The sequence below is a fragment of the Pelodiscus sinensis genome, chromosome 14 (genome assembly GCF_049634645.1).
Source record: "Pelodiscus sinensis isolate JC-2024 chromosome 14, ASM4963464v1, whole genome shotgun sequence".
NCBI lineage: Eukaryota > Metazoa > Chordata > Testudines > Trionychidae > Pelodiscus > Pelodiscus sinensis.
Window position 1 is genome coordinate 3,671,322 of NC_134724.1, and position 144,179 is coordinate 3,815,500.

The window sequence follows — 144,179 nt, forward strand, 5'->3', positions numbered from 1 at the left end:
CATTTCAAAACTGCTTGATGAGCAAGGACACAGTTTGATGTATTAGGCAAGTTCTGAAGAGTTAGCCCTGTTTGATTTTCCTGAAATTGGCAGCATATCTCTTTATCTTAACACCATGATGCTTCTCTATTTTCCAATCAAGTGGTAAATAAAAAGAAATAAATAAACCTGTTGAGATTTCATATATCATACAGCAAAACTTGCAAAACTTTAAAAGGAAGTCTTTTTTGTGTGCAATCTCATATTTATACACACAATTTAAGGACATTTTTAGTTGCTGAAGATACTGTTGGTTCTGCATTGTGAACTGTGATTTCTAGACTTGCAAATGTATTCCAGCTCAATTCTCATGTCTTTAAGTACAATGACATCTACTTGCTAAAGAGCCTTATTTTTAAAATTAAAGTTTATTAAAATGACAAAAATAGAACAGTTTCACATATGAAATAAGAGGGCATACATGGTACAGGCCTTTAGTAACAGGTGAATAATGCTTAAGCTAAAGCACATAGGCAACTGCACCATTCATTAACGTACAATCTCAAGTTAAGAAAATCTAAGTACTAAGGCAAACATGCTCATAAACAAGAAGGGGAAACAATTCCCTCCAGCAACAAAGAGATGGGCCTCCTCCAGTCTCAAGATGAAAGAGGATGCAATGGTGCAACTTCATCCAGTAGTCCCGTACAGGAGGAAAGATGAACCAAAACATTTACTGAGTACTCATTTATTATTTTTAAAGCCTCATTTTGTTGTAAAATATTTAAATGAGAAGACCTGAAGAGCGCAGTGCAATGGCCAACCTGCGTACAACACTTACTGTTAGAAGACAAAAGAACAGCCATCCAAACAATTGAAGCAAATTGAAGCAAATGGAACAGAAGCCCATATTTTGTTTAATTTGCTGACCAGTTCTAGGACAGATGTCTAGCTGCTCCCATAACAGCATCAGAGAGGAGCACATGAGAAATCTCAGATCTTTCATTTCAACCCTGAAGCGCTCTGTTAAAAATTAAATATTTGATTCATTTGAATTTTCTAAGAAACTCGATAAATATTAAAATGTATAAGAATATACTGAATTTCTTAACCATACAGCTCAGTCAACTACTATATGGTGACTAATAATTTCTCATTCTAGCTTAGACCAGTTTATTTTGATATTCCATTCCTTCTACCTACCCAGGGCCTCAGAGTACCAGGAGAACTCACACTGAGATATTTTCTGTGTTGTTGAAGTCATCCACAGAGCTATGCTCTACCTCCTAGTGCTTCTTCCAAGTTACTAACTGGAATGAGATACGGACGTATACACTAGCTGCTTCAGACTCAACTATGTAAATCTGTTACCCTAGAGAGTGTCTCTGTACAGTTCCAAGTATACTTGACTCTAAGAGGAGAGGAAACTGGCTGAATAGAAATTATTTCTTTAAGGTCACCCATCCATCATCATTCCTTGGATAAATGTTTGTGGCAAGAACCTTGAGGAAAGTTGGATATGCTTCCAATTCCTCCCACACGCCTACGTTGTAGCTGTTGATTAAATCAATGTATACCACTGGATTTTACTCTAAGACAAGCTAAACACAAAATACACACTGCAATTCTGACCAAAATATTAATAAAAAAATTCACCACAGTCATTAAAAATCACAAGGCCATCTGTAACGTCTGCCAGCAGCCGTGCCCTTGTGTATGGCTACACTAATTAAAAAGAGTCAAAGTTCCTGCTACTGACTCTGTGCTTGTAACAAAAATGTATGAAATCCTGGTAATCTAGCCAAGACTACAGATAAATGAGAGGCTATTCCAGTACAGATAAGTAATCTAAGCTAACGCATGATCGACTGCATACATTTGTGCTACATATCAAAGCTACAATAATAAAGTTTTAGAAAATAAGTAATAAAACAAAACAACCCACAGGCACCTCTGGAGCAATGCTGATTACAATAAGCTACGCCCAAGTGCTATCTATTCCCTTTCAGTAGTGTCACCCACAAATGGCATGATTAAGACACACAAAGTACATTTCAAACCTGATGGGGAACAAGCTTTTATGTGAACAATATCCACTTGAAACTCTGCAACACAAAACCTTTGGATTGCAAAGTTTCCCCCCTCTAATTTTGTCAACTGTTTAAAAGGTACATAGTACTTTGTACCTGAACTTAAGGGGACTTTAAAACCATAAAGCTAATAGTGAGAAGGCAAAGAAGGGAAAGGGGAGGAATTTAATATTCAAATTAAGGCAAATTTTCCCCTTATTATTTTATCTAACTGTACTAAAAGGCCTACATTTTACAGGAATGATGATGTTGGTAACCATAGTGTACCACTGTAATCTGAATGCAGCTTTCTGTGCTATATATTCATAAAGGTTAGCAGGTTTTTACCCTCTGCCAAATCAAACAGATACCTGGTTTGCTAAATGAAGTCCACATGCATATCAGACCCTGAAAGGAAGATTCTTTCCATGAACCTGCCCCCTTTCCATAGCTGCTACCCTGCTAATTCAATCTGAAAGTCAAACTGGGATTTTTCTGGTTTACACCATCACTAGTTAAAGATTTGACAATCAGAATTTAGGAGGCCACTTTTGTTACTAAGGCACCAGAGAAAATAGAGTCCAGCATTCTCCGTGATTATGTAAGGAAGTAAAATGGGGTTCATGCAGTGAAATAAGTAAATCTGACTATAGATGGTCATGGAAAAAACCAGGGGCCACTTTTACATAGCATTTTTTCTAACCACAACAGCAATTCAAAACAGCTCTGTATCTTTCCATGCCATTATGTCAAAAGCTCATCTCTAGAGTGAAAGAAGCCAACTTATATCAAATCAATCCAAGTGACAGTCAGACCTCTTTTTAAATGGCTCATGAATGCCATACTACTCAGACCCCCTCGCAGTGCATGAATCACAGGCATTCATAGTTCAACAAATTCAAACGCACTGTAGAAATAGTGAATGACAGAACCCTCCAGTACTCTGACTCAAGCACTGATGCTTCACGAAAACTCCAGTCAAAGTTGGAGGAGAAGAGTCTGGAGTGAGAGCACAAGTCTGCCTGGGAATTCTCAGCCATGAGCATGAATTACACATTAGAGGTTTGATGGACAGTCATTCTCCAAGACATCCCTTTAGTTGCTATGAGAAAACAAAACTGGCAAGGAATCTCCTGAAAGACATTTTGAATGTGAAACTGAAGGCATAGACACTCTCCTGCAGGAAGGGAAAGAAAATTTGTGTAGCAGGGTAAATCTAGGAGAATTTGTTCAGTATGCATACTAAAGAAAGGCTTCCTTGGTGATGCCTCCAAATACAAACATTGAGTTAGTAAACCAATTATTTTGGCCAGTAGAGAAATGGGTACCAGGGTATGTAATAAAAGTCTTAGTACATAGACCAGACACATGCAAACATTTGAAGTGCATCTGCAATGGCATCAAAAACTCACTGCCCAGTTATGAGAGACAGCCCATGATTCTGCAAACGCGCACACAAGTACGCACAAGAGTAGTCACATGGAGTTCAGTGGAACTACTCGCATGTCTAAAAGTTAATCACGTGCATAAGTGCTTGCAGGATTGAGGCCTTATTTATCACAAAGCACTGCCAAGAAAAGTCTATACTGCCCAGAGTCAAACCTAGGTCTATAATAGTCTTTCTATCAGATTTCCTCAGGAAATTCTGAATGTGGTAGGCTTTTTTTCCTGACATTTTGGCACAAACATGTATGATATTTAACAAGAACAAAGAGAAACAGATGATTGTGTGGCAAAGAATAAGTTATGAAAAGTGTATGGCAAATTTTAGCTTGCAGCAAGCAGTGTGGGTTTGTTTTTGTTTTTTCCAGTTATAGAAGTTATTTCTGCTTGCCATGACAGTCACTACTGGGAACAACTACCATTACAACGGTCGAGTGTGGATGGATATTAAAAAAGAGTATTTTACAATACATGTAAAACACACTCTCCTCTTATATTTTTTCCAACAGGCTCCACAATACCTTGACAGTAGTTTTTAACAAAGTATTTCTCTATCTGAGATGTTATGGCTAAACTGTTAGATTGGCACATGACAGCATTGTGTGCTCTAGTGCAGGGTATTCCCATGTGCTCTTTCTGAAAGAGCAAGGACTGGTTAGTTCTTCTCCTAAGCCCCACCACTAAATTCACTAAGCCCATACAATTTAAGAAGGGTAAGATACCATTCAACATTTAGAGACTACAATACAAAAGTTCATGTAATTAATGCAAAGGGTCTACCTCACTAGGTAGGCTTAACTCATCCAGATGCGGCAAGAGCACATTGCAAGGAGTTGCAAACACTCGTCTGAAACTTGCCCTAGTCAATCAATAGCACTGCAGCGACATTAAAACAAATCTTAACATAGGTCTTTTGCTGCCCATACATCCAGTCTCTAACATTACTGTGGTATTAACTGTGTATCTTGCACAGAAAGCCAGGCCTGCCTCACTGCCCACTGTCTGACAAGGGAAACTCCCTCTGGGGGACTCCTCAGCGCTTTGCAGGAGGGCTCTCTCTTGTGAGAGAGTGTGTTGTTTTTATTTAACACCTCTGCCCCACTGTTGCTGTGGGCTGATTTAGAAAGGGCAGACATGGCTGTCAGGCAGTTGGAGAGTAATGCAGAAGTAAGGCTTGGCGGGAATGTTCAATGGTATCTGCTGTACAGAGGTGCTACGGCTGATGTTCTGTAACACACATGGAAAAACCGCCCCTAGCCCAGTGAGCACCTGGTGAAAGCAGCTTTCCCGTACTTGGAGCTGTACATAGCAGAAGCAACATAGGCACAACAAGGATTTAAATGAAGAGTGCTTGCTTCACTCCACTAAAACAGAAGTCCATGTTCTTAGCATAAAAACATCAGCTTCAAATTCTTCCTCCAATGGCCTATACTATGTGTTAACGGTGTTCCAGGGAAGTGGCTTAAAATGGACACTTCATTTAAAAACAACCTCTTGTTTTGGCAATTGATGTTTTTCTGATCATGTAACTACTCTGGGGAATTTATTTATGACGCTTTTTGCCAAGGGTTAACCTGATTCCATATTCCAGAGTCCTTGTTTTCCCCGCAAGGAGACCATTTCCTTAAGATACACTGGAACAACGAATGCTTGGGGAACCCATTTGAGTAAGGACCTTGTCTAGCCATTGCAATGGGCCATTCAGATGCAGTTCAATCCAGCAGGGGGTACTGGTTACAGTCTGCCGCCTAGAAGAACAATAAAAAAACACAACAGAACAGAAATGTAACTTATAAAACTTTACAAATTTGAACATTCTTTCCTGCTTAGATAATAATCCTGCATGTTACTCCAAAGGAATGTCTTTCTTCTCTATAAGATGTTTTGTGCATATGCTGCCAAATTTTTTTTTTTAAATACCCCCTCCCCAGAAAAATCCTTTGCCCCTTTCCATATGCTTTTATGATCATGGCAGGAGACAACTGCAATAGCATCTACTTATGCTTAAAGACTTCTAAAAGAAGGCAACATTTGATCCTCTAGATAAAAAGAAAGGCTACTGTCTAAATGCCTTTCACAGACCTTGCCTCTCATAATTAGACTGAGCTAACACTTCATACGTGTGTAATTTAAAATAAAAATCAGGATACTCACTCAACCAAAGAATTAGGTTTTAGCATCTGGTTAAAGTTCAGATAAGGCAGAATTTTGGAAAGATTTATTGGGATCTCACCCAGTCACCCTCCACTGACATCTACACCCACTCTGCAGAGAATACCTGGCCGTGTGCAGAGGGGGGTTCAGACTTATGCACTGGATCTCTGTATTTCCCACCCTTCCCCTCTCCAAAGGCTTAGAGCCCCTGCAGCTGCCATAATTGGTGTGATTATGCTGTTTCCAGGAACATTGTGGGGAGGAGAAAAGTTGGAATTTGACCAACTTAACAAAAGGAGCAGCTAAGAAGCAGAACTGGCAAGCACTGTAAAAATAAATGTATATTATATATACACACGCATGAGACCAGTAGGTATTTCAGAAACACGTCATTAACTTATAGGATGCCACTGACCTAATCTAAACAATTCAAGAGCTGAGAAGTAGAAGCTGTCGTTGGCAGTGGGGGTGGGGGAAGGGGCGAAGAGAAGGCTTAGCCAGAGCTGCTGCTTAGTGAAACTACTATTTTGTCCTGCCTCGCCTCCCCCCTCCCCCCACACCCCCATCAACCTGCCCTCCTTCTAAACCCTTCCCCTACAGGCCAGGTGCCATTTGGAGTAGGCGATGTGCCTCCAGAAGGCATGAGGTCGTGGACCCGGGAGGGGAAGGCCAAGGGACAGGCTAGGCCATGGACTGAGTGTGCAGAAATCTCTCCTCTTGCCTGAAAGCAGCAAGTTAGCTTTTCATCAAGGAAAAGCTTAGGGGCTTGTTCTGGGGCTAGGAGACTGTTGAAGAAAAGAAGGAAGAAGAGGGAGAGGCTGGAAATAAGCACACTCTATATCTCAGCTTACAGCCCATCTTCAGAGCAATAAGGGTTAATCGTTTCATGTGGGGGAAGCCAAAGCCTCAGTGGTCCTGGGGAAAAGCTGCTGCCAGTATTCAGGGGCTGCTCAATGCATTGTGGAACAACTATTTGAGCTGTAGATTAACCGTGAGAAGACCCCTTCTTAGCTGCCTACTTAAGTGAGAGCTGCAACCTATTCTGTCTATGAATGTACACGCATTACCTTCTGATCTTAAAATGGAGAGACTGTCTGGAAGGCACCACACCCATTCCCAGATCAAGTCTGGCTGACCAAAATTGGTGGCACACTGTGTGTAGCCACAAGAGTGGGTGTATGGGCAGAGTTTACCTTGTAGCATGGCCCAAGGGTGAATCTTTTGTACTAAAGGATGCCTCCTGAGCCACCTGGACAGAAGGACTGCCAGGGAGAATGCAGCACCTCTTGCTCACTCGAACATTACTGTGAAGCATACACCCCCTCTTAGCCAGCATGAAATTAAAACGCACCCACTGAACATGCTCATCTACTTCTCAAACACTGGCTGACAAAGAACGCACCAAAAAAGGCACAGCACCATTACACATAAATCTATTCTTTAGCATTCTGTTTCCTCCTGTCCCCATTCTGTAACATTATGCTTTATTTTGACATTCTATTAAGACAATCAGACTTCTCTGACAGAACATCAGCTTGAAGATGTATTTCAGTACATCATGCCTGGGAAGCCTTCTGTTGCTTTCTGGCTTGCCTGCTTTAGAGAAGAGCCTGTGTATCATGGACTTCTTATGCAACTGCCCCCCTGATTGCTGGAACACAAAAGCACTCAAACATCCTGCCAATAGATTGCTCAACTGCTTAAGCAGCTAAAGCATAAATGACTGAAACAATGCATTGGATGCAGCTTTCAATGAACTTTTCAGATGAATCAGTTCAACAAATAACTGTACTCTGACAAAGACAATTGTATGTAATTTCTCGTGGCACGGAAGCAAAAGTTGGGCTTCATGACAGTAAATGTGAGCACAGAGTTTCACTGACTACAATACTCCAATGAGATAGCTTACTTCCTGTAGTCATGCTCATCTGGATTTCATTAGAGACCATGGCTGGGAGCCACAGCTGAAATGGTCTGGCCTGGGTGCAGAAGATTTCAGAACAAAATGGACTCCAAACATCTGGAGAGATGAAGGATGTGGGAGAGTAACGTGAGAGGTATGGGCTCCAGCTGATACTATAGCATCATCCTCCCCCCCCCCCCAACTCCCTTTGCTGCAGGAGATTGTAAAGACAAACCAGCCAGGCATGTTTGCAAGCATATCCATAGGTGGTACATCTCACCATGGAATCTTTAATTAAGGCTGCAGATTTAAAGGGACACCATCAAATAATTATGTTTAAAAGCAACTCTTGTTTTAATCCTTTATATGTTTTTCTGCCACAAAACGTCCTTTATTTTCTGACCAATTTTGTTTCTCCCATTTGGCATTTAGCAAGTACCACCTTTTCACCATTTATGAGTTGTGTGTAAGCTCTGTTTACTTAATAAAAACAATACTATTCAGGATGGTAGTACAAGCTCTGGCATATTTGTTTATTAACCTGTGCTCTCTGTATGACCCTGTAGTGTTGGGGAACACCACACTGCAAATCCAAACTACAGAGTGGTCATTTTTACTTTATCCCCTTAGTACTCCTATAGTTAGGTAAAGGATGGTAAGCCAGGTCAGTAATTACAAGGCTATTTAAACAACTACAACCATATGGCTGGCACTGCGAATGGAGCAAGAAGAATTAGATTTTACCATAATTTTTTGAACAACCCTAGCCAATATCTAAAATGTAAATTTCCAGACCATCTGCTTTCTATTTAATCCCACAAAGCACCTGATAAAAGAAATGTCAAGGCTAAACCTAATCCAATAATAAATGCTCGCAGTGATTCTCCCCATTAGAATCTCCAGCCATCCAAGGAATAACTTACAATTTTTCTTACGATGTCCATCTGGATTTACCTATAGTTAAGCTCCATTTAAAGATCCTGTACTGTATGATGCTGTAACAAGACACACATCCTACTAGTGAGGAATGGTGCAGCTTATATTGTATAGGATTGATCTGCTTTTTCTGCTCATTTCTCCAGATAAGGAAAAATAATTAAAACAGTTGAAAAACACATCCCTGAAAAATGCATTCTATCTGTTTTAATAAACTACTGGCTGGCTTACTCTCCCACTCTATAAACTGCACAGAAATGCCTTGTTGAGCACTGGACTCCCAGAATCAAGGACTGTAGTATGCATGATTGGTGATAAGCACAAATGTGCAGTCTACTGAAAGTTGAAGACAAAAGATCTGACCTGTATTCAGCTCCCCAGCCCTTGACAAAGCTCATTCGGATTGTACACATTCTGGTCAGCTGATACACAGCCTCGAAACCCTGATTCACAGACTGAGCCAAGAGGGCTGCAAATTCCTGGTTGTTAAAAATCTTCAAGTTACACCCTGTCAGAGAAAGAACATGACAACATGGTATTAGTGTGACTAAATTAAGAAATCCCATTTTTCTGCCTAAGGAAAGAAACCACTTAACTCTACTTTCCCTAGCCCCAAACTATATTACATTACAGACAGTTTGCATAAATAGAGCTTCTAAAAAGAAATTAAGTTAAGTTATAAATGCAACACCCCACTATTCAAACTCTAAAAGGAAATGTCAAGTTATGGGCCACAATGCTGAACTCTAGTGCCCCCTAAGCATGTTTCTGTGGACTGAAATGGACTGTATCACCACACGGCACTTCCTTTTACCTCCAAAGGCTAAAGAAGGTGCACTACAGTCAGCACATTCATCTCTGCAGTATTACAGTGCAAACACTGACTACAATCTTAATCTTAATATCTGCTAATTTTGCTCAAGAGTAATGAAGGAATTAATAGAAACATACAAGCTAAAAACAAAAACAAAAAAATGAAGCTGAATTTAAATAATATCCATTAGCAGAAGTCATCACACCATCCTCTATGTACAGCCAGTTGCAAAAATAGCTCTTGCTGTCAAAAGCCAGATGTCAGGCCTATACTATATAGGTTGGTAATAAGTACTAGAGTTAAGAATGACTAACTGCTTCAGTTATAACCCTCTTTTCACTTCTTCATACCAATCTGAAGATTTTCCCTTTCAAATTGAAATTTTGCATGCTTAGTCCCAGCTGAAACCTAAAGAAGAATCCATTCAGATAATCAAATTTCCCCAGTATACAAATTATTGCCACACTTGTTTTTTTTAACCCAGAAAACTTAAATACCTGAACTTACAAATTTGGCATGTAAGTAGGATTCATTTGAAAAGTAACAGCTTGAATCAAGATGAAGATTAAGTGGTAAAACAAACCAAAACCAAACAAACACATTTGTGCATGCTTTGTGAGCCTGACCATAACTGATACTGTCTTCTGTTTGGGGATCAAACCATTTTTGCTAGGAGCATGTCCACATATAGGGGTCATAGAACCTGGCTACTCATTGGCTGAGTCTAAGTTTTCCATTGAGAAAAATCAAGGAGCAGGTAATGCTAGATCAAATCTTCCTGAGAAGTGTATGGAAGCTTATGTTCGGCTCCCCCCAGCACCATCTCTGTGGTGTCGCATGCCTCCCCCACACTGCCTCTATTAGAGGCAGCAGCATGGGGGGGAAGCAGGGGAGGCTGCCACAAAGCAGACTCTGCCTATGGTAGGCTCAGGCTCGCTGCAGAGGCTGCTCTGCATCCCACAGAGCAATTCCTGCTTGCGGCCAACCCCAGCCTCTGCAGACAAGGGCTGCTGCCGGGGCAGCCTCTGTTCACGGTGGCTGGGGCTGGCCACGAATAGGGGCTGCTTTAGCAGCAGCCTCTGCCAGCAGCCCGCCCAGGCCACCACAGAAAGGGGCTACTGCCAGGGCAGCCTCTGTTTGTGATGGTCAGGACTGGCTGCTGGCAGAGGCTGCTCCAGCAGCAGCCCCTGTCCACGGGGTCCCCAGCTCACCACTAGAACCCCCAGCAGACAGGGGCTGCTGGACTCAGCACGAGCTGGGAATGAGCAAACCCAGCTCAATCCCAGCTCATGGCGGATCTGGGAAGTACCCCCACTATGGCTCTGCAGTTTAAATGCAGTAGGAGCCGGGCTGCCTGCCCGTCTGCCTGCCTCTTACTACTTTAGAGCCGCAGCAGGGAGGTAGCTCCAAGAGGCTTCCTCCCTTACAAACTAATAGTGTAGTCAAAAGAATTTCTATCAACTACATGATTGCCAACATCCCTAGATCAGGAAGGGTACGTCTACACTAGCCCCCTAGATCAATCTAGGGAGGCTATTGAGAGCGACCGGAATTGCAAATCAAGCCTGGGATTTAAATATCCTGCGCTTGATTTGCATGTTTCCGGACAGTCGCCATTTTAGACATTGACTAGCCCTAAGTAACTGTCCGCGTCTACGTGCGGCAGTGAAACGAGATTCCGGAATAAAGCCCCTAAATCGAATTGGGTGGTAAACCTTGTTCCACGTTTATTAGGTGATGAGCATCTAATAAACCATCTTGTTAGTCTTTAAAGTGCTACATAGTCCTGCTTTTTGTTTCAGCTACACCAGACTAACACGGCTACATTTCTATAACTAATCTAAATTAAAAGGATTTTCTTCATACATTCATGTAGCAAAAGGTTTACAAATGAACATTTACCACCATTGTTGTATTACTTATTTGTATAGTACAAATAGTTTACAAAATTCATCCATCGAGCCCTGCGCAGGCACAAATGTTTGCCTGCAGATACACATAGAAATCTGCATCCGCATAACCACAAGGCTCTCCCAGGAACCACAGTGGCAAGAGGAGCAGAATGCGGAGCTGTCACTCTCAGGAGCCAGCATCCCAAGCCGGTAGCTCCTCCGGTGCAGCTGTCCCACCAGCAGCCAGGACACAAGGTTCTTTGGCACACTCCTGGACAGGAGATACATACTGCTGTGTGAAGAGAGGAGGGTAGGACTGGAGGCAGTGCAGCCATGACAGAGGAGATGCTGATATGGGGCGTTGACTCCTGGGAGCAGCAGCTCTATGGTCTGCTTCTTTTGCCATTGCAGTTGCCAGGAGAGCCCTGTAGATACCGATGTATATCCATAGATCTTCCTATCCGTGAGTATACATTAGTATCCATGCAGGGCTCTACACAGACTAGGAGCCAGAATGTGTTCTTGCTTACATGAATCAGAATCTACTGAAAGGTCCCTGAACGTATACCTTTATGAATTGGGACTTTAGTGACGGCTGGCTATCCAGTACAAACACTCATAACAGTAACATTCTCCTTCATGCTACCAAGGAGCACTACTCCTTCACTACTCCATGAAGTGGTAGAGCTGGAATAAAATAGGGTTTAGATGTCTGATTACTGAAAAAACAGCATTAATCAAATCCGGTTCATTAAGAGTGTGTCTACACAGCACACTAAACTTGAAAAAGAGAGATGCAATTGGTGCTACGCAAATTGCATATCTTATTTCAAATCTATTTTGAAATAGCTTATTTAGAAATTTGGTGTGTCTACATAGCACCAAATTTCGAAATAACACGCTATTTCAATCCATTCCTTATCCCTCATGCCACAAGGTTTACCAGAATGGCAAAATAGTGCACCAGTTATTTAAAAAAATATTTTAAAATAACAGGTGGCTTATGTAGAAGCAGAGTAGCTATTTTGGGATACCTCTAGTATCCCGAAATAGCCACGCAGTATAGATGTACCCTTAGTTCAATAGCTCAACTTCTGTATGCAGCCCTCCCATTCTTCACATGTAAATACTATGTAGAGTAATGCATACAGCTGAGTGAATCTGCCCATGATTGGTTACCTGGTGGAATCTTGCAAACAGTTGCAGGGTGCCAGCCATAGCGTTGGTTACAATTAGGAGACTGGACAAAAATGGCACTGTCACTAAGGCACTCAGCAAAAACCTCTCCTCCAATGTAGTACAGCCTTACTCCTCTTCCTAGAAAACACATGGCAGTGTTTCAGTTTAGTCAGTAGTCTGCAATGAAGCATGTAGAAAATATTCATCTTGAAAACCTCAAACTCTTGGAAGAAGAGTTTTTAGAAATCTGGTTTATTCTGAATCAGAAAGAGAGGAATCAAACAAGGTCAGTCATGCTGGAAAATACAAATTGTAATTCTTTTTTCAATGGATGGCGGGAACAAACTTCTTGAGGACTTCAAGCTGAGGGAGATGAGTGAAATGGAAGAGCAATTTATGAACCCAGAAGCCCATTCTCCAGCCACATTACTGTTTGAAACAAGCACTTCACAAATCCGCCACTTTGAGAAGTACTCTCCTTAGCCACTCCGAGAGTCTATAAACTTTCCATCAGTTCAACATATGATTTTCAACCTCCTCCTAAGTCCCCACAGATGTATGGAACCATTTTAAACTGATTTATGTAATGCTTCTCAACTGTTGCATTTAGCCTGAGATCACATTCACTTTCCTTATAGAAAATGCTTAATATATAAATTCCCATGGGAAATACATAAATGAATGTAATAAATACAAATTGGGTTCAAAAGTCCTAAGTTTCATGTATCCCTCTGCTGTGCTCTTACACTGCTAGTGTGAAACTTTGCACCTTGCATTCTGTCTTGCTTTAAGCACATGGAACCTGCTGAATCTAGGGTTAAGTTGAGATTCCTGACATTTCTCACATCAGGAACCATTTCAGTAATGAAAAAATTAAACACTGGCTAAGTGAAGGAGGCACTGGTCTGCCCCAAAGAATGAGACAAAGAAGAACAAATCCGCGGGAAGACGGTTTGGTATTTTGGCAGAAGGCAGGGAAACAAACTTGTACCATTGAGTCACATAAGAATTGCCTAATACTGCCCTCACTTACACCGGTGTAAATCTGGGACAACGCCACTAATTTTTACACTAATTTAAACACAGACAAAATTGGGCCCTAACTTGTTATTTAACATGTCGTTCTGTCAGGACCTGATTCCATGGTGCATATCAGGAATAGCTCCACTGAAAGAAATGGAGTCATACTGGTTTAAAACACATGTAAGTGATGAATGATCTTATACAAATCTAGATACAGCCCACTGAATCAATGAGAGGGGTGGTCTTTCCATTAATTCTATAGGGATTTGGATCAAGCCACTGCTTTCTATTCATGAGAGAAGATGCTAGAAAGAGTACAAACACAAGGACTATTCGTTTTTAAAAAACACAAGAGATAACTCATAAAACTTATAAAAAAAAGTTTCTTACAGAGGGATGCAATTCAAATTGTATTACATATAACTAATCTTATTCTAACTATCTTTTTATTTTACCATTGTAACCTTAGTTTTACTTTTCTATTAGGGAATTTTAATAAGTTAAAATAATGAAGATACTTAACTAAAACTGATCAAGCTACACAGATGGCTGATCTAATCTTTTGCACTCGGTATCCTTCTACACCTTCCACTCCCACTCAACTGATGGCAACAACAACAAAAAAACCCGGGCATTACCAATGTGTCGTCTTGTGAGCTCCACTGCTGCATTTCTGTTCACATTAGACAATAAGCCAAGACAGAAGCGTTCTGAGTTAGAAGGATCAGTGAAGCCATCCACAGTCATAGAAGGCTGTGAAGCATGAAACGTCTCTCCTACTCGCTGGTTGAGTTCATAGTAGGATATAGAGCACCAGAAAGCTGGCTCGCAGTAGGTAACAGGCTGCAGATCTGCACAAAATAAAATGGGAAAGAAATCAGAGACCCCTTTGAAGAAAATGAAACATTTAAGAATGTTATTCAGCTAAATACTGCCTGTGTTTATTTAACAAACCAAGCTTTGATTACTTGATAGATTTTAATGGGTTGCAACAGGAAAGCTACATCAACACCAAAGTGCCATTACCACTTACCTGCCTTCATCTTTACGGCTTATGAAACTGGATTCACATAAACTATGAACCACACCATTAATTTCAGATAACTGTGCTATTTAAAAATAAATAAATAAATAAATAAACGTACCTAAAATCAATGGGCTAAATTCTGCTCTCAGTAACATGGATGTAACTCTGAGTTGGGACAACTATCGACTTTCTTGGAGTTACACCAATGGTCCAACTGTTTAGCTCACTGGCCCTAGTTTTAAACATGGCTAGCTCCATTACCTTCAGTGGCCTTCAGTGGAGACACTTCTAATTTACACCAAATGTATGTAAGATTCATGACAAGGTCATTAGGAATACTTATTTCTCGTCATTCTTTTATCTGTAAAGTTGTAAAAGAGAAATCTACTTTCCTTAAATGAACAACAAGGCTTCGGTTTAAGTTTTGTGGATTCAGTCTGTGGTCCCTCCCAAATGAAATTTGTTGCCCCCCCACCCCTTGCTGCACTGAGTCATTCCGAAGAAGACAGTACTAGAGCGGTATGATTGTAAAAGTAAAGAAATTGAAATTTTCTACTCCTGCTCAAGTCAATTTCAGTATAGTAACTGAATCTCCTCATCCCCACTGTAAACAAGTGAGAATATCTTCAAAATACATGAATGCTGCTGCTTGGTTGGGGAGAAGATTTAACAGAGAGCAACAGAAAGTACTATTCCCCCCTCCCACTGCCAGGTTCCTCCCTATGGTCTTTCTTCAGTAATCCAGCACATTTAGGGTACGTCTACACAGCAGGGCTAAAGTCGAATTAAGCTACGCAACTTCAGCTACGTCAATTGCGTATCTTAAGGTGAAATGGTGTAATTTGGCTTTTTGGTGCTGTCAACATAGTAGGAAGTCAAAGGAAGAACACTCTTCCTTTGACTTCCATTACTTATTGTGAAAGGAGAGTTACCATGAGTCAGAGTAAAAAAATCCTCCAACTCAGCATTATTTCGAATTAAAGGCCTGTAGTGTAGACGTGCTCTTCGCTATTTTGAAATAACGTCAGTTATTCTGAAATAACGCTGCTGTGGAGAAATACCCTTAGAGACCAGATCTGACAATAAAAGGCAGGCCCAACTTATCTCCTTGCAAAGAGCACCCCAAGAAAATAGGTTCAGTCTCACGTTACATAAACTTCTGTTGCCAGCATCTCAGCTTTCAAGAATACACATTAGCGCTGGAAAGTTTAGCCAATTAGAGAAAATGAAGCTGCTTTCCAGCTATGCCCTGTGTTCAAGTCCCCACTCAACTAGACCCCAAAATGCAGCCTTCACACTAGTGCAGCCCAAACGATCTTTGCATTTATCTGAAGCAGAAAGGCAGTTATGTTAACAAGTGTGAGTACCCTGGGCACAGAGGTGAGTATAGCTGGCCATGTACCTCACAAACCGAACGAACGAACACGAACACACACACGCGCCACTAGCAGCACCCTGTGGAACTGCTCCTGCCTCCACTGAAGTCAATGGCAAAATTCCTACTGATTACAGTGGAGGCAGGACTGTGCCCTATTTTATACACCTCTAAAAGGGAGTAAGTATCAGTACAGATGCAGCATTCTTTCACTGTTTATTGTGTAAATAGTGCCCTTACCTCCCTGAACATTTTCACGTGTATCCCACCACTCAGTAGTATTTCTCCTGTTAACAGACCAGAGTAACAGACCAGGACTATGGTTTGAGTGTCAGCATTGCCACTGGCCGGCGAGGTGACCTGGGGCAAGTCACCTACCCCACTCTGTGCCTCACTTTCCCCATCTGTAAAATGGGGATGATGCTGACCTCTTTTGCAAAGCACGTTGAGATATCTGGATGAAAAGCACTAGGTAAGAGATAGCTATTATTACTCTACTGACTGTCATTCTCTGTTCCCACATCCACAGAAGCCCCTCCTTGACGATCATTCTTCCTGAAGCCCCAAATAGCTAGCACAAGTTACTGCAGATGGCCTGTAATAAATTATCTCCACAATTTTTGAGGGGAAAGAGTGTTCTCGGGGCACCAATCTGGTTCCTACTGCAGGTTCCTTATGAGACGTGTTGTCCAAGAGCTGCAAAATACCAGGAATCCAAGCAGCAATGTGAAGGCAAAGGATCTCTCTGTAAAAGTCCTTTGTCCCCAGCACATCCCATCAAAATCCAAAAATTTTTGAAGGGTGCAAGCCAATTTTTATCTTCTTCTATTGAGGGGCAAACTCTATTCCTTTCAGATTGAATTAAAACAACCTCTACTCCTTTCAGAATACATTAAAACAAAACTACTTCCCACGTGAAGACTGACACTTCTGCTCTCCTACATGGTCTATCCCTGCCTGCAAAAGAAACCACAGAGTAATGCTCTGAGCATAGATTAACAGAAAGAATTCCATAAATGGAGTATTTATTTATTTATGAAGGTCCTGGCCTCACGTGAGGAGGTAGTTATTCTGTAATATTTTTGTGAGCATAACTTGGGTTTTTTCAAATTTAAAGAGGCACCTTAAATCATTTTTTCAACATTTCCCCTCATACACTGACATGCCATTGTACAAACGCACAAGTCGCCATCAAGTACACTACATGCTGTTCCTTTTCCATCTCTGCCAGTTTTGCTATGTTACACATTTAACTGCCATGCTGAGATTGCCACGTGTCAATCACATTTCTACAACTGTCATTAAGTTTTGGACTGCGGCACCTATCTGTGTGCGTTGCAACCATTATGACAAATGTAGAGCAAAACAGCAATGCTAATTAAGGTAAATTAAATCATGCTCATTTGCTTTAAAAAAAAAATATTCATGCTTGCTTTTACCCAAGAGCAAGTGTTTCTAAGTGAAACTCTATTCAGTTTTATAAAAGGGGAAAAAAAAGAAAAGGTTTTTGCCCTGCAAAGGGTATTTTCAGAGTTGATGCTGTCCTTGGTTTCTATAAGTATCACAACCTGTGGTACTGTATTTAGCAGGGGTGGGGAACCTCAGACCTAGGGGCCAGATTTGGTCCCTAGCTTGCCTGGATCTGGCCCCTGGGGCTCAGAGCTCCTTTCCCCCGCCCGGTACTGGGGAGCCCTCACTGCCACTCCAGCCCCCGCTACCCCCCTCCCACCTGATTGATTTTTCTGTGGGTCAGCTACCCCTGACCTAAAAAAGGTTCCCCACCCTGGTATATAGTTTTGTGGTACTTTCCTTCAGCAACAACCTCCGTCTGATTGTGACTCAAGTAGACTGCGGGTCCCCACTGAAGTACACATGGAAATTTCACTTCCTGCTTAATTTGCAACTTGAGGAAAGACAGAAACCAGCAAGCTCACCACTCATGAATCTTGTTGGACATGCACTAATCTCTAAGAAATGCAGCTGAATATTTAATGATGCTGCCTCCCCTATGATTGTGGTATAAGGCTTATGCTACGTTTTAAGCCACCGTGGAAAGAGTGAAAAGTTGCCTCTTGTGTTGGAAGTGGTCGGAACATATCATTGTGATTTGTACAGATTTAATGCTCATGAAAATAAGGACCTGTAGTATTGCTAGAGCCAGATAATGCCAATAGGGATTATAGTAACAGCTAAAGAAAGAAGTCATAGTAAGCAGGTAAACTCTTTTTCAGTCTTCCACACACAGCACTGCCACTCCCATTTCATCTCTGATACACAAGCTGCTGGCTTTTTCCTGTCCTGAGTCCCTCTCACGAAAAGATCCCTATTATGCCAAATTGTGAGGTCAATAAATTATCCCCTGAGGACTGGGATGAGAGACAAAATCTCCGAGCTAGATTTCTAACAGTATAGTGTTACTGATAGCTCAGCTGCAGATTCTTTACATCAATCTAAGTAAAAATATAAAGCAAACTGATACAACATACCATTTCATGCTATTCCTAGCATTCACACAGTCAGATGAATTCAGTGACCTAGCTCAGATTGTATTCATGAACATGTGGTGAAGTACTTTGTACAGAAAGATAGAATGGGTCTGGGGGCTCCTTTCTGAAAATTCATACATCAAGCAAGAAATAGCAGGTTTACTGTATGATCAGAGCAGCCAGAATTTATGTTTATGATACACAGAGCTTATCATAAATCCAACATTTTTCCCCACTCAAAACTTTGAGAAAAATGGTCACTTGAAACTTTTGGTCCAAAAATTTTACTTTTCCACAGTAAATATTGAAATCACTTGAAACAAAAAAGTTTGTATAATTTCAAAATTACATTTTTATTTAGCTTTTGAAAAACTAAAATTTTCAGAGATTTTTTTTTAAAACTTTCTCAAAGGTATGAAAAGGTTAAAAAAAAAAAACCAACACTTCTCCATTTTTTTCCTTCAATGTTTCACTTGAAAAACAGTTTAAAAAAAAAATCACAATCCACAAATGTTAACTATTCCCAATTTTTCAGGGAAAAATGGGGAGGGGGAGAGAAAAGCCCCTGAAAATCTAGTAACTGAAAATGGAATATTTAGTTGAGACACCATGTTTCTCATTTTTTAATTACTGACTCTATTAATTTAGAAGCTACCTACAGGGAGAACTGTATTGAAATCAACGTTTTTCTGTGATGTTCTAATTAATCTAATGATATAAAGAATTACATTACATCACATTACAAAGATGCTGGCTAGGAAGGTATGCACTGGTCTGGGGTAGGTGAGATATTAAAGGCCTCTTACTTCAAATCCTGGCATTTACATTAATTATTATTCTTCTGCAAGGCAATACCATTACTGGATTCTCAGATGACATGGTATGGGTCAGATGTTCTGAATCTTAATTTATATGTACCAGTTCTGGTTGCCACATCTTGAATTTCATCCTTAAAGCAAGACACAGAAAGCAAGAGTGACCGCCAACACACACTCTTCATTATCACTACATTCTGTAACCACCGTGCTTTCAGAAGGGCTTGGGAATACCCCTCTTCTTTTTCTTGGGTAGCAGCATTTCACCACAGAAACCAGCTGAGGCCTATATTACTAACTGATTTGACCATATGGTATGTGGTTATTTCACTTAGTGTCTGCATAAAGCCTCTTGTAGAGCCAACACTGTGGAAGAGGACATTGGCTTTCCTGTATACCAAACTCCTATCATCATTTACCTCAGTGGTTCTCAATTTCCCCCCCCCACAGACCATTTGATAATTGCTATGGGTCTTGGCGGACCACTTAATGATTTTTTCAAATGTTGTTTGTACCTTAATAATAATTAACACTTTTTTGTACTACAAATCAAAGCACACAATTCATATTTTAAGATCAGTAGGGCTCTCTCCTCTAACACAGCAGCCAGAGCTGAGGATGGGAAGGGGGGCTGCCTCTCCTCACTAGCTGCAGCTCTCGAGCTGGGGAAAGTCTTATCTTTCTCTCACTGCCACAGTCCTTCATAACCCAAATTCCACCTACCCTTCCTTGTACCCCTCTTCTCAGTTTGGAAACCTCTGATCTACCTAATATTACTACCACCACCAGTGTGTAGATGGAATAAATCTTCCATCACTACTGACATAGGACACATTTGATTAACAACATGATGTTCCACTTATTTTAAAATTTCTCACAACTCAACACATCAGCATAAATTCTAAAAAATAATTTTTTGGAAACTTGTACAACCTAAAAACTTGTCAAAGAACAAAGGTTCATGTTGTAAATCCTAGCTATATCCTTTTCATTTGATTTCAAGTTTCTGACTCCAGCTTCAGGGACTACAAACGGATTACTGATGGTTAACATGCTTTGGCTTCCCTTATTTATGCTTTGCCAACAGACACCACATCAGACATCCTACCGACAGACTCTGGACCCGCACATGTTAAAGTAGCAAGTTTTAACAACTATTGCCTTTGTTGGGAAAAAACAGGCACTGAAACCTGATTCCTAGGGATTCCTTACTCATTTAGGTGAGGTGGTTGCTAACTGCAGCAACAAAAAGCAATCCAGACTGGGTTTTTGTCATCATTTTTTAAATATTAATAAGAAATGTTTTAAATTCCAAATAGTCACAAGCAGTATGCCTGAGCATAAAGGACGCAATAAAAAAAACCCCACAACCTTCTGCCAGATGTCTCTCTCTTAGGCACTGACAATTAAGCCAAAAAAAATGTTAGTGCCACAGACACACACACACACACACACACACACACACACACACACACACACACACACACACACACACCCCACCCCCCCCAACCCATTTCTAAAAATTTTGATTAGCCCAAGACATCCAAAAGCCAGCCAATGCTGAAATTCTGGAGTGGTGTCAGGGTATCCTGTGCAAAGACTGTAAACATATAAAAACTTTGTGGTTACGGCATCTTAAAGCATAATCGGAAGCATAATTAGTCTGTATCTAATGTCTTAAGTAACATGAGAATGGATCCTACAGTACAAAGGGTTGCAAAATTTTTTGTGGTTTTCTTAATGAGGGTGACTGATTAGAGTCAAATGGGGTGAGCCCAGCAATACAGTTAGATCTGACTCCTTGGTCAGTCTACATGAAAATAAAGAGCACAATCAGATACACATTGAAGAGATAATGCAAGTTCAGAAATACACTCAGGGCTGGTGACAGACTTTGCTAGGCCCTGGGCAAGGTGGGGGGGAGCACTTGGCTCTGGGCCTCCCTGTAAACTGTCTCTCACCTTGTAGGCGCTTCACCACGATATTCACTTTTTTGCCTACTATTCTTTCCTTCTTTCCACCCTTTGCTCTTGTGCTCTACAAAACTCCATCAGCCAACATGCCATTAACAATCTCATCCCCTACTCAGTTATCCCAATAAACAGATCTTAGAAGGAGGGTGATAGTCTGGGTTCTGGGTTCAGTTCCCTGCTCCACCAGACTTCCTGTGTGAGTCATTTAGCCTCTCCATGCCCCAATTCCCCATCTGTATAACAGTAATAGTCACACTGTACTGCCTAGCAACCGTGTTGCAAATATACACACAAATAAAGATCTTGAGGCACCCTCAGATATACAATAACAGTGGTCAGATAAACACCTTAGATAATAAGCAACTAAAATTATATAGTTGCTTTCTAGAAGATAATTAAATTTAAAAACACATTTATTAACATAAAAGCAGCATAAGATATTCTGGCAAACCTATATGACCACCTCACCACTCTTTGACTTTGTTTTTTTTCACTTTGTTTTTGTTGGGGGGTTTTTTGGAGGGAGGAGAGAGTCTGTCACACTGGCTCTTGTTTTATATCCAACCCTATGTTGTAAGCTCAGTTCTCTATATTAAACTTAGAGCTACCATGAATCACTGTTGCCATAATGAATGGAAATTTGCACAGAGAAGCTTTAAATAATGGCACACCATGCAATAATATCATCATTAAGAGGTCCTCAGTATGCCTATCATTATTAATTACACATAGTTCTGAAGACAACATACTTACCCAGATTATTATGTGCAGGAGACATAGGATTTGGAGATAAATTTGGAGAACCTGAAAATCAAGGTGATAATGATGATGATTAACCTGGATTAACTGCATAGAAAAAAACAGTAATGCAGAAATATCAATGCTGACAGAGGATTTTGGTTCAAAAGATCAAACCAAGGGTACTTTTTGTTTTTTGGCTTGGGAATACTGTGTTAGCTGCTAATGAACATATAAGAAATGGAATCATAAGACTGGAAGGTCCATCTAGTCCAGTCCCCTGCACTCATGGCAGGACTAGGTATTATCTAGACCATCCCTGAAAGGTGTTTGTCCAACCTGCTCTTAAATATCTCCAAAGATGGAGATTCCACAACCTCCCTAGGCAATTTATTCCTTTGCCTAACAAGCTTGACAATTAGCAAGTTTTTCAGAATGTCCAATCTAAAACTCCCTTGATAGAATTTAAGCCCATTGCTTCTTGTCCTAGGCTCAGAGGTTAAGAAGAATATTTTATCTCCCACCTCTTTATAACTTGAAAATTGTTATGTCCCCTCTCAGTCTTCTCTTTTCCAAACTAAACAAACCCATTTTTTTTTCAAATCTTCCCTCATAGGCCATGTTTTCTAGAGATGTAACCACTTTTGTTGCTTTTCTCTGGACTTTCCAATTTGTCCCCCTTTTTCCTGATATTTGATGCCCAAAACAGGACACAATTGAGGTCTATTCAACATGGAAGAATTATTTATTGTGTCTTACTTTTAAACATTCCTGCTAATATAGCTCAGTGAGGTTTGTTCCTTTTTTTTTTTTTTTCTTTTCCCCGGCACGTAACAGTGTTATACTGTTGACGCGTATTTAGCTAGTGGTCCACTATGATCCCCAGATCCCTTTCCACAGTACTCCTTCCTAGGCAGTCATTTCCCATTTTATATGTGTGCACTTAATTGTTCCTTCCTAAGTGGAGTAACTTTGCATTTATCCCTATTGAATTTCATCCTATTTACTTCAGACCATTACTCCAGTTTGTCCAAATCATTTGAATTACAACCCTAACTATCCTCAAAATCACTTTCAATACCTCCCAGCTTCGTATCATCCACAAACTGCATAAACGTCCTCTCTGTGCCATTATCTACATCACTGATGAAGTCATTAAACAGAACCAGATCCGGAACTGATCCCTATGGGACCCCACTCATTGTCCCCACTTCCAGCATAACTATGAACCACTGATAACTACTCTCTTGTAATATGTAACAATCTTGGAATACTTAAAGATCCCGTGCCCCAGTTGAACTTCATTCTGTGATTAGGGAAAGCAAGACTTCTTGTTTCCTAAATAGCCAATTATTTTTATTTATGCAGGCTCATAAATACTATTACTATGACACAAAGTGACATTGCTAAGCATCTTTACACCGTTTCTTGTCTTCATTTACCAAAGATGCAGTTTTTCAAAACTGTGCACGCAGGCATGTGTGCTTTATTTGCATGTGCCATTACTAGGACTATATGTGACAGCAGGGCAGTTACATACAAAGGTAACTACTTTGACAACTTCAGCTTTATGTATTTATTTTAGGGATGTTAAAAAGCATTCAATATGGGACCCGTGTAGCCACTACAAATCTTAGCAGTTACATGCGATGCGGGCTCTGCAGTATACAAAGCTGAGCTTTATACTGCGGAATCTGCAGCAAAGCTTCCTTCTTAGGAGTGGAGCAGGCAGCACCTACCTGTCCAGCTCTCGAGGAAGAGGCTTCGCTGCTCTGCCACAGTGAAGTCACCTTCCTGGGAGCCAGCTGAGTTTAACTGGAACCATTAACAGATAAGCCTCAGCTTATCAGTTAAACAGTTAGTCAGTTAAACTCTAACATCCCTAATTTATTTACACCAGCACAAAATGATTGGAAAGTGAGTAACTCACTATCAGATCAGCCTTGTAACATGTTGTGCTCACTTTGCTCTGATGTCAATTACCATATAAGTAAGGGCCATGGAGAATTAGGTGATTAAAAGTAAATGTGTATGCACAATTTTGTAGGTTTTATCATCCTAATTCTGTATGGGGAAATATGCACATACACGTTGAACATCTAAAACAGAATGTGCTCCAACTACCAAAAAAGAGGCACTACACTGGAGCTCTGCAAGAAAATATGAAGGCTTGGCTGGTATGAGAGCATGTTGCAGAGAGTCCTGCCTTTCAACAAACTCTGTTAGCTTTTTAAAAATCTGTTTTTATAAAAAGAACAAAGTTCACGACATTTCAGGGAGTGGAGGATCCAGAGAGAGACCGGATATAGCATTTGAACACAAAGTAGGGCATTTATGGTATCTTGGTCAACTCTGTTCCAGTATTTTACCCCAAAAGGCCCTATTTACATTCCGGATGTCAACCACAGTACCAATAATTGTATGCACCAAAATGGATTGTGTCAGTAGGCCCACATTTGATATGGACAAACAAACCCACGCTTGCCTTTCTCTATCTGTATCATTGTGGAGGAAGACTGTACATCTGTCATTCCTCTTTTAGAATCCCACATGCGCTCTGAAGTCCAAGAGCCACCCACACACAAAGGGAATGGACTGTGGGCAGTGTTTGCATTAATTAGGTCCTGCATTTCTATCTCTCTTTGAATGCAGCCCATACTTGTGCATTTATCTTGTAAAGCAGTAACCATTTTAGCCAGATGTATCTGCTTTTCCACCACAGCTTTTACAACCTGAGGGATGGATTCAACAACTCTTATTCATAAGGGTAACTCCAACATCATCAGGATGTCTTGGGTAAGAATTGCTTATGTGAGTAAGGGCTGTAGGCCCTCATTTTTAACGATCAAAATTATTCATAGATCTTAGCACTAGTTCTAAGAGCAGATCATTTGAAAAACAGACCATCACTACTTGTTTAAATGCTACACAGAAACCAAGAAAGGGCCTTATCCTTTATTGGGGAACACTTGCTAACCACAAAGAATGCAGTCTCTGAAAGTTTAAATAGTCATGGTCGTATATTCAAACACACTTACTTGGCCATTTGCAAGGGCAAAAACTTTGTCTGGTCACACCATTGCTTTCAGTGAATGTGCTGACTGGGTACACAATTTGGGCATGCGTACTCAGTCCTAATAATAAGGTCCCAGACTAAATGCTGACACTAGAACTCCTGATTGCAAAGGAGGGGAAATAGTAGTCAGTGCTCCACTCTCCGGCTTGATAGTGTCTAGCAGCAGGTATTCTGGAGAACCAGAGTGTATGGTGAACCTTTTCCCATGGGAAAACAATAAGGAGTCCTGTGGTACCCTACAGACTAACAAATGTATTAGGGCATGGTGTCTAAGGCACCACAAGACTTCTTGTTATTGCAGCAGATACATACTAACACAGCTACTCCTCTGAGACCTTTTTCCTGAGTTTAAGACATGCTATACAGTGTAAGCCTCCCTGTGGAATCCATACTGCATCTATTCTGCACTGTCAAAAGCTTCCAACCACCATGTACTCATCAGCACTCCAAAGAGAAGCCTAGATATAAAATGGCCTCCAAACCAAAATTCTTTACAGGTAATAAGGTAACTAATAAACATGCAACATAATGACATATTTTAAAATATAGCATCAGTTGCCAAGGCCCTCCTTACTTGCTGGTAGCCTAACGACTAAGTAAGAGTCTCAGGATTTGACCCCTAAAGCTACAAGAAAAGGCCAAAGATGTCCCACCTGCATCCATGCTGTGGTTCATCTGGTGGTCACTGGTTTCTCCATCCTCACTCAAATAACCTGGAGGAGGTGTCTCTGGAAATCAGGAAGAGATCAAATTGTCATTACAGCTTATTGCAGAGTCCAGATATTTGAGATCAAAGAAGTTCATTTTGATATTCATAGCCGACCAAGAAAATGCCTTAAACGTGGACGGGGCACAACAAGGAGAGTAGACGCCATAGGGGCCCTCTTTATGATGATAAAGCAGAAAGTCAGGATTTGTGTGTCAGATTATAAAATTTTATAATGATTTTTGAAGGTTTTCCTTCTTCCTGTTTTTCTCTTCTCTAAACAGCACCATCCTGGACTGCCAGTATAGCTGACCTGTAGGGCACACACCCTGATGTAGATATACAGTAAGATACGCTAAACAGCTTTTTCAAATTCACAAAGGCGAATCCAAATGTGGAATTTCCATCGACAACTCGATTAGTTCATAAGGGGGGAAACTGCAGAGTCATAGTGGGGTTAGCTCCTGGGTCCAGAAGCTATTCCTGCTGCAGCTCTGCCTTTTAAATGTATTAAGAGCCGCCAAGCTCTTAATACATTTAAAAGGCAGAAGCATAGGAGGGCGACCGTGTGTGAGCTGGGAATCTGTCCTGGTCCCTGGTGGCTCTTAATATATTTAAAAAGCAGAGGCGCAGCATTTGGAACCCGGTGCAAACTGGGACAGCTGATTCCCGGCTCGTGCCTGGTCCTCCTATTACGCCTCTACCTTTCCTGCACCTTTCCCCCTGTTGAGATGGTGCTGGGGGGAACTGGCTTTTAAGCCAGCTCCCCCAAGCACTGGCTCCTGCTCCCCCTTTTTCTGCCTCTCTCTGTTAGAGGCAGCAAAGGGGGGGAGAGGGAGGAAGCAACTAGTTGTGTCACTACTCGACTACCCAATAAGTATATGCTTATCAGGCAGTCAACTAGTTGCATATATCCCTAGTTTGAATCTGAATTTACTTTGAGAAAGTTCACAGGACTAGAATCTGCAATATATTTAAACCTTCCCTACTGAGGGGGCAGAACAAGATGTACAGCAAAGCATTTAAACAGCAGCGCATACATTTTTGGCTGATAGCATTCATATACCACTGTGCTAAAATCAGAGATTAGCCATTGGTTCTGTCTACCTCCAGATCTGAACACAATCTGGTTCAGCCAGTTAGGGAGGCCAGGAGTTATAAAAATAAATAAGGTAGGTAATGATGGAATGGAAAAAAACCAGAGCTCAGCCAGTGTGCCATATGAACTCTTGGGGCCTAATATTAAACCTGTAGGACATGTATATCAGACATTAACTGGGCAACAGATCATTTCTTCACACCCTTTGTTGCTAGATGGAGGCAATACAGTACCTGGAATGTAGTTGCTTTGTGGCTCAATACCTGCCGGGAAGTTAGTGTTCTCTGGAATGGAATGACTATAATCATCTAATGGCGGGAACTCTGCTGGAATCTCTGTGTGCCTTGGTACCAGCACTGGAGGTAAAACTACACAGATGGAAAGAAAACAGAGCAGAACAGCAACATTATAGCAGCAAGTCTATAACATGACACCTTACACTGAACCAACATGAAATACTGGAAACTGAGGAGAAATCCACTCCTCAGAATAACACACACACATACACACTCAGGCTACGTCTAGACTGCAGTGCTGTTCCGGGATATCAGAGGTATCCCAGAAAAGCAATGCCACATCCAAGGAATGTGTCTGCTTTTCCGAAATTTTTTTGGAAAAGCGGATAAGCTCTTTCGCCATCCCTGTAAACCTCGTTCTACAAGGAAGAAGAGATGTGTCCAAAGAGCAGGTTTTCCTGAAATTTGGCACCATGTACATGTGCCAAATTTTGGAAAAGCCTCTTTTGACAGAAAAGCAGAAAAAGATACCAAACTGCGGTTCACAATTTGCATATCTTTTTCCAACTTACCTTTGTAGTCTAGACGTAGCCCCAGTTAACTCCAACCAGCATTCAAAACTAGTGGCTCTAAGAAAGGCTAGTCGTGAAATATTCCTATTTGTAAGTTGCTGACAAAAATTCTGGTGCTGTATGAGAAACAAAAATGAAGAAAATCCCTGCCCGGAGATATTAGCAATCTGAGAGACAGTCAGAGAAGAAATAATACAACAGGAGACAGAAAAAAAATGTGCTAAATTGGAGCAGAGTTAATATTCTTGAAATTTAGGACTGTTCTGCTGACTGACACTGAAAAAATAGACAAGTTAGTTCTAGTCTTATATCCTACAATTATGGATCTGAGGTTGTGTCCAGACTACACCTCTCTGTCGACAGAGAGATGTAGATTAGGCATGTTGAAACTGCTAATGAAGCAGGGATTTAAATATCCTGTGCTTCATTAGCATAAACATGGCCACCGCTTTTTTTCAAAATGGAGTTTTTTCGGGGAAAAAACCCGGCAGTCTAGACACAGATCTTTTGACAAATAAACCTTTTTTTCGAAAGATCCCTTATCCCTCATACAATGAGGTCTACAAGATCTTTGGAAAAAGGGTTTATTTTTTGAAAGATCCGCATCTAGACTGCCGGTTTTTTTCCAAAAAAGCTCCATTTTGAAAAAAAGCAGTGGCCATGTTTATGCTAATGAAGCACAAGATATTTAAATCTGTGCTTCATTAGCAATTTCGACATGCCTAATCTACATCTCTCTGTTGACAGAGAGGTGTAATCTAGACACAGCCTAAGAGAGTGTTTGAATCTCTCTAAGGCACAGGATGCTAGAAACAGATAGAGTTTGTGCAGGGAGCCATCCTTGGAAACAGCTACACTCAGCAGGATCCGGCAGGAACTTTATTGTTATTTAAACACACAGACAATGCCCCAGAAAGATTAAAGTTTGGATCCTATCTATATGGGCAGGGTCAGCAACCTATAGCTCTCAAGCCAAATATGGCTCAGTATGGAACCAAATATGGCTCTTTTGTCATTCCCCAAGCACATGCAACTTTTTAAATTAAAACAAAAAATGCCAACTATGGCACACAGTGGGGTGTATGGTGGCTGCCCCACCAGAGCTCCAGGGCAGGCTGCTTGCCTTGCCCTGCTGCTTCCAGGGTAGGCAGGTGGACTTGAGCCCACAGCCCCAGGCTCTGGGGGCTGATGCCTTATCCATTAGACCACTGGGGGACCCACCCCATCTCTCTTCCTCCAGCTACTCTCTCATCCTCCCTACTTTCACCCCCCCAACCTTTTGCCCTGAGCCGCTCAATCACCCAAACCCCCTGCCTTGAGCCCCTCATATACCCCAAACCAGACTCTTGCACCTCCAAATCCCTAGCCCCTGCCGTAACACTCCTGCATCCCCCACACCCCAACACTGTGCCCTGAGTCCATCATACACCCAGACCCCCTGCCCTGAGCCCCTCATTCACCCTAACCCAGACTCCTGCACCCCCACATCCCTAGCCCCCTGCCGTAAGATTGACAGAAGACAGTCGGAATGCCTGCATGAAGCTAAATTTTTTCCCATTTATGATGTAAACTTCAAAGAAATGTGTGAAAAGATGAAGCAGCAGACGTCCCATTAATTAAAAGGCTGTGAGAACAATGTTTCATTTATCCTGTTATTAATCTTCATATCAATTAACAATATTAAGCTGTAGATTTTCAGTCATAAAAATGGGCATTCTTATACGGCTCTTTGTTGACCATTTGTTCTGAATTTTGATCAAGTTTGGCTCTTTGGTTCGAAAAGGCTGCCGAACCCTGTATATGTGCATACAAATAATAGGTCCGGAACGTGGCAGCGGTGCAATCTACTTAGACTTGGATTTTGTTGATTTGTGTGTGCTGAAAATTCCCTCTATTCTGCATAAATGAAGATGTGGATAGATGCATTATTTCACCACAAGAAGTGAAACCTCATAACAGAAACCCTCTGGTTTTAAAACACCACAGATCTTATTTTTGTTTTGTCCTGAAACTTTAAGCAGACTCCTGCCCTTGCAGGGAAAAGCTGAAATATTCGGAATACCACAATACCTGGTGTCTCCACTCTTTGGTAGTGATAGGGGTTGACACAGACTTCATCTTTCTTCATGTTAAAGGCATACTCGCACATCTCCATGGCACGCAGCTCATGGTGGCTATGAAGGTCAGGCCACCGCCATAGCCGGCAGTAGATCACGTGGGGAAGCCCTTTACGGTGGGATACTTGCAGCCGGCCATCCAGTGATCTGCATTAAAAAAATAATGACAATAATGCACCTCTCCGTGTGTTTTGCTTTTCTTCACCTCAGAGATGTTCAGTATTAAAGAAAACTGACACAAGTCAACCACCAGCCTGGAACTAATGTATATGTAAAAATATACCTGTGCAAAGGTATCCACCAGAGAAATCACTGTTAGCATCAAGAGAATGAAAGTTCCCCCTTTCTGGCTCTCCTCAAAATACAGACTCCATTGCAATAGGAGCCGCAAAGACATATTCTGGGACACAGCCTAGTTATCTAAGTAACTCTGGGTGTCTGAGTATGTGTCAGTTTCTCTGACTCACAGATGGCTTTATTCATTAGTAGCCCAGGAGTAGATCACTCAGGCTCCTGGCAGGAGCTAATTTGGGGCAAAAAAAAAAAAAAATGTTGCAGTGGGGAAGGCTACTACCTTCCAGAACACCGCATATGAATGGTGATTCTCTAAAGCACGTTTATTTGTCCTGTTGAAAGGACCCTTTGGATAGCTCTAAGAATTTGGCCCTATACATGCAAAGACAATATGTTTTAAACACATATGAATGAAACATTATAACTTTTAAAAACATAAAACGAGGCTATTACATCGTGATCACCCAGAATATAGACACAGAATAAAATTAATACAGGCACTCACATTTTTAAATAGCAACAAGTGATTACTGTATGTTCATTTTCTGCACTTAAAATGCTGAATTAAATAGAGAGGGGGAAATGAAACTAGAAAACCACAGTCTGTGGGTAAAACATCTATGTTTAGGGTTTTTTTAAAATATGACTTCTACACTGAGTTGTCCTCAAAATCTATAAACAAACACAATTGTTTTCTCACTAAATTCTCTGGGTTCAAAAAGGAGTGATTTCCCCCCCAAAAAAGACTTATAAACTAGCTTAAAATACAAGGTGGAGCATGCCAATCCAATAAGACTCTTTCCAAAAGCAGAGCTACCAGAGCTGTCCCTACCAATACGCAAAATATGCAACTACACAAGGCACTATGAAATGTGGGGTACCAAATTGTCCCAAATTTCTTGGTGCCCTAGACAGCTGCATGCTGTGTATGCAGCACTTCTGACTCAGGCAGCCAGCTGCAGCCCCTGCCTGGCCCCACCTGCAGGCTGTGGCCAGCAGGCCCATGCATAAGTAGGTGCACGCCCCGCCCCCCATCCCCATTCCACCCTTCCATGAAACTCCCTCCTCCAAGAGACAAAGACCAAGGGATTAGTGGGGAATCCTGGCCCTGCAGCAGGGGCTGCACAAAAGCTGTTTCCCAGCAAAAGGGAAAACTGTCACTCTTGCGGCCTCCTGCCTGCTTCCCTGTCCTCAGGTGAGCCTCCCTGCTCTGCTCCTGCAAGTATCTGCCCCCTGAAGCTCCTGCGCCATTGGCCCCAAGCCCTCGAGTGCAGCCCCCTCCTCTCTGTGGGGGGGTGCAGGTCCTCGGGCTGGGTAGGGCACCCCTATCAGTAGGGACAGCCCGAGACTTATAACATATACACCCCTCCTGTAACAAAAGAGTGATGTAATAAATGACTGATACTGGCTATAGCTGATATGCACTTCTTTTAACAAGATAGCAAAACTGACAGGTTGTCAATGACTGTTTGCAGAAAGCATATAAGGAATCTGTACCACCGAGGAGCCTGCTCTCAGGTTATAAAAGCACCCCAAACCTGTGATTATGTTACAGCCCTGAAATATGGCTTAAAGCCCATGGGGCTTATTTATAGTACACACATATTTCCTTATGGTGCTCCTCTGTTATTATTTATGGATCGCACATTCTCTAGGTGCAAAAATAGAGCAAGGGTGTATCCCACTCTTTAGATTTTTCCATGAAGGGGAGGTCAAACACTTGACTATCTGGCATATTTGCCAAATCTCTTCTCAGGCTGAGCTTTGCTGTTAAAATTTGCCCCATCCCTTAGAGCACTCCCATTTCAATCAGGAAACAAGATTTTCAGGTGTAAGACTCAACAGAAAAAGGACAAATATTAAATGTTGCAGTGAATAAAACCTGAAGAATCAGGAAGGACTTATGTGTCAGAATAATGTATGCAATCCAAACTCAAGTGACCAGTGACCAGGGATAGTATTTTTCCACATAGGGGGAAGGAGGTTAATAGAAAAGAATGATTAAAAAGAGGTTTATCTATATTTTAGAGCAACCAGTTCAACAAAATCTATATTACCTAAAGTATAGGATCTGATCTTGCTTCCAGTGAGATAAATGGGAGCTCCAGTGGGAGCAAGACTAGGTCTTTATTCTACATCTACTAGTTGATAACATTAAAAATGTAAGTCTATAGCAACCGGTTCAAAATAATCATTTTTATACGTCAGGAGTTTGTTTATTAAAGTTAAGCAAAGAAACAAATCTTGTTTCACGAAACAAGGAATTAAATCAGAGCATTTTTTTCTACTTCCTCTGTACAACTTACAAAAAAGTCAGGGTTCATTAGGAAAGACAGTTATTTAGTGTAATTCACAGCATTTCAATGGGAGTAAAGGACAGAGGAGAAAAAAAATCATGTAGATTATCACAATCATTCGTGTCCCACAAAAAGTGTAATCCTGACAAATTTTTCAACAATTCCAAATCACTGTTGTCATTAATGCACAGATTTAGATTGACACTAATAGTTAACTACAGTACAGCTTGCAGGGGAAACTTAATCCATTTGTTTCCTGATACGCCTTAGCTTCTTCAGCAAGCCTACAAAGAAAGAGAGCATGCACCACCTGAGAATGACTAGTGAGCAAGGATGCTTCTCCTATACATTTGTCAGGGGCAGACTTTTTATACCTACAAGGTGAATTCTCCCATCTGTTGGGGAAGGGGAGAGGTCAATGTTTTCCCAGTGCTTCAAGTACCCCTGATAAGAGATGCTGAGGGGGAGGGGAGGTGGTGCAATGCACATGAGTTGGCCTTGTATGTCTTATTCATTTCCTGGATGCAATGGGAGAATACATGCAAACTTTCACAGTTTCCAAATATCCAACAAGAGCCAACAAAAATCCAGGAAAGATGTGTCAGTCCCTGCTGTTTCCTCTAACTGTCTGTACTTATGCTCTACTGCCTCAATGGGAGCATGTGTATACACGAGAGGATGAAGATGTAGGGGGAGATTTTATGTATTTGCTTTTTAAATCAAGTATCCTTTACCCATATATGGGCCCCTGCATTTTATCATGTTAATGAGACAGATGCTTGTTGAATACCCATAGGTGCAGGGTGATTGGTAGAGGAATTGAACCTGGCACCAGAAGACTTAGCCTTTGCTATCTGACAAAAGGAGTCAATCTGCCAGATAACACTAAGTAAGGGCATGTCTACACTTACCAGTGATCAGTCTCCTGGGGATCAATTTAGCAGGTCTAGCAAAGACCTGCTCAATAGCAGATCTAGTGAAGACCTGCTCAATTGACCTCTGATCACTCTCCATACGCTACCAGGAACAAAAAGTATCAGGGAAGTCAATGGGAGAGTTTCTCCCCTTTCACCCCCACAGTGGAGTCCCCACACCAACATGACCAAAGTTACGTCGACTCCAGCTATGGTATTTATGCAGCTGGAGTTTCATAGATTAGGTCAACATTGCCCCATAGTGCAGACTTCCCCCAGATGGCTTTGTCCATATCTGGAGTTAGCAACAAGAGACACTAAATCAGTATCCTGCTTCAATACCCATCTAGATGTTTAAACCATGATATACGCAAAACTCGAATAGCTAAATAGCTAAATCTGTAAGTATATGAAACAATGAGCTAAAAACATGTAATTCACCATGATGGCTACTTCTGAAGCTTCAGATTTTTGTTAGATATGCAAGCTGCAGAAAGTAAGTCTAGTATGTGATTTTACTAGCAATGTAAGTGCTATTTCTGTGACAAAGGTGGAGAGGTGGACAAATCAATGGTCTTATCTAAGGAAAAGCCTTTTGAAGAAAAGCAGAATGCTTTTTATTTCAGAACATAATACTAACGAAAAGTGCTATAAGGTGAATTAGGATATGTACAAAAACACTCCTATGGGTTAATTATGTTTTCACTCTTGTGAAACATCTCCTCAGCCCTCTCCGTAAAGAGATTTGGAATGAAACAGCCCCACTGGTGTCTTCTTGGGAAGAATGCCAGCTGGGTGGTAGAGCAGCTTTGCTTCTTCTGTTGCTCCATCTAAGTTCCTATCCAGAGGATACCAGAATAAGAGGGACTGATCCAGCATCCCAATTCCTATGTCCTTGTGATTAAAGGCACTTACTGACTTATAAACATGCTACTCAGTAAATCAATCACAGTCTGCCTAGCACCTTGCCCAGGAAGCACCAGAATGAGGCAAACATTCGTTGGATTAAATCACTGCTACAAAACTGGTCTAAGCTGTAAATTCAAAATAAATACACAGAATGCACTAAGGATGTAAGAGTGTAGCTGATTAAATGGGTAACTGATAAACAGTTACCCAAATGGTGAAATGCAGTTCCCACTCCAGCTCCCAGTGAGCCAGCAGCCACACCACACTGCTGCCTCTGTATCCTAGGAAGCTGGCTGTTGTCCTGTGTGTAACTGCTGAAATTTCTCATTACCAAAAGAAGCAGGACTGAGGAGAAGATGATGTCCTCCCACAGTGCTTGGATCATACTATGATACATGGCAAGGAAGTGATTACATCTGTGACCCAAAGGACAAATTAATCATTAGAATTGGAGGCTGGAGTAGGCAGCAGTGGTTTGAGCATTGGCCTGCTAAATCCAGCGTTGTGAGTTCAGTCCTTGAGGAGGCCATTTAGGGATCTGGGGCAAAATCTGTCAGGGATGGTACTTGGTCCTGCTGTGAAGGCAGGGGACTGGACTCAATGACCTTTCCAAGGTCCCTTTCAGTTCTAGGAGATAGGCATCTCCATTCATTTTATCCTCTTGTGACAACCCCCCCATGCTACTCTCATCCCATTCAAATGCATCCTTCAAGGATTTGTCCAGGAGGCTCCTTTCTGAAAGAGGTTGGGAACACATGGAGCTAACTAGCAGGAACAGATGTCAATGACTAGAAAGAGGTAATGACTTTTGGAACAGCAAACCAAAGCTTTGTTTTTTAGCTTGCTTATTTAACAATGTTTTCAAGCATAAGAAATCTGCAGCCTAAGGCATTCCTTGGTTGTACTAGGAGTTCTGCTTGGATGATATGGAAGGATATCTAAGAGGCTGAAGCACTGAAACTGATGCAGTATCTGGAACATGGGAGTCTGATTACCACATTCAACAGAAGGTTACTGAAAACTAGGGATGCAAAATCCCATTTAATTGGTTAACTGGTTAAACGTAGAGTTTAGCCAGTTAACCGATTAAAGGAGAGGCAGACTGGGGAAGACCCCTCTGGCCATCAGGCCAGCTGAAGCACCGCTGCCTGCTCCAGCCCCCATCAATTAACCAGAACCGGTAAGTCTCACCATCAAAGGTGAGACTTACCAGTTAACAATACAATATGATGGGGACTAATTTGGCTATAACTATTCAAGAGAGATCTTGGAGTCACTGTGGATAGTTCTCTGAAAACATCCACTCAATGTACAGCAGCAGTCAAAAAAGCAAACAATGTTAGGAATCATTAAAAAAGGGATAGAGAATAAGACAGAAAATATCTTATTGCCTCGATATAAAACCATGATTATGCCCACATCTTGAATACTGCATACATATGTGGTCGCCTCATCTCAAAGAAGATATATTGGCATTGGAAAAGGTTCAGAAAAGGGCAACAAAAATGATTCAGGGTTTGGAACGGATCCCATATGAAGAGAGATTAAAAAGAGTTGGACTTTTCATCTTAGAAAAGAGGAGACTAAGAGGAGATATGATAAGTGTCTATAAAATCATGAGTGTGGAAAAAGTGAATAAGGAAAAGTTATTTACCCATTCCTATAATATAAGTACTGGGGGGGGGTTACTAAATGAAATCAAGAGGCAGCAGGTTTAAAACAAACAAAAGGAAGTTTTTCTTCACTCAGTGCACAGTCAACCTGTGGAACTCCTTGCCAGTGGGTGCGGTGAAGGCTATGACTTTAACAGGGTTCAAAAAAGATCTAGATAGATTCATGTTTGTCTGGAAATGAGTGATAGGGGAGGGATCACATGAGGATTACCTGTTGTGTTCCATCCCTCTGGGACATCTGATACTGGCTACTGTCAGCAGACAGGATACTGGGCTAGATCGACCTTTGGTCTGACCCAGTATGGCCATTCTTATGTTCTAATTCACATTCCTACTGACAACCTGAGTAAGCACAAAAGTAGATCTCTCTAGTAAGCAGGTGTCAAATGTCCTTACACCTTCCAAATCATAATCTCAACTCTAAAGCTGAGATTTTTCCAAAGCTGCCTAACACATTTGCACATCCAGTTCCTATAAAAATGAATGGGATCTGGGCAACAATTTCAGCCACGGTGGTCATTGTCACGGCAAATATATTCTCAACTGAAAAGAAAACAAATGTCCCTGGTGGTCTTTCTCCAGTTCTCTGCTAAGTTGCTCCCTCATCTTCCATTTATCCAGCCTCTGTTGAGCCGCTCTCCACTTGTAGGTTTACTGGACGCCAGCTGGATACTGTCCCACACCCATGGCTACTTGACAGGATCTTCTTTCAGTGCTCAAGAGCCTTAAAATTAGATTGTAATGCTGGGTGATTTTCTCCAACTGCAATACATTTCCTGCAGCAGGAAATTGTGTTTCCTACCATTGGCTGCAGTTGGACCCGTAAAGAGTCCCAAAATTGTGTGGTGGGACTAAGGAGCAAAGGATGTGGAAATAATAGTCTCCTATGACGCAGACATTTCAAAGGTGGAGCTTTATGTGGTTATTCCAGGCTGTTGCCCCAGGAACAATTTTGGTTTAACTGACAGTGTGTGTATTCAGAGGCAGTATATGTCAATTTGAGAATGGACTGGGATGTTTCTTCCATGGACAGATCAGTCAGCTAACAATCAGTCATAAGTAGCAAAATACCAAATGAGACCTAGACTCCAGAATATAGTTTTAAAGGTGGATGGTTGAAGAAGAGCATAAGTTATAGTCAACACAACTGCCCACCAACATCAACACAAGTAACAATGTAAACTATACAGATTTAAGAATGAACCCATAGTTTTTATGTTGTGCAGATTAGATTCCCTTTTGTTACATAACAGAGTCTACTGCACTCAAGCGTTACTTTAAACTACGCTTAAGCTATTTCCTGCTCTAAGAGTATTTAGTTTTGGTAGTAGTAGTATGAAGAAAACACCTAAAATAAACATTTTTCACAACCTGCTATAGCCATCTGCCGACTAAGTAAAGAAGTAAACTCTACACAAGGTGAGCAGTGAATGTGAGAATGTTGCATTGCAAAATGGGAGTTTGGTTTGAAGGACTAAATGCATAAAATGTGCTTGTGCTATTAAACTGTTCTCTTCATTGTGGGATGCTGAACACCCTTTTACCCCCTGAAGTTGGTGAACATTGAGTTTGCTTCCCTCTGTCACTTCCACTTTTCCTCATTTAGCACTTTCAGGTTTGTCTTTTAAAAACAAAACAACAAGAAGATTATTCAGTCCTCTCCATCTACAATTATTGGACAGGGCAAATGTATCCCTTTAAGCAAAATCAAGTTCAAGTCAGCAGTGCTTAGTATGGCACATGATGCACAGACCTAGTGAGATTTCTCTCGGAGTTGGTAAAGACAAAGTTTGCATTTGAGTGTGTGTGGGTATGTGTGGCAAAGTCCATAATATTATTATATCTATTTACCTCATCTTCCCAAAAAGCCAAATGCTTCTTCAATACTCTTTACAAGAAATACTAACCAAATCTAACTATCAAACCATACAATAACAAACCAAAAGCTTCAGCGGGGTAGCCAAGTTAGTCTGTAACTGAAAAAATTTAAAAAACAATGAATAGTCGAGCAGCACCTTATAGACTGACAAAACATGTAGATGGTATCATGAGCTTTCATGGGCACAACCCACTTCTTCAGTGGGAAGCATGGAAGAAGTGGGTTGTGCCCATGAAAGCTCATGATACCATCTACATACTTTGTCTTTAAGGTGCTGCTCGACTATTCATTGTTTTTTAAATTTTTCCGATAACAAACCAGTTATTTGCAGAATGGAAGGGTGAGGGTGGAAAAAGAAAATATAAGAAAAATTATTTAAGTCCAAGCTTCCAAGGGATTCTTAAAAACCAGTGAGCAGAAGTCTGTTTTCTAAAATGACAAAAGGCTTGCCAGTGTGCTTTTAAAATGCACCATTACCAAGAATTATGTCTACGGGTTGTGTTTTTCTGTTATGCACTGAACGTGACAAGTAGCTCCCTACTGGCCCCACACCTGGTGTTCTCCAGGAAATAAATAATTTATTCACATAGAAAAAGCTGGCTTTTGTTTGCAGAGAACTGACACAGCCATAGGGTTTCACAGAAAAGTTGGATAAAAAAATCTCAACTTTTCCCTGAATTCTGGCCAAATGAACAACACTGAATAAAAAATGACCCATGCAACACATTTGTAATTCAAAAGTTGATACCTTGCCATTTCTTTTGCCTCAATTTGCTCAGCATCTCTAAATTTTCCAACATGTGATTCAGCTTAACAAGATTACTCAATTTGTAGACACAGGAGTAAACATACTCGGTTAAGGGTTGCAATGTTGATACATTAAGTGTGCACAAGCATACAGGGATCTAATAATGAATTAATACTGCTTCTACTAAGCATTTCTTAGTACCTTACACACAGACAAGTCATCCTTATCACATCTTTTGGGGGAAATTATGCATTTGTTACTCCCATCTCAAAAATGCAAATATTGAAATTAGGGAGGGTAAGTGGTTTTCCAAAAGCCAGACACGGCTCAGTGTAAGAGTCAGTATTGTAAGAGTCACTGTTGTCCCAAGATCACAGCTCTCACGCCTCTCAGTTATTTCATACTGGTAACCATCTCTTTCATTTGCACCTACGTATGTCTAAAAGCACGTCTGCATGTGCAGCGCTGCAGCACCAAGTTGCTCTCCTGTTGGCTTAATACAGCCACCTCCATGAATGCAGCAGCTATGTCAGAGGGAGCTCTCCTGCTGACATAGCACTGGGAGCACAAGTGCTTATGTCAGCGTAAGCTGTGTCACCCAGGGGGTGATTTATTCACACACAGAGCAATGTAAGTTATGCAGACATCAGCTGTAGTGTAGACACAGCCTAAGGAATTCCCATTCATGCTCTTCCCCTGACCACTCTTACCCATCTGACACTTCGTGTACTTTATTCATCTATTAAATGCTCTTTAGAACCACAGCCTCTGAGCATTAGCAGTCCTTTTAAATTTGATGCAAAAGGCAGCAGAACCAGCGCCGTCAATGGTGTGGGGCAGTGGCAGATTATTGTCTAGAGCGGGGCTGGCAACTATACGGCCCACAGGCTGTATACAGCCCATGGCCCAGTGGGAGCCTTAGGCAGACTCCCTGCCTTCCATGACCCCCACGCCACTCAAAGCAGCAGGCTGCAGGGGCTATGTGTTCTCTGCATGCTGCACACTGTAGGGGTGGAGGTGGGGGGTAAAAGAAATCAGCCAATGGAAGCTGCCTGGGCTGTTCTTGCGGTGCACTCAGTACATGAAGTACCCCCACACACACAAGGCCCCCACAGCTGGCCGCTATGAGAAACGTGCACAGACGTGGAAGGCAGGGACCCTGCCTGAGGGTCCTACTGGGAGCTGCCTAAGTAGGCAACTCCCAGCCAGAGTCTGCCTCTACCACTCCAGCCCCTTCTTCCCTCAAACCCTGTTCCCCACCTGTAAACCTGCCCCAGGTCACAGCTCAAATTCTCTGCACCTCTGCACCTGCCCCCATATCACTTCCCAGACTTTGCACCCCAATCCCCTGTCCCAATTAATAGGGTTGCCAGGTGTCCGGCTGCGCACTGGATGGAAGCCTGGCATGGGCAGGGGACTCCCCCCGCCAGGCTTCTGCACAATCACAGGCTCCCAGTGCCAATGGCAGCCCCGCCTTCCAGCTGTGGGAGGCGGGGTTGCAATTGCTGCTTATTACACTTTTTTTTTTCTCAATCAAAAAATACCAGGTGTCCAGTATTTTTTGGGAGATCATCTGGCTACCCTAGCCCCAATCATAACCCAAACCCCTGCACACCCTCTTATACCCCTCCTTCAGGTCAGAATCCTCTCTTCAAGCCATACCCATATCCCCTCCTGGACCCTGCACTCCAATACACTGCCCCAGGCCCCAATCCCCTCCAAGGCCCCATAGCCTCACCTGCACTTCATTCCCCTACCCAAAGCTCCCTTCTGCACCCAACCTCCATTCCAGACCTTGCTAGGGTTGCCAGGTGTCTGGTATTGACCTGAACAGTCTGGTATTTTCGCATCCCCTCCGGTAAAAAAAAAAAAAAAAAAAAAAAAAAAAAAAAAATCAGAAAATACTGGACACCTAAACTGTCTGGTATTTTCTGATTTTTTTTTCCTTGCCAGGAGGTGAAAATACCAGACACCTGGCAACCCTACAACACTCAGTAACCGGGCCCAGCCCCCAGGCGCCTACTGGACCCTCCCACCTCCCCCAGAGCCCCCCTCACCTCTGCTTACCTGGATCCACAGGAAAGCTGTCTCCTGGTACAGAGGAAGAAAACAAGATGGCAGCTGGCAAAAAAAACCCAAAAAGGCCTTAAAGGGGCCATGCTGGGTGGGTTTTTTTTATTATTTATTTATTTATGTATTTGCTTAATAATTGTTGGGGTCCTTCCCGCCCCCCTCCCCCAACAACTTTGGTCTCCCCCTTTTTTTTCCCCCTCAACAGTTTTTTTTGGGGGAGCGGGTCAATATTTTTGGTTAAACCATCTGGCAATCTTAGACCTTGCACCTCCTTTATCGATATTATGAAGTGGCCCTAGACTAGTGCTTCTCAACTAGTGGTATGAGTACCCTTGAGGTACTCAAGAGAAGTCTGAGGGGTATGTCAACACAACTGAAATGTGGAGAAAACTGATTTTTTTTAAAGTTTTATTATTTTTGTATTTTTTACACCCACAAATTTTATCACTCGTCTGGCTACGATTAAGTTATTTAAACAAATGTGTTGCAAAAGGTAGAAAAAAATTTTTGTGTATCTGAAAACTGTGGGTACAGGCAGTCCCCGAGTTACGCGGATCCGACTTACGTCGGATCCGCAGTTACGAACGGGGCACTTCCTCTCCCTGGTCTCGAGCAGACCAGGGAGAGGAAGCAAAGCGGCGGCGGAACGCGCGGCCAGCTGACAGCCCAGACGCTTCTGGGCTGTCAGCTGGCCGCGCGCTCCGCTCTGCTCCCCCCCCCCCCCTCTGCAGACCAGGGGGAGGGGGAGCAGAGCAGAGCGGCGGAACGCGCAGCCAGCTGACAGCCCAGACGTGTCTGGGCTGTCAGCTGGCCGCGCGTTCCGCCGCTCTGCTGTGCTCCGCTCTGCTCCCCCTCCCCCTGATCTGCAGGGTGGGGGGAGCAGAGCGGAGCACGCGGCCAGCTGACAGCCCAGATGCTTCTGGGCTGTCAGCTGGCCGCGCGTTCTGCCGCTCTGCTCTGCTCCGCTCTGCTCCGCTCCCCCCCCCCTGATCTGCAGGGTGGGGGGGAGCAGAGCGGAGCACGCGGCCAGCTGACAGCCCAGATGCGTCTGGGCTGTCAGCTGGCCGCGCGTTCCGCCGCTCTGCTGTGCTCCGCTCTGCTCCCCGTCCCCCAGGTCTGCAAACCATGGGGGGGGGGGAAGCAGAGCGGAGCACGCGGCCAGCTGACAGCCCAGAGCGTCTGGGCTGTCAGCTGGCCGTGTGTTCTGCCGCTTTGCTCCCCCTCCCCCTGGTCTGCAGACCTGGGGGACGGGGAGCAGAGCAGAGCAAAGCCGCGGAGCCGGAGGGCAGCAGGATAGCCACGGCGCGTCTGGGCTGTCCCGCTGCCCGCGTGTTCTGCCGCTTTGCTCCCCCTCCCCGTGGTCTGCAGACCTGGGGGACGGGGAGCAAAGCAGAGCAAAGCCACGGAGCCCGAGGGCAGCAGGATAGCCACGGCGCGTCTGGGCTGTCCCGCTGCCCCCATGCTCCGCGGCTTTGCTCCGGACGCTTGTGGTACAGCAGCTGGGGCGCTGCCGGTTGGTCCCGTAGCGCCGCTCTGGGTGCCACTGGACCAACCCAGCAGCACCCCAGCTGCTCTGCCCCAGGTGTCCCCTAGTCAGCAGCTGCTGAAAATGACCAGTGGCTGACTACAGGAAGCCCCTGCCCCGGGCTTCCTGGAATCAGCCGCTGATCAGTTTCAGCAGCAGCTGACTTGGGGATGCCTGGGGTTCTTAAGTTGAATCTGTATGTAAGTCAGAACTGGCGTCCAGATTCAGCCACTGTTGAAACTGATCAGTTTCAGCAGCGGCTGAATCTGGACGCCAGTTCCGACTTACATACAGATTCAACTTAAGAACAAACCTACAGTCCCTATCTTGTACATAACCCGGGGACTGCCTGTACTTATATAGATATTTTTTTAAAAAGGTTGAGAAACACTGCCCTAGACCGCTTACCAAATTTTTATCCATCAAATATTATTGCCCACCCCTGGTCTAGAACTCACATAGGGTTCTGCATGTTCTGGGTGTCACAACACAGTTTTCTGTGGGACTTAATTCACATGACTGTGAAGGATCACAGCTAATAGGTGGCACAACTATCCTATAGAGATGGCAGCCATCTTGAAATGCAAAGGTTTTGATGGGTGGTAAGAAAACTCCGTTCCCTTTGACCTTACAGGACTCCCCCCTTCCCCCCCACACACACGTTTTGTTTGCACAGCAGTTGCAGCATGCTTGATGCTACAGGAACAGTCATATTTTATCTCCCAGAGTCTTCATTACCCTGGAAAAGTGCTAGTTTTGATTTTGGTGTTTAGTTCTTGTTTTTGCTGGTCAACAGCTAAAGTAGTACAGCACACACAGGTGATGTCAGGATCTGATTATGAAAGCATGAGTCATTTATTAAGCTTCCAGTAACGCTAAACTCTTTGGCAAGTGCGTTGGGACCACATTTTTCAATGTCCAACTTCAGATTCAGACATCAGTGTGTTTTATTGGTTTACCATAAATTGTCTGTCCTTTGTTACTTTGTTAAGTTTCCTTCAATTCATCTTCTATTGTGCAGATGTCTTGCTGGTGATGCTGGTGGTTATATCCTAAAAGTTTTCCCCTCTGTACCGTTTATTAATCTCGCTATTGTCTAGACCACTTTAGTACATAATGTGCTACAATGATGGTGCAGGGTAACAGTCATACCCAGCCTCCTTTCTTGAAGTCAATTTTTATACATTAATTTTTTAAAATATGGATTATATGTTTATTTTCCATCTTCTTCCACTGCTAGACAGCAAGTCAGTGAGACAATCTAGGTCCAATCCTACATTCCTTACGCAGCCAGGAATACAGCATTAGGGATGTTAAATTTAATCAACTAATTGACTAGTTGATGGATATTTCATCAGCTAATTAATTAGTCAATAAATGGGAGAGCCGCAGAAGGGTTAGCTCCTGGCTCCGGGAGCTAACCCCGCTGCGGCTCTGCCTTTTAAATGTATTAAGAGCCAGCAGGCTCTTAATACATTTAAAAGGCTGAAGCATAGCAGGGGGGACCTAGTGCAAGCCAGGACAGCCTGCCAACTCTTAATACATTTAAAAGGCTGGAGAACAGCAGCTCATGCTGGGTCTCACCCCGCTGCGCACCAGCATTAAATGTAAAAAGGCTGGAGCGCAGCGGGGGACCTGGTGCGAGCCAGCAATCAGCTGTCCCGGCTCGCGCCAAATCCCCCGTCCCACCGCCCACGTTTCTGATTTTTAAATGTATTAAGAGCCGGCGGTGTTTGTAAGCCATTGGAAAGAGTTTCATAAGGCAGAAAAAATAGTTTAAAATGCAAAGCTTTTTGTATAATACTTGGTGCATACAATGCAAAAGTCTTTAAAAAGAGGACCGTGTAACATGGCTAAATAGTAACACTACTGAGCCAATAAAAAATTAAGGAACAGATCTTAAGCTGCTGTAAATCAACACAGAGCCAATGACTTCAATGTTGCTATGTTCTAGCTATTTAAACACTATGGAGTAAATTTTGAGCTGGTGTAAATTGTCCTAGCTCCCCTGAAGTTGTCCTAGCTCCATTGACTTCAGGGGAGCTAAGACAACTTGTGCCAGCTGAGAATACTGCCCTAAGGAGTCAGAAGCAAAAACGGCATCCAAGGATTCTTGTGCATGCTAAGTACTGAAAAAGAAACAACTGCATTGCCCAGATTTCTTCAGCTGGTGGAAAAAACTGTTACTTCAAACAAATATGCTATTATACAGTTTAAAATACCAAAGGCAAGTGATTAGTGTTATCATTACAATGGCAGTTTTAAGGCCCTGGACCATTCTTCTCTGCTTGTGCAATTCCCACTGTTTTCAATAGGAACGTCAAGTTTAAACTGAGAACAACATATGGTTGTTAGGAACACTGACTCTTCAAATACGTGTTTGTGTGTTTTATCAAGCTGGAAATTATCCAGCTTTTTCTACGGAAACACTTTGGTGGTCTTAGGCAGAGAACACATCTGCTTTATAATAGATATAACTAAAAATGTACTATACAACAGCCTCTACTCAACTTTTTTGGATTAGTTTGAGGATACTTGCCTTTTATTATTGTTATTTTCTTTATTATATGTGCAAAAAGAAGCACCACAGCTTCCCGCTCAGTTTGGAAAGTAGTTATTTCAAAATCTGATGTCCTGAGCCAAATTGTTTTTCTGGGACTGAAGTAACAGAGCAAGGGTAAAATTTTCAGAAGTGCCTAAATCCGATTTCCAATGATCACATACATTTAGGAGCTTACATCTAATTGAAAGTCACAGGGACTTAGGTTTCTACATCACTCAGGTGCCTTTGAAAGTTTTACCCCAAATCTCTCCTGCTCTACATTATCTTGGTTTTTAAGCAGCTTTAAAAAGCAACGTAGATATCCAATTAACTGTATAATTCATATTAACTAAAATGAGTCACGAACATGGGGCCTGATTCCCACAAACACTTATACATCTACTCAACTTTACTCATGCAAATCTCTTTGAGTTAATGGAACTATTCACGAATGGAGTTACAAAAGTAACTCCCTGACTATTTTAATGGAATTAGTTTGCTTTTACAATAGTCAACAACTTTTTTTTTAATTTGGTATAAAGAGCAAACTAAAGTGATTACAGAATCTTTAGTCATTTCATTTTAAGCAATTCCCGCCCCCCCCCCCCCCAAAGCAAGAATCAGACTGACAATTAACCACCTCTTTCTTCTTTTCCAAATGAGTTTTCCCATCTTCTAGCTCACTCTGGCCTCCACCAAGTTGTTAATGAATCAGTTCTGGATGAATCATTTCCTGTGTGTACACTGCACGCTTCATCACAGAGAAGAGTCTCACAGGCTTTCTTCTCTGGTCAGATAAACCAGATAAAGAACTGCCTCTCTCTACCAAAACAACCTTGAAGTTTCCAAAGAATTAAGAGCAAGTGTCTGCTAGCATGAAAGAGCATGGAATGAGGAGGTGAAAAGGCCAGTTGTGTTAATTTTACAGCTTCAGCTTCTTCAATTATGATTCACCATCAATGCAGGAGAAAACTAGTTTCACAAATAAATGTAAAGAGTGCACTGAGTAAGGAGAATGCTGCAGCTTTTAGATGAAAAATGTCTTGTTACGAGTCCAAACAGTTAACATTTAACATAACAGTTAACATAAAATCTCTTGCTTTTCAATTAATAGTGAGAAGTGGGACTCAAGATCACAAAAGAAAGAGAAAGAATAAAGAATCTTTTGTAATATTCTCTCCTACAGGAAAGTGTTACAGCACACTTATAAAAGTAGGATGTTTTAAAAACTCTAGGTCTGTGTCTACACTGGCATGAATTTCCGGAACTGCTTAAAACGGAATACTATTCCGTTTTCAGTTTTTCAGAAAAAGGAGCGTCTACATTGGCAGGCTGCTTTTCCGGAAAAGCCCTTTTTCCGGAAAAGCGTCTGTGGCCAATGTAGACGCTCTTTTCCGGAAAAGACTACTGGGCTGTCTACACTGGCCCTTTTCCGGAACAGTGTTCCGGAATAAGGACTTATGCCCGAGCGGGAGCAGAATAGTTTTTCCGGAATAGCGGCTGATTTTGTACAGAAGAGCGTCGTTGCTTTTCCGGAAATTCAAGGGCCAGTGTAGACAGCTCGCAGCTTATTCCGGAAAAGCGGCTGATTTTCCGGAATAAGTGGCCCAGTGTAGACACAGCCTAGCAGCTTAGGCAAAGTTCGATGTATAGTAATGAGCAAATGTATTTTTCTTAGAAGAAGGATTGGCAAGTATGTGGAAGAAGGAGAGTACAGAAAGTCTATGCCAGGGTGAGGGTACGGCCTAGGAAAAGCAGAGCTGAGTTTTGTGAATTATATTTGTACATGGAAACAGCAAATTCATGGATGACACTAAGCGGGAGTGGGGGGAAGCGGGGAGAAGAGAAGGGAGGGGTAGATAGATACGCTCGAGGATAGGGTCCAGAGAGAGAGACAAATTGGATGATTGGGTCAAAAGAAATCTGAGGTTCAAGAAGGACAAGTACAGAGTCCTGCCCTTAGGATGAAAGAATCCCATGCACTGCTACAGCCTGGGGACTGACTGGATAAGGGGCAATTGTTCAAAAAAGGACCTGGGAATTACAATGGATGAGAAACTGGATATGACTCAGTGTGCCCTTCTTGCCGAGAAAGCAAACGCCATACGGGGTTGCACGAGTAGCAGCATTGCAGCAGATTGAGGGAAAATGATGATTCCCCTCTATTTGGCACCGGTGAGTCCTGTGTTCACTTTTGCTCCCCCCACTCCTAATACAGAAAAAGACATTTGGAACACATTGGTGAGAGCCCAGAGGAGGGCAACAATAATGATTTAAGTGTCCAAAGAACACCTACATGACTTATGAGGAAAGGCTGAGGGAACTGGGTTTATGCATTGTGCAGAAGAGTATGGAGGGATCTGATAGCAGCCTTCAACTACCTGAAGGAGGTAGGGTTGCCAGGTGTCCAGTTTTGAACCGGACAGTCCAGTATTTGAGCTTTCTGTTTGGGAAACAAATTGAGAAAATATAATTGAGAATATATACATGTCCAGTATTTTCTAATTAAGATGTAATGTGGATTGAGATGTTATGTCAAGTGCGTCCGGTATTTTTGCTGAAACCACCTGGCAACCTTAGAAGGAGGATTCCAAAGAAGATGGAACTAGGCTGTGTTTAGTGATGGCAGATAACAGAACAAGAAGCAGTCGTCTCAAATTGCAGTATGGGAGGTCTAGATTGCATATTAGGAAAACTATTTCAATGGGGAGGGGGGAGTTGAAGCACTGGAATGGTTTGCCTGGGGAGGTGGTGTCATGTCCATTCTTAAAGGTTTTAAAGGCCAGGCTTGACAAAGCCTTGGCTTGGATGATTTATTTGGGGTTGGTCCTGCTTTGAGCAAGAGATTAGACTTAGGGATGTAAAATCCTGTTTAATCAGCTGGCCAGTTAAACATTAAGTTAACCTAAGCGGGAACCGGGGGAGGGTGGGAAGGAAGGAGGAGGAATGGCAGCAGTCCCCAGCAGGCAGTAGGAGCTGGAAAAACCAGGCATCCTGTTCCGCTTCGCTCCGCTCCACTGCCCTTTCCCAGCCTGCTGCACTTCGCTTTTCCATGGCAGTGGGAAGCCAAGTGCCCTGGGGCTGGAGCGCTCTGCTTCCTGCTGCTGGTATGAAGCAGAGCACAGCTGGTTGGGAGAAGGCAGTGCAGTGTAATGGAGCGGGCTGCCAGGCCACTCCAGCTCCCGCCACCACAGTGTGTGGAAGGAGTGACCCCTGCTGCCGCCCCATCCCATGTGCCCCAGTAATCTCCTGAGCCCTGCCCATAGGACAGTTGAGGCAGCTGCTGCAAGGCTCCCCAAAGCATGGGACCTAGGCTGGCCACCCTGAACTGTCCTCTGAACTGGACAGCTCTGGTATTCTGCCTTCAACTCCCTTGCTACATGGAAGCAGAGGGTTCAACAGGGTCACACATTAAAACAGTTCTGCATACGCATTAATGAGATGTACAGAACAGCATCATTGGGATGCTTCTTGTTGAGGACAGGATACTAGACTGAATGGACATACTAGGTCAGACCAGTGGTCCATCTAGACCAGTATCCTGTGTGAAAATGTACTTCCTCTTGTTTGTATTAAACCTGCTCACTATTAATTTCATTGGATGAACCCTAGTTATTGTAGGTGAGAAAGGGTAAATAACACTTCTCTATTCACTTCCCACCATTCAGTATTTTGTAAACCTCTAACAACCCTCCCGCCATTTGTCTCTTTGCTAAGCAGACCAGCCCTAATCGTTTTAGACTCTCCAAGTATGGAAGGTGTTCTTCTGTTCTTACGTGTTCCACACTACTGCCCTTCTTGAAACCTTTTCATGTTTCACTATATCTTTTTTGAGATGGGATGAGCAAAACTGCCTTCCAGGTGTAGGCACACCATGGATTTATATACTGTTTATTCTCTTTCCGTTCCTTAACAGGTTCTAAGGTTCCAAGCTGCACTTTGAGCTCAGGTTTCCAGAGAACCTTCCACAGTGACTGCAAGAGCTTTTTCTTCAGTGGTAATAGATGTGGTGCAAGATGATGCAGAATTTCTCAAACTCAGAGTAACTGATGTAGAGAATGAGGGGTCAACAGGGAGCAAGAATAATATTCTACAAAAACACTGAGGCCTGGACATTAGCAAATTAAGTCTGTCCTTCAAAGTTACACGCAGGCCCCCCACGCGCCACCTCCCCCCCATGTTGCTGCCTCTGTATCACAGGAAGCTGTGTAGGGTGGGGCCAAGGCGGGAGCTGGTATAGGCGGGGAGCTGCTAAAATTTTCAGTGGTTACACAGTTACTTAAACACATTTTAACATCCCTAGTCACTAATAATTAAAATCCAGGAAAGAGCTAACTGAAAAAATACCAGATACACAAAGCAACCCTCTCCCCTACTTCCAATCACAAAGAGCCACTACCCCTCCTCCCCTGCCCTGACCAGGGACAGATTGTTCTTCAATTAAATGTTTTTCCAAACTTCAACACACAGAGGCATCCACATAGAACAGCTTCAAAGATCAACTGCATCAAAAGTCAGACAGACAGTTAAAGCAGCTCTTTCACTGTCATCCCTTCCCTGCCAAACTAGAAGAATCTTTTATTGGACCAATTTCTGTTTGCATGGCTCAAAAGCTGGTCTCTCTCCCCAACAGAAGTTGACCCAATAAATGTATTACCTCATACTTTGTCTCTCTAAAAGCCTGTGACCAATACAGTTACAATTACACTGCATAAAACTAGAGGAATGTTATTTAATACCAGCACTGGGAACCTCACTGGAGGAATGCTCCTAACCAGGACTTCCGAGAGCTTACAGAGAAGGGGAAGCAGACTCACTGGTAAATATTAGTTTGTACTGAAAAAGTCAGAGTGTGTTTTAAAACGGCTTTTGATTTCTGTTCCAGCTTCATATCATTCCCAGTCAATTTGGCAGGATGGGGAGACATGGAGGGAAATGAGGGCACATGCCATAGGGAACAACACTGACTTAGCTTGTCCAGGAAAGGAAACTGGCAGCCCTAGCTGCAGAATTATAACAAAGTCACATAAAAAATATCCTAGAAATATGGACTTTTCAATCTTGCCTTTTTTTTTTTTTTTTTTTTTTAAAGTCCTTCCCCTCTGGTGCCCTAACAACAGCTGCACATGAGGCGGGGGGGGGGGGGGGGTTAATGCAGCTCAGAACTCTGTCCACAATTAGGGATGTGAATGGTTAACCAATAAACCCAGTCCCAGTTAACCAATAGGGCTGGAGCAGCTTCCCATCCATGGCAGGCAGGGTCTACTCTGGCCCTCAGCCTAACCCCCCTTAATCCGTTAACCGGTTAAACATATTGCTTAACCAGTTAACCAATTAAACAGGATTTTACATCCCTATCCACAACCAGACTGCCATGTGGAAATATAGCCAGATTGCAAGCAAATGGTGCTGCAGAATGTAATTAATTGATTACCTGTTCCTCTATTCCTACTCAACAGCCCATACAGAGCCCCCACAAATGGGATCCTATGGAGGTGGAATTCACAAGTTAGCAAAGGCAGCTTTCTGGGCTTTAACGTTAGTAAAATTTTGTAAAAGCTATTTATACATACAAGTCCAGAATGGGCAGTAACAATTACAATACACAGTGCTCTTTCACTGTGCCTCAACTTGTATCTGAAAGAAGTAAACACAGTGGTAAGGGGATAGTTCAGTCTCCCTCCCTATTCCTTATTTGCCAATTATTGCCATCAGAGGTAGTTTCCATTATGTGGACCCCTGTCCTCTGGGAACTAGACACACCCCAAGCTCATTTCACAAAGAATTACCAAACACAATTTAAACTCCATAACCATCCTTCTCCATTTACTGCTCATCTTTCAGTACTTGGGAATCACAAAATACTTTGTAAACTGAACCCCTACAACAAAATCAATGAATTAATCACTGAAATCTGGGATGGATCCTAATGGCTGTTAAAAAGCCTACAGCAACACTAAGCAGCAGTTTATGCAATGAAGTGAAGAAGAGGACCACTGAAACTGGAGGGGAAACTTGAGAGGCAAAACATAATAACCCAAGAGGAAATTTAGAAAGGAGGCCAAGGCACACAGTACCTCTGCTAAAAGCCCCATAGTCCATATAATGGCAACAAGCAATCAGAGCCTTATTTTTACATCTCACCCCCAGCTGCACAGTCCAAAGCTCAGCAACGACACAGAGGGAAGAGTGCCAAAGGCCACTTCCCACAGCACAGTGGATGGGAGATGTCATTACCCACACCTCCTCAAATGACAACCAAGCCTGTTCCTGTTAAATTTGTGAGATACAAGGTACATGAGGGAATAATACCCACATGCGTTGCTCCTTTCTACATCATGAACTGCAAAGGATTATACTAACATACAGAATGAAGATAATAGACAAACAATGGGGTGACAGTGACAAGCTTATTCACAAATATTTGGGCAAAATAGTCAAGGCAGCTTTTCACACCCTCCCCAGTGACTAAACCTTTGGTCTGCACTCCCACTCAACCCTTAAAGAGAGCTCCATGAAACGAACTTGCTCACTCCAAAAGACACACAAGCAATGACCGGGCACACCTCCTCCACTATTTACTAAGAGTCTGCACAGACTGTCTGCTTTGCAAAAAACACAGAATCCAGCTCTCTCTCTCTCTCTCTCTCTCTCTCTCTCTGAGATATTAAATGCTAGAAAGTCTTTCACACCTTCATTTTCTTTATTCCATTCCCTCACCTCCAAGTTCACAGACTCAATAGCATTATTCAAACACACAGGAATTTTGGAAACAAGTTAGCTGTTGCCAGGGTAACTGTATCCAATGAGACCCCAGTCCATAACTGGATCAGAACCCCTCTAGTCACAGTATGTTTAAAGAGGATTGCTATAAATCAAGAAGTGGTGTTATACTGAGGAGAGCTCCCTACCTGAGGAGTCAGGAGACCTTGGCTCTATTCCCAGCTTTACCACTGACCTGCTATGTAACTTTCAGCTTGTCCATGTCTCACCACTGTGTCAGCATCCAATTTGTAAGACGGGGTAAAAATCCTTATCCACCTTTATAAAGTGCTTTGAGACATTATTAAAAAGGTAAGATGGGCAAGGAGTTTGTCACCCTGAGAGCTATATTATAAAACCGTGCTATACAAACTCTCCAAAGGGACAAATTTCTAAAGCACTCAGGTTTCGGAAAAATCTTGGCACATTAACCAGGGAAAATATGCTCGTAATGTGTCAGGATTTAAACATTATTACAATAAATAATGATATGACACAGGGCCATAATATGACAACCCAGGTTACATACTGTGCTGAAAGCTATTAAAACGTCCTCTAGAGAACTACCAAATTTTGCAAACATTGTTTATCCCACCTTCTGAAGTCTTCCTAGGTTTCTCAATCACTCTCCCTTGTCCACTCAATATGCTATTGGGTTTGGATTAATCTTCCTGCTCAACTAGGGATATAAGCAACTAGTCGACTATCTGATAAGCATAAGCTTATCAGATAGTTGACTAGTGATGTGACTAGTCCCCCCCCCCACCCCTTGCTGCCTCTATCGGGGGGGGGCAGAGCCGGTGCTGGGGGGAGCCACCTTAAAAGCCGGTTCCCCCCAGCACCGTCTCCATGGAGGGCAGGGGAGGTAGAGGCACAGCAGGAAATGGTGTGAGTGGGGACTGAAGCAGTCTCCACTCACACAGCTTCTGCTGTGATTCTGCTTTTGAAATGTACAAGTCCCTGGGACTTCCTTTTGAAATGTACAAGAGCCCCACTAGGCCTCTTGTACATTAAAAAAAACAACAACAGCAAAAGCCAAGCCTGGGAGGGCTCTTGCTACAGTTAAAGGTGTCCTTATAGACTAATAAATTGTCATTGGAAATCCCATTGACTATTCAATTAGTTAATCTAAATTTAACATCCCTATGCATAACACGCTTTTATTTAAAAAAAAATCTGTTCTTTCACCACAGCTAAAACATTTGCTCTCTCATTTAATCGCCTTTTCTCTGACACATCAGATTACTATTGTGCTCCCTCCAACCCATCAAAAAACACAGCTGCTAAAATAATCTCTCTGACCCTTTAAACAAACACCCCTCTACTACTATCTTCCTAGAGCTATAAAGTCTACAACTTCTTCCTCATCTTCAAGAATCTGAAGAACTCTGCTGAGCCCCATGTTCAAGATCTTGTCCTTTATCGTGATTTCTCTCCTTGCCTGCTAAGGATACATATTGTGTTCCTCCTCTTAGCTTCCTTGTCCTGTCACTACCTTTGTGACTTCTTCCATGATACACCAATGCACAGAACACCTTCCCAAGTCCAACACACCAAACTCTCATTCATGAACCTATTTCTTTTGGGATGCCCAACTCAACCAAATGCCAGCTCCACCACAAACCTGGCATAGGAGAAGAAAGTCAAGGGCATGGGTGGTCAGTGAAGATAGGGCTGGCCCCTACCCCACCAGAGGCCCTGCCCCTTCTGTCCAGGCCCTGCTCCCCCCCCCCCAAGAGCAAAGCCGCTTCCCAACTATCACCACAGGGAGTTGGGGCACCACTCCGTGTGAGGGCACCCTCCCATCACCACAGGGAGGCAAGGAGGGTGGCAGGCAATCCCAGCTTCCCTGGCCCCAGAGCACAGGGTGGGTGGGAGGCACACAGCTCCATCCTCCCTGGCTTCACAGCACAGGCAGGGTGGGCACTGGGGGGAGGGGAGCAACACTCCACCCCCAGAATGCCTACTGTCGGTGGTCTGGGGGAAGAGTGTGGGTGGGGCCAGGCTGGCATACCACCCACCCATGGTATTGGACTCTGGAAAAAAGCGAACACGCAAACACCTGCTACGGTTGCATCTTCCTCTGGATCTCCCAATGGTTTTTTGTCTTGGATCATTTAGACTGGAAATCTGAGGGCAAAAATAATCTATTCCCTGTCCCTCCCCCATACAGCTCAGTTAAATAATAATAAGAAATAAAACCCGACATACAGTTGAGCCTATGCAGAAGGAAAGGACATATCCTCTTTCTGCCACTTTAAGTCATTATTCCTGCACAGCACTATCCCAGTGTTGTGTTCACTGAAAGCTCCTGGTCTCCCACGCACAACTGAAAGAGGGCCAACTCAATGCCCAATTATCTATGTATTTATATGGCCTCCCCACCTTTGCAGTAACTTATCACAAACCAGATATTTCACGACAGAGAATTAAGTTAAAGGAAAAACTTTAAAAAAAACAACAAATAGTCTTGCAGCACCTTAAAAACTAACAAAACATGTAGATGGTATCGTGAGCTTTCATGGGCACACCACACTTCTTCTTTCTGTTCCTCTTCTTTCGCAGCTGACAGGAGAACTGACTTTATTACTTTGTAGGGTTTTACATACACATATATATTGTGTGAGTGAAAATGTAATTGAGAGACACAGTTCTAAATGTCTTGAGCTTAATGGATCACATTTCTCTCTTTGCTGCCGGCAAGTTCCGCAATTCTGGGCTAGTTCCTATCCAGACCGTTGTAGCTCAGGTTTCAGTTATAGTACATGTGTATCAGAATCCCATATTCCAGCTTCTGTTGTAGTTAACTGAGGTATAAAAGTGTGGAAGGGTTGCATCTCTACCCAACTATAATAAGGATGGTGTATCTCAAGAGTGGTCATTAATTTGATGGGAGGCCACTCCAAGAATTTTGTAAGTGGTAAGTGTACTCTTCCATAATATGAATGGAGGAGGCATGGGGTCTACATGGGTGCACTACATAAGCCCGGCCACACTGGGTCAGACCAAAGGTCCATCAAGCCCAGTATCCTTCTTTCAACTGTGGACAACGTCAGATCACAGAATCATAGAAGCCTACAGCTGGAAGATACCTCAGGAGGAGTGAACAGAACAGGGAATTATCACATGATCCCGTCCTGTCATTCATTTGCAGCCTCTGACAAACAGAGGCTAGGAACACCATTCCTATTCATCTTGGCCAATAGACATTGATGGACCTAACCTCCAAGAAATTTATCTAGTATTTTTTGGACCCTATTAAAGTCCTGGTCTTCACAACATCCTCTGGCAAGTAATTCCACAGGTTGACTGTGTGCTGCATGAAGGTAGGCATCCTTTTGTTTGTTTTAAACCTGCTACCTATTAATTTCATTAGGTGACCCCTAGTTGTTATGTTTTGGCAACAAGTAAATAACTTTTCCTTATTCGCTTTTTCCAAGCCAGTCATGATTTTATAGAACTCTTATCAAATCCACTCTTAGTCTCCTCTTTTCGAAGCTGAAAAGTACCCATCTTTTTAATCTCTCTTCATATGGGACCCGTTCCAAACCCTGAATCATTTCTGTTGCCCTTTTCTGAACCTTTTCCAATGACAATGTGTCTTTTTTGAGATGAGGTGATCACATTTGAACATAGTACTCAAGATGTGGGCGTACCATATAGATGCAATAAGATATTCTCTGTCGTATTCTTTATCCTTTTTTTACTGATTCCTAACATTCTACTTGCTTATTTGACTGCTTCTGTACATCAAGTGGATGTTTTCAGAGAACTATTCACAATGATTCCAAGATCTCTCTATTGGGTAGTTATAGATAAATTAATCCCTATTGTATTGTAGGTAGAGTTGGGATTATTTTTTCCAATGTGCATTATTTTACATTTACCAACATTAAATTTCATGTGCCATTTTGTTGCCCAACCACTTAGTTTGGTGAGATCTTTTTGTAGATCTTCATAGTCTGCTTTGGTCTAAACTATCTTGAGCAGTTTAGTATCCTCTGCAAATTTTGCCATCTTACTGTTTACCCCATTCTCCAGATCATTTATAAATAGGTTGAATAGGACTGGTCCCACTACGGACCCTTGGGGGACACCACTAGTTACCATTCTCCACTCTGAAAACTTACCATTTATTCCTACCCATTGTTTCCTGTGTTTTAAACATTTATCAGTGCATAAGAGGACCTTCTCTCTTATCCCATGACAACTTACTTAAGAGCCTTTGGTGAAGGACCTTGTCAAAGGGTTTCTGGAAATCCAAGTACATTATATCCACTGGATCCCCCGTTTACATGTTTGTTGATCCCCTAGAAAACTCTAGTAGATTAGTAAGGCATGATTTCCCTTTACAGAAACTATGTTGATTTTTCCCCCAACAAGTTATGTTCATCCATGTGTCTGACAATTTTATTCTTTACTCTAGTTTCAGCCAAGTTGCCCAGTACTGACATTAGACTTACCAGTCTGTAATTGCCAAGATCACCTCTAGAGCCCTTCTTAAATATTGGTGTCACATTAGCTATCTTCCAGTCATTAGGTACAAAAGCTGATTTAAAGGATAGGTTACAAACCACAATTAATAGTTCCGCAATTTCACATTTGAGTTCTTTATAAGGAGCTTGAGGTAAGGGACTGGAGTGCAAGAGAGGCTACGGAGTCTGGGAGGGAGTTTGGGCGAAGGAGGGGGTTGTGATCTAGGGCAGGAATGCAGGAGGGGATACGGGGTTAGGGAGAGGTGTAGAGGATTAGGGGGAGGGAAGGGCTGGGGTGCCAGAGGCAGGCTGTGGCCAGGAGACACTTACTTGAGTGGCTCCCAGCCAGTAGCCCAGCAGGTTTGTTATGCAGGGTCCCCGCTTTCCATTTCCTGCACCAGCTGTGGGGCCATGTGCGGCTGTGAATGCTGCAAGAAGGAGGGTACTTTGCACACTGGCTATCCTGCAGACTGGCCCATGAGAGCTATGAAATTGTGCTGGGGGTGTGAGCAGTGTGCAAAGCCTCTCCTTACTCTTCCCCTCCCCCCCTCAGCTTGCAGCATTCAGAGAGCTGCTCTGAGTAGTATGTGGAGGCGGGGCAGGCAGGGAGCCTAACTGAGGCTCCTGTGGGCTAGATCCAGCAGCTTGGCGGGTGGATCAGGTCGCATTTTGCCTGCCCCTGGTGTATGTGTAAGGAGGTGTGAACTGATACAGTAACAACAGTTAGACGGTTACATTTATTATAATTAGAGCACCATCCACATTTCCCACTGCTTCATAATTCTATGTGTTATGCTTTTGGCCTGGAGAATTCAGCAGCAGTCAGCTTGCCACAAACTCAACATGTGTAAGACGGGACCATGACTTTATTGAAAGCAGTGGAAGGCTTGTTTCTATAAACATTATGGCTATGTCATGTAAAATGTAGTGTTACTGCTTAACTGCTGGCTGAACCTCAGACGAACTATTACATGAGACAAAAAACAGACCATCAAAAATTTGTAGTAAAAAAATATATTATCTCCAAATATTTTGTCATAATAGCAGTAACCAAAAAATGTAACACACACAAAACACAGAGACATCACTGCATATATATTCTACCAATTATCTGTATTCATAATATTAAGAATATAATAGTTTGCGTGTACAGTAATTCCTCATTTAACACTATAGATATGTTTCAGAAAATGATCGTGTTAAGTGAAAACATGTTATGCGGGGTTAATTTTCCCATTCAAAATAATGGAAAAGGTGGGGTTTGCGTTTCAAGCGGTGGTGCATGTTGGGACCGGGACATAATGTTGGGGGAGAAAGAGGACTGGGTTACAGCAGGAAGGGGAGATGTTTGCCTCTGGAGAAAGGGAAGAGGAGGAGAGGGGAGGGGGATTGGGTTGGGAGTATGCCCCTGTGACGAGTCTGACGGGACCCACACTGCATCCGGCGAACCCTCTGCCACTTTGCAGGGAGGCAGGGGAAGCCCCGAGCAACCACCGGCGACAGGCCGGCTGGGGAAACCCAGCCGCCGGCCTGCAAGCAGGGGCGGAGGAGAGGGGGCAAGGTGTCCGGCGAGAGGGAGTCAGCGGGGAATGGTGCAGCGAGCAGCGAACTCTCCGCTACTTTGCAGGGAGGCGGGGGAAGCCCCACACGGCTGCCGGCAACGGGCCGGTTGGGGAAATCACGTTATTCCCGGGACGGTCGTGTAATTCAAAAAATGTTCCCTAAAAAAATCGTGCTATCGTAAAAACGTGTTAAGCGGGCACATGTTAAATGAGGAATTACTATATATAAATCTTCCATAAAGCACTGTATTAATTTTAATCTTTGAACACATATGGAAACAGTCACACAGAGGGCTAGTGATTTCTAATCATTCACAGCCCTCCCTAGAGCCAAAATGCAGGGCTGAACTGGAATCTCTCTCTGGCCTTTGCCAATACTCTAACATTAGTCTTGAGCAAACAGATTTTTCTCCCCTTGCTAGAACAGAGCTGCACACACTGATGCCCCCAATTCCTCATTTACACAAAACAAACACAGTGCTGCCATCTGTCCTTCCTTAAACAAACTGGAATCTGTGGGAGCATCACCTTTCTGTCAGTTACAGAAATGCTAAGCATGAGTCCTGAAAACATAATAAAAAGGCCAATAAATCTTGATAACAACTGAAAAAATAAGTCACTCTATGTATTAGGGACGTCAGCATTTATCAGCAGCAGCAACATGGTGAGGCAGGCAGCCAATCTGTGGGCCCTACCCCCAGAGACTATCGAATAATCATGTGAATGCTAAGATTTCCTGTGGTTACATGACTATTCAATTTAACCAATATCTAACGTCCCCACTATGTATTCCTATAATCATTAAACAGCTACATTAGTATTCTGTCAAAAATGTATAGATTGAGTACCATAAGCTTTGTAAAATTCTAAAGAAAAGAAATTGACAAATGTTCAGAAAAACTGTTAATTATCTTATGCAAAACAAATGAGTTTTTACTAAACTTTTCAAACTATCAGGATACACTCATTTGCATATGCAATGCATGTAATTAATGCTGCTTCAGAACTCAGCACTACTGATTTTCTAGGATATTTTATGTTCATTAGCACTTAGGAAGCTTCAGGGTTACACTGATCTAAAATCTGTACTAAAAAGACCATCTCTAATCCTAAACCAAAGAGATTATTCTTTGTCATAAATTTAAATAATAAAAGGTGGATTCAATAGACTAACATGAAGGAAGAGTACACAATGAATACATTTAAAAAAGGGTGAAACAGTCCAATGAAAAACCACATCCCCTTGGTTAATCAGGTTTCACGTCCATGACATCTGCAAGAACAAACTTATTTAGTTGGGTATCATGTGGGAGGGGGGGTGGGAGGAAGCTGAGAAAAAATAAATGCAAAACCTGTAAAAATATACAGAAATAAAAGGAGAGGGAGTGGTGACAGAGAAGAGAAACTTTGAGACTTCTAATCTCTTTATATGTAATACTGAAGCAAAAGAAAGCACACATCCCCGTTTCTGTGGGGAAGATACAATTTGTCTCCACTTCTGCAAATGGATCTGTGGGGCACTCCCCTACACAGGTATGAATTTGATCATGGTACCTGATGCTTTATTTATTTATTTATTTAGATTTCATTGAGTTTTAAAAGAAACATGGTGATTCCAAAAAGCTCTAGACGCTTTGACTATTATTAAGCAGTGCAAGTACAGACAAGGGGCACTAAGACCCTGTAATATTCCTGGATGCACACTTACAAAGGCAGCAATAAAAATATGTAATCTACAAATGACTCACCCACAGAAGCCACTGCTGGCTAAGTGGTATGCCCCCATACCGCATCAACTTAAACACACTTACTTCCTCAAAACTTCTGTGACTTTGCTGTACAAGGGAGGACAGGAGTATTGAATGGGCTGGTTAGGTGGAGATGGCAAGGCCAGGGCCTAAAATACATGGCAGCCCTGTAAATGTACATAATTTATGCAGAAAAAGTGGTAAGATTAGTTTTTAGATTGCAATGAACTGCAACAGCCTGGAAAGTGGTTAAAAGCTGCATGAGGTTTTCCTGAGCCAAATCCTGCAGGTGTACATAGGAAAAATGCTGGAGGAAGGCCAAAGTGCATACCAGTGGTAGGGGAATCTTCATGTGACCAAGACTGTGGCTGGTGTGCACTTCTGACTCACAGGCCAAGATGCATCCGGTGACTATTCTAGCGCCAACCCTGCACTCTGCTTGGTTGAATCCAGTGGCCATGCAGAGTGCTGAATTGGCACTAGCACACCTTTAATACCAATTTCTTAATTGTTCTTGGAAGCTATGCCACCTCTTTCAGAAAGGTTGTGAAGCCAGCACATTGTATGTAAAATATTTGTGTAAAATGCTAACACCGTTACTGCCTATCTGTGCCTCTCAGGTCCTTCCTTTCCTGATTCACACAGAAAGGTGCAATTTGGTCCTCAGTGAATAACTCATTAATACCTACATGGGCAATCTATGGGCTCACTTCAGCAAACATTTAAGTATGTACTTGACATTCAGCATGTGTTTCAATCACACTTAATTTGTGCTTAAGCATTTTCCTGAATAGGGATTGACTTGAGCAAGTGCTTAAAATGCCTTCACTCAGCTGAGGCACAGGGGACCATAGATGCTTGAACAATACTATTCCACCATATAATGAAACAGGGTTTTTTTCAGCAAAAGAACTTAATATTTTGTTCTCACACAGCTAGGTCATTTCAGTGCCTGAGAAGGTAACACTGTCAAAGGTATCAGGAGAAACCATCATAGAAATAGGTCATGAATGACTGTTTTTATAAGCCAATATTCCTCCTGTACCCAATTCTCAAACCCCTGACAGAATAAAAGCCAACATAATTCATATTTTACTTCCTGCTGTAAAGCTCTGGCATTTGTATTTGATTGATGAAAGGCAAAGCAGGATATCAGATGTCACTGCCTTGATACACTATGTGCAAACCAGGAGTAACTGAACAGCAGAAGAGTGCAGGGTTGTTTTTGTTTTGTTTTGTTTTTTAAATACTTAACTTAGGCTTCATGCACCATAAAATAAATTAGGGGTGAAAAGCCTCCATTTGCTATAACTCTTTTTAACCTAGCTATATGAATTGAAATCCCTTCAGAACTAATTAATTTGAACATATTCAGTTTTACTGTGTGTCTGATAATAAGCAAAACCGTATGCATCATCTTGACTATAATAGTAATGCTTTTTAAGTTTCCTTTAGTAGCTGCTTCAGACATGCCTAAGATAATTTTATTGGCCAACTGAGGACTAATGCAAGACACATTCTTAGAATAAATGTATTTCCAGAACTTCAGTCTCAGAAGGTGATCTTGCAAATCAACAATGAGAAGAAGAGTGCTTTGAAGTCTTCTTGGAATCAGCTACAGTTGCTTAACCACTGATCAAATTCTACAAGAAAAGGCTTAGAGAAATGTTCCTTTAGACCTAGTTTATCTGCAAAAATGTGATATTACTGCACTAAAAACAGAACACTGTCTCAACTTCTGAGTATTTAACTACAATGTTAACTGAGTATGTTTCATTCCCTTCTCCCCAATTGTTCTGAGAAGAAAACACCCATGCTGAATGGAAAAAGATAACACAGTTTCCAAAAAATAAGATGACCTGCACATGCTAAGGATCAGTTTTGTTACATTTACTGGCAAAGAGTTAATGGTTGCTTTGCTCTACTGGGCTGTGCGCAGCAGCTCTCCGTAAATCACACTCCATGTTCCTTTCAACTAGACAATTCATTCTCCTGTCAGTACACTGGAGATTTCAGCACGTTGGGCCAAAATCCACAACCTAAACCTCAGTCAAAGCTCATTTGGCCTGATTCTCCAATGTTTGAACAATGAATAGTCAACTGTACAACAGCCAGCCAGATTCTTGGTCCCTATACTGCTTCTTTGTGCCACTCAGCCAGCAAATAAGCTGACTTTGTTGCCTAACAGGCCAGACAATTACCCCAACATGGGGGATTTATAAAAGGAATAGCACCAGTGTTGCCAGTTCAATTACAACCTCCTTCCAGTGTTGGGGATGTAATGGAAAGTTGGAGCAGCTGGAAGGCACCTGCACTCCAGCACTTCCCAATTGCTGGAAGACCCCGACAGGCCTATTAGCAGCTAATACACATCAGAAGCAGCTCTGGGTCTGCTGGGGACCTGGCTGATACAGAACAGGCACTGGGGACTGAGGTGCTTGCTACAAGCAGCAAACTGTGTACCCTTTCCTAATTCACCCACAACACTTACTATGCACAGCAAAGAGGTCTGGGCCAATGAGTGCAAAAGTAGGTGTGAAATGCTGCCCTTGTGCAAATGGAGAGTTGTGATTTGGTAATGTTTCTGATTTAATTGCACAGGTGTAAATGACTGTAGGAAGTGGGAGGCAATGAGAATTAGGCCCATTATCATCAATGAAAGCAGACTGGCACTTAGCACGCCACGTTTAAAAACGAGGCCTCTTTGGTGTCTAAACCTGTAAATTAATTTACCTAAGCACTTATAAAAATCTTGACTTTTTTTTCCCCTGAACTCACACAGGGTTAGTTACAATAAGGCCCCAAAGTCTACTTGGGTGGTGTCCACATGTGGCTATTTGGCCGATTGAGTGTGGCTAGTTCAAAATTGGTTAGACACCACGAGTCTATTTCATCCAAGATTCAATAAAGAAGATTGCTGCAAATACACAAGTTATTTTTATAACATTATTTTAAAATTATCCACCTGATTTATGTTGGCAATAGGAGAAAGGAGGACATTAGATACAAGTGTATATTAAAATATTGTTCACTTTTATTTTGTCCTGCTCCTGTCACTCAGATTCCATACTGTATAAAACATATTTAATGAGAAGTAATTTCATAATGTAAAACTATTTATGCAATGACTTTTTATTTGAAACTTTGGGAAAAATAACTAGCTATGGGATACTACATATTCCCAGTCCTTTCAAGGAAAAAATGATCAGAGCTTTCAACATGCAGTATCACAACAATGCATCCACCTGACAAAGCTTATCAGGATCATCAGCGACCACATTAAGGCCTTATTTGCTTTATGTTTTTCACTGCCTATCTGAGAAGCTAACATAATTGAAGAGAGCCAAGGGGATCTACCTTCAAGTCAGTGAAGCTTCATTCAATTTAGGAACCTTCTGCTTAATGAAAGTGAAAAGCCTGAGATGATACTACATAAAGGAAGCTGGAGTAGGTACAAAAGAGGGAAGGTGCCAGGAAGAAACAGGAATATAACATGCCAACTCTGCAATGGCATGCATGGTTCAATTCAGAACCAGTGGAGGGAGACAGCAGGCCATATCAGCATTAAGAACATAGCCTGAAACAGCCCCAAAGAGGAGGGAATCTGAGCCATTATGCCTCCTCTTAAAGTCAGGTCAAGTTGATTCATCTTGGGATGTTTTATTTTCACTCTAAACCAGGGCACAACCCACATACTACAAAGGCTAATTCACAGTAAGTCCCTTGGGCAACTTCTCTTCAGGATCATCAGGCAAACATGTTAAAGGAGCCCTGTGACAGGGTGTATCAGTCCCACACTGGTACACCAGGAGTTAACTCTTATGTTAGTAGCAGAGATGGGCATACTCCAACTGGTATGGAGTTGGAGTATACTGGAGACCAGGTATAAAATGCCAGAGAATGAGTAACTAGAGGGATGGATTACCGGAGGAGACAGAGGTGCATCACTAGCTCCAGAAAGTGGACTGCTTGCATTCCAAGGAGGTCAACTGAACAGGACCAGATCCTGACACATACAGATAGGGAACATTTCAGCAGGTACAAAGACCACCAGATAACAGACACAAAAGACTTCAGACACTCTGGTAGGAAATGACCCAGGGAAATTTAGCGGGGAAACCATATTTGTATTGGATAAGGGCTTGGTGTTTTGCAGTTAAATCCCCATGGAGCGAGTGGCAAGCAAACCCTCCATCAGTAGGGCTGAGAGTCAGGACCCAGTGGAGAGGTGTGGCCCAGACTCCCCCTTCTCTGAGCACCATCCACCTTGGGACAGTGGTCCAGCGTGCCAATTATAGTGACTCTGGAAAACTGGGCTGCATTATCCTAACCACAACAGCTATTCAAGTGACTCAGGACCACAGGCCACGTTGCCTCTCTATCCAGATATTAACAAAGGACATGAACACTAGATCACACAGTCCTGAGACATGGAGCACTCTTTAAACTTGGCCATGGGGCTGTGATCAGTCTCTTCCCTGCCCTGAAGGGTGACAGGGTGTATGAGCCCCAAGACAAGACCACAGACAATGTAAGCACCTCATTTTGACTTATGAAACTTTATAAAGGGAGCATGCCAAAAAGTGATAGCATCCCTGCCCTTTATGGAACATCCTGCTATGGATGTAAACAATAATTTAAAATTATACCAGTTAAAAGATTAAACATTGGCCAGAAGACAGCCGGGGCTGGGTTCCTGCCCACTCGGGCCGAGTCAGAGTGGCTGGGGCCCTGCCTGCCTCCCTCTGGTAAGGCAGGGGTCTTGCCTGCGGAGTCCTACCTGCCACCATGGGCCGCTGTGGTGTGGCCGGGGCCAGGATCCTGCCAGCCGGACACAGACGTGGCCCTGACCACCGCTCCTACACCCCCCTCGTCAGGCCCGATGCAGCCAGGGCTTCTTCAGCCTGGCATGGTTGGCCATCCAACCGGTTACCAGTAAACATTCCAATGAGCCTAATGCTTACCAGGTAACCAGTTAACCTTTTACATCCCTAGATCAGATAAGCTTTTTTCTTCAGGAAGAGATTAGGTGGTCAAGAATTCTCAAGGTGCCTTCTCTGGATAGCATCAGCTTCCAACCAGGGGTGTCTCAAACACTCTGAGAAAGAAGGGGAAATTTTCAGTGCTCCTCTGAAATGATACCTGGACCCTTTCAAGGGGCCCCTTGGAGGTATTGGGCTATGTTCCTTGGACGCATGCCTTTGTCTCTCTCACTTTGCTGTGGTTTCCCTGGTGTTATGCTTACATGGGAGACTTTTTACAGGAAGTTTGAGGGAAATGACATCAGCCTTCAGCTCAATCAGTTTAGTAGAAACATCTGCTTTCAAATAAGTTTTCTATATATTTTCAGTGGCTATGGAGCACCTTAAAATGCAAGTACACCCAAGCCTATAAAGTCTCTCAAACTTCCAGTATAAACATCCAGACACTGGTATACATTCACCCATTGCACCACTAATTAACCATAAGATATTTACTTTGAAAGGAAGGTCACTGGACATCTCTAGTTCCAAAACATAGCAGTAACAATGTTCTGCTTGTTGCTATTCTGAAAAATATTAATTACCAGTGTCTTGACTCACACTGAGAGCATAAAAGGCTTCCCAGGTGACCAAAGTCTCTACTAAAACAAAACCATTCTCAGGCTGACGTTATCTTTCCTTCCTGTCCTATAAATTACTACTTCTACTAAACGCTTCATACAAATGATTTCATAAATCCTTACAGCAACCCTAGAAGGAAGAATTACCCTCATTTTAAAACTGAGGAAACTGAGATACATAATGGCTATATGACTCACCCAATCCATGGTGAGTACCAACAGCAGAACTCAGAAGGTTCCGATTTCTAGTAATGGGTTTGTGCCACTGAACTAAACTTCTCTCTAGATGCGTGTCTCCCAATATGAAGGGGGAAGGGCCTGACTGATGAACAGCAGCATTAGCATATGCATGCACTGGGAGAGATGAGAGAAGCTGCAATAGCAAAGGGCACAAAAGAGTTTTGGGAAAAGTTGTATAACTTTTCCCACAATTGTACATATACCTCTATGGTTGTGAGAGACGCTGTCCATACTCCTTGGGCTGCATGCAAAGCAATGGACAACTCCACCCGTCTTTCATCGCTGTTTCTTTTGCATCCCCCTGAAACTGGTGCCACAGTTGCAACTCATGCATGCAGGAACACAAGATTTTTAGGCATAGAAAAGCATGACAGACCAAAATTCTTTTCTACAGAGAGAGCATGCAGCTCTGTGCCTATGGAGCCACTGTGGATAGCCATTCTTCTTAGCACAGTGGTTTTCAAAGTAGGGGTGGCAACCCAGTACTGGGTCATGGAATGTTGGGCACTGGGTCTCATTGCTGCAGGATAATCAAGTGACCAGTGGGAGTGCTAAAGCAGATACTGCCTGTTCTGGCACCTCAGACTGCTCTGCACCCCAGACGCAGCTGGCAAGAGACCTGGCTCTGTGGTAGGGGGGAAGAGCATGCAGGGCTCTGCATACTGCCCCTGTCCTGAGCACTAGCTCTGCACTCCCATTGGCTAGGAACGTGCTGCTGGCTGCTTCTGGGGTGCAGCATGGTCTGCAGTGCCAGGAGAGGCAAGAAGCTGCCCTTAGCACCCCACCTGCACTGCCGACCAGGAGCCACTTAAGGTAAGCCCCTCCTGCCCCAGCCATGACACCCTCCAAAGCTGGAGCCCCCTTCTACAGCCCAAAGCTCTCCTCCTCAGCCCCACCCCAGGAGCCCACACTCTAGTCAAGTTATGTTGGGTCACAGGCATCAACAATTCAACTTGGTCATGAGAAAAAAAGTTTGAAAACTACTATTCATAAGAACATAGGAACATAAGAACATAAGCAGTATGGAGCCTTCTAGGCAGAGTAACCATATGTCCCATTTTGGCCAGGACAGTCCCTCATATGTCCTCACTTTTTGAGGAGTAACGTTAGTTCGAACCAAGGGGTTTGATTCAAACTAACGCGGCTCGGAGTGCACTTCCTGGTTCGAATCAGCTGGCGATCAGAATAGCGCGCAGGAGAGATTATGCTAATGAAGTGCAGGATATTTAAATCGCCACTTCATTAGCAATTTCGGTCGCCTACATTTGCATTCCTAGTTCAAACTAGGATGCAAGTGTAGACCAGGGGTGGCCCGTCCATATAGGCGAACTAGGCAGTCACCTAGGGCACCAAGTTAAATGGGGCGCCAAATGGTGGCGCAATATCATTGAGGAGTTTGGAGGGGGGGCTGCCGACTGCATGGTTCGCCGAGGGCACCAGTTGCTGGCAGCTAGTCTAGGGCCGTCCCTGTGTAGACGTACCCTTAGTGAGGTGCGGAAGAACATGGGATGGGGGACTGTCAACGATAACCCTGCACAGGAAGGCTCTGGAGAGTGGCTTGGGCTTGGGCCTGGGCCTGCCTCATGCATGGGAGGAAAGAAGGAGCAGATCGGTCCAGCCCCGCACAGGCAGGAGGAGGGTTCAGGGGGAGGTGATGCCTCAGGCTGGCCCTGTGAAGTGTCCCATTTTCCCTTTTGGAATATATGATCACCTACTTCTAGGAAAAGCCATTAACAAATACAAGCAAAACAGACTCTGCACAAGAAAAAGGACAGGAGGGAGATATGCTATGGATTGGAAAATATGAATGACAGAGCAATTGTGCTGAAGCAGGATGCCTGGGGAGGAGACTACTCATCCACAGGCTCAAGGTCACCTCCAGCAAAGAAATGATTAGGAACAAATGAGTAGAGTCCAGAGGACAGATCAGAGAAGTCCTAAAACAAAAGCTACACACTACATAACAAGATGACAGTGTACTGCATCCTGTGAGGCTGTGTTTAACAGTATCGAGAAGGGACCAAACATTACTAACAACACTTATGTACATAAACATACATACACTACAGGAAGTGAACTTTTATCTCTGAACCACTTTGGCTATATTACCAACCCACATTATTTAGAGTGTGAACTTCAAAGACTTTTTTCTGGGCTAATTCATCCTTAAAAAAAAGCCTCTAAAGAATGTTTGGTAAGTAATAAAGTCAGTAATAAAAACGAATGCGCTTGCTTCATAGGCATTTATTATCATGGATGAATGTAAGATATTTTAAGAGATTTAAATGTACAGAGGATGTAGGTTTCAGGCAGTCTGAAGAATACTGTATTTTGCGAATTATGGTTGAAAACTCCTAATGATTAAATTAATCTCCAGTTTGAATGGGTAATTTCAGGAGATTAAAATAATGTATTTGTTTGCACAGTGCACAGAAATTCTCTCTCCCAGGGTATTACACAGCATAACCCAATTAATGTTTTTTCTTGTGATATGAACTGCCACTAAATCTAAAAAGCACACTCGAGTATGCCATAGGGAACATGTCTGTACTTGCACTATGCACTAGCTTTTCCACCTTTTCTACAATTCTCAACAGACCAGAAATTTTGCCATTGAACACAAGTGTGGACCTGTGGGATCAGGAATAGGAACAGCAAGCCAGATGCTAATGTCTTTATCATGCTGAATAGGTCCTTTTTCCACAAGTGGCCCCACTGATCAATGATGCTGGCAGAAATTACTGTTACCAGTGGAGGCAATAAATTCACAGTTAGGTCCTAACAGTGTAGCAAAGTCAGTAGAAGAACCCAGTTACTGTGTAGGCATTCAACTCTGCCACTTGCTACTGATGTAGATAGGTCATTTCATTTTTTTCATCCCCTCCTCCCACCCAATACCCCATTTACCCATCTGTATCTTGCAAAAATACACCAGCATTCTTATTTCCAAGTTAATGTTTGTAATATGGCTAAGATTCTTGGATGAGATGTGCTACAGAAGGCCAACATGTACCCTTTCATAAACAATACTTACTATTCTCACTGTTTTTTAAATGTACAGTTTGAATGTTCCTTGACTGAGATTGTGTATGAGCACATTCAGCCAGGAGCAAGTTTTGAAAACTGAGTACAGGTAGAACCATTTTGGAAATATGGGATATAAAAAGAAGGCTAATAGACAATAAGCAAAAGTGAAACTAATGGGTGGTGCTATCCCAGAAAATGCGTACTTCTCAGTTTCAGCGGGGTTGTCATGTTAGTCTGTAATTGAAAAAAAAACTTTAAAAACAACAAATAGTCCTGCAGCACCTTAGAGACTTAAGAAAAATGTAGATGGTATCATGAGCTCTTGTGGGCACATCCCACTTCTTCAGACGACATTCTACAAGCATAAAATAAAAATTTGCATTCCCCAAAAATGTTTCTCCCTAAACATGGATGCTTTAATCTCCCCAAACTTGTGCACAGCACGTAGTCACTACTCCTTCTGGGAAATGCATTCCCAAAGAACAAGCCTTCCCTCAAGTGTGGTGTTACTGGTTAAACAGTTTAAGTTACTTTTTCCCTCTTCTTTACCCGCACATATTACCCACATTCTGTTTCTGCAATCAAATCATTTCACTCCTAACAGTGATCTAACTGCTGTGTAAGCCAACATATGGGCTTTATATTCTATGCTGCAGCTGCTACACAAGCAAGCACAAGACCATATTTCAAGTTGGCAGTGATCCCATGCCGAAATTAGTGACCTCTCCCCATCCCCACAAGGTATTTTTCAAATTTCCTATTTCTGCTGACAAAGCACAAGCGGGCGCGCACACACACACACACACACACACACACACACACACACACACACACACACACACACACACACACACACACACACACACACACACACACACACACACACACACACACACACACACACACTTTTTTCAGTTTGGGCTTCCCTAGAGCACTTCAGCATTAAGCAGCTCTTTTTGTTTTGCTCCAGGCAGCTTTTGAGGTGGAATCTCAGCTTTTTTTCTTTTTTTTTGTTTTAAGCTTTTACTGTCACAAAAGCTAGGTTTCTACCAGAATCTTTTGCTGGTCAGCTAGGGATGTGATTTTTTAAAAAGACAACCTTCTTATACTTGCAGGCATCCTAGTGTAGCTGCATTTATACTTTGCTTGGAGAACTAACATAAGCTATACTAACAAAAGAATTATGCCTAACTATACTGGCAGACATTTTCCTAGTGAAAACCAGGCCTCCGTGTAACCCAGTTTTCTTTACAAATCCGAAGAACTATTTATTTGGCAGCTATTAACTCTTAAATGCATGTGGATTGTCTACAGAAACAGGTGTTGTGCAGGTTATGTATTCTACCATTTTGTTTTGAATACTTTTGTTTTCACGAATCCCCTTTTTGTAGGAGTAAATTAAGAACTAAGGTCCACGGCCACCAAAATGACACCCAAAGCAAATATGAAGCTGATCCCTTCCAAACAGATCTTTTTTCTCCTCCTATTTTTCATCTCAGGAACCTTTTCCATTTTTCCATCCCACTGTGATAAGCAAAGGACAAAAAGCAAAGTCTCCTCCTAAACCTCTGACTTTGCAAGGAGAAGCAGCTCTATCTGGCTTTTCCAACTCCACAGATTCCAAGGATTGTCCTCCTCTATAGCATCCAGCAGGGGAAAACTGCAATTTTTTTCATGCAGTACTGTTTCCCAACAGCAGGAAGCACTCACAACCAGCCATACAAGAAGGCCCCAAAATCTCACCACATCCCAAATTCAAATCAGGGACTCCTCCACACAAACCTGCCATCTCGCCCTGCATTTTTGTTGTCTGCTGCCTGGACTCACACAGCATGCATAGCAGCATCAAGTCAGAAAGCTACCTGTAACAGGTAGGACCCCTATCTTCATAGACACTGGAAGTACGGTTAAAGTGCTACTGCCTGTACACTCATTCTGGGCTATTGATTTTCTCCCAAAAGCAGTAAGTGATGAGTTATGATATGTATTTAACCAAGGCACTAATGTACTATACTCATGGTGTCCAATATACTAGCTACATGTGGCTAATTGGCCAGTTGAGTATGGACAGTTCGCTATAGCAGTAGCCAATATAGTGGCTACCGCTTCAAAACTGGTTGGACACCACAGTACCATACTGTATGGATCTAACAGTACCATGTTGTATGTTAGAGTTGCACCGAATTATTCAGTAATGTTAGTTGATTATTAAGTCATTCAGCAGCTCCATAGGAATAATTCTAAAAATATGTATACAAAAATATAATTAATTAATGTACATTATTTACCTGATAAACATGTTACCGAGTAAGTACACTTAATCACTCTTATCCTTCTGCTAATTTTCCATTCACTTATAACTTACCAAATTTTACTTCCATGCTCATGGGACAAGGGATGGTAGTTAGGATTTCAACAGCCCCTTGGTAACTTAGATGTACAAGTCATACTGAAAGTCAGTGGACTTACATTCACTCCTAGGTCACTTAGGCACTCTTTGAAATCCTTCCTCATGTTGTATGAGGCACATGGCACATTTCTCACCCCCAAGCACCCAGAAAACAACCTAGCAAACAGCAGCAGGTTCCCCACCCACCCGCAACAGATGATGTGCCACTAATCCCAAGCAAAACAGGAAGGATACTTGTATTCCAGCTCTCTAAATTTCTAGTAGCCCTGTGGACTTCAGTGGAACTAATGAACGGTGTAAATTTCAGCATGTACACAGCTTTGTAGGTTGGGTTGCCAGGTGTCCAGTTTTGAACCAGGAAGTCCAGTATTTGAGCTTTCTGTCCGGGGAAAAAAAACTGAGAAAATACTGGACATATAAATGTCCGGTATTTTCTAATTAAGTAAGTTTTATTATTATCATGAATATCAGTACGTAGCTGCATACTGCCTAGCTGGTAGACACAGTCACACTGCGTGAGCGTGTCTACCAGCCAAGCAGTATGTAACTACACAGCAGAGAGGAGGCGGGGCAGGATGGAATCCCCGGGGCAGGACTTGTCCGTGCGCCCCACCAGGACGGTGCGCGGGACAGGCTGCACCCTGGGATCTGCGTGCGCCCGGGCCAGCCCTACTTCCCCTGCTCCCCTCCCAGCCAGCCCCGCTCCCTGCCGGCCGGTTCCCCCCTGGCCAGTCCCACGGCCCCCAGCCCCCTCCCAGCCAGCCCTGCTTCCCGCCGGCTAGTTCCTTCCCCTGAACTCCCACAGCCAGCTCCACACCTCCCGGCCCCCTCCCGGCCAGCTCCGCTCCTCCCAACACCCCAAACAGGCCAGCCCTGTTTCCCACCGGCCGGTTCCTTCCCCCAATCTCCCCTGGCCAGCTCCTCTCCCCCCGACCTCTTCCCGGCCAGTCCCGCTCCCCTCCCGGCCAGTCCCCACCCCCATCAGAGATCAAGTGGGTCCGGTTTTTTTTTTTTTTTTTTAATCATCTGGTAACCCTATTTGTAGGGACCAAATCTAGCTTCCTTAGCCTTGCATGAGTGGAGCTCTGAGAGGGAACAATCAAGGGTAAATGGGACACATGCACTGATGAAATTGGAGGAAACAAAAGTAAGTGGGGAGGAAGCAGCCATAAGCTCCCATGTCCTCAAGAAGGGAGCTCCATTCCTATGCAGTTTCAGAATTTTATACAGCACAGCAAAGAAGAGTGCTGGGATCAAACTGGTTTTTAATTCCTGACCCCAATCAGATAATGTGTGATGGTTACAAAAGTTTATATCCCTGTGGCTATTGATTCAATATCAGTCTTCCCCTGCTGTGCTGGGGATAGCCCAAGGCCTGCATGGTTTAGCAAATTATGTAGTGCCTATTAAAAAAAGAGGTAAGTTACGCAATTTTACACAGCTGCTCAGTCACATTATACCTTGGGCCCAAGTATAAACATTGCTTTGTCTGGTTCAGAGCTCTGAAGTTTCACAAGCAATCAAGACCATCACTAAGAGCACATAAGTTTCCCTTCCTACAGTTTCACAATGCTCAAGGATATCTTGAGCACCATGTTGTATCCCTAAAGCTACTTTAATCACTTTAGAAGAACTTTATAAGCAATTACAGTATGTAATATAGCCCCCTTTACAGTAGTATGAGTTTCTCACAATCACTAATGTATTTATCTCCACAACAACCCTCTGCATTTTAAAGAAGGAAAACTGAACCAGACAGATTAAATTACTCTCACATGGTCACACAGGGATGTCAATAGCTGAGCTGGGAAACTAAATGTAGATCTTCCAAATCCCAGCCCAGTTCCTTAGTCTCAAGACCATCTTGCGAAATATCTAACTGCAACTGTAAGCTCAGGATAGCGGTAGCACCAAAAATTCCAAGTTCATCACCGGGATGTTGAGTTAACTACCAGCAGAAAGGTTACACATGAATTTTATTAAGAAACACATACCATGTTGTATGATTTATAGCTTTAAACTCTAGCAGTTTAGAAGGATAACAGAAAAATACATTTTGTTCCTATAACTTCTCTGTGGGAAAAAATTAGGATATTTAATGTGATTTCTGCTTTTCTGACAGGTTATATATTTTATTGCTTGTCATGGACAGAGCATACCAGAATATGCTTTCAAATGCATTCCTTCTAGTGCTGCATGAATTATATAAGGGATGACTGCATAGGTTAAAAACAGGGTGCCATTGACCTTCCCTTTCCTGTTGTATTACAGAATCTGCAAGGAATGAATAATCTTACCTAGCAAATATGTTAAATGCCTGGGCACACCAGGGTCAAATAAAGTTCAATGTTCACTCTCAACTTTCCTGCCTCTGTAGGTTTTGTTGAAATCCTTAGTGTTATTTTAACAATGTTTATAGTTTAAGTTTCCTTTTTGTGGCTTTTATTATTAAAATTATTGACCTCATTGCTGATATGCGGCACCCATTCCATCTCTCACTAAGCTTAGAAGTATTTGTGGATTTTTTCCCCACTAATTAAAATCTTGCCTCAGTGACCCTTTCTACTCACCACTTGAGACCTAATATTACTGAAGTCAATAGCAAAACTCACTGACTTAAGAGGAACCAGTGTCTTTCCAGGAAGGGCATTGTGATTTATGCTTAGTAGCATCAAAGGGTATTTTAAACTGAGTTACTTTGGGCCTTAATCTTAATGGTTGCACATTTCATAGTACTTTAGACCTACGCAAAATAAACGAGATGAGGGCATAAAAGCACTCTGCCCAGATCTAAATGCCTAAGGCAGTGTCATATCAGACTCCTACGGCCCAATTCTAATATTACACTAGTGTAAAACTGGTGTAATTCTATTAACTTCAGTGACGTTATTCCCAGTTCAAACAGCTATGAGAGCAGAATCAGATCCTTAAAAGCCATATTTAAAGCCTACACAGATGGCTCGAACATCACAGATGTTTATACCGTAACAAAAATTTCCCAGATAAAAAAAATAAAAGCTTACCTTGGAAACTGACAAATACATTTTCATTATGGAAAATCTGTAGGAGATAACTTCCCAACACATTCAGATACATATAAAAATAAAAGGTACTGAAAATGAATGCAATTTGGCAAATAAGCATAAAATCTGTCTGTGGTCCATTAACCTGGTAACAACATTTAATAATAATGTTGTATAATTGTACAAGGTATGTGTTTTATTTTTATATAAAAAATAAGCAGGAATCATAGCTATTTTAGCTATCCTGGCATTTGCTGAGACACACTTAATGATATGAATTCTGTATCTGAATCTGAATTTGTTCAATGAGGAGCATTTCCTTTTAAGGCTCCAAAGATACATCAGTTCAATTTCCTTTGGCATGCAGTAACAGACTCTCATGAACAAAGAAACTGGAAAATTTATTCATTTTTGGATATTACACATTTTTAAAACTATGACTCAGTGGGGAAGACAAGCACCAAATGTAAGATTACTGAACTAAAAAAACCTCAGGTGGTTAAGCTTTGAACACTTTTTTGGCGCTACTAAAGAGGGAAAATTGCAAATGCCATTCAGGGCAGACAAATACTACTTTGGAATGAGAAATGTTAGAAATATGGGATGACAAATTGCCATTCAGCTTAGAAAAGTACAAGCAATACATCTGAGGAAAAATAATAGCTATTCATTGGGGAGGGAGAAACACTTGGAAAGCAACAATGCTGATAAAGAGGCTTTATGGGAAAATGACCCTTTAAGGGCAATAGTTTCAGCTGCAGGTTCCTTCTGTGCTACCTCTCAAATCAGTGATAGCATCAGTTCAACTGCTAGTATAAAATGAGACAGAACCATTTTCAGCACCATTAGAAAAGAGACCTGATCCCAGTTGACCTCAATTCCCCTCACTGCAGCGGCATCGAAAACAAGTGTTTTCCTTTTGATACTTACATGGCATTGCCCAGGGCCTTAGGGATGTGGGAGGGGGGATGCAGGGGGATCAGGGGCTTGCCCTCTCCCCCTCCCCAGAGACCACACATGCCCAACAAGCCCATGGGGGCCTGCCCTCTCCCTCCAGCCTGCACAGGGGCTGCCCTCTGCCCCCTCTCCCAGCACTATAGCCAAGGGCTGGGAGAGGCAAAGGGTTTGGGTCAGGCAGGCTGTTTACTGGTATGGTGGCAGGCAAGATGGCAGAGCCCCAGCAGGCCACTGCCTTGATAATGTGGCTGTCCCCGATGGACACTGCAGGACAGCTCTCCCCTGCAGGCTCACTGACCTCCAATGGACACTCTCATATGGAGTCCCTCAGAAAGCAGCCTCTCCCTCTACATGTTACGCAAAACTGTCCCTTGCCCAGGGCTTCAGGCTCTCCTGGCACAACCCAACCCTGACCTTGCTTTAAGTTAGGAGAAGAGGAAGCTGCATCCTAAATTTGGTGGCCCTCACTCTTACTGTTTAGGACTTCTTGAACAGACTCGCAGACTGACACACTCTAAAATGTAGACAGAGTAAGTACAGCAATGAGGGAAGCACATTCACCCACTCATTTTTACAGCAGTACTAGGGAGAGAAGCACACATTCAACAGGGGTTGGAGTGGTGATAATCATTGTAGTTCTCAAAGCCATTTATCCCTTGTGTTACGCAGCCATTTTATCCTGTTCACACAAGAGCAAACTTCACCCTTTACACAAGTGCAAATGATTCTGCAAGGTTAGAACTATGGAGAAATTTTTGCTGTGTGAGGGAAAAGAGGAGAGCTGTCCCATGATATCATCACACAGATAATAGGCCCCTTTGTCCACCTCTAAAGATACTAAGGAGCTGGGGGGAGGGAAGACACTGGGTTTATTAGCTATGCCTGCACACACCAGAGAGGGCTGACAGGTCACTGGACCTCCCACTTTGCTCCCTAATGAAAGCTACAAGCATGGAGAAGCCTATTGTGGGTCTTGCATGGTTATGGGAGATTGAGGGAGGCATGTGATATCTTCCGAATCAAATAAAACTCCTGAAATTCTAAATAGTGGGCTAAAGCCTGTCACTCATGTTTAGAAGCTTCAGGGGGTAGCCGAGGTTTTTTTTTTTTTCCTGTAACAGACTAAAACAAATGGTCTGGTAGCACTTTATAGACTAACAAAACATGTAGATGGTATCATGAGCTTTCGTGGTCACAGCCCACTTCTTCAGATGACCGGAGTTATGCGTTTGGGATGTGTACACTTGAAATAAATAGGAGAGGGGAAGATGAAAGGGAGGGGGGAGGGAGACAGCATCAGTAAGTATCCATTCCCCAGATACTTACTGATGCTCTATCTCCCACCCCCCTCCTTTTTTCTTCCCGCCCTTTCCCCTCTCCTATTTATTTCGAGTGTACACATCCCAAACACATAACTCCGGTCATCTGAAGAAGTGGGCTGTGACCAAGAAAGCTCATGATACCATCTACTATAAAGTGCTACCACACCATTTGTTGTTTTACTCATGTTTAGGTATCTTCTCAGCATCATTTGTACAAGGAACTTAATACAAGCACTTCAGACAGCGCTCCTGATAATTAAAACTATTGTATTTGTAACGATAGTGCCATAAAATTAAAAAGAGTATGCTTGCACCTTCTTGTCACTGAGATCACCCATCACCCATCACCCCCAGAGCCAGGTTTTATCTGGGGAACTGTTTGGAGGGGGGAAAAAAACTGTCAAAAAAGGAAATAAGGTACAACTCTAACAGAGTGGGGAAGAAGTCTTCTTAGAAACAGGAACTAAATATTTTGCTGTATGTGGCCAAACTATCTGTGGAGCAACATTACACACAGTATATACAGCAAGATCACTACAATTACACCTTTCCTTGGATGTAACATTCAAAAATTGCAAGCTAACAAAAATGTCCAGGATTTATTTTTAAAAAGGAACATCTAAAGGCAGGCTTCCAGCTTTTCAAAACTGATTAGTAATTTCAGATGCCTCAATTATTGTGCACAAATTAATTTTGCATGCTAAATTCCTGCCCTTCGAAAATCTCAAGGAACATGTAAAGCTGAACACAGAAACTACAGCAGAAACATTCCTGTGAGGTGAACACATTCCAGAATTTTACAATATTTTGACTTTTCATCCTGATTTCGGACTAAAACAAATTCTAAAATAGCAGAATTTGCTACTGGATGGAAATTCCTCTTTTTGATAAATTGCATGCCTAAATTACTTGGTTCTTTTGAATAATCCCACCCCAACTCCATATTTAGGCCCTTCACTGACCTAATTTTCAGTACTCAAGAGTTTTCCATTGGCTGAAAAGGGGGCTGCTGACAAGTACTTTTGAAAGTCAGGCTCTCATATAAACATCTAGACAAATTTAGGCATTAACTGTTGAGAATCATGGTCATAGATGTCTACAGCTACACCTAGTAAGTACTCCGTGGTTTGCTTGTAGATTATTTATTATAGAATGATTTAGCCAGGATGCGAAGGAGAAACTGCTACTCAGTGGCAACAAGCTTCCAAAAGATATGCCACTTAAAAAAAGGTACAGGCAGTCCCCGGGTTACATACAAGATAGGGACTGTAGGTTTGTTCTTAAGTTGAATCTGTATGTAAGTCGGAACTGGCGTCCAGATTCAGCCGCTGCTGAAACTGACCAGCGGCTGACTACAGGAAGCCCGAGGCAGAGTTGCTCTGCCCCGGGCTTCCTGGAATCAGCCTCTGATCAGTTTCAACAGGCTGAATCTGGACACCAGTTCCAACTTACATAGAGATTCAACTTAAGAACCCCAGGCGTCCCCAAGTCAGCTGCTACTGAAACTGATCTGCTGGGGGAGGGGAGGCGTACTAGCTGCGCCCCTCCCCCCCCAGCAGATCAGGGAGACGCGGGCGGCGGACCGAGACGCACCGCGGTCCCGCCGCCCGGGTCCTCCGCAGCTTTACTGAGGACACTGGCAGCGGAACAGCCGCGGCACGTCTGGGCTGTCCGCTGCCCGCGTGCTCCCCGGCTTTGCTCCCCGTCTCCCTGGTCTGCTGGTTTCCAGCAGACCAGGGAGACGCGGAGCAAACCCCGTTCGTAACTGCGGATCCGACATAAGTCGGATCCGCGTAACTCGGGGACTGCCTGTATTTCCAAATTAAAGATTAAGTTAAATGGGCTATAGGCTTACAGATTCCACATAGCATTTATGTAGCTCTGTTTGCTTGAACAATGAAATTTTATACAACTTTTTAATATGACAAATACATGACAAATAGGAGAAACCTCTCTTGTTCTACCTGTGACTCTTATCATTTGTATATAAAGTAGCCATTATTCTAGCAAATGCAAATTCAGCAAGTGCTTTTAAAAATTATACACCCCCTAGTAAGAACAGCAAACCAAACAAACACCCACACCCAACCTGGAGCATGCCACAGCATTCCAGAGCTCTGAATAACAAGAGTCTCTTTGAGCGTGTATGCTGCTTTTTCTGATTGCTTCTTGCAGCCTTAAGGGAGCCAGACTTTCGCATGCTGCAGAAGCACTGCTGGACTGATAGTATGTGACACTTTCCGTATTGACTGTAACTTCTTTTTAACAGCCTACTGTGACTACGCAGGCTGCCGCTTATCTTTTTCTTTTTTTAAAATAAAAGCCAGAAAATGAACAACACACTTTTAAATAAATTCAAGATAAAGTCTTACAAAATGTAGTCTGGTAGGAATGTTTTTAGTGGCAAAGGAAAACTCGCATTCCTACTGCATTTTTGACAAATATGAATATGCCAATTTCTTTGTTAAAAGTCTATCAATAGTACAGACACAGTATAAAAACAAACAAACTCAACAGGACCAAATTCAACCTGCACAAATACATGTGCACAACTGAAAACAACAGGCGTCTGTGACTGCAACTCATGGCTGGATTTTGGAGGAGGATCACCCACACTCCTCCTTCATATGCTATTCTGGTAAGTGAATGAAACTTAAAAGCTGTCAAATAGAACTGCAGTTCTCTTCTCAGATCTCAAGTCCCCATTCAGGAGAAAAGATACAGGGCACACAATTCCCAGGAGGGCTGCTTATCCCAACTTGCAGGGTGCCCCATCCCAAGGAAACATCTGCCTGCTACCCATGGTCCAAATAACCTCTCCCCCAGTTTCTGCACCAGGGAGCTGTGCTCAAGACATGTGGGAGGAGAGAAAGAAAGAGGAGGGAGGCCCCACATTTCCTGTGTAACACAGATCACTGTTTTGTGTTGATTCTCTACTAATTTCCCTTGCCTCACTGAAGCCATAATGCACTGCTGCTGGAGCTAGTACAGTTCTAGGGAAGAGGGATAGGCACAGACAGCAGTTCAGGGTTAAAACTGGACAATTATCCTGAACAGAATAGGGCACAGCCAGTGTGGCTGGGTAGCCTGTAAGGCTCAGAGACTTCAAGAGCAAGCAGCAACAGCAGCTGAGGTAATTCTGGGTTGGACAGAATCCTATGTCCCCCAGGAATACCCCTTTTAAGGATATGTAAGGTTTTACACTCCAGGCAGTTAGGCCACAAATAAATCCTTAAGAGAGAAACTTCCGGCATTTAATCACTTCTTTACAGAAGATCAGGTTTTGAGTTACTTCTTTATAGGCATTTGCCACTTGCCAGCTGCATGAGAAATCAACACAATGATTTGTTCATCTTTTGGTATCACACCAACAGCCCAATGTTGATTTTCTACAGAAGAATATATTTGATGAGCTGTTGCTTCTCAGGGGTGAGACTGAAACTTGTTAATGAAGTTTTCACTTCCAATACAGTAGTTTCTATCCTATATTTAGGGGATTTGAAGTAATCTGCAATAGAAAATTTAACACTACCGCTAGGTGTTTTTTATTAACTAAAGGACAGTAATGTGTTTCACCTGTTCAGTTTTATTGTAACTTTTCCAGCTTCCAGATATTACTCCACGATAATTACCCAAACACTGATTTACACAAATTTACATAACAGACGAGTCACATGGGAGTTCTTGCAACACATTTTTTGGTGGCCTTAGAGTTTGGCCAACAATTCTTGATGGCGTCCACACTGATACTTTTTCCTAAAATAGAATCCTAGAACACTAGAAGTGGAAGGGACCTCAAGAGGTCATTAAGTCCAGTCCCCTGCCCTCACGGCAGGACCGAACACCATTTAGAGCAGGGGTGGGGAATCTCAGGCCCAGGGGCCAGATGCACTCCCGGTTTGCCTCAATCTCGCCCCCGAGGCTTATGCCCCCCAACACTGGGGAGCCCTCACTGGCACTCCAGCCCTTCCCCCCCACTCCACTGTGGGGCTGGAGAACACAAAATCTACTAGGCTGCCCCCCCCCAAGGCTCTGGTGTGCAAGGAGAATGTGGGGAGTGTCTTTCTCCTTCTCAATTGGGGGCCACATCAGTGAGGGTTTGTTTTTGGTTTTTTGCTTCTCACTTGTGTGCAGCCCCTGACTATTTTTTCTGTGGGTCAGTGGCTCCCAAACAAAAAAAGGTTCCCCTTCCTGATCTCAATCATCCCTGACAGGTGTTTGTCTAACCTACTCTTAAAAATCTCCAATGATAGAGATTCCACAACCTCCAGAGACAGTTTATTTCAGTGCCTAACAAGCCTGACAATTAAGAAGTTTTTCTGAATGTCCAACCTAAACCTCCCTTGCTGCAATTTAAACCCATTGCTTCTTGTGCTATCATGAGAGGCCAAGGAGAACAACATTTCTCCATCCTCCTTGTAACACCCTTTTAGACTCTTGAGAACTGCTATCATGTCCCCTCTCAATCTTCTCTTTTCTAAACTAAACAAGCCCAATTCTTTCAGTCTTCCCCGATAGGTCAAGTTTTCTAGACCTTTAATCATTTTTGTTGCTCTTCCCTGGACCTTCTCCAATTTCTCCACATATTTCTTGAAATACTTGATTAAATTTAGGAAAAACAAAAAAATAGCATGTATACACATCCACATTATTGTAATTTATTTATGCAGTATTTTCTTTGCAGACTCAATAATAAAAATATTAGTGTGAAAATTGATATTTGTATGTTTGTTAATATCACTTTTCGTCAGCAAGTGTGAGGACAAATTAAGCCCTGGATGGGATGGAGGGGGTCAGAGGTGGTGGGATGGATGTGGGCCAGGGAAGGAAATGGGGGCCCTGAGCGATAGACCAGGGGCCGATGGGGGCCATATTCAGGGCCAGAAAGGCAGTGGAGTCCAGGGGCAATAGGGAAAGGGATGTGGATGTGAGGTCAAAAAAGAGGTGGGTGGATGGTGAGCCCTGCAGCTGTGGGGTAGGAACTGGGGCCCAGGAGTTGCACAGCCTGCTAGGGAGTCTGTGCCAAAACCTTCAGCAGAAGCTGCAAGGCTGGGGCAACGAGCTGGAGCCCAGGGCCAGTGTCCTCCACCACATGGTCAGAGCCTGGAACTGAGTGCGGAAACTTGGGGCTTCGTGGCCAGATTCAGGGGTCAATGCCCACCGCCACGAGGCCAAAGCTGGCACCTGCTGCCACAGGCCAGGGATCAGCTCTGGAGTCAGCATCTGAGGCCAGGGATCAGTGCCCAAAGCTGGCATCTGCTGCTGTGCGGCTGGAACTAGAAGTCAGTGCCTGGGGTCAATGGCCAGGACTGGAGGTTGGAGCATGCAGCCAGGGGTTGGTGCCCAGAGAAAGCCCGTGTTTGATGACAGGGTTGAGGGCCCAGGGCCAAAGACAGGGACTGGAGCCTGCTACCCCATGGCCTGGAGTTAAAGCCTGAACTACAGCCCCTTGGCCAAAGGCAAAGGCCATGTGGCTAGAGCTGGAAGTCAGCACCTAGAAACACTGCAGCCAGAGCTAGGTGCTGAAGCCCCATGGTTGGAGCTCTGGTCCATGCAGCATTGTGTCCAACCTGTCTCCTAGGGCTGTACAGGACTCTGCATAAAGGAGCAACAGGGAGGGGGGAGGAATCAAAGTTTCTCTATCCCTTTCCCCACTTCCCCTTGACTCCCATGACCTCTCTCAGGAAGTAGGGAAACCTCCTCGGGGCACAGTGGCTGTATCTGAGAAGCATACTAGTGTTCTGTTTACTTGGGGAAGAGGCTTGGGATCCTCTGGGATTACTTCTACATCAAACACAAACTTAATCCTTTACCTTCATGATGTCTGTGGAATTCACTGTCAGACACTGAGATAGTAAGATACTGTAGATTGGATTTAAAATAGGGCAGATAACCAATAATGCCAATTTGTGATTTACCAATATTGGTAAAACCAACAACCTCACTCTTTTAGCTAAGAAAGCTAAATTAAGGATACACAGACTATGTTTAACAGCTTAAAATAATTAACATCAGCACCTGAAAGCAGTTCTTAGGGATGTTAAGATGCATTTAATTAAATAAACATGTAACGGCAGAAAATTTCAGAGGTTACACATTTACACACAGTCGGTGGGCGGTCCAGGCTCATCTGTTAACTGTCGGTTACACTTTCATCTCCCTAGCAGTTCTTCCTTCTCTTTCCATAGTTTGCCAGGCACTTTATGGGAAGAGATTCATGAGGTAAGATATCTGAAGTAGTGAGTCAATATTAAAATCCTCTATTGATAAATCTTATAGCAAATTTCCCTGCAAATCTGATTAAGAGTCTTTCTAGGCAAGGAAAGAGAACTTTACAGAATCAAGGTCAGCTGGAAGAAGTTGCTCCAGAATATCATACAAAGCTGCCTCACAGATGTGTGTGGCCTTCATGATGTTCTCACCTGCAAGCAGTCCAGGAAACTGAGGGAGAGTTAAAGAATAAGAGTCAAATTCACTGCTAATGTAGTCCACAGAGGCTATGCCAACCAAAAAACTGTTCCAGGTTTCAACTGGAAGGCACTATTCTGCATCTACTCTCTTTTTTTAAATAACATTTTCTTAGTGTGCGTTTATCCAACTAATCACTCTAGCAGTTAAAGTTAAAATGATTCTGAGCTACTCCTTATTTTCCCCTCCATTGATTGAGCATCAAGCACTTACTCCAGATAATGGTATCAAAACAATCAATAGCACTCCAAATAATGTCAGCTGCTAGCTAATTTACACTTGCATAGATGCCATCTGCCATTTAGTCCTTTGTATACACAAGCCACCAGCCCAAGCTATTTAGTTAGCACGGTCATAAGACTATTGAAATACTGAAATTTTATCTATATTCCCTATGGAATAAAGAAATATGATTAATCCAATTATGGTTTCAGTGGCCTTGTTTTTTAAAGTTTCTCTCACAAGCAGGATATTTTGCTATAGTATCTGTTTATTTAAATTTAGCGATCAGACATGAGTTTCCAGAGAGAAATCAAACTCTTTCAGACTATTAAAAATAAAACTTTGTTGGCTCCCCTTTCCCTCCCCCAGATTCTCTATACAACTGTCTGAGTGCTTTCTCCACAACTGTAATTTTATTTAGTTTGCCCAGGAGGGAAAAAATGCTTAAATTACACTGAAAACAATTGTCAGTGAGATTGTTTCTTTTGTACCAGCAAACGTTCATAGTCAAAGAATTTCATACTGTAAATTTGCTATTAAAATGCTTCTACTGTACTTGCACATTATTTCCCTTTTAAACTCTTACTGGGAAATTCCAGTGAAATGTGTTGACCAAAAATATATGGTATGAACCAATTGTTTATTCTTAACAACCAAGTGCACAGCCAATATAAGATAGAAGACAGAATTTTACAGATCTCTTACTGAAACACACATGGTCATCAAAGCACAAGATGTAAACCTGAATTTGATCAAAGATAAAAATAAAGAAATGTAATAAACAACATCACAGATGCTCTTTATAAGACTTGGTGTAAGCTACAAAATCATGCAGATAGTTAGGGAGCCTGTATGCTGCCCTATGGATCATATTTATAAAGGAAATATTTGGGACACATGGGAACAACTTATATTTCACTTTTTAAAATTATCTACTGTTTAATAAAACAAACCACATCCATATATCTCTGGTATTAAGCAGTTAAGTCTTGATCCTGCACTGACCTTGTGCAAGTCTAATATCCTTTGAATAGCTACTGCAATTACTTATAAACTACCTCAGAGATCCCCAAACTATGGGGCTCACCTTCCTTAGGGGATGTGTAGGAATGCTCAGGTGGCAGCGGGTCCAGGCCAACTACATTCTGCCTCCAGTCTTGCTCTGCTCCCAGCCATGGCTCCGACTCTGCTCTCAGCCATGGCCTCAGCTATGTCTCCAGTTGCAGTTCCATCCTGACCCCAACCTCAGCCCCGACACCAGCCTGGCTGCAGCTTTGTTCCCAGACCTAGACCTGCCTCCAATTGCATCACAAGACTAAGTGTATCATTTGCTCAAACACTGAACCACACAGTTAGATTAAGAGAATGAACTTGAACTTACAATGTGTAAGATCCATTTTGCATCTCCTACCACTCCATTATTATTAAATATTTATATTGCAGCAGAACTTAGATGCAAATGATATCAGGGCCTCGTGCTAGATGCTGTACAAACATATTGTAAAGTTTCAGTTCCTGTGCTACAGAGAACTTGAGGTTCTAATTAACTGCTACAAAACTCAAACACAACACACAGCTATAATAGTGTGCTGCTGAGCATCAACAGTACTTTGATTATCCCATTAATCAAGGGCAGGTCATAGCTTCTACAGCACTGTATTATGCCCTTAAAATGACAGGCTAGCTCTGATTTTTTATTCTGTTTAACTCTTTCCAATACCATATTCTGAGAAGAGAAAGGAAAACATTGGTTACTTACTTCCCAACAGGGCACCTGCACTGTTCCTAAAGCCAGATTTATATACAATTTATGCTGGGATATCTGTGTCCACAACAGGGGCTTATCATGCACTAACTATGCACTATAGCTAAAGGAATACAACTTTCCTCGCTCCTTAGGATATATCTACATTACAACTAGCATCTGATTCTGTTCTTTATGGAAAAGCATCACTTGCAACTCGGACCTGAACAAAGCATTGATTAGTTAAGAGCTGCATCAGAACCAGCATTAGAGCACAAAATGTTGTGTGGCCTTGGAAGGTAGCTGTTTTGTTTTAAATTTGCTTGGCAACAGAGATACTGGATTTTAAAGTTAACGACCTGAATGGTAAGCTACATTTTCTTTAATGCCCAAAAGAAAAATTGTATAAAACCCCACAATATATACACACAAAGAGCTCGCTGAAAGCCAAGTCCACAAAAGCACACTCCCAAAATATTGTGAAAGCATTAATATTCACATTTTTAAAAAATACTACTATGAAAGGCAAAAAAAAAAAATCACTCATGCCTAAATAGCGCACACAGGAATAAAACCAGGTAAGTGTATTCAGCACATACTTCAGTCAGCAGTATACCTACAAATCAGTTGCATGTTTTAGGAAAGCAACAGCTTGGTAGGCTCCTCCTATTTACTCGCATGCTTAAGTTCTATTAACTTAAATGAAAATAATTATAAACTCGATTTAGTTGACTTCAATGATCAATCTTTAGGATGAGGGTCTCTGCTGCTTTGTTTTCAATGGGACTCCACAAAGGCACAAGGATCTGCCATGGGGAACTCACTGAGGTTCAAGATCAAGGAAATCTTAATCAAACAGAAATATACCTATACACCAGAGCGGATGCAAATATGCATGCAAGCACAGAAATTAAATGCTCTTCTAATGATGTGTGGTGTTCATGGTTTCTCTCACTGCTCCCCACCCCCAATGTTGTCAGAAACAACATGATACAACGCGATAAAAATAAATCACAAAGAAAGGAAGGAAGAAAGAAAAGGAACTAGTGAAATTAAGTTTTGCTTTTGTTTTAGGTTTGCTGAAACAATTGCCTTCCATGGATATTGTCTTTGACAATTGCTTCAGATGTGCAGAAGAGCAGAGGTTCACAAACTTATTTTTGCTGAGCTTCCCTTCACAGATTCAGGTCCTGTGCAAAGTCCCTCTTTCTAAGAAACAGAGGAAAGGGATGCCTGAAACCTCACGTAGGAATTGAGGGCCTTCTGAAATGGTCAGGTGATCATGGCTGCCAAGACCTGACTCCCTGGCCTTCTCGCTCATCCACTTGCATAGGGGAAGCAAAGAGGGCTGAGCTGAAGGACCAAAGATAGGAGGGGGGCAGAAAGCTTGAACACTAGGAGTACTGGCACCTCTGTTGGACAGAATCCTCTCTTGACCTAGCAGGGGAAGCAGATGGAGCTCTGTGTCCTGGAACTGAATTGAAGAGTTGGAGTGAAGGAAGGAGCTCGATCCAGCAGAAGGCAATGGTGGGGAAGGCGGGAAGAAATCAAAAGCTGGTTCTCCACGAGCACTGGCTCCCACAGAACCACCACATGTAAACATGTAATCACTGAAAATTTCAACGGTTACATGTTTACCATCCCCCCCAAAAGGAATGCTTTTTAACAACCCTATCGTCCAGCAGAGGAAGATAACTCCTGTTCAGTTATCGCTGCAGCTTCAGCATTGGACGACAGGGTTGACAACCCTCCAGATGATCAGGGAGGCATGCCCCACACTTTGAAAACCTCTGTAGTACAGCATCTATTCTGCAGTCAAGGCCTGTTCCCATTAATGGGAACTACACACATGCTAATAATAGAATAGTCTGCAAGTGCCACACACAGCGAGGCTGAGGAGGTAGGGATGGGAATACCAGCGCTCAGGCAGCCTTACTATAAAGACAGTTCTTAGCTTCTCCCTCAGGTGAATGGTAGGCCACTTGCTAGACCAAGTGGCTAAATACTGATGATGACTATGATTTACACATGCTGTAAACGCCTCCAGATTTCAGGTCTCACAGCATACTATTACTATTTGCTGAGAGATGACAGATATCAAAGTACACTACACAGAGGAGGACGCGGTTCCTGCTCTGAAGATTTTATAGCCTGAATGCATACAACTGTAGGTTGCACAGCAGTGCCCTTTGTTATGGTGCCTTTCCAAGTTGTTTTAGCCTCTCCTGTTCAACAGAATACAAATGATCAAACTGTACAGTCTGTCATATCAGCATGTTCAGAGACAGTTCATCTTAGAGCACGTACAACCAAAGCTGTGACTCAACATCTGACTAGTCAAAAAAAAGGCACAGAAGTGAATCAGTTCTTATAAAGATTCCCACACTGCTGATAACTGCATGGAGGGGGAAGCATTTTCAAATATTAAAAAATGAATCACTAATGAGACACACTGGACTGCCATTTAACTTCCAGGGCAGGAATGTTCTAAAAAGGCTTGTTTGCATCATAGGTACAGCTGTGCTGCTGTAGAGCAGTTGCGCCCGTGCTTCCTACATCAACGGAAGGTGTGTTTAACTTTACATCATTGTAAAAGTAATTTTTCCATCAACTTAACTCTGGTATGAGGAGGTGAATCCCTTCGTTGATATAACCACGCCTTGGCTCAATTATGGTTCTGTGCAAGATGACTAGGTCAATTTTCATTTTAAGTTTAGACCATGGCTAATATTTTGACTAGGCGATCATTTTTTCTGATTTATCAGGAAAAGCATGGTTGATTTTTAAAAAGGGGGAGAGAATAAAGGAGAGTGCTCCTGGGGCAAAAGTGAGTGTGTCTGAACTACACCCTACTAAGTGCTTGTACTAATACAAAACAACAAAAGAAAAATGCTGAATTCATCTTTTCATCTTGCAAAGAGGTACATAAAAAAAAAACACAGACTAAATGGCACCAGATGGTAACAATATGGTAAAAATTATACTAGATTCCTGCAGAGTAACAAAAAAATGGAGGGATGAAAATAAGCAGATTTTCATAAACTGCTCTGAACAGGCAATGTTGTGAGCATCAGATAGCCAAAACATATCCAGATTTTGAGTTATTCTTGGCCTCTGACCAAACATTGTGTGGTGGTCTAGTTAATACTTCAGTTTGAAACAAAATCTGTAAAGCCGTAACACTACACTTACATTCTATGTGCATATTTTCACACATTAGGGATGTGAAGGTTTAACTGGTTAACTGGTAGGGACTGGAGCCTCTCCCCACCCGCTGTAGGCAGGGGTCCTGCTACAGAAAGGGGCTGCTCCAGCTGAGATTACAGCAGGTGAGGGGGAAGAGGGAGTGCTCCAGCCAGGCTGGAGCTGCCCCTCCCCACTCACTCCCCCTTTAATCAGTTAACCAGTTAAACAATATATTTAACCAGATAGGGATGTAAAATCTCATTTAATTGGCTATCACACATATGCAGGTAGTGTAATAGGATAGTTGTTTCTTGCACTTAACCTGAACATTAGCAGGTGAATAGGGTAATTTGTAGAACAGCTGTTAAACTACCACAGAAACAGCACACACAGACTCAATTAACATGGAAGAATTTCTTCAAAGCCACTTCTGATTTACTCATGTTCCTTTAAGAGGAACTTTGCATAACTGAGTCCTTTAGAGAAAGTTATGCAATACACATTTTGTGTGTTTTGCACATACATTGTACCATCCAATGTATACAGTGTACTAGCATCTCTTGATTTTTTTCTTAAAAGAAGAAATGCAAATTTAGTTCTTATGACAGGCAATAAATTGGTGATTGACATCTTGGAAAGCAAAGTTTATCATTATAGGACCAGGGCAACAGTAGGCTTCCATACCCAGTTTCATCACCTCAACTTTTTTTTTAGGGGGGGCACAGAGTAATTTACACTGCAGCTGGGAGTGAGCCTAAAAACAACAATACAGATGCGGCAGCCTGGGTTCTCAAGCTGATCCAAACCCCTACGTCTGACCTTGAATGCCTATCCCAAGCCTTCACTGAAGTTGCAACACCACACTGCTATTTTTAGTGCATTAGCTCAAGCCAAGCTAGGAGGAGTCTGACTACTTGGGCTCAGAAGCTGGCTCCCAGTAGTTGTGTAGCGATGCCTCAAGAGGTGAAAAGACAGCATAATCTTCCATGCCCAGTCATTCTCTGGCCTTGCTGTAAAGACAATCCACATGTTGACAACTGTGAAGGGGTTTAGATGTGATTAGGTACTTATTCATAAGAATAAACAAAACCATAACTTGTTTTACATAATACAGAACAGCCATCAGATGACAATATCTTTTAGTCACTATTAATCTGAGCTGGATACAAACATATACATGCAGCGGATAAAAACAGTACCACCTTTAAGAGTGATTCAATCCATAAGTGTATGTAGCATTTCTATGCAAGTTATTTGACAAGAATGACGCTTATGTAAGAAGAAACATTAAACATAAGTAGAGAGAGACCAAAACTGTTGAAAATATAAAAATATGCCAAAATATACTGTTTGGGAATTATAATTTCTTTTAAAATGAACTTGGCTCTAAATTTAGATTAGTAGAAGACAATCACACGGGCTAATAACTAGACTCTCCCTGCATACCAGTAATTATCTTTGAAGATTCAGACTGCATTTGGGTATTAAATATTTAAGCAGGAATAAGTCAAAAATAAAAGCAAATAAATTTGGAAGATACTAGTAACAATTCACATAAACCGAACTGAATTTGCTAGCTTCAGGGAGTAGCTGAGTTAGTCTGTACAGGATAAACTTTAAAAAACAACAAATGGTCTGCTAGCTCTTATAGACTAACAAAACACGTAGATGTTATACCATCTACATATTTTGTTAGTCTATAAACTGCTACCAGACTATTTGTTGAATTTGCTAGGGCAATCTGGCTTGCATGTGTGTGTTTCAGAATTAGAGGAGTCTGTCATAAACAGTTTGCAGGGTCTAAATTCTAAATCCTTCACTTGTCCAATTGATGCAGTGGACAGAAGAAGAGTGAGGAGCTTTTCCTGCTCTTCCAAAAGAGGATGTTTCTATAGCACCCAAAACCAAAAGCACAAGGAAGAGCTGCCTTATGTATAAACCCACACATCCTGCTCCCAAAGGGATGTGATCTGCATCTTAAAAGGCATTATTTGGCTCCCACAGCCTGCTACCTAATAGGAATACAGCTGCAACTGCTAGACCAAAGAATACTTTGCTCTTTTAATGAGGATCAGGTATGTGCACCTCTCAGTGTGATACCCTAGCTCACTATGAAGAATCCTGTAAAAAGCAGGACTGGCCATCCTACATCCAGTTGCTGTGCCTTCACAGACCAGGGAATAATACAATTTACGATGTATCAGTCAGTGAATATCAATTAGAAAAAATATGGCTTAAATAACTTCGTTTCAATGTTGTGAAATAATCACTGGAATTTTGTTTCAATGTGGTCAGTGATTTTGTTAAAGTTTACACATACATATCTAGCCACAGAAGAGTAACCTACTTGCCAGTTTTGGCAGCATCCAACCCCAAAAATGCATAAAGAAAAATATCCAGCTTTGTTAAAGGTAATATAGCATTTGTAAATAATAATTTAGGAGGAAACATACATCCTATAATGTTTTATCCGGACTACTGAAACTTTAGATTTTCTTTTATACTTTCCCGAAGTAGCCAGTTTTTCCTCAGCTGTTCCTCTTCATTCATCCTTCTGTGATAGTATTCTCCCATGAACAGAACTAGCAGTTTGTGATTTGTAATAATCAAAATTAGGGCTTTCCAAAAGCAGAAATGCATCAGCAGCACTACCAACAACTCGTGATTCATCCACATGTAACCACTGGGCAAGATTCCCAAATTCTGATGTCAGTTATATAATTGTAAACCCAGAACAACTCCACAGAGTTTTAAACAAAATTATCCCAGAATTTATACAAACAGGACCTGTAGTAGAAATTGGCCTACTGGATTTAAATAGACATTTCAACACTTTTTCCTGTCATTTCAAATAATTTCTCTAATTCAGGGTTTCACAACTTATGGGTCGGGACCCAAATATGGGTTGCCATTACATTTCAAAAGGGTCGCCAAGTGTCTCCACAGGTGACTCTGCCCCCCTCTCTCTCCACCTCTGTCTGTTTTTGAATAACCAAGTCTTCCTGAATTGTCAAAATGGGTGCCCATCTGGAAAAGGTTGGGAACTGCTGCTCTAGTTACTGTAGATGAAAGAGAGAAAATGTTTGTCCCCGGCCATTCTGAACAGTCAGTTTCCCCTGTTGGTTATGGGTCTCTCCCACAGCCACAGGGGAGACAAAAACCAAAAGTTGGTTTGTTTCTTTTAAACCACACAAGCATACTCACGCGCTCATACAGAAATGTGATTTCAAAGCCACAAAAACACACACACACACACACACACACACACACACACACACACACACACACACACGGTCAGGTACAAATAACTCCTATTCACTGCAGAAATGGGTCTCAACAATGGAGGTGAGTGTGAAACACATCTGGGAAAGCGGTGCAAATCAAGTGCTTGTGCCGCAGCAACTCTGGAAGAATCACAAGGCAATTGCATTGCTTTTAGACCTCTTCTTTGCTCTTGAACTTCCACACACCAACAAGAGCCAACCCACTTTCTTTCATGTAAACCTCTTCAAGAGATTCAGGGGGAAGCTGAGTTAATCTGTACAGGATAAACTTAAACAATAAAATAGTGTGGTAGCACTTTAAAGACTAACAAAACATGTACAGTAGACTTCCGATAATCCAGCAACTTTGGGACCCAGGGGTTGCCGGATTATTGAATATGCCAGAATATCAGGAGGTACTCCGGTGGGGGGGCTGTGACGGATCTGCCGGGACCCGCACTGCGACCGGCGGGTGGGGGAGTGTCGGCGGGGAACAGCGCGGCGAGGGGCGAACCCTCCACCATTTTGCAGGGAGGCAGGGGAAGCCCCGCGCAGCCACCGGCGACAGGCCAGCTGGGGCTGCAAGCGGCAGCAGCGGACTTGGGGAAGCAGCGGAGCAGAGCAGCTGGGGTGCTGCCGGATTGGTCCCGCAGCGCCGCCCCTCACCTGAGCGGCGCTGCAGGACCAAAGTGGCAGCACCCCAGCTTCTCTGCTCAGCCGCTTCCCCAAGTCTGCCGCTGCTGAAACTGATAAGTGGCGGCGGATTTGGGGAAGCGGCAGAGCAGAGCAGCTGGTGTGCTGCCGGGTTGGTCCCACAGCGCCACCCCTCACCCGAGCGGTGCTGCGGGACCAACCCAGCAGCACTCCAGCTGCTCTGCCCCGTCGAGTCCCCAAGTCCGCTGCTGCCACTTGCTGCCCCAGCTGGCCTGTAGCAGGTGGCTCCGCGGGGCTTCCCCCTCCTCCCTGCAAAATGGTGGAGGGTTCGCCCCTCACCGCACAGTTCCCTGCCCACCCTGCCCCCCGGCCAGATGCAGTGCGGTCCGGCAGACCTGTCACAGGGATATAATCCCCTTCCTCTCTCCTCCCCTTCCCTTTCCCAGCCCATGAGCGCACATGGGGCTCACAGGAGCTCCAATTGTCCAGCTGGCTGGAGCACTTCCAGGTTCCAGTTGGTGCCGGACTATCAGGAATGCCGGACCACTGGATGCCGGACAATTGGAGTTTTACTGTAGATGGTATCATGAGCTTTCGTGGGTGTGCCCATGAAAGCTCATCATACCATCTACATATTTTGTTAGTCTTTAAAGTGCTACCAGACTATTTGTTGTTTTTTAAGTCTCTCCAAGAGAGTTCACCTATTCATCTTTGATCCATGTCTTTCCACAGTTTTCCCTCCCTTTTCAACCTCATGGCTGGATTACTGGAAACTTGCTCTTTCCTCAAAGGCCTCTCAGTAGCTCAAGGTGGGCCTTCCACTTTTTAGGCAAGACAGAATACAAAAGGGTTTGTGTTTTCCAATGGCTGCCAATTTGTTTTTTGTCGCCGTAGCACCCTCTACAAATACTCTGGGCCTCATCAGTATGTATCTGCCAACAGCTGCTTAACAGTCATTAGAGTGGAACTCCCAGAGTCAGAAGCAGAGGGTTCCCCATATTAGGGCCTCCTCTGGAATCTTGTCAGAGACCAAATCTAGGCACAACAAAGACAAGATGCAAAAGATCACTACATTCCAAATTTCCAGGATTCAGAATTCCCTGCATTTAAGTCACTGGCTATCTATATAGAGAATGACTCCTGCTATGGAGAGTCACTGCAGTACGTGTCTCCTGGACAGAGCCTCAGGCAAGAACTCTGGGGACCTGGTTTCTACCCCCCATTCTGCTACTGGCCTGGTGGGTGACCTTGGGAAAGTCACTCTGCTCTCTTCAGCTTCCCCATTTCTAAAATGGGGATAATGGTAATTATTTCCTTTGTAAAGCACTCTGTAATCTACTTACCAGAAGTGGAAGGTAAGTATTACAACTAGGGACGTAAAAATGTTTTTAAAAATAACTGAGTAATAAGTTAAACGCTCCCAAGCAGCTGCCGGACCTGCAGGCTCCCAGAGGTTGCTGGAAGTTTAACCGGTAAGATCATTGGTTAAACTCTAGCATCCCTACTTAAAACATGCTCTCCCTTCCATAATAAAAATGTGTAGTATTTCCCTAACATTTGCAAGTTATTGCAAGACACCACTTAGATAGCCCAAGATATTAGATAAAGAGACATGCCTTTCAAACACACTTCTTTTTAGAGGGAAATGGACATCTATACTGAAACATTGTCTTTTATATCAAAATTCCCACAATCATAAATATCACTAGTAATGAAATTATTATAATGAAGGGATTTAGTAAAAGTTATTAGAATCCCTTACCAACAGAGGCAACTAAATCAACTTGACTAAATATCTATTAAAAGAACACTTGTTTCGTGCCATGAAATGAATTCAGTCTATCAGGATTGAAGACAAAAGGGTATTTAACACTTCTGCTTTCAGCCAAGTTGGTCAGTTATCAGTTTACCAGGTCATGAGCTCAATGTATACCCCAGAAATCCCCAAGTTAGGGATTGCAAGAAAAACTCATAATTATGATATTTTCAGTAAGTATTAATGCATTCAGTATATCAAACAATGTATGTGCAAAAGTTTTTTTACAACATAACTAAGTTGTTGTAGTTCATGAATACTAAAAACTCTGCTATTAACAGTGAAAGCACAATTGGCTAACTATTTATTTTAGGGTTGTTGTTTTTTTTTTTATAGTTGAATGGCTTTTTTATCCATACCAGGTTTTATATCTACACCTACATAAAAGCATTAGGTTGTAGATATAAGTGTTACTCTGAACTTGTACTAACGAACTGACACTAAGCATAAGCTCTGTAGCAGAATACTGTGATATAATGTGTCTACCAATTAAAATACCACAATATACAGCAGGTACTGACATGGAGCTGAATAAATATTCTGCAAACCAGTTAAGATTTACCACTAAACATCTACGGAATTCAAAGATGTAGCATCTATATAGTTTCAAAGAAAATGCCTGACAAAATTTAGAACAGTTTACCTTAATACAAAAATTACACTAACAAAAGAATGTTTTAAAAAGTGTAATTTTAAAATATCCATTATATACCTTATGGAGAACTTCAAGCTTTAAAATCTACTATTCTCTTTTCTTATCCTGCTCCCATTGATCCTAATAGCAAAATTCCCATTGATTTCATTGGCAGCTGGGTTGAGCTCTTCCTACTTTGTACTTACTATAGTTCCCATTCCTAACAGAGGCACCACTGACTGCATAAGTGGACTGATAAGCCTAGAGCAAAGCTCCACTGAAGAGTCTCAGTCAACTGCAGAACATAATGTTGAACGTCTAAGAATTACAGAGTGCTTTTAAAAAGCCGGCTCCCCACATGCATCGGCTCCTGCCCTCTTCTGCCTCTGATACAGAGGCAGTCACATGGGCAGGGAAAGGAGGAGAAGTTGCGTGTAAGCATGAGGGTTAGCCAATGAGCCCAGGGTCATCGGTTAACCATGTACACAAGTACACATTCACATCCCTAGTTAAAATAGCAGTGAAAGCATGGCAACACACTTTTAACTTGGAATAGCAGCTCACGCACAAGCCTACAGGGCAGCTTGCAGCCAGATTTAAGCTGCTAACCTACATGAAAAGCCAAGCTGACATGACTTCATTATTATTTCAGTCTGAATTAGCTAACATGAATTAAGGAGACATACCTCTTTTGCAGCGCAGACATAGTATCAGAAGCACTGCTACCTCATGGAGCCTCCATCTAACTCAGAGGTGGGCAAGATCCAGTCCACAGGTTGCATCTGGCCCACCAAGCCTTTTAATCTGGCCAGTGGCCTGCCCCTCCAGAACAGAGCAGTTCCATGCCACTCAAACCTGCTCCCTGCGGCTCTCTGTGCTGCATGCAGTGGGGGAAGGCTTCACACAGTCCCCACTCCCAGCACAGTGTTTCAGCTCCCATTGGCCAACAGGAGCTGAGAGACTGTTCTGGGGGCAAGGGCAGTGCATGGACCCTGCACCTCCTTCCTACACTCTGTCACCCAGCCCAGAATCCACTCCTGGACCTATATCCCCCTTCTAGACCCTGCACCCCAATTCCCTGGCCCAGTCACAATCCCCTTCTCCACCAAAATTCTCCCTCAGATCCCACACCCTCTCCTGCACCCCAGTCTCCTACCCCAAGCTCTCTTCTGCACCCAACCTCCATTCCAGACCCCATCCCCAACTCCATACAAAAGTGTGGCCCTTGACCACTTTCCAGTATTTTGGAGTGGCCCCTCCCCATCAAAAATTACTGTACACCCCCAATCTAACTGGTCATCATGGTGGATGGCAATAGCAGGAATAATTTGCCACATCCCTGTAAAACACTCCCTCCTGTGGGCACGGGCGGGAGGAGGAATCATGGCTCTGCCTGATCCACATCCCTTTCCCAACTAGTTGCTGTGGAGGAGGGCAGGCTGCAAGTCTGTAGCAGTCCCTATTATCCTCCCATTCCAGGGAGTGCAATTCTTAGTAACTTCTTTTTTTTTGGTAATGGAGGGAGTTCTTCCTCCTTCCTGCATTTGCATGGCTGTGCAAGAGAACCTGGAAGGGGGAGGGAAGAGACACAAATTAGCCCTAAATGGAACTACCAGTTCCAATCTCCTTGCTAAGCCTCTCTGTTCCTCTAAGTATAAATCAGGAGTAACTCCACTGAATTCCATGCATTTACACCAGAGTAAAAATAGTGAGCAAATCAGACTCCAGCTGTCTGCCCAGCATTTTGTTAGAGACAAAGTACTTTTTAAGCACTGGCATAATTTTTCAGATACTATTACATGCTGTGTGGTGAACACTCGCTATGCACAATACTCTAAGGGAAGAACAATTGGCTCAAAAGAGGCTTTTTGTAGCATTCCACATGTGCAGAAACCACAGACACTGTATTTCTATGGAAAACCACTACATTTGGATTTATTGGCACATACAAAATTAAGACAGTTGTAGCTTGGCCCTGTTTTTCTACATAGCAAATTCTTAAAATTTAGTAACAGTGGGAACAAAATTTTGTAAAAAAAATATTCTTTAATCAGTTAATAAAAGAGCCACATTCAGTATACAAACATACAGTACTGGTAATTCTCACTTTCTACAACTGTATTCTAAGTTACCCATTTTTTGTCTTTAATAGTTTTCTGCTGTAAAGGTTACTAGTTTAAGTAAACTTCCTGTTTTATGGCTAAAGCAGCCAAAACAGCAAGACTAAATTTACATAGTTTCATCATAAGAAGATATGGATTCAGTATCTGTTTCATCATCCAATTGTTATTGCTAGCTGCAACTTAACCCCGATATAAACAACATGCTGACACTTATCAACTGTAATATGATCAGAACTCACAGCAACTGTAATCTACAGCCTTTCATATTAGATATAATAGGATTATAGACACAGTTTGTAAAGATTTCAGTACAAGTGGCTACAAATTGTTGTGTAAATTATATTGATAACCAGATAGTATAAATGAAATGTACAATCTCAAAACCCACCTGTTAAATAGAAATTGGGCTCTAAGAACTTAGCAAGGAATTAAAGTTACCAAAACTAATTTTATTTACATTTTCTAGAACTATATAAAATCCTCTTCATTTTGGGGTGCGTGTTGCTGGATTTATTGTATTTTTAAAAATACATCTTCACACAAGGCCCTCTCATAATGCACATGTAGTAAAGATGTGAAATTTAAAAGAGAAATCAAACAATCAACAGAATTTCTTATACAGTAAGATACACTAAATGCGAGCCAAAGTGACAGAAGTAGGGTCACAGTGAATAGTTACCATTCCCAAAGGGCACTTCTCCCCTCTGCTGCCTGAGGACTTTTCATCCACTCTTCCTTTACTTATTAAAGTCTGTTATTTTTATATTGAGTTGTTTGATCTGATTAAGGCCTGTTTCTTGTAACCCTTTCTCATGCTGGGTACTGCTTGTTCATACAGTAACCATTTATCTAGAGAGGAGCATTGTTCAGAACTAGGGTACTAGCCTGGTACTCAGGAGACCAGGGCTCTATACCCTGTTCTGCCACAGATTTCTCTTGGCCTTGGGCTAGTCATTTAGTCTCTATATGCTCATATCTATCTCAGAGGGCTGTTGTGAGCATAAATACATTATGGTAGAGTACAGTAAGACAGTAGTTCCCCTGAAGTTAGTTTTACTACATACATGCATGAATAAAGGTAGGCATTTATGTGTTTGCAGGATCAGGCCTTCTGTGTCTAAGCAGCTCACAGTGCAAGGGACCCTGTCTTTTTATCTCCTTATGCAGAGCTCCAGTACTACATCAAACGAGAAAAGTAAACAGCAAGCAGGCCTGTAAATGAACATCAGGCCTGCCTGTCTGAGGCCTCTTTATTCTGTTTTTGCAATGTAAAAAGGCCTTAAAATTATTGTAAAGAGGCTTGAGGTTAAATGAGAATCAGCTGAAGAGACTTCAAACTATCTTTAAAATCAGTCTATGCATTTCAGAAGTCATACTGCTTTTTCAGTTACAGAAGAAGGGGCGCTACCAGTGACTAGTCCAACTTGCAAGTAATTTCAGTGCTCTTATGTTTGCACATAAAAAATGCAATTAGCAAACATTCACTAAGTTTAGCAATGTAAGCTTAGAAGAACAAGAATATTGGTTTCTGCCCTTACTAGCTGTATTACTTCCCTCTCCCTTCCTCCCAACCCCCCCAGTCTGCTCTCTCCACTGCCATTCAACACAATGAGCTTTGGACTGGATTTTATTTTTTTAATACATAGCATATCAAAGCAGGCCAGAACTAAAGTTAATTAGGACCATTCATGAGCCTTGCTGAAAAGGACTGCTGCATTCCAATCTTATGTATTTAATTGCTCTTGATACAGAAACACAAAAATTAAAATTAAAATATAATTTGAGAATAACATCCAATTTCAATGTAATTTAAGGATAGTTTGGCCCTCTATCATAAAGTACATCATGCAGAATAATGGCATTATCATGCCAAGAGCATCAGAATTTCTTAATAAATTAACAAGTGTAAATTAATGACCACTCAGTCCATTAAATCTTGTTAATTTTATTTCTATTGAAATAATATGGTTATCACAAGTTTACATTACTAAACCAATATTTATTATGATTCATTTTAATTGAATCCCTGATGTGATAATCCCATACAGTATGTATATTTCCTGATTTCATCCAATTTTTTTATGCATTTCTCATTATAAATAAATGTGTGCAATATTCAGAGTCTTTTCCCTAATACTATAAAATTAAGCAAACGTTTTAAACTTTTCTTCACAAAGATTCAACATTTACTGTTCAACTACATGATTTAATAAGACTCTTATGTGCCTTTAAAAACTGCTTAAAATGTAAATGGAGAGAAAACAAAGGCATCATTACACTGTATAAACACAGAGAATAATCCTGCAAACGGACTTTTCAAGTTGATTTTAACAAGTACATGATCTGGCCCCCATAATTCTCAAGAAAGAACAACTAAATAATGTTGACAAGCACTGCCTCCTGACAGAGACAGATACATGGAGAAGTCATCTTAAATCCATTATATTGGGATGTTTTAATTTTTAGCTCAAGCTACACACACAGTTAGCTGATTTAACAGAAGGTGTTATAAATTGATTTTGTTAAACTAATCTAACTTTGCATGGGAATACTCTTAAATTGATGTAAACCTAAATAATATTGGCCTACTAATATTACACCACTCTAATATATTTTTAGTCTAACTAATATATTTTTAGTCTAATATATTTGTTAGTCTCTAAGATGACTACTTGTAATTTCTAATTAATATTGATTTAGTTTGCCCACGGAAGCAATCTAAACTGATATAAACTAATTTTAAACAGAGAAGTATGTCCACACTCAGACATGCACTAACTTAACTAAACCAGCAGAAGATTATGTATAGACCAGACCTGTGGCTATTAGAAATATTAATGGAAATGAGAACTGAAAGAAAGCCACACTTTTGCAAGGTCACAGATAGCATACACTATGAAGTGGTCTTCAATTGGTTCCACAGCTTACTTTATTTAGCATTTCCATACCTGTAATGTTAAGATGATCCTAAGGAGAAGAATAAGGATAAATTCTTGTAAAATCTGCAAAGTCAACTATCAACCCAGAGAACTCTCAAATAAGGTTTTCTAGCACCTCTGAAGAATCTTAAACCTAGTACTATTAAGCATTATTCCTATTAAATGGTATTTTACATCTAGGAGAGGGGGGAAGGGAACACTGTTAAAGACTTATGCCTGGCTGTGGCCTACACTATAAACTTAGCTCAACATAAGCTACCTTGCAATGACCTAATTGTGCATGTGTCTACTAGGGATGTCAACATGTAGACAGCTACACGATTAACCGATAAGCCCATGCATATTGGTTAATCCTGTTGTCTACACGCATTCCCTCCCCTCTTGCTGTCTCTGTATTGGAGTCAGCAAATGGGGAGGGAGGTGAAAGCCTGTGCCCATAGGAAGTCACCTTTAAATGGCTCCCCACAAGCATCGGATCCGCCTGCCACCTCTTACCCCCACATTGCTGCCTCTGATAGAGAGGCAGCAGCACAGAGGGTGAGGGGGGCAGGCGGGAGCCAATACACACTTTTAAACTGGCTCTCTGCGCTTGTTGGCTCCGTGGACCCACCTTCCCCCCCTCTTGCTGCCTCTTCTATCAGAGGTTGCTCTGGCATCCCATGAAGCAGCCTCTGTCTGAGGTGAGCCTTTGCCTACCGCGAACAGAGGCTGCTCCAAGGCAGTAGCCCTGTCCATGTCAGGGTCTGAACTCCCCACAGACAGTGACTGCTGCCATAGAGCAGCTCCTGTCCATGGGGAGCTTAGGCCCCCTCTGGACAGAGGCTGTTGTCACCCTATGCTGCTGCCTCTGTATCAGAGGCAGCAGCGGGGGTGGCAGACACAAGCCAGTCTGTGTGGGAAGCCATTTTTAAACCAGCTCCCGCCTGCCAACCCGTACTGCTGCCTCTAATACAGAAGCAGCAGCACTAGGTGGCAGGGGGCTCTCTACTAGTGGGAGCAGGAGCACACTGGCTGCAGGCCCTACCTCAGGGGACTATTGAATAGTCATGTAACCGCTAAGATTTTATGTATTTACACGACTGTTCAATTACACGCTAACATCCCTAGTGTCTGCACTTAAATTCATCTTCCACCAATATAAGCAGTATGTTATAGTGATACTCTAATACCACCAACCTAAACATCACTGAGACATGATTGATGTACTGAGGTGGGCACACTGCAAGTATAGAACTGTGTTACCAATGCTAACTTAACAGTCCTCCAGCAGTTGTCCATTCTGGTAATAACTGTGAACTGCACTGCTCAGGGATCACAGAGACCAGAAGCCTCCCTACCCTCTCTCCCTCTTCTAAAGCTTTGCTTTTGTTTTTAGAAGACTTTTTTCTGATTATCCAGCTTGGTGAGCACACCTAGAAGCTCTCCACTGTTGCATGGAACTGTCCAGCTATGGTCTGGCCTGGAGTCTAGGCACAGGTATGGATCAGCTGTTTAAATGTGGACATTTATGAGCACATTGCACAGGAGATGCAAATGAAGAGATTGGCAGCAATGCCACAGGAAAGCAAAGGAACAGTGTCAGGCATATCAGAAGGCCAGAGAGGCCAACAGTCAATCCAGTGCTCTTTTCCAAACAAAGAGCTGCATGTCATACTTAGCAGAGACCCCACCAGTACACCACTATGGATACCTCTGAGGAGACAGAGTCACAGGTCCCTGCTGTGAACAGAGAGGAGAAGAGGGAGAGCATGAAGGATAAGCGACTGGAAGGTCCAGATATGCCATGAGCCAGGACCAGTTTTAGAGTCTACCACAGTCTGGTCAGTTCCAGCAGTTGAGTATGGGTGTGCCCAATGCAGGGGAAAGTGTGTAAATTTCTTTCCCATTACAATGATGTACTGATGTGAAAAATTAACCATTAAACATCACTCTTAATGGGTGATGCTTATTAGTCTGGTTAAACAGTGGGGGTTGGAGCAGCTCCCCACCCACAACGAAGGACTGGGGGATGCTCCAGCCCCAGAGCACCTGCCACAGACAGGGACTGCTCCAGCTGTCCAATTAAACAGGATTAACCAATTAAACAGGATTTTACATCCCTAAATGATGGCAACTACAACTTAACAAGACACAGCTATAGACATTTTCATTTATTTACTCATCCTAGAATAAGCAGTGGAATGACAACAAGAAGTAGAGTTGTTATCTGCTTTTCATTCACCTGCAGAGATAGGCACAAAACCCATATGGAGCTGTTTGTTTATGTACACTGGGCTATGTCCCCTGAATCCACCTGAGAAATCTCAATGAAACTGTCAGCTACACTCTTCTCCCATCCATTTCTACTGACGGCAGCCTTATTTCTTCCTCTGAAGTAAGACAAATTCCCATGCCAGTAAGTGATAATTTCAACAGTCAGGATTTCAATACACAAGCTAGCAGCATACAGGCCCAAACATCCCTGCATAGCACATTTCTGCCCCTCTGTGCATTAGCAAAACTTCCCCAAAGACATGCTGGATGGTGGCAAGCTGCGCACTGGGATAACTATCTATTATGCAAAGTGCTGTGCATTGATAAGGATGTTTGACAAGTAAGCACAACATAAGGAGTAAAGTACAGTAATACACTAATTACAGCAGTTTTATGCCAACATAGCTTGTGTCTTCAAAAGTTTGTAGACATGCCCTTATTTTGTTCCATTTCTTTAAAAAAAAAATCCAGTATTTCCAATTGTCACACTATAGCCTTGTATCAGATGAGTTCTATAAGAACTCTCACTCATTCGCTCTTCACAAGTAAATTTTAATTAATAAAACTTAAAGCTTGCCTTTTTCACCTACAGAAATTGACTGGTTCAATAAAAATATTATCTGAACAACCTTGTCTTACTTACATTTATAGGAAAGAAAATTATTCTATACATAGAAGAATCTTGGCTATTGTATAAACCATTTGTAATGGTAAATAGAAATACCATAAATGGATCAAAAAAAGGAAACAGGAACACAAAATACACTTTTTATAAGGTCACAACAATGAAAAGATCTTACATTTTACCACAATAATGCTCTTGAAATAGTAAAACATTTATCGTCTCCTTTCATACAGGCAAATCAACATCTATACTGTGTAAATCCTAGAAATTAATCAGTATCTGCAACACATCGAAGATTTCCACAGTACACTCATATTTAATAATTTTAAGAATTAAAAGCTTACATAATTCGACCTAGCCCCTTGTTTCTTGGACTTAGCATGTAAACAACCAATGCAATATCACACCAGATCACCGCTTTAGGAATAGACTCCCTGCTCTTCTCCCCAAGGATGAAGTTTAAGGTGATATTTTTGTGTTCTGCAGACAAGGGTAGTTGCACGCATTTCAGCCATCAGATTCCAATTTCCACAACAACACTCTTTAATTTCAGAGAGTGACACAAGCCCCAAGAATTTTGAAAATGTGATGTCAACTAGGGGCTGGTAGGAAGGACAAATTCAAACATACTTTCCAAGCAAAGTAGCAACATTATAAGGGTATACTAGTTGCATACAACTTTGAGACTTTCTAAAGGACACATCAATGCCCATTCTACACTAGACATTTACAAAATCATCACAAGAAGCTATCACTAAATCGTTCTGGCAAAAGGGGCACATTTTTCGATAATGTTAATTTAACATGATTAAAAAAATTGCTTAATGCTCATTAAGATGCAGGCTAGCATGTCTGAAGCCAAACTAGATGGCAGAGCTGTGGAGAGGGAGAAGAGGTGTGTTTGAGATTGAAAGCCTAGTGCTTAGGGTTAAGTAAATGGAGAGTAAAAGAAATGTTGTGTGTGATCACATCTGATTATTAATTCACAGATTTCCACCTTTGCATGCAGAAGGTCACCCACATTACCCCTTCCCAGGCTGAGGACCACTGTGGTTGGAGATTCAAATGTATGGGAAGATGACCATTGGCTTGTGCAATTAAGTCCACTGTTCCCCACCCATGCCACTGAGAAGCCACATACAAATTAATTCCATTCTCAAGCAGCGCCCCCCTTCATGTTCTGGAAACTCCCCTTTGGAGGAGGTAGGACTAACAGGGCAATGACCAGTGAGAGAAAATTGAACAAAGCCCCTTTAAATAAATTATTCTGCAAGGGAGCCAAGTGAGGATGGGGGAAGCACTAACAGTGGACCTGGAGCCAGTGGGCCTGTATGCAAGTGGCTGGAGATCATGTCTTAAGAATCTTAAGGCTAAACTGAATGCCTCTTTCACACACTCTCTCTCTCTCAACCCTGCAATGGTCTCTCCAGTCATAGTTCTGGTACCACATATTACTTCACCAAACAGAGCTATCAGATTCCAGGTTATCCATTACATCATATTAAAGATAGATCTCTTGAAGAATGATCCATGCTAGTCAACAACCAGCAGATGACAAGCAGTATAGCTGTAATTCATTTAGTAACCACCCAATAACACACATATGCCGAGTTATAGCCAGGTCAGGTCCAGGATAGTAGACACACAAGATGGGGGTTGTAATATCCTTTACCAACTTTTGATGCTAAGAGAAACAAGCTTTCCAGCTACCAGAGCTCTTCCTCAGGAAACGGACAAATACATGGATCGCATGCAAGCTTAAAAGAAAAAGATGCACTAGTGATGAATTTGGTTCTCTAGTTTCTTGGTATTGTGCCTTTGACAAATGTGCCTCAAAGTGGGTTTTTTTCCCTAAATAATTGCACAGTCAATACAGCTAAAGGACTAGGCTAATATCAACTGGGATCAGAAATTTGACGTTGATAATAGTCCATCTTTTCAGAGTGCCCAAGAACAGCATTTCTGAAGGGCCCAAGCATTCTTCAGCATGGAACTGTGTTTCATGTCATGGTTAGAACAAAAGTTTCAGAGAGGTAGCTGTGTTAGTCTGTAACTGGAAAAACTTAAAAAACAACGAATAGTCATGCAGCACCTTAGAGATTAACAAAAAATGTAGATGGTATCATGAGCTTTTGAAGGCAAAATCCACTTCTTCAGGTAAATGGAGTTAAAGGGTCCAGGTTAGGACAGTTAATTTTGGACTAACCCTATTCTCACTGAGCCAGATCCATCCCTATCTTAGCTCCAATGCAATATGGTTCACTGATGCACTACAACCATTGCATGGTGTGATCTAACCGTAACAGTTTGGCCTTTTGTTCCCAAAATATTTGTGTTACAAACTAGGGAAATAATGTCCAAAATTTATAAAATGAAAATAGTCAGAGAAGCAGCCTTCTGAGAATTAGAATAATGCCCTGACAGTCTGATACAATGATATTTTAGTACTGGCAGTGTGGTCCAGTGGTTAAGGCATTGGACAGAATACTTGGATTATAATTCTAGTTCTGATACTGACCTTATATTTAGCAGTGACATTTTGAGTTTGTTTCCCAGACCTGAAAAAGAGCTCTGTGTAAACTTGAAAGCTTGTCCACCTCACCAGCAGAAGTTACTCCAATAAAAAAATATGCCCTCACCTTGTCTCTCCAGTATCTTGAGACCAACACAGCTACAACACCACTACATAGTTACCTTCTGTGCAACTTCAGAAGGAGAGTAGTTTCACCACTCTATAAAGCTATTTCCCCTTCACCACTTGATTATTTACATTGTTGTAACCACTTCCAGGCAGGGACTGTCTCTTATTAGGTGTCTGTACAGTGCCAAGACAGGCTAACCTAATTGTTTTTTTTCTGTATTCTTTATTATTATGATTATGATTATTAGCAACAACACCCATAAAGGGCAAACATTAATGCTAAAAATGGCAAATGCCGGTGATTCCCCTTCCAATTCTACACTGGTCAGTTCTTACTAAAACCAGAAAAGCAAAAGACATAGCAAGTATCATCAGTCGCAGGAGTTTTTGGGTTAAGGTAAGCAAATACTCCAAGAAAGAGCTTTAGCTGATTATGATGAGTTTCCAAACATAAGCTTAAGAACAGCCAAATCAAGATTCTGATCTCAGTTTTAACTCAAGTGAGAATCCAGGATGGTTTCACTGACTTCAGTGGAGTCATTCTGAATTTACACTAAACTCTGACCTGTTGTCATTTGGTAGAGAAGAGCCAGGGTATATTGAACAGTCTATTAAAATTGTATTTGTTGAAGGTATTCATTTTGAAAAAAGAGTTTCAACTCTTCATAACATTTGAAAACTGTTTGTATCTGTGGTTCATAAAACAGATAAGCTTTGTGACCACTAGGTACTGAATATTAAGTCATTGTGACAACCAAGAATTTACCGGTACATACACACATGAAAGACCGTATCAATACACAGAAGCCTACCATTATACCACATTGAACTGTTCTCAATGAACTTTAGCATGTTAAAAAAGCAATGCTGTATTATTCCATAAAATAAATTAAAATGCCAAATATCTGAATGAGCATACAGAAATCAACGTAATTTCAGCAATAAAATGTTCACAGTGATTTGATTTCCTCAAAGATAATCTAAAATATGTAATCATTTAGATACTTGTCCTCTCCTGTGCCTTATGATGAATCCTGTGTGCAATAGTACTGAGTCAAGCATTAAAATACTGCATAAAGGATTAAAGTATGTGGAAAAAAATCAGTTATTTTATGTATATGATGCCTCTCCTAAACAGCAATCCAATTTAGCTATGCAAATTGCATTCCTTGGTTGTGTGCTTTGGGTGGGTTTTTTGAAAGTATAACGACCTACTCTGGAAACGTAAATCCAAGGGCCCTAAATCACTTCTTCAGGAAAATGTCTGACAGAACAGACCAAGACACACAAGCAAACTAATTTATCTGATTCAGAAAGGAAATCAGAGATACTAATTTAAACAGTAACAGAAAAGAGTGAAACCTCTGGCTACAAAACAGAGTATCACCCATGAGTAGAACTAATCCATCTTTTTTCAAATCTTAGCTGAAAACATTTCCCGTCTTGCGTTCCTGTCTTAATTTCTGTCTCCTCTATTCATAGATTTAATTCAATTCCGTGACCTCTTAATTTCAAGTAACCAAAGTATTCTGGAATAGTTTTTTTAAAAAGGAATACAAAACCCAACATCTATTAGAGCTGGCCAGAGAGAAAAGCAAAATTCCTCTAACACAAGCCTTTAATGGTTATGGCTTTTCCGAGTCCCCATGTGTATGCTTAATGTCTATAATACGCACACAAACGTGTGTGGGGGCACACATCTGCCTGCGTCTATTTACAGGTACATGTGTGTCAGTCAGGCATGTTCCAATGGGTATATATATGGGTCTTCACATCTCCGTGTGCTTGCAGGTCTGTGCGTCTTTATTCATGGGCGTCCCTCTGTTGACGCGTGTCTCTTGTGGACGTCCAGTCCTTACCTCTGCAAGTGAATGACTTCACCGGTCTCCCCCGCGGGCTCTAGGTGAACGTATGGCCCATGCGGCGAGGAGTCCTGTGGCACCTTATAGACTAACTGAAGTGTAGGAGCATAAGCTTTCGTGGGCAAAGACCCACTTCGTCAGATGCATGTGCCTGACCTGTGCCTGCCCCCTCTCAGGGTGCACAGGTGTCTCTGCATGGGACCCCAGGCGTGCAGGAAGGGGCTCATCCCCACTGCCTGGACACGTCTCCCTGTGCGCCCCCCCCGGGCTCCTGTGCACATGCACATCGATCTGGGGGGGGAGCATCTCCGCAAGGGTGCAAGCCTCCGTGTCCCCCCCCCCGATTTAGCCTGTGGGTGGGAGCCCAGAGAGGCGCCCCCCCCCGCCCCTACCTGGGGATGGTGATGCACTTGGTGTTGATGCTCTGCGTGGTGATCGCCTTCTCCAGCTCGTCCAGCTGCCCCGTCTTCTTCAGCTTCTTCACCAGGCTCTTCACCGCCTTCTCGCACCACTTCTCCTCCTGCCCGTTCTGCTCCCCCTTCTTCCAGCCCAGCAGCCGCTTGACGATGGGGGGAGTGAAGGGCAGGATGGAGGACATGCTGGCTCGGCGGCCGGCTCGCAGCCCGCCCGCGTCCCCGCTCGGCTCGGCGGCGCGGCCCCTCCCGGGCCGAGGGCAGCGGGGCTGGCGCCTGGCGTCGCTCGCAGCCCCGGCAAACTTCGCCCCGACTTGGCCCGCCCGCCCCTCCGCCGGCCCCCGCTCTGCGCGCGCCGACAGGCGGCCGCCCCGGCTCGTTCCCAGTCTGCCTCGCATGCAAATCGCCGCCCGGCAGCCCCGGCTCGGCGCCCACCCCCGCCTCCCGCCAGCCCGCCCAAGCGCGCTACTGGCTCGCGCCGCCAGCGGGCGGGGGGGGGAGCAACGGGCGGCCAGCGCCCGGCCCCACCCCCTGCCCGCCCAGAGTCCCCTCAGGCCCCGCGTGCACAATTCTTTGGAGTGGGGGGGGCTTCCCTCAGTGACCCCTTCACACCCACAGCGAGCCCTGGGGGAGGGGGGTGACCCACGTACACGAGGAGTCCCGGGACTGTGGCGAGCTCCTCTGAGAGACCCCCCCCCATGTACACAATTCTTTGGAGTGGGGGGGGGGGGCTTCCCTCAGTGACCCCTTCACACCCACAGCGAGCCCTGGGGAAGGGGGGTGACCCACATACACGAGGAGTCCTGGGACTGTGGCGAGCTCCTCTGAGAGACCCCCCCCCATGTACACAATTCTTTGGAGTGGGGGGGCTTCCCTCAGTCACCCCTTCACACCCACAGGGAACCCCGGGGAAGGGGGGTGACCCACATACACGAGGAGTCCTGGGACTGTGGAGAGCTCCTCTGAGAGACCCCCCCCCGTGTACACAATTCTTTGGAGTGGGGGGGAGACTTTCCACAGTGACCCCTTCATACCCACAGCGAGCCCTGGGGAAGGGGGTGGACGGCCACATACAGAAGCCCTAGGACTCTGGGGGGCTCCCTTCAGTGACTCCCCCTATACACAAGAAGCCCTGGGAGTACATGGGGGCTTCCCTCAGTGATCCCCATATATGCACAGCGAGCCCGGGCAGGAGGGGTCCCCTCAGTGACCCCTTCATAGTAATAGTGAGCCAAGGGAGGGGGCTCTGCTTGGTGACCCTCCACGTACACAAGGAGCCCTGGGAATACAGGTGTCTCTCCCCCACCCCTCATATACACAAGGAACCCATAGAGTATGGGGGCTCCCCAACATATACACGAGCCCTGGGAGTAGGGGGCGCTGCTGTCCGTGACATCCCCATACACACATTGAGCCCAGAGACTGGAAGGGGAGGGTCTTCTCCATTAATCTCAATGCCCAGGGACTTGGCAACCAATGGACCTTCCCCCCCCCCCCCCACCTCCGCCACCCAGAAAAAAACACAATAAATCCAAATACCTGGAAGCAGGATTTCTTGTCAGTTACCCCCAACACACACATTGTGTAGGGAGACCTCCTCTCACCTAACCATAGGATACTAGGACTGGAAGGGACCTCAACAGGTCAAGTCCAGGCTCCTGCCCTCACAGCAGGTCCAAGCATCATCTAGGACAGGTCATTCCTGCCAGATGTTTATGTAATCTGCTCTTAAATACCTCCAATGACGGAGATTCCACAACCTCCAGAGGCAGTTTATTCCGGTACTTATCCATCCTGACAGGAAGTTTTTCCTAATGTCCAGGGCTTGACAAACGGTGGCGAAAGCCGCTTGCCAGCCCCACACTGTGCATGGTCAAGAGCCGCATTGCGCATACGCACATCGCCGGTAAATGGGGCATGCAGCTGAAATCTAGTCACCATGGGCGAGTAGATTCTATAGTTTGTCGAGCCCTGCTAATGTCCAATCTAAAACTCCTTTGCTATAATTTAAGCCCATTGCTTCTTGTGCTGTCATCAGAGGTTAAGGAGAATATTTCCCCCTCCTCCTTTGTAACACCCTTTTAGGTACTTGAAAACTGCTATCATGTCCCTTCTCAGTCTTCTCTTTTCTAAACTAAACAAACCTAATTCTTGCAGTCTTCCCTCACAGGTCATGTTTTCTAGACCTTGCATCATTTTTGTTGTTCTTCTCTAGACCCTCTCCAAGTTCTCCACATCTTTCTTGAAATGTGGTGCCCAGAACTGGACACAAACACTCCAGAAGAGGCCTAGTCAGTACAGAATAGAGTGGAAGAATTACTTCTTGTATCTTGTTCACAATGCTCTTGTTAATGCATCCCAGAATCATGTTTGCTTTTTTTTTTTTGCAAGTGTCACACCACTCATTCATGTTTACCTTGTGATCCACTATGATCCCCTAGATCCCTTTCTGCAGTACTTCTTTCTAGACAGCCACTTCCTGTTTTGTACTGTGTGGCTGTGTCTAGACTGGCATGATTTTCCGCAAATGCTTTTAACGGAAAGGTTTTCTGTTAAAAGCATTTGTGGAAAAGAGAGTCTAGATTGGCATGGACTGTTTTCCGCAAAAGCACTTTTTGCAGAAAAGTGTCCATGCCAATCTAGAACTTGCCAGTCTAGACACAGCCTGTATGTAATCACCTCTCAACTTTACAGCAGATGGGTGGATGCCCTCTCATCTGTGCCCCACCACCCACTCTAGAAAGTGTAACACTTGATCTTCCTCTCCTTACCTGCTCGTATTTCCCTCAGAGAGCAAAGGGGGACTTCATACCCATTAACCACCCCCTAAAAAGGCAGAATAGTAATAGAGATGTAGCCATGTTAGTCTAGTCTAGCTGAAACAAAAAACAGGACTATGTAGCACTTTAAAGACTAACAAGATGGTTTATTAGCTTTCGTGGGCCAGACCCACTTCCTCAGATCAAATTGTGGAAGAAAATTGTCATGACCATATATACCAAAGGGCTATAATCAAAAAAAGCAAACACATATAAAAAGGACAAATCAAATTTCAGAACAGAGGGGGTTGGGGAGGGGAGGTTAATGTCTGTGAGCTAATTATATTAGAGGTGATAATTGGGGAAGCTGTGTTTGTAATGGGTAAGGTAATTAGCATCTTTGTTGAGACCCAGGCGTAAAGTGTCAAATTTAAGCATGAATGACAGTTCAGAGGTTTCTCTTTCAAGTCTTGTGTTAAAATGTCTTTGAATCAGGATGCAGGTATACAAGTCATTGAGACAATGTCCTTTCTGGTTGAAATGGCAAGAAACTGTTTTTTCTTTGTGATACTGTCTGATATCTGTTTTGTGCGCATTGAAACTCTTTCCAGTAAGGATTCCTACCACACCCACCTTCCAGTGCTGGGCTTTGTTCTCTACTGCTGGGATTGTCTGAGTGTGAAGTGTTAGGTAAAACTGTTAAAAGTCTGCACCATGAATGACGTGGAGGGATGAAATGTCATTGATACTCATGTTGCAAAAAGAAATACAAATGACACAGTCCTTCATGACCAAGCGGACAGATACAGGCACTGAAATCTGTAGGGCTGCATGCCAGAGATAGGCCCCTAAAGAAGCTATGTCTTCACTATAAAAAAAAAAAATTTTTTACAAGAAGTCCAGGTGACAATGTAGTTTTGCCTCAATGTAGTTAGCTAATTTGGTATTCCAGTTGCCCACCTTGCCACTCACTTTGCTAGTCTGTGTGAGGGGGCATCTGCCCCACACAGGCTAAAGAAAGGTTAAATCCAGTCCTGGGAGAGGGCTGGGACTGTGGAGTAAGCAGCTGATGAAGATACAGCCAATTAGAGCCCACCTGGGGCTGTATAAATAAGGACTCCTGGAAGCAGGGGGCATTTATTCACTCTTGCTCCAGCTGTGCAGTTAGTGGGACCAAACTGTCAGAGAAGCTAGAGGTGCAGGCAGGCAGGGCTGGGGAGCTCTGGCCAGGCAAACTCCCAGGGTGAGGCCTTGCTCTAAGGCCTGAGGCAATTAGGGAGGCAGCCAGGATAGAACAAGGCAGCAAGTCCACTCCTACTATCAGGCAAGGTGGGTATAGAGAATTGGGGTGGTTCCCTGGGACCTCCGAGTGTGAGGGTACCATGGAAGGGCAGTACACAGAGGCGAGGATGATGCTGTGTGGGAGAGATGTGGGTCCTAACACAAAGTGGTGGAGTAGCTAACAGTGGGTGAGACATCAGCAGGAAGGGGGCATTCCAGGGCTGAAGAGACAACATCTTAGAAAGTAGTCCTGATTTTGAGTGACCTAAGTTTTTGGCTGACCAGCGTAAGACAACTCAAGTGCAGAGGTGCTGAACACCCCAAAAGTCTGTCACTTCATGTATGTCTACACTTACACTGGTTGGTGCAGCTGTGCATCAGTCTATAGTGAAGATAGTACTTATGGTTACAGAAGCCCTCTCATCAACATGGCATGTCTACACTGGGATTTTGTTGGGTATAACTGCATCATTCAGACATGGGGAAAATACCTGAGTGACACAGTTGTACTGACATAGGTTTGCAGTATAGATCTGGGCTCAAATTGGAGTTGTGGTTTGATTGCTCATTGCCTCTGAAAATGGAAAGAGTTTCCAAAGTTGGTCACCTTAAAATCAAGGCACCCAAAACATTAGTGGGTAGCTATTTCTCCGGGTGGTGTTTTTCTTAAAGCATCAGCTGCCAAGGGAATAACTTAGAATCTAAGATTTCATGTTAACAAAAAAAATTTCTGGCCCTCATGACTATGAAGAAACACTTTAAAATGTGATCCAAATGTAACTTAAACACTCAAACTGAAAGGCAAATAAAAAGGGCCTGACATGTTTTTTTAAAACTTGTGATTTTTCAGCTGATCACAGATTTTGAGAGGCCTCACTTGTGATTTTTGAACACTTGGGGTTGGCAATTCTGCTGAAAATGTAGGCCTGAGTGACTATTTGAAGGTCATTTTCAAATGAAACCGAAAGAGTCTCTCTGCTTCCAGATGTAAGATTTTATCCAAAAACGTTCTGAGAGAGAAGAGAGGAAGACTGAGGACTTCTCTCAAAGAAACTCACCCAAAGTCTATCAAAATAGTAAAACTCATTGTCTTGAGAAATCTTGTAACCAAACAAAGTTTGATGCAGTTCAAATGCTTGTTTAAATGAATGAAGCAGATTGGGGCAAAATAAAATTTTAAAACCACATAACTATGTTCTTTGTTTCAGCTGTAGTACATAAGCTTTAAGTCATCTTTCCACTGACCTATTCTGGCCTCGGCCCCTAGTGCTATATAGGGCACAGTGTTGGGAAGGTGGCTGACTTAGAACTATTAAATCAGTACTACATCAGATAAGAGTCCTCTTCTACAACAGGGGCATTTTACAGCCAGAAGAGTTAAACATAACACAGGAATCTCACCTCTAAATTGAGAATTCATAGTTTGGACTTAATTATATAGCACCTTTCAAACAAGACTCTCTACAGATATTAAATAGGCTACACTTCACTATACCTCCATGAGGTGGACATCACACATGAGCAAATGGGTCAAGTTGACTAATGGTTATCTATCATTTGTATCATGGAAGCACCTACTTGCAAGACCTAATCATGACCCAGGACCCTGCTATGCTAAATTATTTACAAAAATGGACTAAAAAGACAGCCTATGCCCCAGAGAGCTTATAGGGTACATATAAAACAAGAGATGACAGTTAAAAGTGGCGAGTCTGGGTCAGACCTAAAGTCCATCTAGCCCAGTGTCCTGTCTTCCGACAGTGGCCAGGGCTAGGTGCTTTACAAGGCTTCAACAGAAGAGGCATTCATCAAATGATCCATCCCCTGTCACCCATTCCAAGCTTCTGGTAAATAGAGCTAGGGACACTATTCCTGTTCATCACTGCTAATAGTAATTGCTGGATCTATCCTCCATGAATTTATCTAGCTTTTTTTTAACTCTGTTATAATCTTAGCCTAAACTACATTGTCTGGCAAGGATTTCCACAGGTTGACTGTGTGTTTATGTGAAGAAATACTTGCTTTCATTTGTTTTAAACTTGCTGCCCTTTAATTCCATCTGGTGACCCCTAGTTCTTGTGTTATGAGAAGTATATAGCACTTCATCTACTTTCTCCATGCCAGCAGGGGTGCTGGAATAATTTGTACAATGGTGTGCTAAGAGCTATTGAACCAAACTGTAAACCAAGGGTGGGGAATCTTAGGCCTGCGAGCTGGATGCAGCTTGCCTGGATCCAGTCCCTGAGGCTTAGGGGTCCCCCCCCCCCCAGCATTGGAGATCCCAGGCTGGTGCTTCAGCCCCCCACTGTCCCACCGTGGGGCAGGAGCACACAAAATCTACTAGCTGGGCTCCCCCAGACTCTGGCGTGTGAGGGGAATGTGGGAAGTGTCTTTCTCCTTCTCAGTTGGGGCTACGTCAGTGAATTTTGTTGTTTGTTTGTTTCCCACTTGTGTGTGGCCCCTGAATTATTTTTCTGTGGGTTAGTGGCCCCTGACTCAAAAAAAGGTTCCTTACCCCTCCTGCTGTAAGCCCTGGATATAATGGAAATCACTTCAAGCCAGGAGTGCTGCAGCATCCAGGAGTGCATCCAGAATCTATGCATGCCAAGTCAATCATGTCCCCCCTTAGGTATCTCTTTTCCAAGCTGAAAAGTCCCAGTCTTATTAATCTCTCCTCATACAGAAGCCATTCCACACCCCTAATGGTTTTGGTTGCCCTTTTCTGAACCTTTTCCAATTCCGATATATATCTTTTGAGATGGTATGACCACATCTGCATGCAATATTCAAGATGTAGGTATACCATGTATTTATGGATACAGACCAATCGAATGGGGAGTACAATGAAACAAAGATAGCATTGGTTATCATGACTGTGGTTGTGATACCACCACTAATGCAGTGGTTCTCAACCTGTGGCCCACTTGCAGACCAAACAGCACACAGCTTCAGTCCTCAAGGCTATTCATGTAGTATATATTGTGTGGACGCAGCCCACATAACACTTAGGCTATGTCTACATTGTGCATTCTTTTGTAAGAAGATATGCAAATGAGGAATGGTGATGTTAACTATGTTAACTTGACAAATCTCTTTTCCTTCCTATATTTCTGTAACCTTGACAATAGTTAAGCCACTAGTGCAGTAGTTCTCAACCTATTTACCAGCATGGGCTGCATATGCAACTCTCTATGGCTACGTATACCTTGCACATTCTTGCGCAAGAAGATATGCAAATGAGGTGTGGTGATGAATATCGCCCTGCCTCATGTGCATACTTAATGAGCCTCCATTTTTGCACAAGGGGCTTTTGCGCTAGAAGGAAAAGTGTAGACTATTCCTTCTTGCACAAAACCCCCCTCTTGTGCAAGAGCCATTCTGCTTGCAAATAAGCGGCAGAACGGCTCTTGTGCAAGAGGGGGTTTGCACAAGAAGGATCAGTGTAGACTGCTCCTTCTTGTGCAAAAATGCCAGCTCATTAGGCATGCAAATGGGAGGGGGCGATATTCATCGCCGTGCCTCATTTGCATATCTTCTTGCATGAGAATGCGCAATGTAGACGTAGCCTATATAGAGAGTTGCATATGCAGCCCATGCTGGTAAATAGGTTGAGAGCTATTGCACTAGTGGCTTAACTATTGTCAAGGTTACAGAAATATAGGAAGGAAAAGAGATTTTCCAAGTTAACATAGTAGCAAAGCATGACTAGAATCCAGGTATGATGACTCAGTTGTTTTCATTTAACCACTAAACATTGAACAAAATCCAATCTTGCTTATTATAGTGTAAATCAGGAGTAGATTCACTGAAATTAATGAGCCATAACCTGAACTTCACCAACAGCGTGGGCACATTCAAAAAGGAAAAGTATGTTGTCACAAGATATAGAAATTATTTTTAAACCTCTGTATATTAAAAATGTATAGGTCCACTTGGATTATTCTGGATTTACCTTTCAAAAAGAGGTTATCTGAAGAAAAATGCCTCTTTGAACCCTTAGACAGTATTTCAGAGAGTTTGGACATGGAAAAATTAATAGACAGGAAAATAACGGGATTGTCCCAGTTTCACATGGTCTGGATACCTTTTCTGGTTTATAAAATATCTGATTTCTTAGAGGCTACCTCTTGGCTGAAGAAGTACAAGTCTTTTATAGTGATATAACAATTATCTTCACCTTTTAAAATATATCTTTTATTCATTGCACAATACAGGTGCAGAGGTATCATCTACTGAATTTTGTTCATATTGAAATGTAAAGATATGTAGCCCAATTTCTTACAAAAGTTCTAACTGTCCATGATTAAAGTATTTGAAAATACCTAAAGCAAGCAATAATATTTTCATGGATAATGTGTATTTCTTAAACTTTTAATAACAGATTAAAATATTTGTTTGCAGAAACTTTGCTGTGTAACAGATAAGGACAATTATAAAGGGAAGTGGGTAACTTTGTGAAGTGATGTGGTGAACCAGGACTGTGATGGTATATTGTAATAGATTGCCAAAGATTGTTCTGTCCAGCTAAATGCATTCATTGGACATTGGAGATGACATGCTCAGCATCATGTCTGGATAAAATCACAGATTGGATGCAGTGGTAGGACATGACCAAGGGAGGACTAATTTTTTTTTTCAGAATTTCTGGATGGCCACTGGTAATTTTAGGACTGAGTCATGTGATAGTAAGAAATCTATCCATGCATGAGTGAGGGCACCCATGCAATGGTGAGATGAAGAGATATCTAGTTGATGGGCTAGGTGGAAAACACTGGTGGAAAGAAGGAATCTTGCATGGAAGCTACTGTGCGCCATTGGGGAATGTTAGCATAGAAAACTAAGAAGTGGCAGGTGAAGAAAGGCAAATTGTTTGGTAGTGTTTGTGTGTGCTTTTCAGTGGGACTATATTACAAGGTTACTGGTTAAATAAGAGCAATGACCTTTGACTTTCAATCTCTGTCAAGCAAAATATTATGCACAGGGGAAGGTGTGTGAACTTTCGATGGTTAAAGTAATATGCAGCATATATTTATATACATACATACTGTACTATGCTAGACATGCAAAACAAGCCTACAGGAAAATAACTTTTGGGGTGAGTCAGACAAACTGAAAAACACATGGGTATTTTGAGTTCACTATTTCTGCACTATGAAATTGTAAAACTCACTGTCGCGGTGCCTCCTGATAGGAATTAGGCCCCCTTTTGGGCTGGGGGCAGGGTCAACTGTGATTGTGCCATGCTCTCTCCACACTCTAGTCTGGACCTGCGTCATTCCCCTGATCACGGGATCCTCTTTGGGACACTGCCCTCTGGCAGTGCCCACCCTACTTATCTCTCTCCCCATCCCTTTCCAGGGGTATCAACAGTCCTCAGCCTTGCACCTGGCCAATTGCAGCTCATTCGAGACCCTCACCTCAGGGGCAAGCCACAAGCTATACAGGCTGCTCTCCCTGGTGATAAGGTGAGGTGTAAGGGAGGGGACCTATGTCCGCCCACTACACTGGGTCCTGGCCCAGGGACTCTCTGGTGGCAAAAAAAACACACAACTTTCTGTTGTTTCAACTAAAATTACTATAAGTGAAAGGTGTAAGAGGAAAAATGTGGTTCCTCACCCCGCCCTGCAATCTCTGTGCTATGAACGCTTGCAGCACTTTGTGTACAGACACTTTACTGTCTCCCCTACATAGTCCATTAGTCAGTTTCTTTCTCATTTGCATGGGTCTTTCACACAGTGACAGGGGAGTGACAAAATATTTAAAAACACATGCGAAAGTAATTGTCAAACCACAACAATTGACAGAGGGTGCTAGGGAAGGATGTAGTATCTGAAATACTTCTTTTTTTTTAATTGTCATGAGTTCAAAATGGTGATGTCCCTTAAATTCAGCATATCTAGTTCTCCATGAAACAAACAAATAAACTCACAGCTCTGAGCCCTGGTCTACACTAGGGAGTTATTTTGAAATAACACCCCTTATTTTGAAATAGCAAGCGCAGTGTCCACATTCCAAGCCTGTTATTTTGTAATAATAACAGGCTGGTTATTTCAAAATAAAAACTTCTGCTTTCCACAAGGAATAATGCTTCTTTCAAAATAGTTATTTCAAAATAGTGGTAGTGTGGATGCTCCACTGCTGCTATTTTGTAATAACTACGCCCCCCCCCCCCCAGAGTCATTAAAAGTAATTACTCCCCAGGGCTTCCTGGGACTCTAAGTTGAAGTAGCACTCCACATTAAGGGAGCCTGTCTCAGACTAATTTCAAGGCTTCCCTGTAGTGTGGACACACTATTTTGAAATAGTTATTTCAGGAGTTATTTTGAAATAAGTGATTTCAAAATAATTTCCTAGTGTAGACATGCCCTGAGCATTTACTTGAGCTTGGTTGTGCGATACTTTACCGATTTTTGTAGAAATACTGCAGAAGTAATATATGTCTTCATACTTAACCCACATTAATTAAATCAAAATGTACTCAAATTATAACTGTGCAAAACTCAAGACAGGCGGACATTTTTTCATGCCAGGTGTCCACCTGAAGCTGAACATTTCTGTAAAAATTTCAGCCAGAATAGCACAACCATGTGAAAGAATGAATCAAAGGGAAAATATATTATTTTGCCCATGTTAGAAGATTCTGATGGCCTTGAGAAGCTCTCCCCCAGACTTTAGAGCAGTGACTTTAAATTTAGTGGGTGAGTGGGTGGCCTTTGGTTCAGGAATGAGCCTTTTGCCACCCCTATGAAAACCCACCCAAATGTGGTCGAGTTATAAGCTTTAGGAAACACAGTTTGCACATTCTAAGTAGAAGATTTCCATTTCAGCAGCTAAAATTTCTGAAGATTTGGTGCTCCTAGAGCATGCTCAAGCCTCTTACTGCTCCCAGTGTTGACCAGAGTATGCATGTACAACTCTCCACAGAGAGACTGAGCATAATATGTAAATAGATTCAGTGCCATTAGATAGTGCTCATCTGTGGCATGGTGCCTGGGTTTTGTAGGACCAATAAAACATGTTGTGTGCACCGCAAATGGCTTTCTCAGAGCAGCTCTTAACAGATGGGAGAGCTTGGTGCATGACAGAGGAGGCCACATGGGGCTGAGCTCCATCATAAACTACAAATGTCTGGGGAGGGCCCAGGCCAATCTTCCCAAATGTGTTAACAGTTTTGATTTAATGGACAATTAATTATATTTAAGGTAAAAGCTCTAGTGTAGACAGAGCCAAGGAATGGGCAATATAGAGATGGAAACTAATGGTGCTTAGGAGGTTGATTGTGCCTTGGGATACTATAGTGCAGAGATGGCATACTCAACATACCAACCCACACTGAGGCACATTTCCTTCAAATAACTGGAGACCCAGAGGTGCTGAGATATTACATACACATGGCCACATGTTGTCATTCTTTGGTAGTGCGCATATTTCCTTTTCAAAGCCTTGAACACAACTACCAATGTGACTTTCTTTCTTTCTTTCTTGTCCTGTTTGTCTGTTGCATGGAAGTTGTTGTTTGTAATCACATTGAGAGAGAGAGTGATGGATCGTCAGTCCAGCAGAGAAGCTGAATCCAGAAAAAGAGTATGTCCAGACTTGAGAACTCAAAATATCAAGGCTCATTATAGGTATCGCACAAGCGCTGTATTCCAGCTTTACGTGTTTTATCTGAATGGGGGGATTATTTCCCCAAACTCAATATATGAGTGTCTGTTCCTTGCTGTTTGTATACTCACCTCCTTGCCAGGGCACATCTGTTTAAGTCTTCTTTTTCTTTTTTGAACTGGGCATTCTATATCCAACTGAACTTTTAAAAAGCCTTTTAACAAGTAAATATTTTTCCTACTATGAATGGGCCCCTGTCTTGCTTTTGCAATACCATCTTTTCTACAGCTGGTGGAATATCAGATACTCTGGTATAAGAATACACCTCTTTAAGGAATACTCATTGTACCCAAGGGAGATTCCCAGAGACTATTTTAACTGAAAAATCACACATATTGTTTGAAGCAGTGTTACTAATTGGCTGTGATCTTAGATACCAGCAATGGGCTTAGATCAGCGTACTGGAACTGAACGCTCCTGAATTTTGGGAACATTCAGATCTAGATTAAAACCAAGTCGCCTACGTGCCCATCTGTTACATAAACAATTTGTGCTAGAATTGGGCAGAATGCAAGTTCTCTTGCAATGTTTATCAGGTATGCAAAGGAGAGATTCAGGTCTGAGTCCTGCACCACTGAAGTCAATGGGAGTTTACTGATTTTAAGGTACATAGAATTTTATGTGTGTTATTTACTGTTTCCTCTAAATGCAAGTAAGCAGTACAAGAAAAATGTTTGTAATTCTAAGGTGTATTTAATCAGAATCTGTCATTTACCATGCTTTTTATTTTTTCCTCTTGTTGCTCTCGCCTTTCAGGGACAGTTTTCCTAATACCAAAAAAGAATCCTTTTCCTCATAGCAGCAAAAAAGGAGGGGCATGGAATGATTTGCTCATGAGTAATATGTCAATATTTATACATACTTTGTGGAGATAAGAACAACAACTTGGGGATGTGTGGGAGAAACCCTGCTTGGCTAGTCTTTATGGAGCAACTTTTCAAGCACTGCGTAGAATCCCAAGTGTTGATTTTGCCTGCTGATAGTTTAATGTGTAACTGAGCAAAGTTTCTTCTTTAAGATCAAAAGTTTTGCCACTGCCATCTCTCAGTTCTTCACTTCTGCTGCTGGGATTCCAGCTACAGCATGATGACAGCTGCAGAGGGAATGCAGCCATGCTGGGTGTAATTAATAAAAGGATCCCCTAAGCAAAAGAAATTCGAAGGCGGGGGGGGGGGGGGGGGGGAGGAGACACCGGTCTCCTTAATACTTTCAAGTCAGTCCCCTTTAGGGTGTTTTCTGTTACAAGATGCAATTTTGTGAGGAATTTCTCTTCCCCTTCTTAAAATGAAGCCCTGTTTAAGAGAAAAAAGTGACAGGCATAGAAATTCAAGTCTCAAGCTACATCTACACTACAAGGTTTTTGAGGAAAAATGGCCATTTTTGCACAAAAACCCACGGAGCATCCACACCTCAAGTGTGTTTTTGCACAAGAAAATCAACAGTCAATCAGCTGAAGAGAGGGCTTTTTGCAGTGTAGATATACCTCCTTCTACAAGGCTTAACTCCTTTTTGTGCTATAGTTCTGGCACAAAAAGGCATGTGTGGATGCTCCACAGGGGTTTCTTGCATAAAAAGAGCCTATCTGAAAAAGCACAGGAGCTCTGATGGCCATTCTGTGAATGGCCATCAAAGCTTTCTTGTGCAAGAGCCTCCATGCAGTGTGGATGCTTTCTTGTGCAAAAGTGATGTGCTTTGAGATGTGGACACACTTTTGCGCAAGAAGTTTTTGCACAAGAACTCTTCCGCAAAAAACTTCTTGTGCAAACCCTGCAGTGTAGACGTAGCTTCAGAGGGCTAGCTGTGTTAGTCTGTAACAAAAACAATGAGGAGTCCTGTGGCACTTTAGCCCTGGTCTACAATAGGGAGTTATTTCGAATAACTCCCTTTATTTCAAAATTGCAAATGGAGCGTCCACACTACCAAACCCATTATTTTGAAATAATAACAGGCTGGTTATTTCAAAGTAATAACTTCTGCTTGTCATGAGGAATAATGCTTTTTTTGGAATAGTTATTTCAAAATAGTGGTAGTGTGGATGCTCCACTGCTATTTCAAAATAACTACTCCCCAAAGTAATTCAAACTAATTGCTCCCCACTGCTTCCTGGGTCTCTAAATCAAGGTAGCACATCCACAATCAGGGAGCCTGCCTCAGACCAATTTCGAGGCTTCCCTGTAGTATGGACACGCTATTTTGAAATAGCTATTTTAGGAGTTGTTATTTAGAAATAGTTATTTTGAAATAATTTCCTAGTGTAGACATGCCCTTAGAGTAGCATAGCATACTCAGTAGCGTGTACCTTGAAATACGCTATGCAATTTGAGCTTCTTTTGAAATAGCTTATTTTGAAATTTGGTGCTGTCTACACAATGCTGATTTAGAAATAAATCGCTATTCTGGCACCCTCCTTAATCCTCATGCAATGAGGTTTACAGGAAGCTGGAATAAGAAGCCTGTTATTTTGAACATATTTCAAAATAACAGGCGTGCTGTTAAGACACCCAGAATGCTATTTCGGGATAACGGATGTTTTACCGAAATAGCACCGCTGTGTAGACGTACCCTAACAGATTTATTAGAGCATAAGCTTTCATGGGTAAAACCCACTTCATCAGATGAACTGGAGTGGAAGTTACAGAGGCAAGGGTATATATAAAAACAACAAAAGAAGTTACTTGTACCACTCATGCCTCTGTAAACTCCACTCCAACTCATCTAATGAAGTGGGTTTTACCCACAAAAGTTTATGCCCTACTAAATGTTAGTCTTGAAGGTGCTGCAGGATTACTAGTTGGGGTTTTTTAATAGAAATTCTAGTTACACAGAAAGAGATAGAGATTGCAAAGGAAACACTCCTGATCTGTGGGGGAGGGAGGAGAGATGTTTATTCTTTGTTTATTTGTTTGGAGAGAGATAAGACTCTTTGATGGCATGTCTGATGCACTTTCCAGGGTCTACCAAAGCATCCCCAATCTGTTAGGACAGGGAAAAACAATCAAGACAGGCTGCAAGTCAAATTCACTATATGTAAAAGGGGATTCTACTTTATATGAACTCCAAAGGCAGAATTACCAGACTCAAGAATTCAAAAACCATAAATCAAGCCCCCAGAATATCATGAGATTGGCTTGAAAATCAGGAGGTTTTAAAAACTAATTAATTTTAGGTTCATTTTCATTTGCGTTTTGGGGATTAAGCCTGTAGGGTTCATGTTTCCCAGCTTTCTCTGCACCCGTGGGGGATGAAGTGAACTGAAAGCTAAGATCTTGACATAATAATATAGTTCTGGGAAAGGGGGTACTAATAAAAACACCGAACAGTGTGAGACTTGCAATAAACTGGCTGGAGTTGGCAACACTACACGGGAACTGGTGTGATGGAGAGAAGGGAGTGAACTATTGATATATGGGGGTGGGCCGACTAAGGAACACATTGCTTGATATGCAGGATTCAAGCAGTACGAAATGCGGAATGTATCACACAGTACAGGAACCACAGAGCTGTCGTGTTCCACAGCATTTATTTATTTTGAAGATGGGCAAAACAGCAAAAGTTGTTACTGGATTTCAAGCCCTTCACAAAGCTACAGGCTGCTCAGACATACAAGCTTACTTCCTAATTGTTTCAGGGGCTCATTTCATGTCAGCATTTACAGGGTTCCTCAGAGGATGTCAAACTGGCGACTTTTAAAATGTTGACATTTTTTTCATGGATGTAGTACTCTCAAAAGTTGCTGGCATATACATCTCCGAAGAAGCATCTGAGCTATAAAATGGAGGTGACACTGACCTCCTTTTTAAAGTGGTTTGAGAGTCAGCAATGAAGAGCACCATATAATTTCACTCATTATTCTTATCTAGCAAAATACTTCAGCACATGGGGTATGTCTACACAGCAAAGTTATTTTGGGATACCAGAGGTATCTCGCGTCTTTTGTATGCATCCGCCATTTCGAAAAATAGCAGATGTGCTATTTTGCCATCCATGTAAGCCTCATTTTACAAGGAGTACGGATGGCTCGAACTAGCGCTTTATTTCGGAAGTTGGTGCTGTGTAGACAGCACCAAATGACAAAATAAGCTATTTCGAAATAGACTTGAAATAAGCTATTCAATTTGCGTAGCGCAAATTGCATATCTTATTTTGAATTTTGGGTGCTGTGTAGACTCACCTGTGAGGTCCCAGTGAAGTCAACGAGGGTATGTCTAGACTACATGCCTCTGCTGACAGAGGCATGTAAAATAAGCTACCCGACATAGTCAATGAAATGGGGATTTAATTATCCTTGGCTTCATTAAAATAAAAATGGCCGCCGCATTGTGCCGGCTCAGCTGATCATCGGCACAGCACGTGAGTCAAGACGCGGATTGGTCGACCGCTCCTGTAAACCTTGTTTCATGAGGCATAAGGGAGCAGTTGACAAAGGCGTTGCCTGTTGACCAATCTGCGTCTTGACTGCCACGCTGTGCTGATGATCAGCTGAGCTGGCACAGTGCGGCGGCCATTTTTATTTTAATAAAGACAGGGATATTTAAATCCCCGCTTCATTGACTATGTCGGGTAGCCTATTTTACATGCAGTCTAGACATACCCTGGGAGCTGAGGGTTGGGTCCTCAACTCCTTCGAAAAATCAAACCACTGGTTTAGGGTCTAAGTATGGACACAAATGTTTTCAGTTGAAGCTAGGTGCCGTACTTCTATACCGGCCTTTGAAAATCCTTCCTTTAGGCACTCTTCTAGAAAGTCCTCTGTTTGTCTTCAGCACTTATATCTGTCCCAAGGATATCTGATCTGAGGCTGTTTATGCAAGTGCTGCTTGTACTGGGAGGGGCAGTAGCCCAATGGTGCAAGATAGAAAGAGATAAGGTTAGTTACCTAACAGTAATTTGACTTAGTCATGCAGAACTGGATCAGTGCAGTTGAAACGGAAAGATGATTAAGCTAAACACTGAGCATATATCCCCATTGATTACCATAATTATTTCTGTAGTCTTGGCTGACGTGAAAGGTACCTTTTATCCACAATCAACCCTTGTTTCTTTTAAAAACAATGAGTAGTCCTGTTGCTAAGAAATATGCAGGATCATGAGCTTTCTTGAGTTGGATGAGTTGGAGTGGAAAGTACAGAATGCAAGACATATATAACAGTAAAAGCAGTTACCTGCCAATTGTAGGAACCTCGTTAATGAAGCTAATTAAGAAGTGTGGATGTGTCCCATTCATAACTTTTGATTGGAAAATTTGAATGTCAAAGGCATGGGGAATCACCTTTGTAGTGCATTTCTTTTGTTCTACCTACCACTGAGGTACTAAAAAGTTTGGAGCTTTTCATTTTTTTACTTTATGCCTCACTGTGAAATACAATGAGACAGTCTAGTGTCTCAGAGACTGATTCAAAGCCAAATGGAGTCAAACATTATAATATTTACCCACCTTTGTTAAACATTTTGAGATCCTTAGTTGAAAAGACAGAATATTACTTTATCACTACATGTTCACAGGATCTTGGTTTATTCATGTTTTTTTCATATTTAATACATAATTATATACTTCAGTATCACTCATAATGCTACATAAACCATATCATTAGTGGCTTAAGGCACAAAAAACAAAATATAACCCACTCTGGTGAACTTCAGACAAGTAAGTGAAATGTTAGAGGTAATGACAGAAAGTGGCAAGTAGTAATAGACAGAGCAGACATTGTAGCTCTTATGCTTTGTCATATGCTTACAAAATATCAAATACACCTAGGGGAGCTGAAAGCTACACTCAGTCTCTGGGTATAGTGGGGTTGGGCTGAGCTGGAGCAGACGGCCCTCAACACTGCTTGAACCACAGTACTGACTGGAGTGCAGGGTGCAGCGTCCCCGCCTCCCCTGGCAGCCCCAAGAGCTGCCTGGAGTGCATTGTGGCACGCTCCAGTGATGATTTAAAGGGCTCTGAGCATGCTGCTGCAATTGCCTCCTCCCTCCCTGCCCCTGCCCCTGTCACTGGACCTGACTGTATTAATAAATACTGCATATTTTACAAGCCCTAGGTCCTGGTTCTGCTGTCTGAGCCACATGGGTAGCCCCTCGGACAACATGGATTTATTGGAGCTTAGCAAATAAATAGGACATCGTTAGTTCTTCGTCTGCACATGATTCTTTCTGGTCATATACTGCAGCAACAGGTTATAGGTACACAGGTTTACATTGATGAGAATTTCCAGAGGGAACCCAATAACCCTAGGAGAAGACAATTCAGTGTTGGAAATTTAATTTGGGCCTGGCAGCCTTTTCTGTCTCAAGTGGCTGTCACAGCTATGGCCCGGCAGTGCTTTAAATGGAGTGTGTGGCCAGGGCAGGAGCACTGGGAGAGCTCTCCCAGCGCTCTGCGTAAACCACCTCTGCGAGGGGAGTAGCGAACAGCGTTGGGCATGCAGCTCCCAGTGCTGTAGCCTGGTTCACACTGGCGCTTTATGGCCTGTGACTTGCTGTGCTCAGGGTGTGTGTGTGTGTGTTTCACACCCCTGAGCCAGAAAATTACAGCGCTGTAAAGCGCCAATGGCCTTAAATATAACCCACCTTATTGAAAGGCAGAGTGTTAAATAGAGATGAGAAAGACTCAGACAGCCTAATTCTGGCACATCAAACATTGCGTGGGAGGGGACTGAGAGTTTGAATCAAGCATTGAGTTCTGTCCTAGAGTCATCTGGGTGCTGATCTAAACCTTGGCATAAATTGAGAGGCTGCTCTAATTTTCATCCCATTGCCAATGGTCCCCAAGGGGCTATTAGACCAGCTGGGAGTGATCAGGGTAGAAGGACACCATTTCCCCTACCATGGAACCAAGAGGATGGCAGTATAGGATCCAATATGGCAGGCATCTTCATCAAAGGATGCTCCTGCATAAAAAGAACTGCAAAGCGGTTGTATCTGCTGGGCTTACGGGACTTGGCAGCAGAGGACCAATGCAAAACTGCCACAGTGTAGAGTGCTGACACGTTAATTTGAATGGATTTACACCTGTAAATTAGCTCAGACTTTGACCTTTGATCTTTGGTTTTGTTCGGTTCCCATGCAAGGTGAGTTGCTTGTTACTATGCAGGTAATTTCGATATGCTGGGTCTTTTCTCATTCCCCATACAGCATATATCGCAGAAAACAGTGTCTCTCGACCTTTTCAGGGGACTGTACCCATTCCAGGAGTTTAATTTGTCCCAGGTTTTGCCTCACTGAAAAACTATTTGCTTACAAAGTCAGACAAAAAAATTCAAAAGTGTCACAGCCACACTAGTTCTGAAAAATGTGTATTGTCTCATTTTACCATATAATTATTTAATACATCAGTTGGAAGATAAAGATTGTACTTACATTTCAGTGTATAGTATATTGAGCAGTATAAACAAATCATTGTCCATATGAAATTTAAGTTTGTCCTGGCTTTGCTAGTGCTTTTTATGCAGTCTGGTGTAAAACAAAGCAAATATCTAGATGAGTTGGTGTACCCCAGAGGACCCTCTGTGTATTCCCAGGGGTATGGGTGTTCCTGATTGAGAAACACTGCCATAGAATATGTATGTTGCAAGAAAGGAAACTTAGCAAGCTGAAAAATAATTCTTTAGCTAGTCACACAAAGCCCCAGGAGATCTCTTACATGAACAACAAATCACAATATAATATATACAAAATCTAGTTCCCCTTTTTGCACTGTCATGTTGCAACTTGCATCCATTGCCCTCTTGCAATTTATTTCAGGCCTTTGAACATTTCAGCGCTACCTGTGACATGTGAAACTCTGCTCTTGCCTTCTGTTTGAACAAAGAGAGGCCTTGAGTGGGGGAGGGGAAGAAGGAAAGAGATTTGAAGACAGCCTCCCAGATGTTGCTCCCACAATGTGAGAGACAAAGTCTTTTGTCTCCACTGTCAGTAATGCTACAGAACAATTTATCTGATTTGTGCAGGGAGTAACATTATGTGGCTTTCCATTGTCTGTGAACATCTCTCTTGCTTAAAATGTTATATGTAATAGAGTTGTTAGACCTTAAAGGGACAGTGACCTATTTTTTCCTTGTTGTAATTAAAAATGGGAGTGCACCAATCAACATTTTGGAAATGTAAAACAAACTTATAGGTCACATAGAACCACAGATGTGTGCGGTGCTTCACAGGCTCTCGGTAAAACCTGAATCCTTTGCTGAAGAGTTTATAATCTGTGTGGGAGAGAACTCCTTTTATAGATCAATTAAAGGAATTTGCATGAGGGAAGGGAGCATCACAGGGGGTCACTGATGGAGTGTTAGGAAGTAGGTTTGAAAGCAGAGAGGGCTCTAATCTTAGGGTGTCTCTGCACAGCAGTGTTATTTTGGAACAAAAACTCCGAAATAGCTTATTTCGAAATAGCACGTCTGCATCACAAATGCCCATCAAAATAACGCTCAGCTATTTCAAAATGGAGCATCTACACTGGTTGGAGTCTCAATTGCATTTAACCCCCCCACCCTCCGGAAGCACTTTGGGCAGGACATCAGGACAGCAGTCACTTCCAGTAGCTGCTTCCTGAGGCTATCTGAGGCTCATGCTTAAAGAGACCCCCATACAGTCGTGTCTCAGGCTCCACTCCTTTGCCTACCTCCTTGAGGGACAGCAAAGCCTTTTCACTGCCTGCTATGGTTGCCCTTGTGGATGTCACAACACTTCTGCCATGGAGCTGGACCTGCTCCTGGATCTCTTGATGCACCTTCTAGTGCAGTTTTTGCAGGCTTCCTATCATGACACTGCAGAATCTGGAACTGCGGGACACCTCCTCACCTTTCTCTATGTGGTGTTCACACGCCACAGCCCCTCCTGCCTTCCCCAGCCCACCGTGCACCGCCATGGCAACTGGATACCAGTTCCAACTGTGGGACCAGACCATCATGGAGTGGTGGCATCAGAACTTCTTCATGCAGAAGGACACCTTCCTGGAGCTGTGCGAGTGGCTCAGCCTTGCCCTCAGGCAACAGGACACCCATGTGCAACCCGCCATCCCCCTCTCCTGAAGCATGCTGCCATCGCTCTGTGGAAGCTCACCACAGCGGACCACTACCACTCCGTGGGGAACCAGTTCGCCGTGGGGAGATCGACGGTTGGGGTTGTGGTTATGGGAGTATGACTCTCTTACTATGTTATCAGGAGGGTGGTGAACAGCTAGAATGAGGCTCCCTGGGGTGGAATTTCCCTTCCCCAAAGGTTTTCCAGTCCCACCTTCACAAAGCCCTGCCAGGGATGGGAGAAGATGAAGTTGGATCTGGTGTGTGGAAGAAGGGGGGCTGGGCTTGGGGACCTCACGAGGGCTCTGGCAACCCTGTGATTCCCTGTTTGTCTCCTTCTACAGGTAGAGGGCCATCAACACCATCCTGCTGCACAGGCTCATCCTCCTGGGTGACATGGACCCCATCGTCACTGGCTTTGCCGCCATGGGCTTCCCCAACTGCAGGGAGCGGGGGGACCATTGATGGCACCCACATCCCCATCCGGGCCCCCGACCACAGGACATCTGACTACATCAACTGGGGGGGGGGTACTTTTCCATGGTCCTGCAGGCTGTCGTGAACCACCGAGGCCGCATTCACTGACATCAATGTCAGGTAGTTGGGGTGTCTCAAAGGGAGGTTCTGCTGCCTCCTCACCTGTCTGGACCTGAAGAATGTCCCCTAAGTGGTGACAGCGTGCTGTGTTCTTCACAATATTTGTGAGAATAAGGGGGAGATGTTCCTGCCAGGGTGGGGGGCTCACCAGGGCTTTTGAGCAGCTGTGCATGGCTGCCATCCGGCAGGCCCATCAGGGGCTGTGTGCATCCAGGAAGCCCTGAGGGAGAGTTTCAGACAGGGACACGTGATACTTTTCCACAAGGGACCTCCCCATGAGAGGCCTGTTCGTTGCCCCTCTGTACCTTTCATCCCACACTCCTCCCTCACGATTTCAAAATTGACGTTATTCCTAGTTAAATGAGGGTTACAGAATTCGGAAGAAGACGCCCGATATTTTGGAATTATTTTGAAATAACGCTGCTGTGTAGACGTGCCCTTAAGGAGCAGCGTGGAAGGGGCAAAGCTAAGGCTGTGTCTACACACTATGCAGTTTTTAGAAACAAGGTTATGTCGACACAACCTTGTCACTAAAAGCCCGCCTGTGTAAATGCTGTGTGTTGGCAGTTTTGCTGAAAAAATGCATCTAGTCCCCATGAGTGGCTTTCGCTTTGTCAGCAGAGAAGCATTCCTGCTGACAAAACAGTGTTTACACTTGCACTTGCCAGAGCAAAACGTTTGTCATGGGTGAAGGGGGAGGGAGGACTTAAGTGCCTGTGAATGACAAAAGTTTTGCCATTCGATGGCAAGTGGCACCGTAAGGACTAGCACATTTATTAGGGTAGAAGCTTTTGTGAGACGCAACTCGTTTCTTCAGATGCTTGAAGAGAAAAGAAAAAAAGGGAAGGGATACAGAGATGGGACTGTGACATTAATGCTAATTAAGTTGGAGTGGATGTGGCTCACCTCCAACAGTGATGAGCTGTTGAAAGTACCTGAAGGGGAAATTACTAATTGTAATGAAAGAACCATTCAATGTCTCTATTTAAACCTCCTTTGATGGTGTCAAATTTGCATATGAATTCCAGATCAGCAGTTTCAGGTTGCAGTCTTGTTTTTGAAGATTTTTTTTTTTTTGCCTAAGAAAAAAAATTTGCAATTTGCAAGTCAGTAACTTTTTGTCCACGGAGGTAAAAGTGCTTCCCCTGTACGTTGCTATTCTTGTTGTCTGATTTTTGTCCATTTATTCTGTTGCATAGAGACAACCTATTTTGTCCAATGTACATGGCAGAGGGGCATTGCTGGCACATGATGGCATACCGTTGCAGATGTGCAGGTGAATGAGACTTTGATGGTATATGGCTGACATGGTTAGGTCCTGTGATGGTGTCACAAGGGTAGATGTGTGGACACCTGCTCCCAATGCATCTTGCAGAGAGGCTAAATCTTGGTCCAAACAATATTGATTTTCATTCCTGCAATGTGCCCTATCTGCACTTCGATGACTGTGGATGTTACCTTGATATTAAAGCATCTCAGAAATATCTTCTAACTTTTGAACATTTATTTCAGCTAATATTTGCCTTGAGAGGGTGCCCATATCCTCTCTATGGCTATGTCTAGACTGCAGGCTTCTTTCGAAAGAGCCTCTTTCGAAAGATCGCGTCTAGACTGCAGGCGGATCTTTCGAAAGAGCAATCCGCTTTTTCGAAAGAGAGCACCCAGAAAGTCTGGATGCTCTCTTTCGATTGAAGAACGCCTTCTTTCGAAAGAGGAACTTTCGAAAGAAGGCGTTCTTCCTCGTGAAATGAGGTTTACCGCCATCGAAAGAAAAGCTGCGTTCTTTCGAAATAATTTCGAAAGAAAAGCTGCGTTCTTTCGAAATAATTTCGAAAGAACGCGGCTTGAGTCTGGACGCAGGGGAAGTTTTTTCGGGAAAAGGCTACTTTTCCCGAAAAAACCCCTGAGTCTGGACACAGCCTTAGAGTCTCATGAGGTTCACACATCATTGTTGGAGTGGAACTTACGGTTCCAATAACTGTGTGAACTGCAGATGACTGCACATCATTGACCTTTGCAGGGTCACCGAGAGCATTATGTGACCAGACAGATGAGGCATATTCAAGTTTTGGATGGACTATCAAATGGAATGTTCTGCTCAGTGTCCTAACACATGAATCCCAGATGGCACCAGCTATACAGAGTGGAAGATTCACTCTCTTCTTTGCTTTGGCTGCCATCTCTCTGGCTTGTGGTCCAAGCCACAAGGTTACTCTGAGGCAGGCCCGCTGACGGGGTGGACAAGAGAACTGGGGAACAGGTGGTTAAGGCAATGGAGACAGACAACACACTAGAAGGTGGTTAGAGGGGGCCGATCAAAGGGAAGAAGGTAAAGCTGAGGAAAACTTTTGGATGAAAAGGTTTTGCAAAAAAAAAAGTTGCAGAAATGTTTGGTGGGAAATGCTGACAAATCAATTTGAAAATTCTTCAGTATTTTTCAGCCAGCAGTGTTATTTACATCTCCGTAAATTGAGCGTAAAATAAATCAAATCAGAAGTCCTCACCCACTCATGAAAGTGGCAGAGATTTTATCCTCCCTCTCCACTTGTTTTGTTCTGATTATCAGGAACACACATTGCAGGGCTGAGAAGAATCAAGCCCACAATATTTAAGGACTTAGAGAACGAGTTGATTGTATATTTAACAGGAAGTTGAGGAGATCAAAGGCATTTAAAAATGGTTTTGTTTTTGAATGATACTCTAGCTTTATTTTGTTTAGAGCAAGCTGTGGGCCTTCTCAAAGAGGATAAAAGGAGAACGGCAACATCTAACAAAGACATTTCCCCTCTTCTTAATAGTCAAGACAACTTGACATCTTAGTCAAGCAAAAGCAAAAGAACCATTATATATGCACTGTTACCAGAAAGGAAGCTATTTTATCCTTGAAAAGAAGACAGATGTTATCTCCTACAAAAGAGGTTAAGTTCTGCAGAAGTTCAGTGCTGTTAATAGATTGTTATGACAACATGCTGTTTCATTTTCAGTGAACAATACATGAGAGAGTGCTGTATGCTGGATCAGCTAAGAGAGAGAGAGAGAAAATAGAAAACACAGGAACCTCAGTTTCTGATACTGGCTGGTCACGTATGCCAATGAATACTTTTTATTTAAGAGTTAAAGGCCAAACTGTGCCACCTTTTCTCTTGCTGAGCTATTCCCAACTCAAAGAGCAGGGATGCCTCTGCATGAATAAAGGTAGCATAATCTGAGCCGCAACGAATTAAGAGGAAATAATCATTAAACTCTAGGACGAACGTCTTAGGTCCTCATCAAAACCAGTCAGAAAGCCTGATCTGACCTCAATGGGAGTATTTCCTTTGACTTCAAAAACAGTTTTAACGAGACCTCAGGCCTAAATTCAGAAAAAATAATTAAGCACATGATTAAGTCTATCTTGTTCAGTAAAGCACTGAAGCCTGGGACTGAAGTATGTTCTCAAAGTGACACCTGTGCTTAAGTGCACTGCTAAACAGGGACCTTACTGTGCAAGTCAGCAGTGCAATTCAGTTCCATGCTTGGCAAATGGCATGCAGGCAGCCTTACGAAGCTGACATGTCAGCATCCATTTAAAAGGAGTTATGAAAGATTACAAATGACAGGATACCGGAGAAAGAAGAGGCTTCCCAGAGAAGGCAGATAGTCCCCCCTTGCATCAGAATGCGGAATGAACAACAGGCACTTTCCCATCTCTGGAATCTCTGGAGCCACAGCTGATGTTAACACAGTAATTATAGCAGCACCCGCCAGAGTTACTATAGTTAAAATGCTGCCAACTTTTCCACTGGAAGCCCTTATAGTCAGCATTTTATAACTCAGCCATAAAAATTTGCTTCAAGCTGGAAGTTGGCATGTAAAACTCTCAACCCTGCAGCAATATTTTAATACAGTCTTTCTTTCCCCTCCCGAGCCCTGAAAAAACCTGTGAATATTTTTTAAGCCCAAGAGTTGCAATTAAAAAATGCGTCAGGGTTTTTTTTTGGTGGTAGTGGTGGGGTGGGATAGGGACAAAGTTTGCATATATGTAACTCAAGAAAGGTTTCATATGTTGAAATGAACTGTGATGTCATCTTATTCATCGGTCCAAATGAAAACTATATGCTTTCGTTAAAATGTGTCAGTGATCAGGAAATTGAAAAAAAGAACATCAGCCATGGTCTATGAGATGTGACTTTTAAACCAGATTTTTAATATGCATACATTTATACTTTTCTAGGGCATCCTCTGAGGAGCTACCTTTTCATCGCCAAATCTGTCTACCTAGATCTCTCTGCCTATCCATCTACCACCATCCCATGCAGAACTGTCTATTGATCTGTCATTGCCATACCTAGCTACTTATCAGCCCCACATCCACCTACATATATTTAGCTATCTTCCTAACATCACTATACCAATCCACTTAGCTATTCATCTACCTTCTCCTTACTCTAAAATGTGTTGGCTGTATTCATTAGAAGGTATCTGCAGCCTGATGCATTTAACTTCTGTCTATCAGAGCTATTCAACACTACACTCAGCCAGCTGGCAGATGAATTTTTCTTTGGCTACATGGCTGCCTTCTGTAGCATGCAGTAAGCATAGGGAGGGGGAAAGGGAGAAAGGAGAAGGGCTGAGAGAGGGAGAGGCCCTGGAGGTTTTTCGCCTTCCTCTGTAGCATGGGGCACGGATCACTTGCTGGAGGATTCTCTGCATCTTGGGGTCCTTAAAACTATTTGAGGACTTCAATATCTGAGATACAGGTGAGAGGATTACTCTAGGAGAGGGTGGGTGAGATTCTGTGGGCTGCATTGCGCAGGGGGTCAGACACTAGATGATCATAATGGTCCCTTCTGACCTTAAAGTCTACGAGTCTATGAGGGTGTCTCATGTTGATGGGGTTTTGTTCCCTGTTTCCTTGTGCAGGTTTTCTTTCATCGTGATTCAAAGGGATAAAGCCCTGGTATTGCTTCTCCTCCCCTCTCCCAGCCCATGGCTGCAGTCGGAAGGGTTATGAGGTGATGAGTCAAACCTCCCCCGCTCACCCACAGACGGCTGCCCGCTGGCTTTGTGGTCTCTTCTGGCAAGATGCACAAAACCTTTATTTCACTAACCTTAGCAAAATGCTCCCCACATACTCCCTTTGAGCAACATTGCCCTCCGTCTCTTTTTGTGTTTAAACTTTGGCTTTGAGACTCTCCTAGCTAAGGACAGCGAGTATTGCCAGACCCCCAGGGAAAATTGCCTCTTTTCTGTGCTGGTTATCCTAGTGATATGCTCTATGGATGTTTCTGGAGCATCAGCATTGTCACCTTCTATAAGGCTGGAGTATGCAAAAGGAGGAAGAAGCAGAATGCAGGGCTCGGAGACAGATCTATTATTCTGCAGCTGCAGGGAGGAGACAAATGTATCTTCTGAGTCAGGATTAAGGACCTGTGGAGCTGAGGTTTTGCTGACTGGCAGCCTTTGCTATAAAAAAGAGCATTTATTCAAAGTGAGCAATTACCAAAGGTATTTTTTGCCCAAGGAATTGGCAAACAAGGCTAATCTGGGCTATGTTGCACATCAACTGAAGTGAGATGACAGGTAACATGGCAGCACCGAAATACAAGGCAGAGCTTGCAACATTTAAAACAAATAAACCATCCATCCGCAGAATAATCCTGATTCTTTCAGTCTTTCTTTCCAAGGTTCTTACTCGTGCTAGAAATTTATACTCTGTGAAGACAGAGAAAAAATTACACGGCTGTTATTTGGGAATCAGTCTGATTACACCACTGCAACATGGAGCAGAATTCGACCCAGATAATTTTTGGTTTTGTGTGCCATGCATGTGAGTTCCTCTAAACCCAGGGCTGCCTAAACCAATATAGCAAAAGGTCTGACAACTTGTTCTAATAGGGTCTTTGACATGGTGTTTCCATGTTTTTTTGCTGAGTTCACCAATCACATATTTGCACATGTGCTGAAATACAAGCCTGTATTCTAATGCATGAAGGACTAGTTTGTGCCTTTTTAACACAACCCAAAGTGTTAAAAGATAGCAGGAAGCTATATAGCACCTCCCAGGTAGCGAAGAACCACTGAAGTTTGTTTAAATTCTTTTAAGGTGCATTTTACTCTCTTGGGGGAGGGGTGCCACTTTTTATGTCCACCATTTTGATTTTTCCCTCTAAAGATGGTGGTCAGCCTCTCTGTCACCATCCCCTGCCTGAAAAGGGCGGGAAAAGAGAAAAGGCGGGAAAAGGAAAAAAAAAGGCGGGAAAAGTGGGTCACCTGACTCTAATCTGCCCAGTGACAAGAGGGCTTATAAGGGGTGTTCACCAGCTCCTCAGGGCTCTCTGCACGAGTGCTATCCGCACAGCTCAGCCGTGCTGGAGCGACAGCTAGCAGGCTGTTTGGCTCAAAAGGCCGTCTGAGGCAGGAGCCTGGTTGCCGTCACCACAGACGCTGGTAGTCTCCGACCAGAGAGAGTGTCTGGACAGTCCTCTGTGGTGCAGCAGCCCTGTGCCCCTCGCCTGTAGCGACTGCTGGCTCAGGGGTTATTTGTTTCAAGGTTCAGGAGATTGCAGCAGGGCCACTCACACACAGGCAGGCTTTCCACCGCTCGCCTTCCAGTCGGCCCACCGCGCGCAGGACGGCGTGTCGGGTAGAAAAAAGAAGACCAGAAGCACGAAGACCTTTCACCTGCCTGAGTCTCTGCAACTCCGTCCTGTCTCCGTGAGTTCCCTTTTCCCAGCCTGAAGCCTTGCCGGACATCGTGATGGTGGTAGGACCCCCTGTTGTCCTACAGCCCCCTGTTTAGGCCATTTATATTGTGGGTTTTGGCACCAAGCCATAGTTGTTGTGAGAGCTGGATTGTTATGTTTGTCCTTTAAGTTCAGTCGTGTTACTAAAGCCATTATTATTCCAGGCAGTTGAGTCTGACTTGAGAAATACAGTAGCTGGCCTCTGTTTTACATGGATACGGAAAGGGTAGAGAACCTGTGTTCTCACAGACAGGATTCAGTCCTGGTCTAACAACTCCCTTCCTTCTCCCCTCCATCTCATGTATCCAGCCAGATTCATCAGTCAGCACCAGGTGTGCAGAGGTGGATAGCCATGGATTTACCTTCCCTCCCTTTCACTCTCCTCCCCCACCCTACACTATCTCCCTGGGGAGAGCATCTAGCCCTGCCTCCAGCTCCCATCCCTAAGGCTGTGTCTAGACTACATGCCTCTGTCGGCAGAGGCATGTAGATTAGACACATAGGCAAAGGCAAATGAAGCAGTGATTTAAATGATCGCGGCTTCATTTACATTTACATGGCTGCCGCGCTGAGCCGACAAACAGCTGATCAGCTGATGGTCCGCTCAGGGCGCTAGTCTGGACACTCCCCTGCCGACATCAAAGCCCTTTGTCGGCAGCCCCGTTATTCCTCATGGGATGAGGTTTATCGGGGCTGCCGACAAAGGGCTTTGATGTCGGCAGGGGAGCATCCAGACTAGCGCGCTGAGCGGACAAACAGTTGATCAGCTGTTTGTCGGCTCAGCGCGGCAGCCATGTAAATGTAAATGAAGCCGCGATCATTTAAATCGCGGCTTCATTTGACTTTGCCAAACAAACAAATCTACATGGCTCTGTCAACGGAGCCATGTAGTTTAGACGTACCCTAAGATTCCCGTAATCTTCCACAGCCACAGAAAGGTTCTGCTGCAAAAATCTTAGGCCTTGTAACGATCCAGGCCAAAATGGGCCAGATTTGGATCTCAGTTAGGCCCACGTAAGTCCACTGAAGTCAGTGGAGATACTCTGGATGTACACTGCATCGCCAGCTCTCCCAATCAGATGGACTGGATACCATTCACAGCAATGACATCTGGTCAGTCCAGTCTGGGAAAGCTGGCAACCCTAGATGTACACCCATGCATCTGAGAGAGAATCTGGCCCACCATGTCATACTCAGTAGTTTATCGCTTTTGAAACCAAACCCTACTGTACTAATCCTGTTTTTCTTGTCAGAGCAGAACTCACACTTTCCTACAGAAAGTTCAATCTAATTTTGGATACTTTTGCCTAACTATAAATGTCACCAAAAAAGTGCATCTCTAGACTTTTGGTCTTCTAGTTTCACCTTTTCTAAGGCATGGGGAGGGTTATGCAACAGGAACTCCGTGGTGAATCATCCTCTGGCACTAGCGCGAATTAGGAAATGTTTGCTGTGATGTTGCACTGGTTTCTTCAGCCTATCTGTGGTTTATTTTTTCTCTGTCAGAAGAACGTAGCGCTTTCACCTTTCAGAGGATTGTCTGCTGTTCTAATCCGATCCAGGAAAAAAGGTTTATGAGTATGTGTGGTATCTCAGTTTATGAATGGAGGGTCAGGACAGAGTTCATTTTAAGGAAACAATGAAAAAGAAGTGGTGAACACATTCAAATCTTCTGCAGGAATTTCCCATAAGGTCTTGAACCACTTTCTTTGTGTCTGCCTGCAACTATTAACCTCACATAGGTGTTCTAGACCTGAAAGGATCAGTCAGTCCAAGTGAAAAAAAATAAAAGATAGTTATGATCAAGCGTTCATTCATAAAGTACAAAGACTGACAGAATCTCAATGGCAGTTTATCCTGGTTTACACTCCACAACAAGATTCCCTCTAATCTTTTCCATCCATGTGAGGATTTTTTCCCCATCCACGTGCAGAATACATTTTGTTCTGTGCACCGAGGCATGTGCAAATGTGCACCACACGTAGAATCACAAAACCTAGCTTTGGTACTCTGCTAATCAGCTGGGTGGCACTGGAATCTCTCCTGAGCAGTTGGAGAAGCTCACAGATTACAGGGAACACTGCTGCAGAGTTTTGCTCACATAGCTATGTTGGCTGGAATGTCAAAAAAGCTCAAACCCCAGCTGGCGTTGCTATGCCATGAACGTCCCTGGTGTGGATGCATCTGCACCAATAGAAGGCTACAGCTACACTGTAGCCTTCTTCTGGAAAAGCTTATGCAAATGAAGCGTGGAGTGGAATATCGCCACGCTTCATTTACATAATTAATTAGCAGCCGCTTTTGTGCAAGAGGCTTTTGCGTAAAAAGGAGCTGAAAAAATGAGGAAGAACAGCTCTTGTGAAAGAGGGTTTTTTTGCACAAAAAGGAGCCATCTACACAGCTCCTTTTTGCACAAAAGCCTCTTGGGCAAAAGCTGCTGCTAATTAATTATGCAAATGAAGTGCGGTGATATTCCACGCCACGCTTCATTTGCATAAACTTTTCCGGAAGAAGGCTACAGTGTAGCCGTAGCCGAAGAGTGCTTTGCTCAGCACAGCTAATGTAGTCCAGGGAAGTGGAGCATGCTGGTTAAAGAACTGCTTTTGCCAACATACCCTAACTCTCCTCTAAGGGGATATTCCAGCAAAGGCTGCAGCCTAGACAAGCCCAGTACTGCCAACCCCAAACAATGAAAACTGGTAAGTCAGGCCCAAGCAAATAGCCTAAATATCATGAAATTTTAAATGTGCATGGGAAGGATTTATTAGTATTAAGCGTAGCCATTTGGGTTCATGCTTTCATGCCTAAGGGCTAGAAACTTAATATTTGTATATATAAACTGAGATTCTCACATTAATTGAATGAAACCAGAAGCTGGGACTTAAAAAATCATTCAACACAGAGGGGACTCATGATAAAATCACAAGAGTTGGCAAACACACACATTGCTGCACCTATCAAAACAAGGATATAGGCTGATGCCGCAGTGGGTTGTGCCCATGAAAGCTTATGATACAATCTCTATTTTTTTGTTAGTCGCTAAGGTGCTACAGCACCATTCATTGTTTTTTTTTTTTTTTTTTAGTTACAGACTAACACGGCTACCCATCTGCGATGTTAGATATCCTCTCATTAGAACTATGGCCCTTAATGGAAACCTCAGGCGAACCTCAGATCCAGATACTGCTCAGTGAGCATCTGTATGTGTGCATGTGTGGTTAGGGCAGAGCATTAGAGGGTGAGAAATGCTTCAAAGATCTGACCCGGGGAGGATCAGAAATTTTGCAACTGAACTACAGGCAGTCCCCGAGTTACGCGGATCCGACTTACGTCGGAGCTGCAGTTACGAACGGGGCTTTTCTCGCCCCCCCCCCAGAAGACCAGGCTTTTCTTGCCCACCCCTGGGGTAGAGCAGCTGGGGGCTGCCGGGTTGGTCCCGCAGCGCCGCTCCGGACCAACCCGGCAGCACCCCAGCTGCTCTGCCCCAGGCGTCCTGATTCAGCCGCTGCTGGTCAGTTTCAGCAGCGGCTGAATCAGGACGCCTGGGGCAGAGCAGCTGGGGTGCTGCTGGGTTGCTCCAGTAGCGCCGAGGAGCTGCGCTACTGGAGCAACCCAACAGCACCCCAGCTGCTCTGCCCCAGGCGTCCCCAAGTCAGCCGCTGCTGAAACTGACCAGCGGCTGACTACAGGAAGCCCGAGGCAGAGTTGCTCTGTCCCAGGCTTCCTGGAATCAGCCGCTGATCAGTTTCAGCAGCAGCTGACTTGGGGACGCCTGGGTTTCTTAAGTTGAATCTGTATGTAAGTCAGAACTGACATCCAGATTCAGCCGCGGTTGAAACTGATCTGTTTCAGCAGCGGCTGACGCCAGTTCCGACTTACATACAGATTCAACTTAAGAACAAACCTACAGTCCCTATCTTATACGTAACCCGGGGACTGCCTGTATGTCATTATAATTAGCAAGGTCAAATCTTCAGATTGGGACTTCCCCGAGCTGTGATAGATCATATCGACATTGGCAGGGCTCGACAAATAATGCAATCTACTCGCTCGTGGTGAGTAGATTGCAACCCGGAAGAGCGGAGTTCGGGCGATCTGTGCATGTGCAGATCGCCAGACAGCGCGGCTGGCGAGCGGGGCTCGCCGCAGTTTGGCGAGCCCTGGACATTGGAATTCTGCAGCTTGAGTTTCTCTTTACCTCCCTGTAAACTTAAATTCCAGTTTTATAAAAGCGGGCACCAGTTTATCATGCTGCAGTACATAGTCTCATGATAATTTCTTCAGAGTGAGAAAATGGGAACTTATTCTGCCATGGAAATCAATTATGGCATCAAAAGTCCAATTTCCTCAAAGCAGTATCCATCAGTTTGCTTGAAGCAGACATTTTTATAGCTCACCTTGTAAACAAATCCAAACTAAGCATCTAATCTATCAAAGAAAAAAAAGTTTGCAATGAAGTGGCATTGCTTGTTACACTTTAGTGCTGACACATTTAAAAGAAGAAAGCTCTCTAGTCCAGCAATCTCTGCTCCGGCAACATCCATGGTCCAGCATGATTTTAGTTAGCTGAATGTCCACGCATGGGTGTGGCCATGTTTCCTGCAATTCCATAAAATATGTTTACAGCCACCAGTTCTCAGTAGTACTCAATGTTCTATACTGCTATTTAGCTCTAATTTATCCCTAAATTCTTCAGAGTCCAGTATGCAGTGAAAGTGTTGGTAATGCTGCTAGACAACATTGACCTCCTGTGGTTCGGCAAATTCTCTGGTTTGGCACCAGTCAGGTCTCGAGGATGCCAGACTAGAGAGCTTAAATATGTAATGTTGGTGGAATACCAAGATGTCAGATTTCCTAGCAAGAATTTTTAACTTGGTGTTTAATATAATATTGTTAAGGATGGCTGTTATTCTTTCCCCTTCAATGGGAATTTTTTTTACCCTTGAGAGTAAAAGTTATTATGTTCTCAAGCCAAAGAGTTTACTAACCGATCTAAACAATTTCAAAGTCCACAGCAGGAGCTGGCTTTGACAGCTGGGGGAGAAAAGAGACCACAGGAAATAAGCAGCTCCCAACCAAGGTAGATACATTTGCAATAACTGCCCAAGATCATGCAAACCTTGGATTGGACTATTTAGTCACGTGAGACATTGCAAACCATCTACATCATAGGCTGCAATTCTCACTGTCTCTCATAGAGGAAAGACTGCCAACCACAATTAAACTCAAGAGAAGGACACACAATGGTAATTGCTACTTACAGCATAACCTTCAGTAACAGGGACTTTGGGGATTTGTACATGCACTGTACATGGATAGTCTGAGACACTGAGTTATTTTATTTATTATAGTGAATATGGAATTAAATAAGTTAGGAAACGAATGACTAATTCAGGGAAAACTCAGCCGTGGACAAGGCTCGAGTTTCAGTTTTGCAGCTGCTTTAGCAATCTCTAGCTTGCAGAACTGAAGGCCACTGGAACTAGAGACGTGCGCGATTCTGGTATGGGGGTCTCTGCACAGTTACAAAGTTAGCTCTTCCCTTCAGCTTCAATGTTCTAAGGGGCACCACCACGGATTCCAGACCTAAAATTAGACATATCAGCTCTGTACATTCAGGCTAGCATCTCTCCCCACTCCTCCTCTGTCTCTTGGCTGCATTTATACTGAGCTGGAAGTGGTTGGAAACTGGAATTCTTGCCTATTTCAGTGCTGTGTGCGGAGAAGACAGACAGACTGGAGGAAGAGCTTAATAAACATGCGTTGGCTAGAGGTCTGCCGAGTTCCAGCCTGGAAAAACTTTGACTGACTTCACTGGGCTTTGGATCAGGCCCTTCATGAGAAAGGTAGTGAGAAACAGTGGTAACAGCACAAAAATGCCATCCCATTTGCAATGAACGCCAGTGGCTTTTATCCTAGGCCCCAAAGTCTTCATCTGTTTTGTCTGCTTAGGCAAAACACTACATTTACACTACATTTACGGTGGTGTACAGAGTACACACATGGCATGCTCCCCAGCAGGGTAGAAACAGCCCTGTAGATGTCGAGGAACTGCTTAGACGATTAAAACTAGCAGTGTTGTGTCTCCCCCATGCCAGAGCCTTTCACTGCCATTGTGCAGCATGGATGCAGGCTGCTTTTTGTAGCTACATGTACCCTACTCACTGCCCGTAGTACAGACGATGCTTTAGACCAGCGCTGTCCCATCCATATTATGGTTTGGGGTGGCTGCCTCAGGCCCCGTGTGTTTGGGGGGGCCCACGGTGGACCCTCCCAACTGTCCTATGGATGGGAGGATCCTGGGGGATTATGAGGCCTGGTGTGAGGGAGTCACCACCCCCGCTTACCATGATGGAAGCTGGAGCTGCCGGGCAGCCTGCTCCGCTCCACTCTCTTGCCCTCTCCTGGCCCGCTGTGCTTGGCTTCTCAGCGGTAGCAGGAAGCAGAGTGGCCTGGCCCCAGGGCGTGCCACTTCCCATCACCATGGGAGACGCAGGGTGCAGCAGGCCAGGAGGGTAGGGGGTGGGGGCGATCACTGCTGCTGCCATGCCAGGCCCTGTACTACCCTATGCCGTATTGCTCAGGGAAGGGGTAAGGGGGCAGAGCAGAGGCAAATGGGGTGGGGTTCGGGGAAAAGGCAGGGCCTACGGTGGGGGGGTTGCCCCAGGCTCTGCACCTGGGGCACTGGAGGGAGTTACCCCTGGCCCCAGGCCTCCCTCGGGATGGCCCTGCCTTGGACTATAAACTTTCTGGGGAAGGGACAGTCTCTTGTTCTGTTTTTGTACAGCCTCTAGTATAATGAGTCTATCCCAATGGGGGTGAGGGGGCGGCATCACCAGCTGCTACAGTAAATAATAGTTTTAATAATAAAATACGGACTTCAGCTGGCTTTGGGTGAGCCACTTTGAAGCGCTGACTCCTTTTGCTCCCTTGTTTTCTCCTGCTGATGAGCTCTTCTGCGTCATGAATTCCTTGAGGTGTTATCCTCAGCGTTGTTTGGCTGTGGAGGAAGTCCCGTTGCTTAAGACTGTTGGCCTTGGGATTTTTTCCCACTGATGTGTTGTAAAATCTGCCTCCACACCCTTCGTTTCCCAGAAACATCTCCCTGAAAGGAGCATCCTCATTAAAAGGTCACCCATAGTCCACTCTCTGGCTGCTTTTTTCAGTCCCAGTGAAAAGTTACAGATATCCCAGGGGAACTGCACGTTAGCAAAGCAGACATTTTAATTTTCTGACTGGAAACAGTTAAAATATTTCAGTGGGGAAAAGGTTCATTCATGAAAAATGGCTCCTTGACCATAGTGAAACTTTTGTGTGTGTGTGTGTGGACAAGTTTTGTTTCTGTTCAAACTTTCCATGACTTTTTCACCCCTCCCCCCACCAAAAAAACCTCAAACAATTACGAATGTTTAATTTCTGCTCATTTGTCCATTAGGAAAAAAGAGGTGGAAAGGAAGAGATACGTAGGGGAAGAACCAAAATGCAGGCAACAAATACTTTTCAGGTGTTGTTTAGCCACCCTCTCCCCTCCCCTACAAAATGCTGTCTGAAAGTTTTTGGAACAAAATGGCATTTGTCACAGAGAACATTTAAGGTATTCCAACCAACCCTGCTTTGGCCTATAATTAAAGAGCAGTCCAAGTGTAGTCCCGTTGGGGCGTGGCTCCTCCCCCTCCAGGTCTGTGGATGGCCACGCCACGTCTTCACACCACATCACCAGGTTCTGAACCAGGCTTTCCCAGAATTCTCAGGGGTCTGGGGCTTGGTTCAGCTCATTGTAAAACAGAAGCCTGCTCCAACCTTTCCCAAAGCACGTGTTTGGAGTGGTCTCTTCCTACAGATCAGCTCCAGCAGACTGATAATGGGCATCCTCTTCCAGCATAAATGATCCTTTTCAGTTCTGCTCCACCCTAGGAACTGGGTAGCTAACAAAGGACAAGATGCAATGGGAACAAGTGAAGCTGGTTGTGAGTAGCAGCCACCTTTGCACTGCAGCTGCATGCTAGCAAGGGATGGAAATCATGAGCAGTAGGTGAAGGCCCAGCTGGGGTAGGTAGCCAAAGCCCCACCCCTTCTGCCCAAAGCCCCACCCCTTCTGCCCAAAGCCACACCCCTTCCTGAGAGCATGCTCCTTCACAACCTTTCCCCCAAACTCCAGCCAAGCCCTGCCCAACCCCAGTTGAGGACTGGGGCTGCCACGTGGCACAACCCCAGCCCCTCCCAGGTGGCTGGGCAGTGTAGGCAATTTTGGGAAGGCAATGCCTTCTCTTGCCTACATTACCTGCCGCCCCAATGGAAACAAAGCACATGTTTTGTAGATGATGCTGCAGCGGATGTGTGATTTACATTCCTATTTCCAGGACTGACTACAGGGAGGACTTTTTCACTTGCTCTGATGGCTTCCACGTCCCAGAAGACAGGGACAGCCACACAGGGAGACAGATCTAGACAGCCTGCAATCATGTCCTTCCCCTGTCCAGCACATATAATACAAACATAAGAATGGCCAGACTGGGTCAGACCAAGGGTCTATCCAACCCAGTAACCTGTCTGCTGACAGTGGCCAATGCCAGGTGCCCCAGAGGGAGTGAACCAAACAGGCAATGATCAAGCGATCTCTCTCCTGCCATCCATCTCCACCTCTGACAAACAGAGGCTAGGGACACCATTCCTTACCCATACTGGCTAATAGCCATTAATGGATTTAACCTCCATGAATTTCTCTAGCTCTTTTTAAAACCCTGTTATAGTCCTAGCCTTTACAACCTCCTCAGGCAAGGAGTTCCACAGGTTGACTGTGCACTGTGCAAAGAAGAACTTATTTTTATTTGTTTTAAACCTGCTACCCATTAATTTCATTTGGTGGCCCCTAGTTCTTATATTAGGGGAACAAGTAAATAACTTTTCCTTATTCACTTTCTCCACACCACTCATGATTTTATAGACCTCTATCATATCCTCCCTTATATGGGTCCCCAGTTTGTGGGTCTGCCACCACCCTGGACAAATCAGTTTAATTAACAACAGTAGAGTCTAGTTAGGGATGGAAGGCATTCCCGGCGGAGAGGAACAGGATGGATGGGGACCGCTCTTACTGGGAGGCCAGGATGGGTCCAAAGTCTCACAGCTAGTCCTGCAAGGAAAGGTTGCTACTACACCCTGTGGAAAGACTGGCTTTCCCCCATGTGTTTGCACGGTGCCTAGTGCAAGAAGGCCTGGGTTCCATGTGCCGCCGATCATCAATAACAACAAGCGTAATACTTGAGGGACAGAAGCTTGATTTTAAAATCATGATAACAGCTTTAAAAAGTCTCAGAGGCACAGCCGGGTTAGTCTGTAATTTTAAAAACAACGAGTAGTCCTGAGGCACCTTAGAGACTAACCAAAATATATATAGAGTATCATGAGCTTTTGTGGGCAAAAGCCACTTCCTCAGAAGAGCTGGTTTTTAAAGGAAGGGGAAGAAAGAAGGATGGAAGAAAACAAAAGGAAGTGGACAGAGGTGACAGGTTTCTGTCATTTTTGGTGGCGCCCAGAATGGATGCAAGCAGAGCCCTCCTGTCTATAAGACAGACCAGGGAAGCTGCCCCCAGGCTCCATGCTATGGGACCACCAGCCCTCCCCATCCTGCCTCCACTCCACCTCTTTCCCAAAGCCGCCTCCCTGCCTCTTACGGATTTTGCCCTCGCCCCGAGCAA

The 144,179-nt window shown here is 43.2% G+C and overlaps 1 protein-coding gene across 1 annotated transcript; it reads right to left on the minus strand.

Annotated features, from left to right (window-relative positions):
• Positions 1 to 387: 387 nt before the first annotated feature.
• On the minus strand, positions 388 to 106,828 carry SMAD3 (SMAD family member 3). Its single transcript, XM_006132066.3, has 9 exons — positions 106,417 to 106,828; positions 29,566 to 29,759; positions 26,921 to 27,055; positions 25,536 to 25,610; positions 21,822 to 21,872; positions 14,031 to 14,243; positions 12,370 to 12,507; positions 8,848 to 8,992; positions 388 to 5,239 (listed from the first exon to the last, which is right to left on the minus strand). Exons 1-9 carry the CDS (start codon positions 106,620 to 106,622, stop codon positions 5,116 to 5,118), a joined length of 1,281 nt encoding a protein of 426 aa, XP_006132128.3. The 5' UTR covers positions 106,623 to 106,828; the 3' UTR covers positions 388 to 5,115.
• Positions 106,829 to 144,179: the final 37,351 nt, after the last annotated feature.

What these genes read in the sequence shown, in the direction of transcription:
- SMAD3 (XM_006132066.3), bottom strand. Translation starts at nt 106,622, where the DNA reads ATGTCCTCCATCCTGCCCTTCACTCCCCCCATCGTCAAGCGGCTGCTG. An exon ending in AAGTGCATCACCATCCCCAG is followed by an intron (nt 29,760 to 106,416) that starts GTAGGGGCGGGG and finishes TTTTTAATGCAG; the next exon opens with ATCACTGGATGGCCGGCTGC. An exon ending in ACAAAGCAACTACATTCCAG is followed by an intron (nt 25,611 to 26,920) that starts GTACTGTATTGC and finishes CCTGATTTCCAG; the next exon opens with AGACACCTCCTCCAGGTTAT.